Source organism: Tamandua tetradactyla, chromosome 6 (genome assembly GCF_023851605.1).
Source record: "Tamandua tetradactyla isolate mTamTet1 chromosome 6, mTamTet1.pri, whole genome shotgun sequence".
Classification (NCBI taxonomy): domain Eukaryota; kingdom Metazoa; phylum Chordata; class Mammalia; order Pilosa; family Myrmecophagidae; genus Tamandua; species Tamandua tetradactyla.
The window spans coordinates 57094888-57212896 of NC_135332.1; the positions used below are offsets into that span (position 1 = coordinate 57094888).

The 118009-nt window shown below is 39.9% G+C and overlaps 4 protein-coding genes, 1 non-coding gene and 3 pseudogenes across 7 annotated transcripts; 3 read left to right on the forward strand and 5 right to left on the reverse strand.

The window, feature by feature from the left end:
- Nucleotides 1-8861: 8861 nt before the first annotated feature.
- Nucleotides 8862-9821, reverse strand: LOC143686664 (olfactory receptor 3A2-like). The gene has a single exon (XM_077163280.1). It carries the CDS (start codon nt 9807-9809, stop codon nt 8862-8864), a length of 948 nt encoding a protein of 315 aa, XP_077019395.1. The 5' UTR covers nt 9810-9821.
- Nucleotides 9822-31731: 21910 nt separating this feature from the next.
- LOC143686666 (olfactory receptor 1D2-like) lies at nt 31732-39964 on the forward strand (annotated as a pseudogene).
- A 4700-nt stretch (nt 39965-44664) lies between these two features.
- Nucleotides 44665-45987, reverse strand: LOC143686053 (olfactory receptor 3A2-like). The gene has a single exon (XM_077163101.1). It carries the CDS (start codon nt 45879-45881, stop codon nt 44934-44936), a length of 948 nt encoding a protein of 315 aa, XP_077019216.1. The 5' UTR covers nt 45882-45987; the 3' UTR covers nt 44665-44933.
- Nucleotides 45988-47758: 1771 nt separating this feature from the next.
- Nucleotides 47759-92420, reverse strand: LOC143686054 (olfactory receptor 3A2-like). 3 transcript variants are annotated; one of them, XR_013176870.1, is made up of 3 exons: nt 92264-92420; nt 49721-49778; nt 47759-48109 (listed from the first exon to the last, which is right to left on the reverse strand). XR_013176870.1 is itself a non-coding variant. In XM_077163103.1 (2 exons), the coding sequence occupies exon 2, from the start codon at nt 84927-84929 to the stop codon at nt 83982-83984; it is 948 nt and encodes a 315-aa protein (XP_077019218.1). In that variant the 5' UTR covers nt 84930-84935; nt 92286-92420; the 3' UTR covers nt 83759-83981. The 3 variants fall into 3 exon arrangements, 2 of the variants coding, with proteins under 2 accessions (XP_077019218.1, XP_077019217.1); XM_077163103.1 differs by lacking the exons at nt 47759-48109; nt 49721-49778 and adding an exon at nt 83759-84935 and having other exon boundaries at nt 92286-92420; XM_077163102.1 differs by lacking the exons at nt 47759-48109; nt 49721-49778 and adding an exon at nt 83759-84935.
- On the reverse strand, nt 56923-56993 carry TRNAG-GCC (transfer RNA glycine (anticodon GCC)). The gene has a single exon. It is a non-coding gene; the product is annotated as a tRNA-Gly (tRNA).
- Nucleotides 78101-78976, forward strand: LOC143686667 (olfactory receptor 1D2-like; annotated as a pseudogene).
- Nucleotides 92421-103944: 11524 nt separating the features above from the next.
- Nucleotides 103945-104821, forward strand: LOC143686668 (olfactory receptor 1D5-like; annotated as a pseudogene).
- Nucleotides 104822-110131: 5310 nt separating this feature from the next.
- LOC143686055 (olfactory receptor 3A2-like) lies at nt 110132-111128 on the reverse strand. Its single transcript, XM_077163104.1, has one exon. The coding sequence runs from the start codon at nt 111114-111116 to the stop codon at nt 110169-110171; it is 948 nt and encodes a 315-aa protein (XP_077019219.1). The 5' UTR covers nt 111117-111128; the 3' UTR covers nt 110132-110168.
- Nucleotides 111129-118009: the final 6881 nt, after the last annotated feature.

The window sequence follows — 118009 nt, forward strand, 5'->3', positions numbered from 1 at the left end:
TTCATTCAGTGTTTTAACATAATTACATTACAATTAGGTAGTATTGTGCTGTCCATTTTTTTTTTTTTAAGAAATCATACCATTCTACATATGCAATCAGTAATTCTTAACATCATCACATAGACGCATGATCATCGTTTCTTAGTACATTTGCATCGGTTTAGAAGAACTAGCAATATAACCGAAAAAAATATAGAATGTTAATATAGAGAAAAAAAATAAAAGTAATAATAGTAAGAACAAAACAAAACAAAACAAAACAAAAACCTATAGCTCGGATGCAGCTTCATTCAGTGTTTTAACATGATTACTTTACAATTAGGTATTATTGTGCTGTCCATTTTTGAGTTTTTGTATCTAGTCCTGTTGCACAGTCTGTATCCCTTCAGCTCCAATTACCCATTATCTTACCCTGTTTCTAACTCCTGCTGAACTCTGTTACCAATGACATATTCCAAGTTTATTCTCGAGTGTCGATTCACATCATTGGGACCATACAGTATTTGTCTTTTAGTTTTTGGCTAGACTCACTCAGCATAATGTTCTCTAGGTCCATCCATGTTATTACATGCTTCATAAGTTTATCCTGCCTTAAAGCTGCATAATATTCCATCGTATGTATATACCACAGTTTGTTTAGCCACTCTTCTGTTGATGGGGATTTTGGCTGTTTCCATCTCTTTGCAATTGTAAATAATGCTGCTATAAACATCGGTGTGCAAATGTCCGTTTGAGTTTTTGCCCTTAATTCCTTTGAGTAGATTCCCAGCAATGGTATTGCTGGGTCGTATGGCAATTCTATATTCAGCTTTTTGAGGAACCGCCAAACTGCCTTCCACAGTGGTTGCACCCTTTGACATTCCCACCAACAGTGGATAAGTGTGCCTCTTTCTCCGCATCCTCTCCAGCACTTGTCATTTTCTGTTTTGTTGATAATGGCCATTCTGGTGGGTGTGAGATGATATCTCATTGTGGTTTTGATTTGCATTTCTGTAATGGCCAGGGACATTGAGCATCTCTTCATATGTCTTTTGGCCATTTGTATTTCTTCCTCTGAGAGGTGTCTATTCAAGTCTTTTTCCCATTTTGTAATTGGGTTGGCTGTCTTTTTGTTGTTGAGTTGAACAATCTCATTATAAATTCTGGATACTAGACCTTTATCTGATATGTCGTTTCCAAATATTGATTCCCATTGTGTAGGCTGTCTTTCTACTTTCTTGATGAAGTTTTTTGATGCACAAAAGTGTTTAATTTTGAGGAGTTCCCATTTATTTATTTCCTTCTTCAGTGCTCTTGCTTTAGGTGTAAGGTCCATAAAACCGCCTCCAATTGTAAGATTCATAAGATATCTCCCTACATTTTCCTCTAACTGTTTTATGGTCTTACACCTAATGTTTAAATCTTTGATCCATTTTGAGTTAACTTTTGTGTAGGGTATGAGATATGGGTCTTCTTTCATTCTTTTGCATATGAATATCCAGTTCTCTAGGCACCGTTTATTGAAGAGACTGTTCTGTCCCAGGTGAGTTGGCTTGACTGCCTTATCAAAGATCAAATGTCCATAGATGAGAGGGTCTATATCTGAGCATTCTATTCGATTCCATTGGTCGATATATCTATCTTTATGCCAATACCATGCTGTTTTGACCACTGTGGCTTCATAATATGCCTTAAAGTCAGGCAGTGCAAGACCTCCAGCTTCGTTTTTTTTCCTCAAGATGTTTTTAGCAATTCCGGGCACCCTGCCCTTCCAGATAAATTTGCTTATTGGTTTTTCTATTTCTGAAAAACAAGTTGTTGGGATTTTGATTGGTATTGCATTGAATCTGTAAATCAATTTAGGTAGGATTGACATCTTAACTATATTTAGTCTTCCAATCCATGAACACGGTGTGCCCTTCCATCTGTTTAGGTCTTCTGTGATTTCTTTTAGCAATTTTTTGTAGTTTTCTTTATATAGGTTTTTTGTCTCTTTAGTTAAATTTATTCCTAGGTATTTTATTCTTTTAGTTGCAATTGTAAATGGGATTCGTTTCTTGATTTCCCCCTCAGCTTGTTCATTGCTAGTGTATAGAAATGCTACAGATTTTTGAATGTTGATCTTGTAACCTGCTACTTTGCTGTACTCATTTATTAGCTCTAGTAGTTTTGTTGTGGATTTTTCCGGGTTTTCGACGTATAGTATCATATCGTCTGCAAACAGTGATAGTTTTATTTCTTCCTTTCCAATTTTGATGCCTTGTATTTCTTTTTCTTGTCTAATTGCTCTGGCTAGAACCTCCAACACAGTGTTGAATAATAGTGGTGATAGTGGACATCCTTGTCTTGTTCCTGATCTTAGGGGGAAAGTTTTCAATTTTTCCCCATTAAGGATGATATTAGCTGTGGGTTTTTCATATATTCCCTCTATCATTTTAAGGAAGTTCCCTTGAATTCCTATCCTTTTAAGTGTTTTCAACAGGAAAGGATGTTGAATCTTGTCAAATGTCTTCTCTGCATCAATTGAGATGATCATGTGATTTTTCTGCTTTGATTTGTTGATATGGTGTATTACATTAATTGATTTTCTTATGTTGAACCATCCTTGCATACCTGGGATGAATCCTACTTGGTCATGATGAATAATTCTTTTAATGTATTGTTGGATACGATTTGCTAGAATTTTATTGAGGATTTTTGCATCTATATTCATTAGAGAGATCGGCCTGTAGTTTTCTTTTCTTGTAATATCTTTGCCTGGTTTGGTATGAGGGTAATGTTGGCTTCATAGAATGAATTAGGTAGTTTTCCCTCCACTTCGATTTTTTTGAAGAGTTTGAGGAGAGTTGGTACTAATTCTTTCTGGAATGTTTGATAGAATTCACATGTGAAGCTGTCTGGTCCTGGACTTTTCTTTTTAGGAAGCTTTTGAATGACTGATTCTATTTCTTTACTTGTGATTGGTTTGTTGAGGTCATCTATGTCTTCTTGAGTCAAAGTTGGTTGTTCATGTCTTTCCAGGAACCCGTCCATTTCCTCTAAATTGTTGTATTTATTAGCGTAAAGTTGTTCATAGTATCCTGTTATTACCTCCTTTATTTCTGTGAGGTCAGTAGTTATGTCTCCTCTTCCATTTCTGATCTTATTTATTTGCATCCTCTCTCTTCTTCTTTTTGTCAATCTTGCTAAGGGCCCATCAATCTTATTGATTTTCTCATAGACCCAACTTCTGGCCTTATTGATTTTCTCTATTGTTTTCATGTTTTCAATTTCATTTATTTGTGCTCTAATCTTTGATATTTCTTTCCTTTTGCTTGCTCTGGGGTTAGCTTGCTGTTCTTTCTCCAGTTCTTCCAAATGGATAGTTAATTCCTGAATTTTTGCCTTTTCTTCTTTTCTGATATAGGCATTTAGAGCAATAAATTTCCCTCTTAGCACTGCCTTTGCTGCGTCCCATAAGTTTTGATATGTTGTGTTTTCATTTTCATTCGCCTCGAGGTATTTGCTAATTTCTCTAGCAATTTCTTCTTTGACCCACTCGTTGTTTAGGAGTGTGTTGTTGAGCCTCCACGTATTTGTGAATTTTCTGGCACTCCGTCTATTATTGATTTCCAACTTCATTCCTTTATGATCCGAGAAAGTGTTGTGTATGATTCCAATCTTTTTAAATTTGTTAAGACTTGCTTTGTGACCCAGCATATGGTCTATCTTTGAGAATGATCCATGAGCACTTGAGAAAAAGGTGTATCCTGCTGTTGTGGGATGTAATGTCCTATAAATGTCTGTTAAGTCCAGCTCATTTATAGTAATATTCAGATTCTCTATTTCTTTATTGATCCTCTGTCTAGATGTTCTGTCCATTGATGAGAGTGGTGAATTGAAGTTTCCAACTATTATGGTATATGAGTCTATTTCCCTTTTCAGTGTTTGCAGTGTATTCCTCATGTATTTTGGGGCATTCTGGTTCGGTGTGTAAATATTTATGATTGTTATGTCTTCTTGTTTAATTGTTCCTTTTATTAGTATATAGTGTCCTTCTTTGTCTCTTTTAACTGTTTTACATTTGAAGTCTAACTTGTTGGATATTAGTATAGCCACTCCTGCTCTTTTCTGGTTGTTATTTGCATGAAATATCTTTTCCCAACCTTTCACTTTCAACCTATGTTTATCTTTGGGTCTAAGATGTGTTTCCTGTAGACAGCATATAGAAGGATCCTGTTTTTTAATCCATTCTGCCAGTCTATGTCTTTTGATTGGGGAATTCAGTCCATTCACATTTAGTGTTATTACTGTTTGGATAATATTTTCCTCTACCATTTTGCCTTTTGTATTATATATATCATATCTGATTTTCCTTCTTTCTACACTCTTCTCCATACCTCTCTCTTCTGTCTTTTTGTATCTGACTCTAGTGTTCCCTTTAGTATTTCTTGCAGAGCTGGTCTCTTGGTCACAAATTCTCTCAGTGACTTTTTGTCTGAGAATGTTTTAATTTCTCCCTCATTTTTGAAGGATAATTTTGCTGGATATAGGAGTCTTGGTTTGCAGTTTTTCTCTTTTAGTATTGTAAATATATCATCCCACTGTCTTCTAGCTTCCATGGTTTCTGCTGAGAAATCTACACATAGTCTTATTGGGTTTCCCTTGTATGTGATGGATTGTTTTTCTCTTGCTGCTTTCAAGATCCTCTCTTTCTCTTTGACCTCTGACATTCTAACTAGTAAGTGTCTTGGAGAACGCCTATTTGGGTCTAATCTCTTTGGGGTGCACTGCACTTCTTGGATCTTTAATTTTAGGTCTTTCATAAGAGTTGGGAAATTTTCAGTGATAATTTCTTCCATTAGTTTTTCTCCTCCTTTTCCCTTCTCTTCTCCTTCTGGGACACCCACAACACATATATTTGTGCGGTTCATATTGTCCTTGAGTTCCCTGATACCCTGTTCAAATTTTTCCATTCTTTTCCCGATAGTTTCTGTTTCTTTTTGGAATTCAGATGTTCCATCTTCCAAATCACTAATTCTATCTTCTGTCTCTTTAAATCTATCATTGTAGGTATCCATTATTTTTTCCATCTTTGCTACTTATGGAAGTGAAGGATACTTCACTTCCATAAGTTCTGCGATTTGTTTTTTCAGTTTTTCTATTTCTTCTTTATGTTCAGCCCATGTCCTCTTCATGTCCTCCCTCAATTTATCGATTTCATTTTTGAAGAGGTTTTCCATTTCTTTCGTATGTTCAGCATTAGTTGTCTCAGTTTTGTATCTCATTTGAGCTATTGGTTTGTTCCTTTGACTGGGCCATATTCTTGATCTTTTGAGCGTGCACAGTTAGTTATCTTCTGCTGCTGGTGTCTGGGCATTTATTCAGCTTTCTCTGGGTGTCGGACTGAGCAAGGTTGTAAGATTTTTCTGTGAAATCTCTGAGATCTGTTTTTCTTATCTTGCCCAGTAGGTGGCGCATGTGGCACATGTTTGTCTCAAGTGTTTGGAATGGGTCTCCCCCAGTCACCGATCTCCGCAGCCTGGGGATTTCCGATCCAATTCTTTCCGTTGGTTCAGGGGCCGCGTGTGGTGGGGGCGTCAGCTGCCGCGTCTTGAGGAGACCCTGTGGCTGGTCGCGGGCCGCAGTGGGCCTGGGGGATTCCCCACCGGACCAGGGAGCCTCCCGCGGGGGGGGGGGGCCACCGCGGTTTGGATAGCCCTCTGATCCGAGACTCGTAGCCGCGGACTCGAAGTCGAGACTCGAAGCCACCCGCAAAAGAGGGGCGCCAGCCGCCTGGCTTGGGAAACTTGCCTCTCCGAGACTCTCAGCTGGCCCGGGAAGGAGGGAGGAAGTAGCTCCAACCGCCCCCGCTGCCACTGCTCGGGAAATCGCGCGCCGCTCAGGGGTCTCACCGCAGTCAAGTCTCGCAGTCAGACTAGCCAGTCCAGACTTTGGATAGCCCTCTGGACCGAGGCTTGTAGCCGCGGACTCGAAGCCGAGACTCGAAGCCGCCCGCAAAAGAGGGGCGCCGGTCTCCTTGGCTTGGGAAACTTGCCTCTCCGAGACTCTCAGCCGGCCCGGGAAGGAGGGAGGGATTAGCTCCGACCGCCACAGCTACCGCTGCTCGGGAAATCGTGTGCCGCTCAGGGATCTCACCGCAGCCGAGTCTCGCAGTCAGACTAGCCAGTCCAGACTGGGTTACGCTGTGTGTCCATTCCCTACCGTAGCCCCGGGAGCTGTTCTGTACTGTTTCTGTTCACCTATTAGTTGATTTGGGTTCGGAGGAACTAAGACACATGTACCTTACTAAGCCGCCATCTTGGATCCCTAATTTGGGTTTTTGAGCTGTAGCCCATTGTGATAAGCTGTTGCTACTGCAGGCCATGCCCATATTTCCCCCATGAGCTAGTTAAAATGTCTGAACCTTAAGTTATGGTCATACGTAAGAAAAACCTGTATGATTTGAGCTCAGTTGAAAGTAAATGTCCAAAGTGGAGCCTGTGACTGCACCTCTCACTCCAGACTGCCGTATTAGTGCAAAAAATGTGATAAGCAACCTGAAAGAGACAGGAGGAAAGCTGGCCAAGACAGGGAAGGTCTTTAGATTTCTGGTGTTAGAGCATAGTTTTACTTTAAGTGGTTATTGAATATTTGCCTCTAGTTTTGAGCTCCAGATTTCCAACTTCAGGCACCCCTCTACTATCGCTTTAAACTACCTTATGACTATATAGAAGAGTACCCATTTCCCCAAGTTCTCAGCACCACTTTATGCTATCATTTTAATAATTTTTTTAATCTTATGGGTAAAATATTGCAGCCTGTTCATGTGCCATTGTTGTTTTAATTTAATTTGCTCTGATGCAGTGAGGTTGAATTTTTTTCCTAGTATTTGTGAGCCACCTGCATTTACGTAATAGTAAGTTACTGTGCATTTTAAAAGTGTTCTTGCCCATTATTCAATTTGTACATTTCTTGTTGAGTGTTTGTCTTTCCTTGACTGAATTTATATCATACGTTTCGATATCTAGCTACGTCTATACTTATAGTCCTTTCTTTGTTAATTGTGCGTCATATTTTTTTTTTTTTTTTTTTTTTTTAAAGAGAGAGGGAGGAAGGGAAGGAAAGACAGAGAGAAGGAAGGAAGGAAGGGAGGAAGGGAGGAAGAAAGGGAAACATCTTAAACATTTTCTTGTTTTATTGTATTTTGTTTGTTTGTTTGTTTTTTTTTTTTACATGGGCTGGGGCCGGGAATCGAACCGAGGTCCTCCGGCATGGCAGGCAAGCACTTTGCCCGCTGAGCCACCGCGGCCCGCCCTGTGCGTCATATTTTTATCAATCATTTACATTCTAAATTTAATATTATGAAATAGCCCAAATAATTATTTGGGCTATTTTTCATAGCCCAAATAATATATATGTATAAATTTCACAAAGTTTAAGGATTCTTGTAATAAACACCGTATATCTGCCATCTAGCATAACAAATAGAGCTTCTTGTTAATAACTATGACCCTAAATTTTGTGTTTATCATTTACTTCTTTTCTTTATAGTTTTATTCCATATGTACTTGGAATCATGTCCTGCACAGCAACATGTTCAAGTCCTAACACCTTGTCCCATAAGTGTGAACATGATTGTAAATGGGCCCTTCAAAGTGCCTGTTAAAACAACAATGAACTGAAATAGGATGGGTCTGAATCTGGTAGGATGGGAGTCCTTATTAGGAAAGGAAATTTGCACATGGAAAAACAGTAGCCACATGAGACAGATTGCCACATGACAGGGAGATGAACTGCTTGCAAACGTCCAGGCCACTACAGACATTGGAGCATTCATGAACTGACAATACTGTGATTTTGTATTTCTACTTTCCACAATTGTGAGTCAATGAATAGAACTGCCATATAATCCAGTGATCCCATTACTAGGTATATATTTGAGGAACTGAAGGCAGGGACACAAACGGATATTTGCACACCAATGTTTATAGCAGTCTTATTCATGAATTCTAAGAGATGGAAACAACCCAAATGTCCATCAGCAGACAAGTGGATAAACAAACTGTGGTAGATACATACAAGATACATACATATGAATATTACACAGCGGTAAGACAGAATAAAGTCATGAAGTTTGCAACAATGTGGATGAAACTTGAGGACATTATGTTGAGGGAAATTAGCCAGAAACAATAGGGCAAACAAATACTGTATGGTCTCACTAATATGAACTAGCATTCAAGAGCAAACACTGAGAGTTAAAGTTGAGAACACACATTTTCAGGAGAGAGTAAAAGGGTACAGACTGGGCGTTTGATGCTGAAGAAAATCAGAATTTCAACAGAATTGATTGTATATCCAGAAATGGATAGCACAATATTGTAAGTACATTGAACAAAGATGAGTATGAGTATGGTTGAAAGAGGAAGGCAAGGGGCATATATAACACTAAAACAAAAAGACTGGGACTGTATAACTTAGCAAAACAAATTCTTTTCAGTTTTATTAGCTAGGATTCATATGCAATAAACAGCACTGATTTAAAGCAAATAATATGATGAGCTTTGGTAAATAAATGGTTTAGTGTAACTACTGGAACAATCAAAATACAGTACATTTTCCTCTTTACCAAGGGTTTATATTGTTTTCTGTCTTTAGATTATGAATGGCATGAGTGCAAAGATTATTGTATATTTTATTCACAACCTTGTCTCTGAATCAACGAGTAAACCAATGAATTTTACTTAAAGAAAGAATGAGTGAAAGAACTATGTAGGACCCTGTTTTAGATCACACACTATAACAGATAGATAGGTGGCTATGGAACAATTTTTCTGGTCTCTGTCTTAATGGGATATATTTCTTAGAAGAAAAGTAAGAAAGAAGAGATTCTACCACCTTCATCTCCTTGACCGTCTCCCTCTAACAACCCGGCACAGGGCGCTCTGCACATCAGGGTTTCTGAGGCTGTAGATAAGTGGGTTCAGCATGGGATTGATAACAGTATTGAAAACCCCAACACCTTTATCTTTATCTGAAGCCTCCTCTGAACCCAGACGCATGTAGTTGAAGATACCTGTTCCATAGTATAGGAAAACGACAGTGAGGTGGGAGCCACACGTGGAAAAAGCCTTTTTCCTGCCCTCCACGGAGCGCATTTGAAGAACTGCAGCTGCTACGTGGATGTAAGAGGTGATGATGAGAACCACAGGGGTGCCTGTCATTATGAAACCCATGCCAAAGAGCAGCAGCTCATTGAGTTTGGTGCTGGAGCAGGAGAGCTGGAAGAGCTGTGGGAGGTCACAGTAGAAATGATTGACTTCATTGGAACCACAGAACTTGAGGGTATTTAGGGCAATAGTGTGTGCCAGTGCATTGGTGAGGGCACAAGCCCAGCACATGGCCACCAGTATCCTCTGGACTTCCTGGCTCATGCGGGTGCTGTAGGTGAGGGGTCGGCAGATGGCCAGGAATCGGTCATAGGCCATGGCTGTCAACAGGAAGCAGTCCGTCCCTGCTAGAAGGTGGAAGAAGAAGAGCTGTGAGATGCAGGCATTATAGGAAATTGTATGCTTGTGGGACAGGAGTCGACCTAACATTGAAGGGACTGTGACGGTGATACACCCAGCATCCAGTACTGATAGATTCCCAAGAAAGAAGTACATGGGGGTGTGGAGTTTGGGTTCCACCAAGATGGCGGCCAGGATGCTGAGGTTGCCCCCAACTGTGACCATGTAGGCAAAGAGGAAGATGACAAAGACCACAGATTGCAGCTCTTCTGTTTCCACTAATCCCACAAGAATGAAGTCAGTCACTGTTGTCCTGTTGGTCCTAGCTTGTGGCTCCATGAGTCACTGTAAGAAAATGTCCCAGGAAGGGAAACATCAGCCCACTCAACTCACTTATTCAACATATTTATTTTAAGCCCTCTCTCTGCAAAGCCCCATGGTAAATTCCGAGTATTTCAGGTGAAGATTTTCCCACTCCCCAGGCCTCACCTCACCCATGAGCCTCCTCCATCACCTTGATGCCTTTACCTTGCTTTCAGCAGCGGCTTCCCATGCCACTGACACCTTGTCCCTGCCATCCTCTATTAGCTGAAAAGGCCAGAATGTTTGGGAAAATACATTAAGAAAAAAGGAAACTTACTCTTTGAATGCAGAAAGATTAAGGTAGCATTTCTCCATTTCCCTCTGAGGGGTCACCCCAAACCAATGAGCTGATTTCAAAACAGAATTGTTGATTATATGTGCACAGAACTAGAAAGCCTTTTAAAGCATAACCTAGGTTTCAAGCCTTCTTGAAATAACAAAGAACAATGAAAGGTATGCCAAGTATCAGACAGGTCGTTCCCTATACAGATATCAGAAAGATGAGCCATGTATCTCTCCTCAAGGTGAGGGACATATGCAAGAAAAAACTCAAGTGCCTTGTTTAATAAGTTGCTGATTTTCTTGCTGTTATTCAAGTCTTTAGACGGGACATTTTATATCACTTAAATTTAAAATGTTTTTTCTCCTTTTGGCCTGTTATGACCTTAAAAGTTGGTGGCATGGCCTGAGAGTTGCTTCCTCCTGGCTGCAGTTGGGTATCTGCATTGCACAGTTTCTTACCTTCCAATTGCTCTTGACTCAGGCATGGTAGATCGGCCAATGCCTCAAGGAAGGTTTCAGATGAGCAGGCACAAATTCAGAGGGCCAAACTGAAGTCTTTTACATCAAACTCCTGATAAAAATGTATCAGTGTTTCCCTATTCTTTAACCACTAGACCATGTGGAAGACGACTCTCTATCTACTCATATTATCTATATACTCATGGAATTAGCCGGGTTGGAGCTTCATTAAGAATAATGTCATTCCTTGCATAGAATAGACTGGAATTAGAGATGAGAAACAGTTGTTGGGGCCCGAACTCTAACCCAGAGTAGCTGTACAGGGTTTTTATAGCTGATATCTTCAATTGTTCAGTCAAATATCCTGAGTGATCAGAATAGAAACAGTGATGAGGGCTTAGCTGAGGCAGTGAAGTGCAAGGGCTGGAGTGGTCAGGTAGGTCCACAGAAGTATGACTTTAATGACCGTTGTGGATTTGTTTGCCCAAATTAAAAAACAAAAACAAAAACAAACTTGCTTATAAAAATGGTAATTGAGTGCATTGGTTGGTGCATAATTTTTTCTGCGTTGGGTTTGCATCCTCGATATAGAGGAATCAGAGCTGAATAAAATTACCCAGATGAGCTGTTTTTGGAGTCTGTAGATATTGCTGCATAAGCAAGGAGACGGCACTGACAGCTGTTTCTCAGCAATCAGCATTGACTTTAGAGACGTAAAGGTTAAAGGCGCTCACAATCAACCAGGCATCATAGGGCATGCTGCTTTCTCAGAGAAAAACCTCTCATGAAAAGACTGACCTTGAGACCTTTCACCTCATGTAGGCTTCAGGAAGAACTACACTTATCACAAGATCTATTCAAAGGTGCTTGAGAAATATATGTAGGAGTGGTTGTGAAAAGAAAGAAATGGCAGTTTCCCAACACTGAGGGGAAAAAACGGTGCCATTGAATAGCTGAAAATTTTGGGAAAAAATTACTGTATGCTTAAAACATGTAATAAAGCATTCTCCTTTATACAACAAGAGCAGAAAGGAAAGATACAAGACTTCAGGGAAGAGTTTCAAAGTATCAGAAGCAATGCTATCTGAGCTGACAGAACTCAGGTGCCGAGTCTCTGTTTGACATGATGAAAATGTTGGGATAGTGGATGTCGATGATGCTAATACAGCCTTTCATATGCAATAATATCACTTGAATTGTACACATGCAGAAATTATATAGGAAAATTTGTCTTTTATGTATGTTATTACAATAAAAGTGTTAGAAAAGTGACTGAGAAATCAATATTAAAAAACTAATCTGGCAGCTACACAAGGGAGTAGATAGAGATATAGAGACCAAGTTTGAGATAGGCAAGTAAGGAAAAAATATATATATGATACTTTCTTGTCCAGTAGAGCAGCCACTATCCACACATGGCTCCTGAGCACTGGAATTGATGTAATCCAAATTTAGATTTTCTGTAAATAGAAAATGCACACCAGAATTGGGAATGCAGCATAAAACAAGAATGTAACATATCTTATTAATTGCTTCTTATCAATTACGTAATGGCATGAGAATCTTTTGAATGTATCAGAGTAAATAAAATATAATGTTAAAATTAATTTTGCATACTTTTCTTACTTTCCATAATGTGACTACTAGAAAATTAAAAGCTATATACATGACTCACTTTGTAACTTATATTATTGGAAAATACTGAAATAAAGGACAGGCAAACAAAGTCCAACACATGCCTTTTTGGAATTCCTCACAAAGAAACCTTCAACAATCGACCAGAACACCTATCTGAAGATCCACTTCAGGAAATTTTTTCAAAATTAAAGGAAGATTGGCTTCTAAATATTGAGAAAGTACAGCATGTGCATGGAAATGTGGATGGTGGTCCATGCTGAGGTAGATCCTAACAAAGTTTCGGATTTCTAAAAGAACATACCCTTTGAGAAGTTTGGCAGGATGGTCAAGTCACTTCAAACAGAAAAACAGAATGTCTGGTGTCTCGTTTCTCTATAGAAACATTCACACTAGAAGAAATCAGAGTAACACTTAGAAAGTCTTTAGGGAAAGAGAGTGTGATCCAGGCCAGGATTCAGCACTCTTCATTGGAATCCTTCAAGTCTTAAGTGTGAAATGATATGCATCTTAGAATGGATGAAATATAGTGTAAGAAGTTATAGTCAAGGATGAACCCAGAGTAGCTGTACAGGGTTTTTATAGCTGATATCTTCAGTTGTTCAGTCAAATGTCCTGAGTGATCAGTATACATGTCAAACCAGTTGTTATGCATTTTGAATGTAATAAAACAAAGGACAGATACGTAAAATAAACAAGGGAAATACAGAACATAACAAAAGTTCTTTTAAGTATAAAAGAAAATATAAAATTAAATAATATAAGAGAACAATAACCAGGCTTACCTATTATAAAAATAAATTTAAATAAGCCAAATTAACCAATTAATAGAAAAAGAATTTCATGGTGGGTTTACAAGCAAAATCCAACTCTATGCTGTTTGTAGAGCACATTTAAACAAAATAATTTAGAAAGATTGAAACATAATGGACAATACACACCCAGCAACATAAACAAAAATAAACACACTGTAATTTTAACATCAGATAATAAAATTTAGGATAAAAATTTAAATAGGGGAGAGTGGGACATTTTATAAAGGGTATAAAGCAAGATGAAAAGTTAACTGTTACGAATATTTATGTACCAAATTACATGCTGTCAATAGCCATAAAGCAAAATCTACAAGGTGTTAAAAGAAATATCCAGTAAAATATTTGTCAGATATTAATTTACTATACTGTCAGCATACAGACAGAAGGGACAAAAAATAAGACTATATAGAAGATATAGATAACATAATAATGAAGTAGACTCTGTAAATTGAAAACAGCAAGTTTGCCTTCTTTTGCATTGTCCATGGAAGTAAAACAACCATTCATGAAATCTTAAGCCATAAATACATCCAATAATTTTTTAAATGATGATTTAATACAAACCATATTTCCTATGAATGCCTGAGGAAAACAAAAATTAATCAGAAAAAGGCACTCACCAAGCAATCCTCAAAATGTTTTCTTAATGGACTCTTGGGCCAAAAATGGTGATCGAAACTGAAAAAAAAGGTAAGTCACTAAATATTAGAGTTGAGGGTGTATCAAAATTGTCCTGAGAGGAAAATTCATGTTCATGCTAATGTAAAAAAATAAAGAAATTAAAAGGATTAACCAATTCAGAAAGTTAGAATAAGAAAACAAAGTAAATGTAAGGAACTCCGAGAGTGTACTTAGTAATAAAATAGAAAACAAAAACAGTAATAAACACAATCAAGAGCAGTTCCTTTGGGGTCAAATGAAATTGGTGAATGTTTACCTAAGTGACCTTATCATGAATAAAAAGGAATTTTGTCTAAATATGCAAAGTAATAAGTGATCGGGGAAAATAATCATACCACTATAGGAAATTGAGAAATTATAAAATTCTATTTTTTAATTCTATGCAATGAAGTGGACAATTGTCTACGAAACTATCATTTACTAAATTATTCTAGAGCACTTAGAAAACCTAAAGAGACTATCAGAAAAAAAGTAGAGAAAGAATTATGCTCCAGTTTCCCATCCTACACATAAAAAGCACCATGTCCAGAAATACAAGGAAATTGGCAATGCTGACTAAATATTCATGAATATAAAATAAGAAACCTTCCAAATTCTTTTTACAAAGTATGTATATCTAGATCAAAAAAAAGAGAAAAATACATTGTCACTTAAAAGGTCAAAATAAAATCCTGAATATTAACAAATCTATCTCAGTTATACATTACAAAAATAATTCTTCATACCTATTGGGATTTATTGCAATAATGTAAGGATAGTACAATATTAGTATGCTTGTTAATATATTTTATGATGAATCTAAAGAAATTTTATGATACTTTCCAAAGATGCTAAAAAGACATTGATCATATTCAATATCATTTGATTCTAGAAAACTCATAGTAAAATAGGAATAGATGCATATGTAACATGTTAAAAATAAAACTAACTCTGCTCCAAAGCCAGCACCATATATTACAGGAAAACAATAGAGGATTCCCACTAAAGTTAAGGATGAGAGAAGCATATACATTATAACCAATAATGAACATTTTTCTGAAAATTCTAATCTCTTTAATTAATTAGAAATGAACTAAAAGTTTAGATATTAGAAACAGTAAAATATATATTTGAAATAATAAATAATTTACATGGTAAAGGACCTGGAAAAATTCTTTAAAATATCTGAGTACTGGAAAATTGCAAAATAAAAAGTAAATATGCGATGATATGTAGTTTTCTTATATGGTCACTATAATTAGCTAGAAAATGAAATTAAAAAACCCCAACATGGGCGGGCCATGGTGGCTCAGCAGGCAGCAATACTTGCCTGCGGTGCCAGAGGACCCGGGTTCGCTTCCCGGTGACTGCCCATGTTGAAAAAAAAAAAAACAAACAAAAAAACCCCAACATTAACCAAAGTAACTTTATAAAACAGGTAAATTCCTGTAAAATGCTATGCAAAAGAGGATGTGATACTTTCTTTATTTGCACACACACACACACACACACACACGCAGAGAGAAAAAGTAAAGGTCAAGATATTACTTGTGATTTTCAGAGCGTGCTAGTCACATAATGATTTTTAATTTTTTCTTTTGAATTGTCTTATCTTTCCAATTTACCAATCTTACTTGTATAGTAACCAGTAACTGTACATTTTATCAACGGCTGAACCATTTCCATCCTCGCCATGACGATGTCCCCGTGAATCGCTAAGTTCTTGCTTGTGAACCACAGAAGTCTGTATCATGAAAAAGCTTGGGCGGGTCCTGAATCACGTCAGCAGCTGCCCCTTCCCATTTTTACTCCTGGTCTTTCACACTCCTTTTCCTGTGACCAGATCTTCCCTGGCCAGCCTGCAAGTGCCTTTCTTCTGATTACCTCAGGTGATTTTGGTCTATTCTCTGGTCACGGAGTATGTGCCAGGTCTCTGAACACATTGCTGCCACCAATTGTCAAGGAACAGCCCAAATGGGTCTCATGGCTTTTAAAATCCTGAAGCTACTTACAAAATACTCCTTCCTTAGCTTATGCTTCTCTATCTATCCAAAGACTGGAAATCAGCTGGCCACTCATTTCTCTTCTATACCCTATCACAGTGGGTCTCAACCTTGGATGAATATTAAATTTGCTGGGAGCTTTAAAGTCCTGATGCCTGGGCTCCAATCCCAGGGCAATTCCTCCAGAACCTCTGAGGGTGGGAGCCAGGCACCAGCAGTTTTAAAAGAAAGCTCTGCAGGTGATTCCAATGAATCACTCAAACCCCATTGATTGGGCTCTTCCAGCCACCACCACAACTATCCCTTTCGTGGCATTCCTTCATTTTTAAGATAAGGCCTTCTCATTTTTGTTTGTTGATAAACCTGAAGGGGAAAAGACAATAATTTGGAAAATGACAAAAAGAGCATTGGCGTAAAGATATCTTGCACAGCTCTGGTGGTCAATATTTTCAACTGCAATTCCTGATCCTCTTTTAGATTGATTATTGGGATGACCTGAGATGCCCTAAGATGAAAATACTGATGCTCAGCCCTTATCAGCAAAATTCTGATTTGATTGTGTTTGTGTGTCACCTGGGCACGGATGCTTTATTAACGTTCCACAAGTGGATTAATGTCCAGCCAAGACAGAGTACCTCTGGCTTCTTCGCACCTCAGACACCATGTTGATGGCATCTTCCTGCCCTCTTCATTGCCTTTCTCATTATAGAAAAAAAGGAAAGCGACCAACCCTTCCAGGTTATTTATTCCCCTTCTATAAAGCCCCCTCCAGCTAGGCTTGCAACCAAGGCAGTAACTACATTCACTCCCACATTTCAAGTGGGGAACGTTCATCTCATTGGCGCCTCCATGCCTGCAGAAGGACGCATCCAATCTGAGGGCACCTCCATCACCAGCCTCTTTAATGGGGTCTCATGGCGTGTGTGCAGGCAGCTGAGAAGCTTCAGAGGGGACTCCACATGTGTGACAAGTTGTATGTGCAATCCCTAAGACAGCCTTAAAATCCAAACGCATTGAGAATTTAGTGTGGGGGGTGGGGAATAACCTTCCTAATGCCTTCATCATCAATCATTGATGAAATTAGCAATTGATAAACACTTTACCATTAGAAAAATCAATGAGTGGTAGCGGTGGTTAAAAACCTTACATTAAAGAATGAATATTTCCCTTTTTCTCCCTTCTTAGAAGAAGCCGATAGATTGCAACCCTATGCTTTTTCTACCTTCTTATTCATGCTGTTTTCTCTACCTGTGAGCGACATTCTCCTGTTTCATATGCCTCTATAATTTCAAGATGATGAAACACTGGAAACTGAATTCTTAATTAATGAAGTCTCTGTCTCCTCAATTCCCCCTAGAAATTATTACTGTGTGGAACTTACCTCTGTTTACCTGCTAGCACAGTCACTTCTCTGTAGAGCATCTTTCCCCAATTTCCCGGTAGCCAATTCGAAGACAGAATGTTTCACTCAGTTTTTCAACACCAATCCTTATCATAATAACTTACTTTGTAATTGTAGCTACACAATATTTCTCATATAAATAAATGGATGTTTAAAATGTCCATAGGGTTTCAGAGGAAGAGGGCTCAGTGTGAATGGAGTTGTCAAGAATGACTTTCTTTGTGTTGGGATTTGGGCCAGACTTCCAAATCTAGGGGCAGGATGACAGCGCAAAGTTGCTGCAGGGGCTGCCACTCCCATTGTTTTGATGGGACAGGCAGGCAACTTTAACAAGCCATACACTAGCGCATTTCACACCATGTAAACTGCCTAAAAAATAAGGCCTTTATTAGAGTATTCCTTACAGATGAGAAAATCATAGACAGGAATAGGAGAGCAACACAATAGCTGCTGCTTAACCCTCAGGAGCTAGAGATGGAGCCTGATTAAAACCCGTGGATTCTGGACGGACCTCGATTATCCAGGGACACCAGTGTGTCCGACAGGGCACCATGACGCCCTTCACTGAGGAGCACCCCCAGCATTGCACCCTCAGGGGTTCATCACGAGTCTCATGCTGTCCTTTCTCTTGAATTCCAACTAGGCCCTTTATTCTTAGGAAGGCGAAAAGATTCAACAGAAAATTCTGACTGGAATGTAAGTTCTGAGATGCCTGATGGGTTGGGTCCTCGTGGGGCCCTACACTACTGAGCCCCTCATACTCACCGAGGAGAGATCAGGTTTCATTCAAGAAGGACGGGCATGGGCAAAGGGCCCAGAAAATGGGCCAGGACCTCTAGGTTTAGTCCCAGCCTTTCCATTAAATCCTTTTTTCTCCTCTCAGAACACCAGTTGCACCATGTGTGGAGTTGGGCTTGAGAAGCTGGCCATGGAAAGCCCTTCTCTGTCTTTAAGAGCAGAAGAAATACCTAACAGATGACTCCCCCTGCAATGGGCATAGAAGCCTGTGAGATCTTCTTTAAGAAAGAAGGGAGCTAGCAGATCCAGTTTTGTAATGGTAAGGCAAGTAAGGAGCTCTATTAAATAAAGAAACCAAAACGATGGGGAAAATAAGCTGTTATCTTTACTATCAAAGGAATATCATCAATACTGTTTATCCCTGAGGGCCTCAGAAATTAGTCCTCTAAGGAAAGGGAAAGATTGGGAAGGAACAACTAAAGTAAACAATTAAGCTTAGAGATTCTGAATAGTCCTCTAAGCATAAGAAAAACAAATTGGTGCAAAGATCTTTATGGAAGTGATAAAACTGTCATTTTTTGAATTGATGTGTTCATGTGAATATACAAAAGTAAACTATTATTATTAATAGCATATTCTGAGACTCCTGTTGTTTCCTAAAGGATCTTTTAATATCCCATCTTAAATCCCCAATACTGATTTCCCATACATGACAGCAAATGGCTCTGGCTTTCCTTCCTTTCTCTGGCCACTCCTTCCCACCTCCTTTGCTGATTTTTCTTCTTCCACTGGAGTGCCATGTTGGCATTCCTGGTTCTTCAGCCCTTGGATCTGCATCATTTTCTTTCCTTTCTTCTCTCCTTGCTCTGTAATATCACCTGTCTCCATGGCTTTAGATATCTAGAATATGCCAATGTCTTCCAAATATATACCCCATTCAAGACATCTCTTCTGACCCAAGACTCATGATTCCAAATACCTGATTGCCAACCTCCGCTCATTTCTCAGAAGCTCAAACTCTCCTTACATTAATCCATTATGTCCCCATCCCAAATTACCCAAGTCAGAAATAGAGATATTTGATTTACATTTTCCTTTATCCACAGGATCCAATCCACCATTGTGTTTTCATGAATTTGCCTGCAGGTGTAGCTGGGTATTCTGTATCTTTTCTGTGACCATCTTAGTTCAGGGCACCCTCTCCACTGGAGCGACCACCCCTACTTCTGTTCCTGTCCATCTCCCAGCTGTGCTCCTTAAAGCTACCAGACGACCTGCATTCAAACAAAATGAACACCATACCATGCTTAAAATTCTTCAGTGATTCTCATTGTATTGTGAAGAAAACCAGGAGGTGTACCCATGTCTTAACTTGTCCTTTCCTGCTCTCAATATGTTAACGCACAGCCTTGCTCAATAAAGATAGGCACTGGCTTTCTTTCAGTGCTTGGAAACACAAAGCTCATTTCCCACACTGGGGCCATTGAAGATGCTGTTTTTGCTTGCAGCATTGAGATGCTGCTCTTGCCCCAACTCTCTGAATAGGTGACACCCTCTCAGCCTTTTCATCCCAGCGTAAGTGTCTCAAATGTCTCTTTCTCAGAAAGATATTTCCTGACCAAGCAAACTTAAGGATTTCCATACCCAACACCCCAATTATTCTCTGTGTGAGTTTAAAGTTTCTTTGGGGTAACTGTTTATGATTAATTCCTTGGTTATTTTTTTCTATTTCTAGTCTTCAAGCCATGAGGAGAGAACAAAGTGTCCATCTTGCTCTGGCAGCATCCCCAGCACTGAGCATGATGCCATCAGTAAATAATACAAGAACAAAACAAAAAGAGAGGATGGGAGATAGGAAAACAGACCCATGGGCAGGAGTGGAGCTGAGTGGCTTTTGATGAGAACTGTTGAGAGTATGCGCTATTCCCAAAGAAGGGGGAGATGAGGTAGTAGAGATCGAGTGAAAGGACTTCATCAGTGGGATAAATGCAATTTAAACAGAATGACTGGTTGGGACGGCTGGGTGATAGTGCCCAGACAGCTCTGTCCTTCCCATAATTGGACCAGTAGAGGGCACGTTATTGTCATATTTGAAAAGAGGGAAACTGAGTCCTAGATCAATTCTATGAATTAAATAGAATCATCTAATAATGGAACAGGGAACAGAGCTGAATGCTTTCATAGCACCTGCAGCCTTGTGTCTATGGCATTACTATCTGAATTTTACTATTTGAAAGGGGGAACCTTTTCAAAGTCAAAGTGTTTCAGAGCAGAATCTGCTTCTAGGTAAGACGGTAAGATTCCCATCAAGAAGAGATAGTAAGGGTGGGCCACGTGGCTCATTAGGCAGAGTTCTTGCCTGCCATGCCAGAGGACCCCGGTTAGGTTCCCGGTGTCTGCCCATGTTTAAAAAACAGAAGAGACGGTAAAAATGACTGAGTGTTACCCAGAAAGGTGTGGAGAGGGTGAATAGGAAATCCCTACCGCTCTGAGCCACTGGAGGTAAGATTTTGATCTTGGATAAGTGGTTTGAGGGGTCTATGATTTGTACACCCCAAGTCTATCTCTTCCACAAGAAACAGTGAGAAAGAAGTGAGGGAAAGGAGGGGCAGAAGCAACAGAGTGAGGTAAAAGGAAGGTGACCCTGGTTTATAAACAAGACTCATTTTCCAAGGCCGAAGCTTATAGATCTTATCATTGGAGAAATTACCTGTGTTCATCTTGAGAAGCCTTCTTGGGATTGCCTCTACAAGTTCATGGATAAATAGTCATGTTGTGGTCCAGATTCAGCCCCTTCCTTTGTAAACTGAGGCTCAGACACAAGCTTTCAGGCCTCCCAGCCTTTCCTAGCAACCAGAACTTACGTCTCTTGTGTCAGGTGTTTTGCAGGAAGTAAGTCTTCTGGAAGTCAGTCTGTCTCATCAATCTTGCAAGTCTCTGTAAGATTGGTCTCTGTTTGCTACAAAATCTCACATCTTCCCTTGTCCTCTTCACTCCAGCCATACTGGTCCATGTTGCTCCTTAAGCACAATATGCCTTTTCCAACCCCAGAGCCTTTGTATATACGTGTCTCTACAATGGTCTTTTCCCAGTAATTTACAAGACAGGCATTTTATTGTTATTATTTTTTTTTGTCTTTCACGTCATAACCAAAAAAAAAAGACACCAAAATATAACATTGGTTATATATCTATACACTATGGAATTCAATATAATTTGTTTATATTTCCTCATTTTTATTTTATTTTTTTATTTTTTCTTATTTTTTTTCAGGGGGGTCTGAAGCTTAGCAATAACAGACAATAGAAAACTTTATTCTTAACTAGTTTCTGCTTATATACTGCAGGGTTTACGTGACTAAAAGCATGTATACATTTCGTGATAAAACAGAGTGCCTACTTTTCAGTATATTACTTCCTACATACAAGAGATAGCTAACAAGACCTTGCGGTTTAAGAAAAAACAAACATTCTCTCCCTCTCAAACTGTCCTCCAAGTAAGCAGATAACAGTCTCCACAGTTTACTGCCAACGCCACTCTGAAGCCAGTCACTCCCAGTAAATTCCGCAGGTTTTCTATTAACCCTAGGCTCCTACGGGGGAGGGGCTCCGGCCACCGCGGCTTGGGGAACTCACAGTTCTGGTGGGGCTCGCAGCTGGTTCAGCTGTTCCAGGCTGGCGTATGCTGTGTGTCTGGTCACTGACGTGGCTCCTGGAGCTGTTCTGTACTGTTCCTGGTTATTTAGTAGCTGTTCTGGAGGACGAACTAAATCGCACACCTTGCTAAGACACCATCTTGGCACCTCCTCCAACAATTCCATTTTTTTTTTAACTTTTTTTTATTAATTAAAAAAAATTAACAAACAAAACATTTAGATATCATTCCATTCTACATATACAATCAGTAATTCTTAATATCATCACATAGTTGCATATTCATCATTTCTTAGTACATTTGCATCGATTTAGAAAAAGAAATAAAAAGACAACAGAAAAAGAAATAAAATGATAATAGAGAAAAAAAACTATACGTACCATATCCCTTACCCCTCGCTTTCATTTACCACTATTTCAAACTGAATTTATTTTAACATTTGTTCCCCCTATTATTTATTTTTATTCCATATGTTCTACTCTTCTGTTGATATAGTAGCTAAAAGGAGCATCAGACATAAGGTTTTCACATTCACAGAGTCTCACTGTGAAAGTTATATCATTGTTCAATCATCATCAAGAAACATGGCTACTGGAACACAGCTCTACATTTTCAGGCAATTCCCTCCAGCCTCTCCACTACATTTTGAACAACAAGGTGATATCTACTTAATGTGTAAGAATAACCTCCAGGATAACCTCTTGACTCTGTTTGGAATCTCTCAGCCATTGACACTTTGTCTCATTTTACTCTTCCCCCTTTTGGTGGAGAAGGTTCTCTCAATCCCTTGATGTTAATTCTCAGCTCATTCTAGGGTTTTTCTCAGTCCCTTGATGCTGAGTCTCAGCTCTTTCCAGGATCTTTGTCCCATGTTGCTAGGAAGGTCCACACCCCTGGGAGTCATGTCCCATGCAGAGAGGGGGAGGGTGGTGAGACTGCTCATCATACTGGCTGGAGAGAGAGGCCACATCTGAGCAACAAAAGAGGCTCTCTTGGGGGTGACTCTTAGGCCTAAATTTTAACTAGACTCGACCTATTCTTTGTGGGGTTAAGTTTCATGTGAACAAACCCCAAGACTGGGGGCTCAGCCTATAGCTTTGGTTGTCCACACTGCTTGTGAGAATATCAAGAATTCAACTTGGGGAAGTTGAATTTCTCCCCACTCTCACCATTTCCCGAAGGGGGCTTGCAAATACTTTTCCAGTCACTGATCAAATCATTCTGGGATTCATCGGGGGGTCACTCTGGACAAACCAACAAAATCTCATGTGCTACCTGAGATTCCAAACACTTATGACATTCACTCAAACTATCTACATGAGTTATATTAGGAAATACTCTAGTCAAAATCTAAATTTTCATAACAAATAAACATTTTTTGCTTTAGTCTCACACATAAGGTGACATTTTAAAGTATTAATTATCTATTTTCAGCACTCTGCAATAATGATATTCCTTTGTTCTTCCTCATGCCAAAACATTTTTAAAATTTGTACATTGTACATTTCACTATTATTATACACTCTAGGCATTCCTAGATTATACCATCTCGATCTTTAACATCTATCTTTCTTTCTGATTTCATTTATGTCCCCAGCCCTCCTCCCTCTATCATTCTCACATGCAGTTTCATTCAGTGTTTTAATATAATTACATTACAGTTAGGTAGTATTGTGCAGTCCATTTCTGAATTTTTGTATCCAGTCCTGTTGCACAGTCTGTATCCCTTCAGTTCCAATTACCCACTATCTTACCCTATTTCTATCTCCTGATGGTCTCTATTACCAGCGACATATTCCAAGTTTATTCACTAATGTGGGTTCATATCAGTGAGACATTACAGTATTTGTCCTTTAGTTTTTGGCTAGTCTCACTCAGCGTAATGTTCTCTAGGTCCATCCATGTTGTTACATACGTCATAAGTTTACTCTGTCTTAGAGCTGCATAATATTCCATCGTATGTATATACCACAGTTTGTTTAGCCACTCGTCTGTTGATGGACATTTTGGCTGTTTCCATCTCCTTGCAATTGTAAATAATGCTGCTATAAACATTGGTGTGCAAATGTCCGTTTGTGTCTTGGCCCTTAAGTCCTCTGGGTAGATACCTAGCAATGGTATTGCTGGATCATATGGCAATTCTATATTCAGCTTTTTGAGGAACCACCAAACTGCCTTCCACAGTGGTTGCACCATTTGACATTCCCACCAACAGTGAATAAGTGTGCCTCTTTCTTCATTTTTATTTTTTGTATTTCTAAATTATTTTATTCCGCATGCATTACATTTCAAAAGAAGACGCTATAAACTGTTTTAATCTTTAGTGTATTTTAAACGTGTTTGGTAGGATACAACACATTGATCTTTGTTCTCTAAAGTATTAGAGAAGATTTCCAGAGGCATTTATGGAATAACATAACATTTACCTGCTGACTTAAAGTGCTACCATAATCATCCACTAAATCGTCCACGTACTTGGGTCTGTGCTGAATTTATAACTAAGTCTGTGTATCTGTCCATTCTGGCACCAGCATCTCGCTGGTTTAGAGTCCTTGATATTTGGCAGAGAAAGTGTCCCTGTTATTATTCTCTTTTTCCACATTTTCCTAGATTACGTTCATGCTTTCTGTTCGATGATTTAGAAAGATCTTTGTTCTCAAAAACTTTATTAGCACTTTAACTTCCAAAAGGTGAAATTTGATATTCATCCAGGAGCATGTGAAATACTTAATCTTTCGAACTAGAATCTTGATATGTGTGTAATACATTCATTAGACTTTCATTTTGTGCCCCTCTGGAGAATTTGACGGTCTTTCCTGATTCTTATGTAATATCTTAAAGCTGAAATTAGTTTGTTGATAACATTAATGGGATTGTTTGGTATTATTTTTCTTTTCTGTATGCTGTATGGTAGGGGTCTCATTTCATTTTTTTTTCCATCTGACTCCCATTATTGCAATATCATTTGTTGAATTTTTTGGGGGGTGTGGTGGGATGTGCATAGGCTGGGTTTGAACCCAGGTCTCCCGCATGTCAGGCAAGAATTCTACCACTGAGCTACCTTTGCACACCCTGTTTTGTATTATATTTTAACCTAGTAAATGTAATACAAAACGCATAACGAGAATAAATAAATACTAGAGAATAAATATTCTCTATTAAGAATATTTATTGAGTGTTCACTGCATGCCAACTCTTTGTGTAATGCACTTTGTTACTTAAACTTATCCTGGTCCCAATCCATTTTTCACATGACGAATGCAGGACTTAAAGAGCATGGATCGAACTTCCAGGAAGATGGCTGAATAAAATAGCTCAAGATGAGCCCTGCTCCATGGAAAAGGTAGAGAAGGGACAGGAGGGTGACTGAGGTGGCGATTCGGGAGTACGGCTGACTTGGGAGATCCTTCTGCACCACATGGGGTAGCCCTGGTTGCAGAGACCAAGAAACTTAGAGGCAGAAAGCTGGGGTTTGGTGGTGAGGCACGGAAACATGGAGCCCGTGGGAGTGCTCGGATGGGAGCCAGGGACTAAGAAGTAAGCCAGGCCGCTTTCCTTGGGCACGCTACCCTCATCAGTACAGCCTCTTGACCAGTGACTCACCCCACACCCCATGCACCCTAACCACATCACTTTCTCCCATTCCCTGCAGTCCAGGCACACCACCCCACCAGCCCCCAGTGCATGTACTTGCCCCACACCCCACTCCAAGTACACCCCACCCACCTCTCCTGCACCCCTCCCAAGCACTACCTCCCTCTTCCTGTTCCCTGCAGGCTGTTGCCAGAGCATAAACGCTGCAGGAAATAACCTCCATACTTGGCCTACCCCCACCCCCACCCATAGTGTTGCACAGCTTCATTCCGCACCCACCCCCTGCTCCCAGCTCTGTGGATGAGTTTATGGCATTCTTAGGCCCACGCATGAGCACGGATCCCCAATCACGTGATTCAGCTCTGGGAACCACATTTTACAGTAGTCCTAGAACAGCACATGCGCACGGCCCTCAGCCACACATACCAGCTCTGAGAAAGTGCCGACCTGCGCAACTGGGTCACATCTGCCTCCAATCCATGAAAGTATAATGCCAACCTGTTGCCACTGCTCTATGCATGCACACAAAGGGCCCCGTGCCTTAGACCAGTGCACACCAGGGTTATGACCTCACATTGGTGCATGCACACCTGGCTACATCCTCCCTGGCTACTGGGCGCCCACGTTCACAACCATCAGCATAACATCCACAACCTGTGCCAGTGCCTATCTGGAACAAATCACCATACTGAGTGCCCCAACCTGTACCCTGCTCCCTGCTTACCACTATCCTGCAAATACAGGCTTTAATCTACTGAATGAAGTCAACTCCCAGAGTAAATCAATCAAGACATTTGCATAGCCACGTAAACCACAGAGGATCACTAAACATATCACAATGCAGACAGTTATAGCCTTGCCTGATGGCCAAATTAAAACACCAGAGGAGACACAGACATTGGAACAACTAATCAAAGATGTTCATACAACTCTACTTAATAAAATAAGTGAGATAGCAAATTACATAAAGGAGATCAAGAAGACAGTAAAAGAACAATAAGAGGAATCCGAAAGAATGAATATAATAAGGGTGGATATCAAAATATTAAAGACTCTGTTGACCAAATAAAAAATATACTAGAGGCACGCAACACCAGATTTGAAGAGATAGAAGAAAGAATATGTGTTATAGAGGACAGAATAACTGATATCAAAGACTCAAAACAGCAAATGGCAAAAAAGATGGAAAAAAATGAATTGGATGTCAGGGAAATGATAGACAAAACGAAGCACACAAAAGTCCCCTTGGGGGAATTGTGAGAAAGGGAGAAAATACAACTTACCCAAATGGAGAGTTATTGATATTCTCACAAGCGGTGGGAACAACCAAAGCAACAGGCTGAGCCCCCAATCTTGAGGTTTGTTCATATGAAACTTAACCCCACAAAGGATTGGTTAAGCCTACTTAAAATTAGGCCTAAGAGTCACCCCCAAGAGAAACTCTTCTGTTGCTCAGATGTGGCCTCTCTCAGCCAACACGACAAGCAAATTCACTGCTCTTCCCCTCTCTATGTGGATCATGACTCCCAGGGGTGTGGCCCTTCCTGGCAACGTGGGACAAAAGTCCTAGAATGAGCTGGGACTCAGCACCAAGGGATTGAGAAAACCTTCTCAACCAAAAAGGGGAAGAGAAAAATGAGACAAAATCAAATGTCAATGGCTGAGAGATTCCAAACAGAGTCGAGAGGTTATCCTGGAGGTTATTCTTATGCATTATATAGATACCACCTTTTTAATTCAGCCATAACAGAGAGAGGCTGGCGGGAACTGCCTGAAAATGTAGAGCTGTGCACCAGTAGTCATGTTTCTTGAAGATGATTGTATAATAATATAGCTTTCACAATGTGATTGTGTGATTGTGAAAACCTTGTGTTTGATTCTTCTTTAGCTACCTTATCAACAGATGAGTAAAACCTACAGATTAAAACTAAGTAAATAATAGGGAAAACAAATTTTAAAGCATACAAACAAATGCAAAAAAGCAAAAAACACAAACAAAAAAAACAAAGCACACAAATATAAGAATCATTGATATCCCAGAAGAAGAAGAGAAAAGTAAAGGGTTAGAAAGAGTAGTCCCAACCCTCATAAAGGACACAAATTACAAGTCAAAGAATCTCAATGAACTCTAAACAGAGTAAATCCAAATAGGCCTTCCCCAAGGCACATACTAATCAGCCTGTCAAATGTTGAAGAGAAGCAGAAAATCCTGAAAGTAGCAAGAGGAAAACAATCTACTACATACAAGGGAAACCAAATAAGACTGAGTTCAAACTACTCAACTAGCACCCTGGGGGCGAGAAGGCAGTGGTATGATATATTCAAGATCCAGAAATAGAAGGACTCTCAGCAAAGAATTCTGTACCCAGTCAAATTATCCTTCAAAATTGAGGGAAGGATTCAAGTTTTCACCAACAAAAGAGGGCCTGAAAGAATTTGTCAACAAGAAACCGGCCCTACAAGAAATACTAAAAGGAGTTATGCCAGCTGAAAAAAAAGACAGGAGAGGGAGGTCTGTAGGAGGGCACAGAATTGAAGAGTACCACTAAGGATAATTTAAAGAATACAAAGAGAAAGAGGGAAAAGAATATATAGATTGGACAAATAAAATAAAATAGATAAGATGGTGGGATCAAGAAATGCCTTTTCGGGAATAACTCTGAATGTTAATGGACTAAATTTACCAAATAAAAGATACAGATTGGCAGAATGGATTAAGAAACATAATCCAACTATATCCTGCTGACAAGAGACTCATCTTCAACACAAGGATGCAAATAGACTGAAATTAAAAGGATGAAAAAGAGTTCCATGCAAGTTATAACTAAAAGAAAGCAGGAGTAACTATACTAATAATGGATGAAATAGACTTTAAATGTAAATACATCATAAGAGAAAAAGAAGGACAATATATACTAATTAAAGGGTGAATTCACCAAGAAGATATAATAATCATGAATGTTTCTACTACCAATGAAGGAATTCCAAAGTACATGAGATGAACATTGGCAAAACTGAAGGTAGAGATAGTCAGAGACTTCAATACACCACTCTCCTCTATAGATAGAACAACCAGGCAGAAGATCAGTAAGTAAATAGAGAAGCTAAATCACTTGATAAATGAATTAGACCTAACTGACATATATAGGTCATTGCACCCCAAAGCACAAGGATATACATTCTTCTCAGGCACTCATGGAACATTCTACAGAATATATAATATGCTGGGGCACAAAACAGGTCTTTATATATTTTTTAAAAATTGAAATTATTCAAAGCACTTTCTCTAATCACAATGGGACGAAGCTGGATCTCAATAGCCACCAAAGAATGAGTACATTCACAAATATATGGAGATGAAACAACACACACTTAAACAACCAGCGGGTCAAAGAAGAAATTGCTAGAGAAATCAGTAGCTATCTGGAGATGAATGAAAATGAGAATACAACTTACAGAGCTTATGGGATGCAGCAAAGACTGTGCTGAGAGGCAAATTTATTGCCCTGAATGCCTATATTAAAAAAAACAAGGAAGAGCAAAAATCAAGGACTTAACAGCACACCTGGAGGAACTTGAGAAAGAACAGCAAACTAACCACAAAGCAGACAGAAGAAGAGAAATAACGAAGATCAAAGGAGAATTAAATGAATGCGAGAACAAAAGAACAATAGAAACAATCAATAAAACCAAAAGTTGGTTCTTGGGAAAATCAGTAAAATTGATGGGCCACTACCAAGACTGACAAAGAAAAAAAGAAAGAAGATGCAAAGAAACAAAATAAAAAATAAGAAGGTGGTGTGTTACCACAGACCCTGAAGAAATAGAAGGAATCATAAGAGGATACTGTGAACAAATATATGTCAACAATCTATGCCAACAACCTAGACAACTTGGATGAAATGGACAAATTCCTGGAGACACACAAACAAGCTACACTGACTCAGGAAGAATTAGAAGATCTCAACAAACCAATCACAAGTAAAGAGATTCAATCAACATCAAAAATCTTCCTACAAAGAAAAGCCCAGGGCCAGATGGCTTCACAGGGGAATTTTATCAAACATTCCAAATAGAACTAATACCAATCCTGCTCAAACTCTTCCAAAACATTGAGGAAAAAGGAACTCTACCTAACTCATTTTATGAACCCAATATCATTTTAATATCAAAACCAAGTAAAGATGCTATAAGAAAGGAAAACTAAAGGCCTATCTCCCTAATGAATATTGGTGCAACAATTCTCAATAAAATATTAGCAGATCGAATCCAACAACATATTAAAAGAATTATACACCATGACCAAGTGGGGTTTATACCAGGAATGCAAGGATGGCTCAGCATAAGAAAATCAATTAATGTAATACTGCACATTAAGAAATCGAAAGGGAAAAATCACATGATCATCCTGACTGATGCTGAAAAAGCATTCGACAAAATTCAGCATCCTTTTCTGATAAAAACACTCCAAAAGATATGAATCAAAGGTAGCTGCCTCAATATGATAAAGGGAATATATGAAAAACCAATAGCCAGCATTGTACTCAATGGAGAGAGACCGAAAGCCTTCCCCCTAAGATCAGGAACAAGACAAGGATGCCCACTGTCACCACAATTATTCAACATTGTGCTACAAGTTCTATCTAGAGCAATCAAACAGGGCAAAGAAATAAAAGGCATCCAAACTGGAAAAGAAAAAGTAAAAATCTCATTATTTGCCGATATATGATACTGTGCTTGGAAGATCCTGAGAAATCCACAGCAAAATTACTTGATCTAATAAATTCAGCAAGGTGGCAGGACATAAAATTAATGTGCAAAAATCAGTAACGTTTCTATACACAAGCAATGACCTAGCTGAGGAGTCAGTTAAGGAAAAAGTCCATTCATAATAGCAACTAAAAGAATCAAGTACTTAGGAATGAACTTAAGTAGGGACGTAAAGGACTTATACACACAAAACTACATAGCATTGCTAAAAGAAATCAAAGAAGCTCTACGTATGTGGAAAAATATTCCCTGCTCATGGATAAGAAGGCTAAATGTAGTTAAGATGTCAATTCTCCCCAAACTGATCTACAGATTCAACACAATATCAATCAAAATTTCACCAACCTACTTTGAAGATTTGGGAAAGCTAACTACCAAATTCATCTGGAAGGGCAAAAGACTCTGAATAGCTAAAAGTGTCCTAAAAAAGAAGAATGAAGTGGGAGGATTAGTACTGCCTGGCTTTAAACCTATTATAAAGTCACAGTGTCCAAAACAACATGGTACTGGCACAAAGATAGAAACTTTGACCAATTGAATCGAATCTAGAATGCAGAAATAGACCACCAAATCTATGGTCAACTTATCTTTGATGAGGCCTCCAAATCCTTTGAACTGGCAAAATAGTCTTTTCAATAATTGGGCATAGAACAACTGGATATAAATAGCCAAGAGACTGAAAGAGGACCCCTATCTTAAACCCTACACAAAAATGAACTCAAAGTGGATCAAACACCTAAATATAAGAACTAGCACCATAAAACTTCTAGAAGAAAATGTAGGGAAACATCTTCAAGACTTAGTAATAGGAGGTAGCTTCTAACCTTTACACCCAAAGCACAAGCAACAAAAGAAAAAATAGATAAATGGAACTCCTCAAAATCAAATGCTTCTGCACTTCAAAAGACTTTGTCAAAAAGGTGAAGAGACAGCCAACTCAATGGGCAAAAATATTTGGAAATCACATATCCAACAAAGGTTTCATTTCCTGTATATACAAAGAAATCGTACAACTCAACAGCAAAAGACAAACAACCCAATTATAAAATGGACTGTAGAAAAGAATAGGCATTTTTTCTAAAGAGCAAATCAGATGGCTCAAAAGCACATGAAGTGATGCTCATTTTCATTGGCTATTAGGGAAATGCAGATCAAGACTACAATGAGATACCACGTCACACCTGTAAGAATGGCTGCGATTAAATACACAGGAAACTATAAATGTTGGAAAAGATGTGGAGAAATTGGGAAACTTACACACTGCTGGTGGGAACGTATAATGTTGCTTGGACTATAGAAGACTGTTTGGCGGTTCCTTAGGAAACTGAATATTGAGTTGCCCTATGACCCAGCCATCGCACCACTTGGTATACGCCCAGAAGAACTGAAAGTAATGACACAAAGGTATTTGCACACCGATGTTCATCGCAGTATTATTCACAATTGCCAAAAATTAGAAACAAACCATATGCCTAGCAACAAACAAGTGGATCAACAAAATGTGGTATATACATGCAATGGAATATTATGCAGAAGTAAGAGAAAATGACGTCCTGAAGCATGTGACAAGATGGATGAGCCTTGAGGACATAATGCTGAGTGAAATTAGCCACACACAAAAGGTTAGATACTGTATGATTCCACTTTTATGACCAGCATAAAGGTATAATCAGAGACTTATAATGTAGAATACAGGGGATATAGAGATATGTAGAAATTAGAGGTTGTGAACCGTTAGCTAATGAGATTGTACTCCAACGTAAGGGAATAGATAGGAGTAAAGGTGGTTCTTTTTAAGCCTTCTAGCCTCCTATATTCTGGAGCAGCCAGAAGGAAAAATATGAGAGGATCATATGGTAGTCCATGACAAACTCTGGGCTCTGTCCATGTACCTGGTCACTGTGGTAGGCAGTGTGCTCATTATCCTGGCCATCAGCTCTGACTCCCGCCTGCACACTCCCATGTACTTCTTTCAGCCCATGTCTCCTTCATTGATCTCTTCTTGTCACCCACACAATCCTCAAGGTGCTGGTGAGACTTCAGACCCAGATGAAGCCATCTTCTATGCAGGGTGCCTGATGTAGCTCTGTCTCCTGGTCTCCTTGGTGGCTTGGACGGTCTCTCTTCTTCCTTAACAGCCTTCAACAGATTGAAATATCTCATTGTGGGAGCCACACCTTAGTTGATCCCAGAGGTAATCATCCACAGATGCAATCAACTGACTAATGGTTTAATGCACTAGCCTTCCAGTTCATCAACCAGCCACAAAATATCCTTGCAGCAATGGTCAGGCCAGTGCTTGTCTGACCAAACCACTGGCATAATCACTTGACCCAGTTGACACCAGAACCTATCGATCACATTCCTCCTTTAAAATATCTACTTTCTCCCACTTGTCCAATTAAGCACAATAACCATTTCCTAGAATGCACACACCAGTTTAAAATGTCATTCAAAAACCTATCCAATCTCATAATATGTAAGGCAAAGTGTAATCTTTAAACCAACTAAAGGGTATAGTAAGATGATAAGATTTAAAATCAGACATGGACATTAGTCTTATAATTTTGACTATGCCAGATTAGAAGCTGCCAGGATGATTACTCTGCAGGAAGAACTTCCATATTGTATTTTCATGTCTGTTATTACTTTTCATGTTATATGAAAAATTATGATATTTAGTGTAAGATATTTTTAATACTAAGAAACCAGCTAATTTTGCTTAGCTAAATTCAATTCACGGCAGTCAGTGAACATCTGCTGGTGTGAATTTTTCAGTCTGCTGCGGAGATGGAGGTCACCTGACTGGGACCTTTGAGTTCCAGCTCCTGGGGCTCTCAGAGCCTCCTGAAAGCAGCAGATCCTGTTTCAGATGTTCCTGTCCATGTACGTGGTCACTGTGGTGGGCAGTGTGCTCTGTATCCTGGCCATCAGCTCTGACTCCCGCCCGCACACTTCCATGTACTTCTTTCTGGTCAATGTCTCCTTTATTGTTCTCTTCTTTATCACCCACACAATCTTCAAGGTGCTGGTGAGAATTCAGACCCAGAAAAAGCCATCTTCTATGCAGGGTGCCTGATGCAGCTCTATTTCCTGGTCTCCTTGGTGGCCCTGGACAACCCCATCCTGGCCACCATGGTGTACGCCTCTCTGTGGCCATCTGCTGCCCACTCCATGACAATCTGGCCATGAGATTTGGGCTCTGTATCTGACTCCTGGTCTTGTTTTGGATTCTGGACAATCCTTACATCTTCTGTGAGATGTACGTCCTGCTGAGGCTCACGTGTTCCAATATCCAGATCAACTAGTGCTGATCACCACAGGCTGCTTCATCTTCTTCATCCCCTTTGGGTTCATACTCGGGTCCTAAATTCGGATTGTCAGAGCGATCCCTGGAATACCCTCAGCCTTTAAGAAGTACAAAGCCGGACTTCCTGGAAGATGGCGGCTTAGTAAGACGCGCGGATCTTAGTTTCTTCTCCAGGACAGCTACTAGGGGAGTAGAAACGATACAGAAAGCGCCCAAAGCCACAACAGAGATAAAAAAGACAGCGTACCCCATCCTGGAACAGCTGGCTGGCTGAGAGAAGCAGCTCGGGTGAGATCGCCGAGGCGCGCGGGCTTCACCAGGCGGGGCGGCAAGCGGCCGGAGTTACTCCCTTCCCCCTTCCTGGGCCGGCTGGGAGAATTGGAGAGGCGGTCCCCTGAAACCAAGGCGGCTGGCGCCCACACCAAACGCGGCCCCCCGGACCAACTGAGAGAATTGGAGCGGAAACCCCCAGGCCGCGGAGAACGGTGACGGGTGGGGGAGGCCACTTCCAAACCCGTGACTCCCGGGGAACGTGCACTCTCTCAGGCAGGCTGCTGCCGCTGGCGCCCTCCCGCCACGCTTGTTGCCCAGGGCCGACTAGGAAATTCAGACGGGCTCTTTCCCGGGCTGCGGCGACCAGCAACCCTCCCTGCGTTCGGACCCCGGGCCGGCTCAAGCCGCTTCGGCTAGCGAACCCCCCGGACGGCGAGAGTTTTCCAAAGTTTAAGGTCCCACAGCACCTTTTACTGGTGGGACCCGCAGACAAACGTGTGCCACGAGCGCCACCTACTGGGCAGGATAAGAAAAACAGAACCCAGAGATTTCACAGGAAAATCTTCCAAACTTTTGGATCCAATACCCAGGGAAATCTGTCTAAATGCGCAGACACCAACAAAAGATAACGGATCACGCTCAAATAATTGAAAATATGGCCCAGTCAAAGGAAAAAACCAATAGTTCAAATGAGATACAGGAGCTGAGACAACTAATGCTAAATATACGAACAGAAATGGAAAACCTCTTCAAAAACGAAATCGATAAATTGAGGGAGGACATGAAGAAGACATGCGCTGAACATAAAGAAGAAATAGAAAAACTGAAAAAACAAATCACAGAACTTATGGAAGTGAAGGACAAAGTAGAAAAGATAGAAAAAACAATGGATACCTACAATGATAGATTCAAAGAGACAGAAGATAGAATTAGTGATTTGGAGGATGGAACACATGAATTCCAAAAACAAACAGAAACTATTGGGAAAAGAATGGAAAAATTTGAACAGGGTATCAGGGAACTCAAGGACAATATGAACCGCACAAATATACGTGTTGTGGGTGTCCCAGAAGGAGAAGAGAAGGGAAAAGGAGGAGAAAAACTAATGGAAGAAATTTTCACTGAAAATTTCCCAACTCTTATGAAAGACCTAAAATTACAGATCCAAGAAGTGCAGCGTACCCCAAAGAGATTAAACCCAAATAGGCGTTCTCCAAGACACTTACTAGTTAGGATGTCAGAGGTCAAAGAGAAAGAGAGGATCTTGAAAGCAGCAAGAGAAAAACAATCCATCACATACAAGGGAAACCCAATAAGACTATGTGTAGATTTCTCACCAGAAACCATGGAGGCTAGAAGACAGTGGGATGATATATTTAAATTACTAAAAGAGAAAAACTGCCAACCAAGACTCCTATATCCAGCAAAATTGTCCTTCAAAAATGAGGGAGAAATTAAAACATTCTCAGACAAAAAGTCACTGAGAGAATTTGTGACCAAGAGACCAGCTCTGCAAGAAATACTAAAGAGAGCACTAGAGTCAGAACCGAGAAGACAGAAGAGAGAGGTATGGAGAAGAGTGTAGAAAGAAGGAAAGTCAGATATGATATATGTAATACAAAAGGCAAAATGGTAGAGGAAAATATTATCCAAACAGTAATAACACTAAATGTTAATGGACTGAATTCCCCAATCAAAAGACATAGATTGGCAGAATGGATTAAAAAACAGGATCCTTCTATATGCTGTCTACAGGAAACACATCTTAGACCCAAAGATAAACATAGGTTGAAAGTGAAAGGTTGGGAAAAGATATTTCATGCAAATAACAACCAGAAAATAGCAGGAGTGGTTATACTAATATCCAACAAGTTAGACTTCAAATGTAAAACAGTTAAAAGAGATAAAGAAGGACACTATATACTAATAAAAGGAACAATTAAACAAGAAGACATAACAATCATAAATATTTATGGACCGAACCAGAATGCCCCAAAATACGTGAGGAATACACTGCAAACCCTGAAAAGGGAAATAGACACATATACCATAATAGTTGGAGACTTCAATTCACCACTCTCATCAATGGACAGAACATCTAGACAGAGGATCAATAAAGAAATAGAGAATCTGAATATTACTATAAAGGAGCTAGACTTAACAGACATTTATAGGACATTACATCCCACAACAGCAGGATACACCTTTTTCTCAAGTGCTCATGGATCATTCTCAAAGATAGACCATATGCTGGGTCACAAAGCAAGTCTTAACAAATTTAAAAAGATTGAAATCATACACAACACTTTCTCGGATCATAAAGGAATGAAGTTGGAAATCAATAATAGGCAGAATGCCAGAAAATTCACAAATACCTGGAGGCTCAACAACACACTCTTAAACAACGAGTGGGTCAAAGAAGAAATTGCAAGAGAAATTAGTAAATACCTCGAGGCAAATGAAAATGAAAACACAACATATCAAAACTTATGGGATGCAGCAAAGGCAGTGCTAAGAGGGAAATTTATTGCCCTAAATGCCTATATCAGAAAAGAAGAAAAGGCAAAAATTCAGGAATTAACTGTTCAATTGGAAGAACTGGAGAAAGAACAGCAAACTAATTCCAAAGCAAGCAAAAGGAAAGAAATAACAAAGATCAGAGCAGAAATAAATGAAATTGAAAATATGAAAACAGTAGAGAAAATCAAAAGACCAGAAGTTGGTTCTATGAGAAAATCAATAAGATTGATGGGCCCCTATCAAGATTGACAAAAAGAAGAAGAGAGAGGATGCAAATAAATAAGATCAGAAATGGAAGAGGAGACATGACTACTGACCTCACAGAAATAAAGGAGGTAATAACAGGATACTATGAACAACTTTACGCTAATAAATACAACAATTTAGATGAAATGGACGGGTTCCTGGAAAGACATGAACAACCAACTTTGACTCAAGAAGACATAGATGACCTCAACAAACCAATCACAAGTAAAGAAATTGAATTAGTCATTCAAAAGCTTCCTAAAAAGAAAAGTCCAGGACCAGATGGCTTCACATGTGAATTCTACCAAATGTTCCAGAAAGAATTAGTACCAATTCTCCTCAAACTCTTCAAAAAAATCGAAGTGGAGGGAAAACTACCTAATTCATTCTATGAAGCCAACATCACCCTCATACCAAAACCAGGCAAAGATATTACAAAAAAAGAAAACTACAGACCAATCTCTCTAATGAATACAGATGCAAAAATCCTCAATAAAATTCTAGCAAATCGTATCCAACAACACATTAAAAGAATTATACATCATGACCAAGTAGGATTCATCCCAGGTATGCAAGGATGGTTCAACATAAGAAAATCAATTAATGTAATACACCATATCAACAAATCAAAGCAGAAAAATCACATGATCATCTCAATTGATGCAGAGAAGGCATTCGACAAGATTCAACATCCTTTCCTGTTGAAAACACTTCAAAAGATAGGAATACAAGGGAACTTCCTTAAAATGATAGAGGGAATATATGAAAAACCCACAGCTAATATCATCCTCAATGGGGAAAAATTGAAAACTTTCCCCCTAAGATCAGGAACAAGACAAGGATGTCCACTATCACCACTATTATTCAACATTGTGTTGGAGGTTCTAGCCAGAGCAATTAGACAAGAAAAAGAAATACAAGGCATCAAAATTGGAAAGGAAGAAGTAAAACTATCACTGTTTGCAGACGATATGATACTATACGTCGAAAACTCGGAAAAATCCACAACAAAACTACTAGAGCTAATAAATGAGTACAGCAAAGTAGCAGGTTACAAGATCAACATTCAAAAATCTGTAGCATTTCTATACACTAGTAATGAACAAGCGGAGGGGGAAATCAAGAAACGAATCCCATTTACAATTGCAACTAAATGAATAAAATACCTAGGAATAAATTTAACTAAAGAGACAAAAAACCTATATAAAGAAAACTACAAAAAACTGCTAAAAGAAATCACAGAAGACCTAAATAGATGGAAGGGCATACCGTGTTCATGGATTGGAAGACTAAATATAGTTAAGATATCAATCCTACCTAAATTGATTTACAGATTCAATGCAATACCAATCAAAATCCCAACAACTTATTTTTCAGAAATAGAAAAACCAATAAGCAAATTTATCTGGAAGGGCAGGGTGCCCCGAATTGCTAAAAGCATCTTGAGGGAAAAAAACGAAGCTGGAGGTCTTGCGCTGCCTGACTTTAAGGCATATTATGAAGCCACAGTGGTCAAAACAGCATGGTATTGGCATAAAGATAGATATATCGACCAATGGAATCGAATAGAATGCTCAGATATAGACCCTCTCATCTATGGACATTTGATCTTTGATAAGGCAGTCAAGCCAACTCACCTGGGACAGAGCAGTCTCTTCAATAAATGGTGCCTAGAGAACTGGATATCCATATGCAAAAGAATGAAAGAAGACCCATCTCTCACACCCTATACAAAAGTTAACTCAAAATGGATCAAAGATCTAAACATTAGGTCTAAGACCATAAAACAGTTAGATGAAAATGTTGGGAGATATCTTATGGATCTTACAACTGGAGGCGGTTTTATGGACCTTAAACCTAAAGCAAGAGCACTCAAGAAGGAAATAAATAAATGGGAACTCCTCAAAATGAAACACTTTTGTGCATCAAAGAACTTCATCAAGAAAGTAGAAAGACAGCCTTCACAATGGGAGACAATATTTGGAAATGATATATCAGATAAAGGTCTAGTATCCAGAATTTATAAAGAGATTGTTCATCTCAACAACAAAAAGACAGCCAACCCAATTACAAAATGGGAAAAAGACTTGAACAGACACCTCTCAGAAGAGGAAATACGGATGGCCAAGAGGCACATGAAGAGATGCTCAATGTCCCTGGCCATTAGAGAAATGCAAATCAAAACCACAATGAGATATCATCTCACACCCACCAGAATGGCCATTATCAACAAAACAGAAAATGACAAGTGCTGGAGAGGATGCGGAGAAAGAGGCACACTTATCCACTGTTGGTGGGAATGTCAAATGGTGCAACCACTGTGGAAGGCAGTTTGGCGGTTCCTCAAAAAGCTGAATATAGAATTGCCATATGACCCAGCAATACCATTGCTGGGAATATACTCAAAGGACTTAAGGGCAAAGACACAAACGGACATTTGCACACCAATGTTTATAGCAGCGTTATTTACAATTGCAAAGAGATGGAAACAGCCGAAATCTCCATCAACAGAAGAGTGGTTAAACAAACTGTGGTATATACATACAATGGAATACTATGCAGCTTTAAGACAGGATAAACTTATGAAGCATGTATTAACATGGATGGACCTAGAGAACATTATGCTGAGTGAGTCTAGCCAAAAACTAAAGGACAAATACTGTATGGTCCCACTGATGTGAACAGACATTCGAGAATAAATTTGGAATATGTCCTTGATAACAGAGTCCAGCAGGAGGTAGAAACAGGGTAAGATAATGGCCAATTGGAGTTGAAGGGATATAGACGGTGTAACAGGACTAGATACAAAAACTCAAAAATGGACAGCACAATAATACCTAATTGTAAAGTAATCATGTTAAAACACTGAATGAAGCTGCATCTGAGCTATAGGTTTTTGTTTTGTTTTGTTTTGTTTTGTTTTGATTTTACTATTATTACTTTTATTTTTTTCTCTATATTAACATTCTATATCTTTTTCGGTTATGTTGCTAGTTCTTCTAAACCAATGCATATGTACTAAGAAATGATGATCATGCATCTATGTAATGATGTTAAGAATTAATGATTGCATATGTAGAATGGTATGCTCTCTAAATGTTGGGTTAATTTCTTTTTTCCGTTAATTAAAAAAAAAAAAGAGAGAGAAGGGATAATTGGAGCTGAAGGGATACAGACTGTACAACGGGACTGGATATAAAAACTCAGAAATGGACAGCACAATACTACCCAATTGTAATGCAATTATGTTAAAACACTGAATGAAGCTGCATGTGAGGTATAGGTTTTTTGTTTTTGTTTTTGTTTTTTTTTTCTTTCTTTCTATTATTGTTTTAATTCTTATTCTGTTGTCTTTTTATTTCTTTTTGTAAATCGATGCAAATGTACTAAGAAATGATGAATATGCAACTATGTGATGTTATTAAGAATTACTGATTGTACATGTAGATTGGAATGATTTCTAATTGTTTTGTTAATTCTTTTTTTAATTAAAAAAAAAAAAAAGAAGTACAAAGCCTTCTCCACCTGTGCCTTCATCTGGCTGTGGTCTCCCTCTTTGATGGGACAATTTCTATGGTGTATCTGCAGCCCCTCCACACCTGCTCCAGGAAGGTCCCCGTGCCCACGTACTGTACGCTGTGGTGACCCCCTCGATGAACTCCTACATCTACAGCCTGAGGAGCAAGGACATGCATGGGGCCCTGGGAAGGTTCCTCCTGGGGAAAGCCTTTCAGAGAATGATGCAAAGGTAATTTTGGGAAAAGGGCATTGAGGTGGAGACAGGACAATTCTCCCACCACGTACAAGACTTGACCTAGACCTTGAAGGACAGGTGGAGTTGAATTGACTTGACATTCATTCAGTGATTTATTCGTTCATTTAACTGATGATGACTGGGCTCCGTAGGGCTCTCATGCTGGGTTACAAACATGGATCAGAAGCTCACAATGTGCTAGGGGAAGAAGACGATTGCCATCCAATGTTGTGATGGCAATGGGTGTGCTCTCGGCAGCATTTTAGGGGACCCAAGACAGGAAGCCTGGCCTGGCATCCTAGTGGTAGAGAATTTGGAGAAGGTGTCCGTCAGAGGGTGAGAGCTGAGCTGAGATTTTGAAAAGGTAGAATTATGCTGGACATATGGCAGGAAAACGAAAGGTCACTGTTAGAGTAACAAGCAAATGTGTAGAGGTGAGTGCTTCCATTTAGAGATCAGATCCCAGCGCTGTGCCTCATGAGCTTGTTTTTGGAAGTCACCTGACCACCATAAGTCCTATTTTCTAATCTTTAATTGAAATTAATAGCATATTTATATCAGAGGGTTTCCACGTGGATCAGATGAGATAAGGTTCAAAAGCCCTTTGCAGAGATCCTGGCTCTCAGGAAGGGCTGCTGTTATTTATCAGGGACCGATGGGCAGAGGCAGGGAGGCAGGAACTTTTATTTATTTATTTTTAATTACATGCATTCATGGTAGAAAAATCAAAGTGAAAACAAGCCAAAAATAATCACCTGTATTTCTACCATGTAAACACATCTAATGTTCATATTTGGTGTTATTTCTAGGCTTTGATTTCTGCTAATATACTTTTTTTTTTGTATGCTATATGTGTAGGGTCACATTTCGTCCTTTTTTCCATGTGAGTATCCTGTTATTGCAGCACCATTTGTTGAATTTTTGTGTTTGTTTTTTCTTTCTTTCTTTGGTTGCTTGTTTGCTTTTGGGAAGTACATAGGCTCTGCTAATATACTTTTCAAACATGAATTCAAATTGTTTTGAAACTTGCTTGATCGTTAAATAATACTATCATCTTTACGTGTTAATAAATATTCAGCTATAATATTGTCATGCCTGTAAAGTGTTTCTGAATTCAATTTAATGAACATGTCAATATTTATGTAAGTAATATCCTATTATTGAATAATAAGATGTTTTCTGTTTTTCCCGTTGTATACAAGATGGCAGTAAATGTATCTGTTTGTATATCTATGTTCATTTGTATGATTAGTTCCTAGAGCAAACTTCTAATGCAAATTGCTGGGTCAAAAGTCTTTGTTTTCAGAGGCTTTGATAAATTTTACTCAAATTACTCTCCAAAAAGTTTATACAAATCTACTCTTTCACCAAGAGGGAATCCAGTGCTTGGTTTTGTCTTGTCTGTGATGATTTCCCTTGTGAGATCTAGGAGAGGACACTCAGCCAACTTTTCAACACACAACATTTTGGTAGTTATCATTGTCCGTAAAACAGAGTGGGGTTAGATTTCTGATGTCTAAAAAACTTGGAATGTATAACCAATAAAAATAATATCCAGCTTCTGAAACGTTGACCTCAGGTGGGCCATGCATGTGAGAAACAAGACACCCCTCCATCATCGTAACTGGGGAAGGCACTAGAAGAGGGAGAACTGGTTAGAGGCGGGGGCTGCTGCTATAAGTGTCTAATTCTTGCCTGGTGGGATGTCAGGGGTCCCAGGAAGCCCAAGCCTGGTCCACAAGGAGCCACTTTCTCCACATCCACCCAAAAGGGGGGACTCCCAGACTGGTGGAGCACCCTGCCTTGGGCAGAGGAGGTCAACAGAGGGGGTGTGGCACGTGGGGCCATGCTCCCTTCTCTATACTCTGTATTCCTATAAGTACATATTTTCTTAAAATTCTGTATGTTAATAGTGCTGAATTTGGCCTTCTGAGCTCTGGTCTATTGTGATAAGCTGTTGCTCCTGAAGGGCATGCAGGCTTTTCTTCCACGGGCTTGTTAAGAGATCTGAAGCCTAAGCTCTTGTCATGTCTTTAGCAGAAAAATCTAGATGAGTTGAGCTCATTGAAAGCAATCTCCACAGTGGACCCTGTGGCTGCACCACCCACTCCAGACTGCAATATAAGTGTAAAACAATTGTGATAAGCAGTCTGAAAGAGAGAGGAGAAATGCTGGCCAAGACAGGGACGGTCTTTGGATTTCAGGTGTTACATCACAGTTTGACTTTAAGCGGATGTTGAATACTTGCCTGTTTGTTATTGTTTGTTATGCTATGCAGAGTGGGTCACATTTCAGTCTTTTCCATGTGAATATCCTGTTACCACAGAACCATTTGTTGAATTTTTTTTTAATGCATGGACCAGAATCAAACTTCGGTCTTTTGCATGGCACGTGAGAATTTTACCATTGTACTACCTGTGCATCCCTTGCCTCTGGTTTTCAGCCCCAGAATTCCAACTTCAAGCACCCCTCTGCTATTGCTTTAACTACATCAAGGCTATCTAGAAGAGGGCCCATTTCCCCTTGTCCTCAACAATACTTTATGTTATCATTTTAATAATTTTTTGTTCATCTTATGCGTAAAAAATCATGACCTATACATGTCCCATTGCTATTTCAATTTGATATGCTCTGATGGAGTGAGGTTGCATTTTTTCCTAGTATTTGCGAGCAATGTGCATATATATAACAGTAGGTTATTGTGCATTTAAAATTGTTCTCGTTCATATTTTATTTTTACATTTTTTGCTGTTTGTCTTTCCCTGCCTGAATCTATATCATATATATCTATATCTGTATCTGTCTACGCATATATTTATATTCCTTACTCTGTTCATTGTGATTGTCATATTTTATCAAATCATCACATTTTAAATGTGATATAAATTTTTCCATTGCCACTATATATAAATTTCATAAAGTTTAAGGATTCCTAAAATAAATACTATATATCTATCATCTAGCATAACAAATGCAACTTCCCGGGTGTTTCTCCTTTTCAGGAATAACTAAGACCCTAAATTTCATGTTTATCCTTTACTTCTTTTCTTATAGTTTTATTCTATATGTATGCTTGGTGGATGGAATCATAGCTCACAAAACAACATGTCCAAGTCCTAATACCTTGTCCCATAGGTGTGAACGCGATTGAAAATGGAATCTTTGAACAGCCTGTTAAAATGAGGATAAAGTGAAACAGGATGGGTCTGAATCTGGTAGGATTGGAGTCCTTATAGGGAAATTTGGACACAGAAACAGAAACCACATGAGACAGATTTCCACATGACAGGGAGATGAACTGCCTGAAACCACCTCCAGGACACTGCAGACATTGGAGCATTCATGGACTGAAATACTGTGATTTTGGGTTCTGCCCTCCAAAATTGTGAGTCAATGAATAGAATTGCCATATGATCTAGCAATCCCGTTACTAGGTACATATTCAGAGGAACTGAAGGCAAGGACACAAACAGACATTTACACACCAATGTTTGTAGGGCACTATATTACCTAGGGTTCTCTAGAGAAACAGAATCAGCAGGAGCTATCCATAGGTATAAAACTTTAAAGAGTGTTTCACGTAACCATGGGACTGTAGAGTCCAAGGACTGTAGGGCAGGCCGCAAGCTGGCAACTCTGATGAGGGTCCTCAACAAACCTCTGAGGAAAAGCTGGCTAGACAACCGTGAGAATGGAAGAGTCCAGAATCCGTAGGGCAGGCTGTGAAGCTGGTGGCTCCCTTGAAGTGTCTGCACAAACTCCAGAGGAGAGGCTGGCTGGCTGAAGCAGGAAGAGTGACCGTCGCTTCTGAATCCTCCTTAAAAGCCTTCTGGTGAGTAGATTAAGCATCACTCATTGCAGAAGACACTATCCTTAGCTGATTACAAATGCAATCAGCTGTGGATGTACCCAATGTGAGCATGATATAAGTCTATGAAAAGTCCTTATAGTAATAGGCCAGTGCTTGCCTGACCAGACATCCAGGCACCACTACCTGGCCAAGTTGACACATGAACCTGACCGTGATAGGCATTATTCATGATTTCCATGAGATGGAAACAGCCCAAATGTCCATCAGCAGATGAGTGGCTAAACAAACTGTTGTGTATACATATGATGAGATATTATGCAGTGGTAAGACACAGTAAAGTCATGAAGCATGCAACAACCTGGATGAAACTTGAGGACATTATGTTGAGTGAAATTAGCCAGAAACAAAAGGACAAATACTGCACGGTCTCACTAATATGAACTAATATTAATGAGCAAACTCTGACAGTTGAAGTTGAGAACGCAGGTGTTCAGGAGATAGACGGAGGATAGAGATTGGGCATTTGCTGATGAAGGAGGACAGAATTGATAGTGTAGATTCAGAAATGGATAGCACAATACTATCTGATGTTAGCACAATATTTTAAGTACCTTGAAAAAGGATGAGTGTGAGTATGGTTGAAAGAGGAAGGCTAAGGAGCAGGTATATCAGAAGGAGAAATAAAAGATAAAGTCTTGGACTGTATAACTTAGCAAAACATAATCTTTTAAATCAGTTTTATTAGGCAGGATTTGCATACAATAAATAGCACCCATTAAAAGCATATAGTTTGATCAGTTTTGGCAAATATATATTTTAATATAACTACTGGCACAATCAAAATACAGTACATTTTCCTTTTTGCCAAGAGTTTGTATTAACTTCTGCCTTTAAATTATAAAGGTATGACTGCAGAGACCATTGTCTGTTTTATTCACAGCCCTGTAGCCAATGCACTAGAAGGGTGTCCAAATCACAGAAGTAATTCTATAAATTTTATTTAAAGAAAGAAAGAACATTTGAACTAGGTAGACCTTTGCTTATAGGGCCAATACTTAAGCCACATATTCTACAAAAAAGATAGACTGGTGGCTATGAACCAATTTTACTGGTCTCTGTCCTCATGACATATTTGTTAGTAAGAAAAGTAGGAAAGAAGAAAGTCCACCACCTCTCATCTCCATGGACGCCTCCCTACAAGAACCCGGAACAGGGCACCCTGCACATCAGGATTTCGGAGGCTGTAGATGAGTGGGTTCAGCATGGGGTTGATAACAGTGTTGAAAATTCCAACCACTTTATCTTTATCTGAAGCCTCCTCTGAACCCATACGCATGTAGTTGAAGATACCTGTTCCGTAGAGTAGGAAAACGACAGTGAGGGGGGAGGCACACGTAGAGAAAGCCTTTTTCCTGCCCTCCACGGAGCGCATTTGAAGAACTGCAGCTGCTACATGGATGTAGGAGGTGATGATGAGGACCACAGGGGTGCCTGTCATTATGAAACCCATGCCAAAGAGGAGCAGCTCATTGAGTTTGGTGCTGGAGCAGGAAAGCTGGAAGAGCTGTGGGAGGTCACAGTAGAAATGATTGACCTCATTGGGACCACAGAACTTGAGGGCATTTAGGGCAATAGTGTGTGTCAGTGCATTGGCGAGAGCACAAGCCCAGCACATGGCAACCAATGTGCTCTGGACTTCCTGGCTCATGTGGGTGCTGTAGGTGAGGGGCCGGCAAATGGCCAGGAATCGGTCATAGGCCATGGCTGTCAACAGGAAGCAGTCCATCCCTGCTAGAAGGTGAAAGAAGAAGAGTTGTGAGATGCAGGCATTATAGGAGATTCTACGCTTGTGGGACAGGAGTCGGCCCAACATTGAAGGGACAGTGACGGTGATACATCCAGCATCCAGTACTGATAGATTCCCAAGAAAGAAGTACATGGGGGTGTGTAGTTTGGGCTCCACCAAGATGGCCGCCAGGATGCTGAGGTTGCCCCCAACTGTGACCATGTAGGCAAAGAGGAAGATGACAAAGACCACAGATTGCAGCTCTTCTGTTTCCACTAATCCCACAAGAATGAAGTCAGTCACTGTTGTCCTGTTGGTCCTAGCTTGTGGCTCCATGAGTTACTGTAAGAAAATTTCCCAAGAGGGGAAACATCCGCCCACTCAACTCACTTATTCAAAGTATTTGTTTTAAGCCCTCTCTCGGCAAAGCCCCATGGTAAATTCCCAGTTGTTCAGGTGAAGATTATCCCACTCCCCAGGCCTTAACTCACCCTCAGCCTCCTCCATCACCTTGATGCCTTTACCTTGCTTTCAGCAGCAGCTTCCCATGCCACTGACACCTTGTGCCTGCCATCCTCTATTAGCTGAAAAGGCCAGAATGTTTGGGAAAATACATTAAGAAAAAAGGAAACTTACTCTTTGAATGCAGAAAGATTAAAGTAGCATTACTCCATTTCCCTCTGAGGGGTCACCCCAAACCAATGAGCTGATTTCAAAATAGAATTGTTGATCATATGTGCACAGAACTAGAAAGCCATTTAAAGCATAACTTAGGTTTCCAACCTTCTTGAAATAACGAAGATCAATGAAAGGTATGCCAAGTATCAGAGAGGTCGTTCCCTATACAGATATCAGAAAGATGAGCCATGTATCTCTCCTCAAGGTGAGGGACATATGCAAGAAAAAACTCAAGTGCCTTGTTTAATAAGTTGCTGATTTTCTTGCTGTTATTCAAGTCTTTATATGGGACATTTTATATCACTTAAATTTAAAATGTTTTTTCTCCTTTTGGCCTGTTATGACCTTAAAAGTTGGTGGCATGGCCTGAGAGTTGCTTCCTCCTGGCTGCAGTTGGGTTTCTGCATTGCACAGTTTCTTACCTTCCAATTGCTCTTGACTCAGGCATGGTAGATCGGCCAATGCCTCAAGGAAGGTTTCAGATGAGCAGGCAGAAATTCAGAGGGCCAAACTGAAGTCTTTTACATCAAACTCCTGATAAAAATGTATCAGTGTTTCCCTATTCTTTAACCACTAGACCATGTGGAAGACGACTCTCTATCTACTCATATTATCTATATACTCATGGAATTAGCCGGGTTGGAGCTTCATTAAGAATAATGTCATTCCTTGCATAGAATAGACTGGAATTAGAGGATGAGAAACAGTTGTTGGGGCCCGAACTCTAACCCAGAGTAGCTGTACAGGGTTTTTATAGCTGATATCTTCAATTGTTCAGTCAAATGTCCTGAGTGATCAGAAGAGAAAGAGTGATGAGGGCTTAGCTGAGGCAGTGAAGTGCAAGGTCTGGAGTAGTTAGGTAGGTCCACAGAAGTATGACTTTAATGACTGTTGTGGATTTGTTTGCCCAAATTAAAAAACCAAAACAAGAACAAACTTGCTCATGAAAATAGGAATTGAGTGCATTGGTTAGTGCATGGTTTTCTCTGTGTTCGGTTTGCATCCTCAACATAGAGGAATCAGGGCTGAATAAAATTACCCAGATGAGCTGTTTTTGGAGTCTGTAGATGCTGCTGCATAAGCAAGGAGACGGCACTGACAGTTGTTCCTCAGCAATCAGCATTGACTTTAGAGACGTAAAGGTTAAAGGGGCTCACAATCAACCAGGCATCATAGGGCATGCTGCTTTCTCAGAAAAAACCTCTCATGAAAAGACTGACCTTGAGACCTTTCACCTCATGTAGGCTTCAGAAAGACCTACACTTATCACAAGATCTATTCAAAGATACTCAAGAAATATATGTAGGAGTGGGTGTGAAAAGAAAGAAATGGCAGTTTCCCACCACTGAGGGGAAAAAACGGTGCCATTGAATAGCTGAAAATTTTGGAAAAAAAATTACTGTATACTTAAAACATGTAATAAAGCATTCTCCTTTATACAACAAGAGCAGAAAGGAAAGATACAAGACTTCAGGGAAGAGTTTCAAAGTATCAGAAGCAATGCAATCTGAGCTGACAGAACTCAGGTGCCGAGTGTCTGTTTGACATGATGAAAATGTTAGGATAGTGGATGTCGATGATGCTAATACAGCCTTTCACATGCAATAATATCACTTGAATTGTACACATGCAGAAATTATATAGGAAAATTTGGCTTTTATGTATGTTATTACAATAAAAGTGTTAGAAAAGTGACTGAGAAATCAATATTAAAGAAACAAATCTGGCAGCTACACAAGGGAGTAGACATAGAGATATAGAGACCAAGTTTGAGATAGGGAAGTAAGGAAAAAATACATATATGATACTTTCTTGTCCAGTAGAGCAGCCACTATCCACACATGGCTCCTGAGCACTGGAATTGATGTAATCCAAATTTAGATTTTCTGTAAATAGAAAATGCACACCAGATTTGGGAATGCAGCATAAAACAAGAATGTAGCATATCTTATTAATTGCTTCTTATCAATTACGTAACGGCATGAGAATCTTTTGAATGTATCAGAGTAAATAAAATATAATGTTAAAATTAACTTTGCATACTTCTCTTACTTTTCATAATGTGACTACTAGAAAATTAAAAGCTATATACATGACTCACTTTGTAACTTATATTATTGGAAAATACTGAAATAAAGGACAGGCAAACAAAGTCTAACACATGCCTTTTTGGAATTCCTCACAAAGAAACCCTCAATAATCGACCAGAACACCTATCTGAAGATCCACTTCAGGAAATTTTTTCAAAATTAAAGGAAGATTGGCTTCTAAATATTGAGAAAGTACAGCATGTGCATGGAAATGTGGATGGAGGTCCGTGCTGAGGTAGATCCTAACAAAGTTTCGAATTTCTAAAAGAACATACCCTTTGAGAAGTTTGGTGGAATGGTCAAGTCACTTCAAACAGAAAAACAGAATGTCTGGTGTCTCATTTCTCTATAGAAACATTCACACTAGAAGAAATCAGAGTAACACTTAGAAAGTCTTTAGGGAAAGAGAGTGTGATCCAGGCCAGGATTCAGCACTCTTCATTGGAATCCTTCAAGTCTTAAGTGTGAAATGATATGCATCTTAGAATGGATGAAATATAGTGTAAGAAGTTATAGTCAAGGATGAACCCAGAGTAGCTGTACAGGGTTTTTATAGCTGATATCTTCAGTTGTTCAGTCAAATGTCCTGAGTGATCAGTATACATGTCAAACTAGTTGTTATGCATTTTGAATGTAATAAAACAAAGGACAGATATGTAAAATAAACAAGGGAAATACAGAACATAACAAAAGTTCTTTTAAGTATAAAAGAAAATATAAAATTAAATAATATAAGAAAACAATAACCAGGCTTACCTATTATAAAAATAAATTTAAATAAGCCAAATTAACCAATTAATAGAAAAAGAATTTCATGGTGGGTTTACAAGCAAAATCCAACTCTATGCTGTTTGTAGAGCACATTTAAACAAAATAATTTAGAAAGATTGAAACATAATGGACAATACACACCCAGCAACATAAACAAAAATAAACACACTGTAATTTTAACATCAGATAATAAAATTTAGGATAAAAATTTAAATAGGAGAGAGTGGGACATTTTATAAAGGGTATAAAGCAAGATGAAAAGTTAACTGTTACGAATATTTATGTACCAAATTACATGCTGTCAATAGCCATAAAGCAAAATCTACAAGGTGTTAAAAGAAATATCCAGTAAAATATTTGTCAGATATTAATTTACTATATTGTCAGCATACAGACAGAAGGGACAAAAAATAAGACTATATAGAAGATATAGATAACATAATAATGAAGTAGACTCTGTAAATTGAAAACAGCAAGTTTGCCTTCTTTTGCATTGTCCATGGAAGTAAAACAACCATTCATGAAATCTTAAGCCATAAATACATTCAATAATTTTTTTAAATGATGATTTAATACAAACCATATTTCCTATGAATGCCTGAGGAAAACAAAAATTAATCAGAAAAAGGCACTCACCAAGCAATCCTCAAAATGCTTTCTTAATGGACTCTTGGGCCAAAAATGGTGATCGAAACTGAAAAAAAAGGTAAGTCACTAAATATTAGAGTTGAGGGTGTATCAAAATTGTCCTGAGGGGAAAATTCATGTTCATGCTAATGTAAAAAAATAAAGAAATTAAAAGGATTAACCAATTCAGAAAGTTAGAATAAGAAAACAAAGTAAATGTAAGGAACTCCGAGAGTGTACTTAGTAATAAAATAGAAAACAAAAACAGTAATAAACACAATCAAGAGCAGGTCCTTTGGGGTCAAACGAAATTGGTGAATGTTTACCTAAGTGACCTTATCATGAATAAAAAGGAATTTTGTCTAAATATGCAAAGTAATAAGTGATCGGGGAAAATAATCATACCACTATAGGAAATTGAGAAATTATAAAATTCTACTTTTTAATTCTATGCAATGAAGTGGACAATTGTCTACGAAACTATCATTTACTAAATTATTCTAGAGCACTTAGAAAACCTAAAGAGACTATCAGAAAAAAAGTAGAGAAAGAATTATGCTCCAGTTTCCCATCCTACACATAAAAAGCACCATGTCCAGAAATACAAGGAAATTGGCAATGCTGACTAAATATTCATGAATATAAAATAAGAAAACTTCCAAATTCTTTTTACAAAGTATGTATATCTAGATCAAAAAAAAGAGAAAAATACATTGTCACTTAAAAGGTCAAAATAAAATCCTGAATATTAACAAATCTATCTCAGTTATACATTACAAAAATAATTCTTCATACCTATTGGGATTTATTGCAATAATGTAAGGATAGTACAATATTAGTATGCTTGTTAATATATTTTATGATGAATCTAAAGAAGTTTTATGATACTTTCCAAAGATGCTAAAAAGACATTGATCATATTCAATATCATTTGATTCTAGAAAACTCATAGTAAAATAGGAATAGATGCATATGTAACATGTTAAAAATAAAACTAACTCTGCTCCAAAGCCAGCACCATATATTACAGGAAAACAATAGAGGATTCCCACTAAAGTTAAGGATGAGAGAAGCATATACATTATAACCAATAATGAACATTTTTCTGAAAATTCTAATCTCTTTAATTAATTAGAAATGAACTAAAAGTTTAGATATTAGAAACAGTAAAATATATATTTGAAATAATAAATAATTTACATGGTAAAGGACCTGGAAAAATTCTTTAAAATATCTGAGTACTGGAAAATTGCAAAATAAAAAGTAAATATGCGATGATATGTAGTTTTCTTATATGGTCACTATAATTAGCTAGAAAATGAAATAAAAAAAACCCCAACATGGGCGGGCCATGGTGGCTCAGCAGGCAGCAATACTTGCCTGCGGTGCCAGAGGACCCGGGTTCGCTTCCCGGTGACTGCCCATGTTGAAAAAAAAAACAAACAAAAAAACCCCAACATTAACCAAAGTAACTTTATAAAACAGGTAAATTCCTGTAAAATGCTATGCAAAAGAGGATGTGATACTTTCTTTATTTGCACACACACACACACACACACACACACACACAGAGAAAAAGTAAAGGTCAAGATATTACTTGTGATTTTCAGAGCGTGCTAGTCACATAATGATTTTTAATTTTTTCTTTTGAATTGTCTTATCTTTCCAATTTACCAATCTTACTTGTATAGTAACCAGTAACTGTACATTTTATCAACGGCTGAACCATTTCCATCCTCGCCATGACGATGTCCCCGAGAATCGCTAAGTTCTTGCTTGTGAACCACAGAAGTCTGTATCATGAAAAAGCTTGGGCGGGTCCTGAATCACGTCAGCAGCTGCCCCTTCCCATTTTTACTCCTGGTCTTTCACACTCCTTTTCCTGTGACCAGATCTTCCCTGGCCAGCCTGCAAGTGCCTTTCTTCTGATTCCCTCAGGTGATTTTGGTCTATTCTCTGGTCACGGAGTATGTGCCAGGTCTCTGAACCATTGCTGCCAACAATTGTCAAGGAACAGCTCATATGGGTCTCATGGCTTTTAAAATCCTGAAGCTACTTACAAAATACTCCTTCCTTAGCTTATGCTTCTCTGTCTATCCAAAGACTGGAAATCAGCTGGCCACTCATTTCTCTTCTATACCCTGTCACAGTGGGTCTCAACCTGGGATGAACATTAAATTTTCTGGGAGCTTTAAAGTCCTGATGCCTGGGCTCCAATCCCAGGCCAATTCCACCAGAACCTCTGAGGGTGGGAGCCAGGCACCAGCAGTTTTAAAGGAAAGCTCTGCAGGTGATTCCAATGAATCACTCAAACCCCATTGATGGGGCTCTTCCAGCCACCACCACTACTGTCCCTTTCGTGGCATTCCTTCATTTTTAAGATAAGGCCTTTCTCATTTTTGTTTGTTGATAAACCTGAAGGGGAAAAGACAATAATTTGGAAAATGACAAAAAGAGCATTGGCATAAAGATATCTTGCACAGCTCTGGTGGTCAATATTTTCAACTGCAATTCCTGATCCTCTTTTAGATTGATTATTGGGATGACCTGAGATGCCCTAAGATGAAAATACTGATGCTCAGCCCTTATCAGCAAAATTCTGATTTGATTGTGTTTGTGTGTCACCTGGGCATGGATGCTTCATTAATGTTCCACACGTGAATCTAATGTCCAGCCAGGATAGAGTACCTTTGGCTTCTTCGCACCTCAGAAACCCTGTTGATGGCATCTTCCTGCCCTCTTCATTGCCTTTCTCATTATAGAAAAAAAGGAAAGCAACCATCCCTTCCAGGTTATTTATTCCCCTTCTATAAAGCCCCCTCCAGCTAGGCTTGCTTCCAAGGCAGTAACTACATTCACTCCCACATTTCAAGTGGGGAACGTTCATCTCATTGGCACCTCCATTCCTGCAGAAGGACGCATCCAATCTGAGGGCACCTCCATCACCAGCCTCTTTAATGGGTCTCATGGCATGTGTGCAGGCAGCTGAGAAGCTTCAGAGGGAACTCCACATGTGTGACAAGTTGTATGTGCGATCCCTAAGACAGCCTTAAAATCCAAACGCATTGAGAATTTAGAGTGGGGGGTGGGGAATAACCTTCCTAATGCCTTCATCATCAATCATTGATGAAATTAGCAATTGATAAACACTTTACCATTAGATAAATCAATGAGTGGATAGCGGTGGTTAAAAACCTTACATTAAAGAATGACTATTTCCCTTTTTCTCCCTTCTTAGAAGAAGCCGATAGATTGCACCCCTATGCTTTTTCTACCTTCTTATTTATGCTGTTTTCCCTACCTGTGAGCGATTTCCTCCTGTTTCATATGCCTCTATAATTTCAAGATGATGAAACACTGGAAACTGAATTCTTAATTAATGAAGTCTCTGTCTCCTCAATTCTCACTAGAAATTATTATTGTATGGAACTTACCTCTGTTTACCTGCTAGCACAGTCACTTCTCTGTAGAGCATCTTTCCCCAATTTCCCGGTACCCAATTCGAAGACAGAATGTCTCACTCGGTTTTTCAATACCAATCCTTATCATAATAACTTACTTTGTAATTGCAGGTACACAATATTTTTCATATAAATAAATGGATGTTTAAAATGTCCATAGGGTTTCAGAGGAAGAGGGCTCAGTGTAAATGGAGTTATCAAGAATGACTTTCTTTGTGTTGGGATTTGGGCCAGCCTTCTAAATCTAGGGGCAGGATGACAGCGCAAAGTTGCTGCAGGGGCTGCCACTCCCATTGTTTTGATGGCATGACACCCTTCACTGAGGAGCTCCCCCAGCATTGCCACCCTCAGGGGTCCGTCACGAGTCTCATGCTCTCCTTACTCTTGAATTCCAACTAGGCCCTTTATTCTTAGGAAGATGAAAAGATTCAACAGAAAATTCTGACTGGAATGAATGTTCTGAGATGCCTGATGGGTTGGGTCCCCATAGGGCCCTGCACTACTGAGTCCCTCATACTCACCGAGGAGAGAGCAGGTTTCATCCAAGAAGGAGGGGAATGGGCAAAGGGCCCAGAAAATGGGCCAGGACCTCTAGTTTTAGTCCCAGCCCTTCCACTCACTCCTTTTTCTCCTCTCAGAACACCAGTTGCACCATGTGTGGAGTCGGGTTGGAGGTGCTGGCCATGGAAAGCCCTCCTCTGTTTTTAAGAGCAGAAAAAATACCTAAAAGATGACTCCCCCTGCAATGGGCATAGAAGCCAGTGAGATCTTCTTTAGGAAAGAAGGGGAGCTAGCAGATCCAGTTTTGTAATGGTGAGGCAAGTAAGGAGCTCTATTAAATAAAAAAAACAAAACGACGGGGGACATAAGCTGTTATCTTCTCTGTCATAGGAATATCATCAATAATGTTTATCCCTGGGGGACTCAGAAATTAGTCCCCTAAGGAAAGGGAAGGATTGGGAAGGAACAAGGGAAGTAAACAATTAAGCTTAGAGATTCTGAATAGTCCTCTAAGAATAAGAAAAACAAATTGGTGCAAAGATCTTTATGGAAGTGATGAAACTGTCATTATTTGAATTGATGTGTTCATGTGAATATAAAAAAGTAAACTATTATAATTAATAGCATATTCCGAGACTCCTGTTGTTTCCTAAACGGTCTGTTAAAATCCCGTCTTAAATCCCCAATACTGATTTCCCATACATGACAGCAAATGGCTCTGGCTTTCCTTCCTTTCTCTGGCCACTCCTTCCCACCTCCTTTGCTGATTTTTCTTCTTCTACTGGAGTGCCATGTTGGCATTCCTGGTTCTTCAGCCCTTGATTCTGCATCATTTTCTTTCCTTTCTTCTCTCCTTGCTCTGTAATATCACCTGTCTCCGTGGCTTTAGATATCTAGAATATGCCAATGTCTTCCAAATATATACCCCATTCAAGACATCTCTTCTGACCCAAGACTCATGATTCCAAATACCCGATTGCCAACCTCTGCTCATTTCTCAGGAGCTCAAACTCTTTCCTATATTACTCCATTAAGTCCCCATCCCAAGTTACCTAAGTCAGAAATAGACATATTTTATTTTACCCTTTCCTTTATCCACAGGATCCAACCCAACATTGTGTTTCATGAATTTGTCTGTAGGTGTAGCTGGGTATTCTGTATCTCTTCTGTGACCATCTTAGTTCAGGGTACCCTCTCCACTGGAGAGACCATCCCTACTTCTGTTCCTGTCTGTCTCCAAGCTGTGCTCCTTAAAGCTACCAGAGGACTTACATTCACACAAAATGAACACCATACCACGCTTAAAATTCTTCAATGACTCTCATTGTATTGTGAAGAAAACCAGGAGGCCTAACCATGTCTTAACTTGTCCCTACATGCCCTCAATATGTTAACACACAGCCTTGCTCACTAAAGACAGGCCCTTGCTCTCTTTCAGTCCTTGGAAACAGTAAGCTCATTTCCCACACCGGGGCCATTGAAGATGCTGTTTCTTTCTTTCACCATTGAGATGCTGCTCTTGCCTCAACTCTCTGAATAGATGACACCCTCTCAGCCTTTTCATTACAGCTTAAATGTCTCAAATGTCTCTTTCTCAGAAAGACATTTCCCGATCAACCAAACTAAAGAATTTCCATACCCAACACCCCAATAATTCTCTGTGTGAGTTTAAAGTTTCTTTGGGGTAACTGTTTATGATTAATTCCTTGGTTATTTTTTTCTCTCCATTTCTAGTCTGCAAGCCATGAGGAGAGAACAAAATGTCCATCTTGCTCTGGTAGCATTCCCAGCACTGCGCATGATGCCATCAGTAAATATTACAAGAACAAAACAAAAAGAGAGGATGGGAGATAGGAAAGCAGACCCATGGGCAGGAGTGGAGCTGAGTGGATTTTGATGAGAACTGTTGAGAGTATGGGCTATTCCCAAAGAAGGGGAAGATGAGGTAGTAGAGATTGAGTGAAAGGACTTCATCAGTGGGATAAATGCAATTTATACACAATGACTGGTTGGGATGACTGGGTGATAGTGCCCAGTCAGCTCTGACCATTCCATTATTGGACCAGAAGAGGCCACGTTATTGTCATATTTGAAAAGAGGGGAAACTGAGTCCTTTGAACAATTCTATGAACTAAATGGAGTCATCTAATAATAGAACTGGGAATAGAGCTGAATGCATTCATAGCCACCTGGGCATTATTATCTGAATTTTACTATTTGAAAAGGAGAACTTTTCAAAGTCAAAGTGTTTCACAGCAGAATCAGCTTCTTGGTAAGATGGTAAGATTCCCATCAAGAAGAGATAGTAAAAATGACTGAGTGTTACCCAGACACTTGTGGAGAGGGTGAATATGAAATCCCTACAGCTCTGAGTCACTGGAGCTAAGATTTCGGTCTTGGATGAGTGGATTGAGGAGTGTGTGGTTTATAAACCCCAAGCCTATCTCCTCCACGAGAAGCAGTGAGAAAGAAGTGAGGGAAAGGAGGGGATAGAAGCAACAGAGTGAGGTTGAGGAAGGTGAGCCTGGCCTTGTAAACAAGACTCATTTCCCAAGGCCCAAGCTTATAGATCTAATCATTGGAGAAATTACCAATGAAATACAACACATTGATCTTTGTTCTCTAAAGCATTAGACAAGATTTCCAGAGGCATTTATGGAATAACATAACATTTACCTACTGACTTAAAGTGCTACCATAATCATCCACTAAATCTTCCATGTACTTGGATCTGTGCTGAAGATTCTAACTAAGTCTGTGGATCCGTCCATTCTGGCACCAGCATCTCACTGGTTTATAGTCCTTGATATTTGGCAAAGAAAGTGTCCCTGTTATTATTCTCTTTTTCCACATTTTCCTAGATTATGTTCATGCTTTCTGTTCTATGATTTAGAAAGATTTTTGTTCTCAAAAACTCTGTTAGGACTTTGACTTCCAAAAGGTGAAATTTGATATTCATCCAGGAGCATATGAAATACTTAATCTTTCGAATTAGAATCTTGATATGTGTGTAATACATTCATTAGACTTTCATTTAGTGTCCCTCTGGAGAATTTGAGGGTCTTTCCTGATTCTTATGTAATATCTTAATGCTGATATTAGTTTGTTGATAATGGTATTGGGGTTGTTTGGTATTATTTTTCTTTTCTGTATGCTGTATGGTAGGGATCACATTTCATTCTTTTTCCATCTGACTCTCCCATTATTGCAATACCGTTTGTTGAATTTTTGAGGGTGGGAAGTGGGAAGTGCATAGGCTGGGAATTGAACCCAGGTCTCCTGCATGGCAGGCAAGCATTCTACCTCTGAACTACCTTTGCACACCCTGTTTTGTACTATATTTTAACCTAGTAAATGTAATACAAAACACATAATGAGAATAAATAGATACTAGAGAATATTTATTCTCTATTAAGATTATTTATTGAGTTTTCACTGCATGCCAACTCTTTGTGTAATGCATTTGGTACTTAAACTTATCCAGGTCCCAATTCATTTGTCACATGAAGAATGCAGGACTTAAAGAGCATGGATCATACTTCCAGGAAAATGGCTGAATAAAATAGCTTGAGATAAGCCCTGCTCCATGGAAAAGGTAAAGAAGGGACAGGAGGGCGACTCAGGTGGCAGTTCGGGAGTATGGATGACTTGGAAGATCCTTCGGCACCTCATAGGGCAGCCCTGGTTGCAGAGACCAAGGAACTGAGAGGCAGAAAGCTGGAGTTTGGAGGGGAGGTATGGAAAAATGGAACCCACAAGAGTGCTCGGATGGGAGCCAGGGACTAAGAAGTAAGCCAGGGCACTTTCCTTGGGCACACTACCCTCACCAGTGCAACCCCTTGACCAGCGACTCACCCCACACCCCATGCACCCAAACCCCATCACCCTCTCCCATTCCCTGCGGTCCAGGCACCTCACCCCACCAGTCCCCAGTGCATGTACTTGCCCCACACCGCACTCCAAGTACACCCCACCCACCTCTCCTGCACCCCTCCCAAGCACTACCTCCCCCTTCCTGTTCCCTGCAGGCTGTTGCCAGAGCATAAACGCTGCAGGAACTAACCTCCATACTTAGCCTACCCCTGCCCCCACCCATAGTGTTGCACAGCTTCATTCCGCACCCACCCCCTGCTCCCAGCTCTGTGGATGAGTTTATGGCACTCCTAGGCCCACGCATGAGCACGGGTCCCCAATCATGTGACTCAGCTCTGGGAACCACATTTAACAGCACTCCTAGAACAGCACATGCACTCGGCCCTCAGCCACACTTACCAGCTCTGAGAAAGTGCTGACCTGCGCAACTGGGTCACATCTGCCTCCAATCCATGAAGGTATAATGCCAACCTGCTGCCACTGCTCTATGCATGCACACAAAGGGCCCCGTGCCTTAGACCAGTGCACACCAGGGTTATGACCCCACATTGGTGCATCCGCACCTGGCTACATCCTCCCTGACTACTGGGTGCCCATGTTCACAACCATCAGCATAACATCCACAACCTGTGCCAGTGCCTATCTAGGACAAATCACCACACTGAGTGCCCCAACCTGTACCCTGCTCCCAGCTTACAACTATCCTGCAAATACAAGGCTTTAGTCTACTGAAAGAAATCAACTGCCAGAGTAAATCAATCAAGACATTTGCATAGCCATGTAGAGAGCAGAAGATCACTAAACATATCACAATGCAGACAGTTATAGCCTTGCCTGATGGCCAAATTAAAACACCAGAGGAGACACAGACATTGGAACAACTAATCAAAGATGTTCATACAACTCTACTTAATAAAATAAGTGAGATAGCAAATGACACAAAGGAGATCAAGAAGACAGTAAAAGAACAAAAAGAAGAATCCGAAAGAATGAATATAATAAGGGTGGATATCAAAATATTAAAGACTCTGTTGACCAAATATAAAACATACTAGAGGCACGCAACACCACATTTGAAGAGATAGAAGAAAGAATATGTGTTATAGAGGACAGAATAACTGATATCAAAGACTCAAAACAGCAAATGGCAAAAAAGATGGAAAAAATTGAATTGGATCTCAGGGGAATGATAGACAAAACGAAGCACACAAAAGTCCCCTTGGGGGAATGTGAGAAAGGGAGAAAATACAACTTCCCCAAATGGAGAGTTATTGATATTCTCAAAAGCAGTGGGAACAACCAAAGCAACAGGCTGAGCCCCCAATCTTGAGGTTTGTTCATATGAAACTGAACCCCACAAAGGGTTGGTTAAGCCTACTTAAAATTAGGCCTAAGAGTCACCCCCAAGAGAAACTCTTCTGTTGCTCAGATGTGGCCTCTCTCAGCCAACACGACAAGCAAATTCACTGCTCTTCCCCTCTCTATATGGATCATGACTCCCAGGGGTGTGACCCTTCCTGGCAACGTGGGACAGAAGTCCTAGAATGAGCTGGGACTCAGCACCAAGGGATTGAGAAAACCTTCTCAACCAAAAGGGGAAAAAGAAAAATGAGACAAAATCAAATGTCAATGGCTGAGAGATTCCAAACAGAGTCAAGAGGTTATCCTGGAGGTTATTCTTATGCATTATATAGCTACCACCTTTTTAATTAAGCCATAACAGAGAGTGGCTGGAGGGAACTGACTGAAAATGTAGAGCTGTGCACCAGTAGCTATGTTCTTGAAGATGATTGTATAATAATATAGCTTTCACATTGTGATTGTGTTATTGTGAAAACCTTATCAACAGATGAAGAAAACATATGGATTAAAACAAAGTAAATAATAGGGGGAACAAGTGTTTAAAAAACAAACAAAAAAAGCAAAAAGCACACATAAAAAAACATAGCACACAAATATAAGTATCATTGAGTCCCAGAAGAAGAAGAGAAAAGTAAAGGGTTAGAAACAGTAGTTGAGGATATAAAGGGGGAAAGCTTCTGAACCCTCATAAGCGATACGAATTACAAGTCAAAGAATCCCAATGAACTCTAAACAGAGTAAATCCAAATAGGCCTTCCCCAAGGCACATACTAATCAGCCTGTCTAATGTTGAAAGAAGCAGAAAATCCTGAAAGTGGCAAGAGAAGAACAATCTACTACATACAAGGGAAACCAAATAAGACTGAGTTCAAACTACTCAACTAGCACCCTGGGGGTGAGAAGGTGGTGTTATGATATATTCAAGATCCAGAAAGAGAAGGACTCCCAGCAAAGAATTCTGTACCCAGTCAAATTGTCCTTCAAAACTGAGGGAGGGATACAAGTTTTCACTGACAAAAGAGGGCCTGAAATAATTTGTGAACAAGAAATCGGCTCCACAATAAATACTAAAAGGAGTTCTACCAGCTGGAAAAAAAAAAGACAGGAGAGGGAGGTCTGTAGGAGGGCACAGAATTGAAGAGTACCACTATGGGTAATTGAAAGAATACAAAGAGAAAAAGGGAAAAGCATATGTAGATTTGAAAAATAAAATAGATAAGATGGTGGGATCAAGAAATGCCTTTTTGGTAATAACTCTGAATGTTAATGGACTAAATTTACCAAAGAAAAGATACAGATTGGCAGTATGGATTAAGAAACATAATCCAGTTATATGCTGCTTACAACAGACTCATCTTAAACACAAGGATACAAATAGATTGAAATGAAAAGGTTGTAAAAGATTTTCACACAAGTTATAACTAAAAGAAAGCAGGAGTAACTATACTAATAATGGATGAAATGGACCTTAAATGTAAATGCATCAAAAGAGAAAAAGAAGGACACTATATACTAATTAAAGGGTGAATTCACCAAGAAGATATAACAATCATGAATGTTTCTGCTCCCAATGAAGGAGCTCCACAGTACATGAGATGAACATTGGCAACACTGAAGGTAAAGATAGTAGGAGACTTCAACACACCACTCTCCTCTATAGATAGAACAACCAGGCAGAAGATCGACAAGGAAGTAGAGAAGTTAAGTAACTTGATAAATGAATTAGACCTAACTGACATATATAGGTCATTGCACCCCAAAGCACAAGGATATACATTCTTCTCAGGTACTCATGGAACATTCTACAGAACACGTAATAGGCTGGGACACAAAACAGGTCTTTATATATTTAGAAATATTGGAATTATTCAAAGCACTTTCTCTAATCACAACGGGATGAAGCTGGATCTCAATAACCATCAAAGTATGCGACCATTCACAAATATATGGCAATAAAATAACACACACTTAGAAAACCAGTGGGTCAAAGAAGAAATTGCTAGAGAAATCAGTAGCTATCTGGAGATGAATGAAAATGCGAATACAAGTTACAGAGCTTATGAGATGCAGCAAAGACCGTGCTGAGAAGCAAAGTTATTGCCCTAAATGCCTATATTAAAAAAAACAAGAAAGAGCAAAAATCAAGGACTTAACAGCACACCTTGAGGAACTTGAAAAAGAACAGCAAACTAACCACAAAGCAGATAGAAGAAGATATATATCAAAGATCAAAGCAGAATTAAATGAATGTGAGAACAAAAGAACAACAGAAAGAATCAATGAAACCAAAAGTTGGTTCTTGAGAAAATCAGTCAAATTGATGGGCACTAGCAAGACTGACAAAGAAAAAAAGAGTGAGGGTGCAAAGAAACAAAATCAGAAATAAGAAGAGGGTGTGTTACCACAGACGCTGAAGAAATAAATCATAAGAGGATACTGTGAACAACTATATGCCAACAATCTAGACAACTTGGATGAAATGGACAAATTCCTGGAGACACACAAACAAGCTACAATGACTCAGGAAGAATTAGAAGATCTCAACAAACCAATCACAAGTAAAGAGATTCAATCGATCATCACAAATCTTCCTACAAAGAAAAGCCCAGGGCCAGATGGCTTCACAGGGGAATTTTATCAAACATTCCAAATAGAACTAACACCAATCCCGCTCAAACTCTTCCAAAACATTGAGGAAAAAGGAACTCTACCTAACTTATTTTATGAAGCTAATATAATTTTGATATCAAAACCAGGTAAAGATGCTATAAGAAAGGAAAACTATAGGCCTATCTCCCTAGTGAATGTAGATGCAAAAATTCTCAATAAAATATTAGCAGATCAAATCCAACAACATATTAAAAGAATTATACACCATGACCAAGTGGGATTTATACCAGGAATGCAAGGATGGTTCAACATAAGAAAATCAATTAATGTAATACTGCACATTAAGAAATCGAAAGGGAAAAATCACATGATCATCCTGACTGATGCTGAAAAAGGATTCGACACAATTCAGCCTCCTTTTCCAAAAAAAACACTCCAAAAGATAGGAATCAAAGGTAGCTACCTCAATATAATAAAGGGAATATATGAAAAACTGATAGTCAGCATTGTACTAAATGATCCATTTTGAGTTCATTTTTGTGTAAGATAGGGGTCCTCTTTCATTCTCTTGGCTATTGATATCCAGTTCTTCTGTATTCCATTGGTCAAAGTATTGATCCACTTTGAGTTCATTTTTGTGTAAGATAGGGGTCCTATCAATGGAATGGACCAATGGAATCAAATCAAGTATGCAGAAATAGACCACCAAATCTATGGTCAACTGATCTTTGATGAGGTCTCCAAATCCTGTGAACTGGGACAAAATAGTATTTTCAATAGTTGGGCATAGAAGAAAGGGATATCAATAGCCAAGAAAATGAAAGAGGACCCCTATCTTACACAAAAATGAACTCAAAGTGGATCAAACACCTAAATGTAAGAACTAGCACCATAAAGCTTCTAGAAGAAAATGTAGGGAAACATCTTCAAGACTTAGTAATAGGAGGTAGCTTCTAACCTTTACACCCAAAGCACAAGCAACAAAAGAAAAAAAATAGATAAATGGAACTCCTCAAAATCAAATGGAGAGATAATGAAAGCTTTCCCCCTAAGATCAGGCACAAGACAAGGATGCCCACTGTCACCACAATTATTCAACATTGTGCTACAAGTTTTATCTAGAGCAATGAAACAGGGCAAAGAAATAAAAGGCATCCAAACTGGAAAAGAAAAAGTAAAAATCTCATTATTTGCAGATGATATGATACTGTGCTTGGAAGATCTTGAGAAATCCACAGCAAAGTTACTTGATCTAATAAATTCAGCAAGGTAGTGGGACATAAAATTAATGTGCAAAAATCAGTAACATTTCTATACACAAGCAATAACCTAGCTGAGTAGTCAGTTAAGGAAAAAGACCATTCATGATAGCAACTAAAAGGATCAAGTACTTAGCAATGAACTTAAGTAGGGACGTAAAGGACTTATACACAGAAAACTACATAGCATTGCTAAAAGAAATCAAAGAAGTTCTCCATATGTGGAAAGACATTCCCTGCTCATGGATAAGAAGGCTAATGTAGTTAAGATGCCAATTGTATTAGTTAAGGTTCTCTAGAGAAACAGAATCAACAGGGAACACTTGCAAATACAAAATTTATGAAAGTGTCTCACATGACCGTAGGAACGCAGAGTCCAAAATCCACAGGGCAGGCTGCGAAGCCGATGACTCCAATGGATGGCCTGGATGAACTCCACAGGAGAGGCTCACCAGCCAAAGCAGGAATGCAACCTGTCTCCTCTGAGTCCTCATTAAAAGGCTTCCCATGATTGCATTTAGCATCACTAATTGCAGAAGACACTCCCCTTTGCCTGATTACAAATGGAATCAGATGTGGATGTAGCTGACGGGATCATGACCTAATCCTATGAAATGTCCTCATTGCAACAGACAGTCCAGCGCTTGCCCAATCAGATGAACAGGTACCACAACTTGGCCAAGTTGACACCTGTCCCTAACCATGACAGTCCACCCCTTGTCAACTTGGCACCTATATATATATATCACCTTAGACCATACTTAATTTCCAAATGAAAACAAATAAGCACACATTTTTTCTTTTACCTGACAATACTCAACTGTCCTGCATATAACTGGAAACACATTAAATCTCTCCAGAATAGGGTGCAAATACTTGGGCAACATTCATTCTTAAACTTGATATCTTACAACTTAAATAGTATAACACAAACAAAACAGCATTACAGTCCTCGTTTCTGTAACTGATCACGTGGTCGAAGTTCATATTTATCACTACCTTCTTCCACTACCCATTCCATGTTCCCTTTCCCCTCAGCAAGCACTTCAGCTGGCCGTGGTTCTTTGCCTGGTGGGGTGACCTAAACCTTCGTTCCTGAAGTCTCAGAGCCATTAGTGGTCCTGACTGGATTGTGTTGTTGCAGTTTTCCATTGATTTTGATCACAGGGCATGGTAGTACTAATAGGCGCCCCAGGGGATCTCTTATATTCCAAGAAAACTCTTCTTTACCTCCATTATGTAGTTGCAGTCCTACTTCCTTCTGATAATCAGGGTCAATTACCCCAGACAGTAATGTAATCCCCTTCTTGGTGTGTTGATCCAGAGGCATAAGTAGCCCAAAGTGGCCAGGTGGCAATCTTAACTTCCAGTTCAGTGGTATCACTGTTGTTTCTCCTGGAGAAAGCACACCCCATTTTGGAACTAAAACCTGTAGACCAGCAGAACTCAGGGTAGCAGGGACAGGAAGCAAAAATTTTCCTAGTGGATCACTAGGGGTAATAGTGAGTGGTACCACTCCTATTTCCACCCCTTGGTTCCTGGACCCATGGATCCTGGCTATGGGAGAAACAGCACCATACAGTGGACGCTGATTCAGAGCATACACAGCTTCCTGGAAAACATTACCCCAGCCTTTCAAGTTTTTGCCACCTAGTTGGCACTATAATTGAGTTTTCAAAAGGCCATTCCACCGTTCTATCAATCCAGCTGCTTCTGGATGATGGGGAACATGGTAAGACCAGAGAATTCCATGAGCATGTGTCCATTCCCACACTTCATTTGCTGTGAAGTGTGTTCCTTGATCTGAAGCAATGCTATGTGGAATACCATGACGATGGATAAGGCATTCTTTAAGCCCACGGATAGCAGTTTTGGCAGAAGCATTGCATGCAGGGAAAGCAAACCCATATCCAGAATATGTGTCTATTCCAGTTAGAACAAATCGCTGCCCCTTCCATGAAGGGAGTGGTCCAATGTAATCAACCTGCCACCATGTAGCTGGCTGGTCACCTCGGGGAATGGTGCCATATCGGGGGCTGAGTGTGGGTCTCTGCTGCTGGCAGATTGGGCACTCAGCAGTGGCTGTAGCCAGGTCAGCCTTGGTGAGTGGAAGTCCATGTTGCTGAGCCCATGCATAACCTCCATCCCTACCACCATGACCACTTTGTTCATGAGCCCATTGGGCAATAACAGGAGTTGCTGGGGAGAGAGGCTGACTGATATCCATAGAACGGGTCATCTTATCCACTTGATTATTAAAATCTTCCTCTGCTGAAGTCACCCTCTGGTATGCATTCACATGGGACACAAATATCTTCATGTTTTTAGCCCACTCAGAAAGGTCTATCCACATACTTCTTCCCCAGACCTCTTTCTCATCAATTTTCCAATTATGGTCTTTCCAAGTCCCTGACCATCCAGCCAAACCATTAGCAACAGCCCATGAGTCAGTATACAAACGCACCTCTGGCCAGTTTTCCTTCCAAGCAAAATGAACAACCAGGTGCACTGCTCGAAGTTTTGCCCACTGGGAGGAATTCCCCTCACCACTGTCCTTCAAGGACACCCCAGAAAGGGGTTGTAATGCTGCAGCTGTCCACTTTTGGGTGGTACCTGCATATTGTGCTGAACCATCTGTAAACCAGGCCCGAGTTTTCTCTTCCTCAGTCAAGTCACTGTAAGGAACTCTCCAAGAGGCCATAGCTCTAGTCTGGGAAAGAGAAGGTAATGTGGCAGCAGGAGTGGAAACCATGGGCATTTGTGCCACTTCTTCATGTAACTTACTTGTGCCTTCAGGACCTGCTCTGGCTCTATCTCGTATATACCATTTCCACTTTACAATAGAGTGCTGCTGTGCACGCCCAACTTTATGGCTTGATGGGTCAGACAACACCCAACTCATGATAGGCAACTCAGGTCTCATGGTAACTTGGTGGCCCATGGTTAAGTGTTCAGTCTCTACTAAGGCCCAGTAGCAGGCCAAAAGCTGTTTCTCAAAAGGAGAGTAGTTATCTGCAGCAGATGGTAAGGCTTTGCTCCAAAATCCTAAGGGTCTGCATTGTGATTCTCCTATAGGGAGATTAGGCTCCAGACAGCATCTCTATTTGCCACTGACACTTCCAGCACCATTGGATCTGCTGGATCATATGGCCCAAGTGGCAGAGCAGCTTGCACAGCAGCCTGGACCTGTCACAGAGCCTCCTCTTGTTCAGGTCCCCACTCAAAATTAGCAGCTTTTCTGGTCACTCGATAAATGGGCCGGAGTAGCACACCCAAATGAGGAATATGTTGTCACCAAAATCCAAAAAGACCAAATAGGCGTTGTGCCTCTTTTTTGGTTGTGGGAGGGGCCAGATGCAGCAATTTATCCTTCACCTTAGAAGGGATATCTCGACATGCCCCACACCACTGGACACCTAGAAATTTTACTGAGGTGGAAGACCCCTGTATTTTTGTTGGATTTATCTCCCATCCTCTGACACGCAAATGCCTTACCAGTGAATCTAGAGTAGTTGCTACTTCTTGCTCACTAGGTCCAATCAACATGATATCATCAGTATAATGGACCAGTGTGATGTCTTGTGGGAGGGAGAAACGATCAAGGTCTCTGCGAACAAGATTATGACATAGGGCTGGAGAGTTGATATACCCCTGAGGTAGGACATATTGAAAGTATATTGCTGACCTTGCCAGCTGAAAGCAAACTGTTTCTGGTGGTCCTTACTAATAGCTATTGAGAAAAAAGCATTTGCCAGATCAATAGCTGCATACCAGGTACCAGGGGATGTATTGATTTGCTCAAGCAATGATACTACATCTGGAACAGCAGCTGCAATTGGAATTACCACCTGGTTGAGTTTACAATAATCCACTGTCATTCTTCAAGACCCATCTGTTTTTTGCACAGGCCAAATAGGAGAGTTGAATGGGGATGTGGTGGGAATCACCACCCCTGTATCTTTCAAGTCCTTAAGAGTGGCAGTAATCTCTGCAATCCCTCCAGGAATATGGTATTGCTTTTGATTTACTATTTTGCTTGGTAGGGGCAGTTCTAGTGGCTTCCACTTGGCCTTTCCCACCATAATAGCCCTCACTGCACGAGTTAGAGAACCAACGTGGGGATTCTGCCAGTTGCTCAGTATGTCTATGCCAATTATACATTCCGGAACTGGGGAAATAACTACAGGATGGGTTCGGGGGCCCACTGGACCCACTGTGAGACGGACCTGAGCTAAAACTCCATTGATCACCTGGCTTCCATAAGCCCCCCACTCTGACTGGTGGTCCAGAGTGACGTTTTGGGTCCCCTGGAATTAATGTCACTGCTGAACCAGTGTCTAATAATCCCCGAAATATCTGATCATTTCCTTTTCCCCAGTGCACAGTTACCCTGGTAAAAGGCCGTCGGTCTCCTTGGGGAAGACTTAGAGGAAGGTCAACAGTATAAATTTGTGGCAGTGTAACAGGTTTCTCCCCCATAGGGACCTGGCCTCCCCTTCATTGAAGGGGCTCAGGGTCTGTAAACTGTTTCAAGTCTGGAAATTGATTAAGGGGCCGTGACTCTGTGTTTTTGTAATTCAGGTTAGACTTCTCTTCCCTTGACCTAGAACTCTTTTGTTTATACAGCTCCAATAAGAATTTAGTAGACTGCCCTTCTATTGTATTTCTAGGCACCCCATGATTTACTAGCCAATGCCACAAATCTCTGCGTGTCATATAATTTTGATGCCTCCTTTGAGTTTGTTGTCTATTATAATACCCACGTCTACCCTGTCTTTGGTGATTAAGTGCTGCCACCTGGCTTCTGCCAACTCGGGATCCTGTCATCCCCATTGTGTTTAAGGATTCCAGCTCAGTGACAGCAGTTCCTACAGTAATATCTGACCTACAGAGAAGTGCAACCACAGAGCTCTTGAGGGATGATGGTGCTAATCTCACAAACTTATTTCTCACTGTTCTGGTAAAAGGTGCATCTTCTGGACATTCCTGGGGTGTAAGAGCAGGCTTTGCATGATAAATTCACTCTAACATCCCAATCTCTCTAAGCCTCTGGATCCCCTCATCTACATTATACCAGGGCAGTTCTGGCATTTCAACCTCAGGTAATGTTGGCTACCTTTTGATCCATGTTTCAACCAACCACCCAAACAAGCTGTTAACACCTTTTCTAACTGCTCGAGCTATAACATTGAATGCAGAATCTCTGCTTTGTGGGCCCATATCAATAAATTCAGCCTGATCCAGCCTTATATTTCTCCCACCATTATCCCACACTCTTAAAATCCATTGCCACACATATTCCCCTGATTTCTGTCTGTATAAATTGGAAAACTCACAGTTCTTTTGGAGTATAACGTACCTCCTCATGTGTGATACTTTGTACCTCACCTTTAGGGGCCTGTTGGGACTTTAGTCTAGTTATAGGTCTAGAAGAAATGAGGGGTGGTGGGGGTGGGTCATGAAAAGAATTAGAAATATCTTCCAAGCCATTTACTTCAGGGCTTTCATTTGCAGTTTCATCTGGTGAAACAGGATTAATAACTCTAGGGCTAATCCCTTCAGGAGGAGGTTGGGTGGCCAATTCCTCAAGGCAGGCTGGAGGTGGGGCGGCTATGTCCTCAGGGCAGACTATTACAGGGTTATCTAAAGAAGGCTCAGCATGGTCTAGGGTTTCAACCTCACCCCCAACATCATTATCAATCCATATGTCACCATCCCATTTTTCAGGGTCCCACTCCTTTCCAATCAATGCCCTCACTTTAACGGCAGACACCATGCAAGACTGAGATTTCAGTTTACGTTGTAAAGTTGCTGCTCTAACAATAAGATTCTGAGTCTGATTTTCAGAGATCTCAAGTCTACGGCTACAGGAAATAAAATTTTCCTTCAGGATACTCATAGAAACCTCTACATCTTTCAGACGGCAGTTAAGCTTCTTGTTTGAAGCCTTAAGCCCATCCTTTCACCCTTTAATGTAGACAGTGTATCTAACAACAACCAACCAACATCTCTATAACTCTTATTTCTACAAAACTCTGTAAAGGTGTCAAAAACATTATCCCCCAGAGTCTGGCTTCGTACAAGCGAAGCATTAGGAGGATCGAATGATGATATTTTGACTATCTCCTTTGCCAACTCAGTCCATGGATTGGGAGTGTCATTCTGACTACGGGAATCAGAGTCCTTAGTGTCTCTGAGCCCAGTCAGAGTAGAAAACCATTCATAAAAACCCATTTTTAAGATTCTGTTCCTTAAGAACCACTCCTGGTACCAAGATGTATTAGTTAGGGTTCTCTAGAGAAACAGAATCAACAGGGAACACTTGCAAATATAAAATTTATGAAAGGGTCTCACGTGACCGTAGGAATGCAGAGTCCAAAATCCACAGGGCAGGCTCTGAAGCCGATGACTCCAATGGATGGCCTGGATGAACTCCACAGGAGAGGCTCACCAGCCAAAGCAGGAATGCAACCTGTCTCCTCTGAGTCCTCATTAAAAGGCTTCCCATGATTGCATTTAGCATCACTAATTGCAGAAGACACTCCCCTTTGCCTGATTACAAATGGAATCAGATGTGGATGTAGCTGACGGGATCATGACCTAATCCTATGAAATGTCCTCATTGCAACAGACAGGCCAGCGCTTGCCCAATCAGATGAACAGGTACCACAACTTGGCCAAGTTGACACCTGTCCCTAACCATGACACCAATTCTCCCCCAAATTGATCTACAGATTCAACACAGTATCAATCAAAATTTCAACAACCTACTTTGAAGATTTGGAAAAGCTAACTACCAAATTCATCTGGAAAGAAAAGGGACTCTGAATAGCTAAAAGTATCCTAAAAAAAGAAGAACGAAATGGGAGGATTAATACTGCCTGACTTTAAACCTATTATAAAGCCACAGTGGTCAAAACAACATGGTACTGGCACAAAGATAGAAACTTTGACCAATGGAATCAAATTAAGGAAGCAGAAATAGACCACCAAATCTATGGTCAACTGATCTTTGATGAGGCCTCCAAATCCTGTGAACTGGGACAAAATAGTCTTTTCAATAATTGGGCATAGAACAACTGGATATCAATAGCCAAGAGAATGAAAGAGGACCCCTATCTTACACAAAAATGAACTCAAAGTGGATCAAACACCTAAATATAAGAACTAGCACCATAAAGCTTCTAGAAGAAAATGTAGGGAAACATCTTCAAGACTTAGTAATAGGAGGTAGCTTCTAACCTTTACACCCAAAGCACAAGCAACAAAAGAAAAAATAGATAAATGGAACTCCTCAAAATCAAATGCTTCTGCACTTCAAAAGGCTTTATCAAAAAAGTGAAGAGACAGCCAACTCAATGGGCAAAAATATTTGGAAATCACATATCCAACAAAGGTTTCATTTCCTGTATATACAAAGAAATCATACAACTCAACAGCAAAAGAACAAACAACCCAATTATAAAATGGGCTGTAGAAATGAATAGGCATTTTTTCTGAAGAGCAAATCAGATGGCTCAAAAGCCCATGAAGTGATGCTCATTTTCATTGGCTATTAGGGAAATGCAGATCAAGACTACAATGAGATACCACCTCACACCTATAAGAATGGCTGCGATTAAATACACAGGAATCTATAAATGTTGGAGAAGATGTGGAGAAATTGGGAAACTTATGCACTGCTGGTGGGAATGTATAATGGTGCTTAGAGTATAGAAGACTGTTTGGCAGTTCATTAGGAAATTGAATATCGAGTTCCCCTATGACCCAGCAAAGCACCACTTGGTATATGCCCAGAAGAGCTGAAAGCAATGACACAAAGACATTTGCACACCAATGTTCATCACAGCATTATTCACAATCGCCAAAATTTGGAAAGAAATCACATGCCTATCAACAAATGAGTGGATCACCAAAATATGGTATATACATACGATGGAATATTATGCAGAAGTAAGACAAAATGACTACCTGAAGCACGTGACAAGATGGCTGAGCCTTGAGGACATAATGCTGAGTGAAATTAGCCAGACACAAAAGGTTAGATACTGTATGATTCCACTTTTATGACCAGCATAAAGGTATAATCAGAGGCTTATAATGCAGAATATAGGGGATTTAGAGATATGTAGAAATTAGACGTTGTGAACCATTAGCTAATGAGATTGTACTCCAACGTAAGGGAATAGATAGGAGTAAAGGTGGTTCTCATTAAGCCTTCTAGCCTCCTATATTCTGGAGCAGCCAGAAGGAAAAATACGAGAGGATCATATGGTAGTCCATGACAAACTCTGGGCTCTGTCCATGTACCTGGTCACTGTGGTAGGCAGTGTGCTCATTATCCTGGCCATCAGCTCTGACTTCAGCCTGCACACTCCCATGTACTTCTTTCCGGCCCATGTCTTGTTCATTGATCTCTTCTTTGTCACCCACACAGTCCTCAAGGTGCTGGTGAGACTTCAGACTCAGATGAAGCCATCTTCTATGCAGGGTGCCTGATGCAGCTCTATTTCCTGGTCTCCTTGGTGGCCCTGGATAGTCTCTCTTCTTCCTTAAAAGCCTTCAACAGATTGAATTATCTCATTGTGGGAGCCACACCTTAGTTGATCCCAGAGGTAATCATCCACAGATGCAATCAACTGACTAATGGTTTAATGCACTAGCCTTCCAGTTCATCAACCAGCCACAAAATATCCTTGCAGCAATGGTCAGGCCAGTGCTTGTCTGACCAGACCACTGGCATAATCACTTGGCCATGTTGACACCAGAACCTATCGATCACATTCCTCCTTTAAAATATCTACTTTCTCCCACTTGTCCAATTAAGCACAATAACCATTTCTTAGAATGCACACACCAGTTTAAAATGTCATTCAAGGACTTCCGGAGAAGATGGCGGCTTAGTAAGATGCGTGGGACTTAGTTCCTGTTCTAGAACAGCTACTAGGGAGGTAGAGGCGATACAGGGCAGCTCCCGGAGCCACGACAGACACCAAGAGGACAGCGTATCCCATTCTGGAGTGGTTGGCTGGCTGGGAGAACCCGCTCCGGTGAGATCGCCGAGGGGCGCGGGCTTCCCCGGGCCGGGGCGGCAGGCAGCTGAAGTCCCTCCCTCCCTCCTTCCCAGGCCGGCTGGGAGAATTGGACAGGCGGTCCCCTCAAGCCACAGCGGCTGGTGCCCCCCACCACGCGCGGCCGCCCGGACCAGCTGGGAGAATTGGATCAGAGATCCCCAAGCCGCGGAGAATGGCGACCGGGGTCCCTTCCAAACACGTGGCTTCCTGGTCCGGCTGGGAATGGTGAATAGGCACTCCCCCAAACTGCGGCGGTTGGCACCCCCCCCCACCATGCTTGGCGCCCCAGGCCGGTTGGGAAATTTGGACAGGTGCTCCCCCAAGCCGGGGAGGCTGGCGACCCTCCCCATGTGCGGATTCCCGGGTTGGCTGGGAGATTCAGATTGGCACTCCCCCAAGCCGCTTTGGCTGGCGACCCCCACCTACAGCGAGAGTTTTCCAAAATTAAAGGAGCCAAAGTATTTTTTACTGGTGGGACCCGCAGACAGATGAGTGCCACGAGCGCCACTTACTGGGCAGGATAAGATAAACAGAGCCCTGAGATTCCACAGAAAAATCTTTCAACCAGCTGTGTCTCACACCCAGGGAAATCTGATTAAATGCCCAGACGCCAGCAGAAGATAACGGATCACGCTCAGAAAATTGAAGATATGGTCCAGTCAAAGGAACAAACCAATAGTTCAAATGAGATACAGGAGCTGAGACAACTAATGCTGAAAATACGAACAGAAATGGAAAACCTCTTCAAAAACCAAACGGATAAATTGAGGGAGGACATGAAGAAGACATGGGCTGAACAAAAAGAAGAAACTGAAAAAACAAATCACAGAACTTATGGGAGTGAAGGACAAAGTAGAAAAGCTGGAAAAAACAATGGATACCTACAATGGTAGATTTAAAGAGACAGAAGTTAGAATTAGTGAATTGGAGGATGGAACCTCTGAATTCAAAAAAGAAATAGATACTATCAGGAAAAGAATGGAAAAATTTGAACAGGGGATAGGGAGCTCAAGGACAATATGAACCGCACAAATATACGTGTTTTGGGTGTCCCAGAAGGAGAAGAGAAGGGAAAAGGAGGAGAAAGACTAAGGGAAGAAATTATCACTGAATATTTCCCAACTCTTATGAAAGAGCTAAAATTACAAATCCAAGAAGTGCAGTGCACCCCAAAGAGAATAGACCCAAATAGGCATTCTTCAAGACACTTACTAGTTAGAATGTTAGAGGTCAAAGAGAAAGAGAGGATCTTGAAAGCAGCAAGAGAAAAACAATCCATCACATACAAGGGAAACCCAATAAGACTATGTGTAGATTTCTCAGCAGAAACCATGGAAGCTAGAAGACAGTGGGATGATATATTTAAATTACTAAAGGAGAAAAACTGCCAACCAAGACTTCTATATCCAGCAAAATTGTCCTTCAAAAAATGAGGGAGAAATTAAAACATTCTCAGACAAAAAGTCACTGAGAGAATTTGTGACCAAGAGACCAGCTCTGCAAGAAATATTAAAGGGAGCACTAGAGCCAGATACGAAAAGACAGAAGAGAGAGGTATGCAGAAGCGTGTAGAAAGAAGGAAAATCAGATATGATATATATAATACAAAAGGCAAAATGGTAGAGGAAAATATTATCCAAACAGTAATAACACTAAATGTGAATGGACTGAATTCCCCAATCAAAAGACATAGACTGGCAGAATGGATTAAAAAACAGGATCCTTCTATATGCTGTCTACAGGAAACACATCTTAGACCCAAAGATAAACATAGGTTGAAAGTGAAAGGTTGGGAAAAGATATTTCATGCAAATAACAACCAGAAAAGAGCAGGAGTAGCTATACTAATATTCAACAAATTAGACTTCAAATGTAAAACAGTTAAAAGAGACAAAGAAGGACACTATATACTAATAAAAGGAACAATTAAACAAGAAGACATAACAATCATAAATATTTATGCACCGAACCAGAATGCCCCAAAAAACGTGAGGAATACACTGCAAACACTGAAAAGGGAAATAGACACATATACCATAATAGTTGGAGACTTCAATTCACCACTCTCATCAATGGACAGAACATCTAGACAGAGGACCAATAAAGAAATAGAGAATCTGAATATTACTATAAATGAGCTAGACTTAACAGACATTTATAAGACATTACATCCCACAATAGCAGGATACACCTTTTTCTCAAGTGCTCATGGATCATTCTCAAAGATAGACCATATGCTGGGTCACAAAACAAGTCTTAACAAATTTAAAAAGATTGAAATCATACACAACACTTTCTCGGATCATAAAGGAATGAAGTTGGAAATCAATAATAGACGGAGTGCCAGAAAATTCACAAATACGTGGAGGCTCAACAACACACTCTTAAACAATGAGTGGGTCAAAGAAGAAATTGCAAGAGAAATTAGTAAATACCTCGAGGCGAATGAAAATGAAAACACAACATATCAAAACCTATGGGACGCAGCAAAGGCAGTGCTAAGAGGGAAATTTATTGCCCCAAATGCCTATATCAGAAAAGAAGAAAAGGCAAAAATTCAGGAATTAACTGTCCACTTGGAAGAACTGGAGAAAGAACAGCAAACTAACCCCAAAGCAAGCAAAAGGGAAGAAATAGCAAAGATTAGAGTAGAAATAAATGAAACTGAAAACATGAAAACAATAGAGAAAATCAATAAGACCAGAAGTTGGTTCTATGAGAAAATCAATAACATTGATGGGCCCTTAGCAAGATTGACAAAAAGAAGAAGAGAGAGGATGCAAATAAATAAGATCAGAAATGGAAGAGGAGACATAACCACTGACGTCACAGAAATAAAGGAGGTAATAACAGGATACTATGAACAACTTTATGCTAATAAATACAACAATTTAGAGGAAATGGACGGGTTCCTGGAAAGACATGAACAACCGACTTTGACTCAAGAAGAAATAGATGACCTCAACAAACCAATCACAAGTAAAGAAAGTGAATCAGTCATTCAAAAGCTTCCTAAAAAGAAAAGTCCAGGACCAGACGACTTCACATGTGAATTCTACCAAACATTCCAGCAAGAATTAGTACCAACTCTCCTCAAACTCTTCAAAAAAATTGAAGTGGAGGGAAAGCTACCTAATTCATTCTATGAAGCCAACATCACCCTCATACCAAAACCAGGCAAAGATATTACAAAAAAAAAAAAACTACAGACCAATCTCTCTAATGAATACAGATGCAAAAATCCTCAATAAAATTCTAGCAAATCATATCCAACAACACATTAAAAGAATTATACACATGACCAAGTAGGATTCATCCCAGGTATGCAAGGATGGTTCAATATAAGAAAATCAATTAATGTAATACACCATATCAACAAATCAAAGCAGAAAAATCACATGATCATCTCAATTGATGCAGAGAAGGCATTTGACAAGATTCAACATCCTTTCCTGTTGAAAACACTTCAAAAGATAGGAATACAAGGGAACTTCCTTAAAATGATAGAGGGAATATATGAAAAACCCACAGCTAATATCATCCTCAATGGGGAAAAATTGAAAACTTTCCCCCTAAGATCAGGAACAAGACAAGGATGTCCACTATCACCACTATTATTCAACATTGTGTTGGAGGTTCTAGCCAGAGCAATTAGACAAGAAAAAGAAATACAAGGCATCAAAATTGGAAAGGAAGAAGTAAAACTATCACTGTTTGCAGACGATATGATACTATACGTAGAAAACCCGGAAAAATCCACAAAAAAACTACTAGAGCTAATAAATGAGTACAGCAAAGTAGCAGGTTACAAGATCAACATTCAAAAATCTGTAGCATTTCTATACACTAGTAATGAACAAGCTGAGAGGGAAATCAAGAAACGAATCCCATTTACAATTGCAACTAAATGAATAAAATACCTAGGGATAAATTTAACTAAAGAGACAAAAAACCTATACAAAGAAAACTACAAAAAACTGTTAAAAGAAATCACAGAAGACCTAAATAGATGGAAGGGCATACTGTGTTCATGGAGCGGAAGACTAAATATAGTTAAGCTGTCAATCCTACCTAAATTGATCTACAGATTCAATGCAATACCAATCAAAATCCCAACAACTTATTTTTCAGAAATAGAAAAACCAATAAGCAAATTTATCTGGAAGGGCAGGGTGCCCCGAATTGCTAAAAGTATCTTGAGGAAAAAAAAACGAAGCTGAAGGTCTCACGCTGTCGGACTTTAAGGCATATTATGAAGCCACGGTGGTCAAAACAGCAGGGTATTGGCATAAAGATAGATGTATCAACCAATGGAATCGAATAGAGTGCTCAGATATAGACCCTCTCATCTATGGACATTTGATCTTTGATAAGGCAGTCAAGCCAACTCACCTGGGACAGAACAGTCTCTTCAATAAATGGTGCCTAGAGAACTGGATATCCATATGCAAAAGAATGAAAGAAGACCCATCTCTCACACCCTATACAAAAGTTAATTCAGAATGGATCAAAGATCTAAACATTAGGTCTAAGACCATAAAACAGTTAGAAGAAAATGTAGGGAGATATCTTATGAAACTTACAATTGGAGGCGGTTTTATGGACCTTACACCTAAAGCAAGAGCACTGAAGAAAGAAAAAAATAAATGGAGGCTCGTCAAAATTAAACACTTTTGTGCATTAAAGAACTTCATCAAGAAAGTAGAAAGACAGCCTACACAATGGGAGATAATATTTGGAAATGACACATCAGATAAAGGTCTAGTATCCAGAATTTATAAAGAGATTGTCCAACTCAACAACGAAAATACAGCCAACCCAACTACAAAATGGGAAAAAGATTTGAACAGACACCTCTCAGAAGAGGAAATACAAATGGCCAAAAGGCACATGAACAGATGCTCAATGTCCCTGGCCATTAGAGAAATGCAAATCAAAACCACAATGAGATATCATCTCACACCCACCAGAATGGCCATTATCAACAAAACAGAAAATGACAAGTGCTGGAGAGGATGCGGAGAAAGAGGCACACTTATCCACTGTTGGTGGGAATGTCAAATGGTGCAACCACTGTGGAAGGCAGTTTGGCGGTTCCTCAAAAAACTGAATATAGAATTGCCATACGACCCAGCAATACCATTGCTAGGTATCTACTCAAAGACTTACGGGCAAAGACACAAACGGACATTTGCACACCAATGTTTATAGCAGCATTATTTACAATTGCAAAGAGATGGAAACAGCCAAAATGTCCATCAACAGAAGAGTGGCTTAACAAACTGTGGTATATACATACGGTGGAATATTATGCAGCTTTAAGACCGAATAAACTTATGAAGCATGTAATGACATGGATGCACCTAGAGAACATTATGCTGAGTGAGTCTAGCCAAAAACTAAAGGACAAATACTGTATGGTCCCACTGATGTGAACCGACATTCGAGAATAAACTTGGAATATGTCATTGGTAACAGAGTCCAGCAGGAGTTAGAAACAGGGTAAGATAATGGGTAATTGGACCTGAAGGGATACAGACTGTGCAACAGGACTAGATACAAAAACTCAAAAATGGACAGCACAATAATACCTAATTGTAAAGTAATCATGTTAAAACACTGAATGAAGCTGCATCTGAGCTATAGGTTTTTTTTTTTGTCTGTTTGTTTGTTTGTGTCTTTTTTTTTACTATTATTATTAATTTTATTTTTTTCTCTATATTAACATTCTATATCTTTTTCTGTTGTTTTACTAGTTCTTTTCCTAAATCGATGCAAATGTACTAAGAAATGATGATCATGCATCTATGTGATGATGTTAAGAATTACTGATTGCATATGTAGAATGGAATGATTTCTAAATGTTGTGTTAATTTCTTTTCTTTCTTTAATTAATAAAAAAAATGTCATTCAAAAACCTATCCAATCTCATAATATATAAAGGCGAAGTGTAATCTTTAAACCAACTAAAGGGTATAGTAAGATGATAAAATTTTAAATCAGACATGGACTTTAGTCCTATGATTTTGGCTATGCCCGATTAGAAGCTGCCAGGATGATTACTCTGCAGGAGTACTCTGCATATTGTATTTTCATGTCTGTTATTACTTTTCATGTTATATGAAAAATTACGATGTTTAGTCTAAGATATTATTAATATTAAGAAACCAGTTAATTTTGCTTAGCTAAATTCAATTCACAGCAGTCAGTGAACATATGCTGGTCTGAATGTTTCAGTCTGCTGCGGAGATGGATGGAGGTCACCTGACTGGGGCCTTTAAGTTCCAGCTCCTGGGGTTCTCAGAGCCTCCTGAAAGCAGCAGATCCTGTTTCAGATGTTCCTGTCCATGTACGCGGTCACTGTAGTGGGCAGTGTGCTCATTATCCTGGCCATCAGCTCCGACTCCCGCCTGCACACTTCCATGTACTTCTTTCTGGTCAATGTCTCCTTTATTGATCTCTTCTTTATCACCCACACAATCTTCAAGGTGCTGGTGAGAATTCAGACCCAGAAAAAGCCAAATCTATGCAGGGTGCCTGATGCAGCTCTATTTCCTGGTCTCCTTGGTGGCCCTGGACAACCCCATCCTGGCCACCATGGTGTACGCCTCTATGTGGCCATCTGCTGCCCACTCCATGACAATATAGCCATGAGATTTGGGCTCTGTATCTGACTCCTGGTCTTGTTTTGGATCCTGGAACATCCTTTACATCTTCTGTGAGATGTACAGCCTGCTGAGGCTCACATGTTCCAACACCCAGATCAACTAGTGCTGATCACCACAGGCTGCTTCATCTTCCTCATCCCCTTTGGGTTCATACTCGGGTCCTAAATTCGGATTGTCAGAGCAATCCCTGGAATACCCTCAGCCTTTAAGAAGTACAAAGCCTTCTCCACCTGTGCCTTCATCTGGCTGTGGTCTCCCTCTTTGATGGGACAATTTCTATGGTGTATCAGCAGCCCCTCCACACCTACTCCAGGAAGGTCCCTGTGGCCACATGCTGTACGCTGTGGTGACCCCCTCGATGAACTCCTACATCTACAGCCTGAGAAGCAAGGACATGCATGGGGCCCTGGGAAGGTTCCTCCTCGGGAAAGCCTTTCAGAGAATGATGCAAAGGTAATTTTGGGAAAAGGGCATTGAGGTGGAGACAGGACAATTCTCCCACCACGTACAAGGCTTGACCTAGACCTTGAAGGACAGGTGGAGTTGAATTGACTTGACATTCATTCAGTGATTTATTCCTTCATTTAACTGATAAATGACTGGGCTCCATAGGGCTCTCATGGTGGGTTACAAACATGGATCAGAAGCTCACAATGTGCTAGGGGAAGAAGACAATTGCCATCCAATGTTGTGATGGCAATGGCTGTGCTCTCAGCAGCATTTTAGGCGACCCAAGACAGGAAGCCTTGCCTGACATCTTAGTGGTAGAGAATTTGGAGAAGGTGTCCGTCAGAGGGTGAGAGCTGAGCTGAGATTTTGAAAAGGCAGAATTATGCTGGAAAAATGGCAGGAAAACAAAAGGTCACTGTTAGAGTAACAAGCAAATGTGTAGAAGTGAGTGCTTCCATTTAGAGATCAGACAGCACGGCTTCTTATCCCAGTTCTGTGCCTCATGAGCTTGTTCTTGGAAGTCACCTGACCACCCTAAGTCCTGTTTTCTTATCTTTAATTGAAATTAATAGCATATTTATATCAGAGGGTTTCCACGTAGATCAGATGAGATAAGGTTCAAAAGCCCTTTGCAGAAATCCTGGCTAACAAGATGTGCTGTTGTTATTTATCAGGGACCGATGGACAGAGGCAGGGAGGCAGGAACTTTTCTTTTCTTTTTTTAATTACATGCATTCATGGTAGAAAAATCAAAGTGAAAATAAGCCAAAAATAATTACCTGTATTTCTACCATGTAAATACAGCTAATGTTCATATTTGGTGTTGTTTCTAGGCTTTGATCTCTGCTAACATACTTTTATTTTTTTGTATGCTATATGCTTAGGGTCACATTTCATCCTTTTTTCCATGTGAGTATCCTGTTATTGCAGCACCATTTGTTGAATTTTTTGTTTGTTTATTTTTTTTCTTTCTTTGGTTGCTTTTTGCTTTTGGGAAGTACATGGGCTCTGCTAATATACTTTTAAAAAATGAATTCAAATTGTTTTGAAACTTGCTTAATCATTTAACAATACTATCATCTTTTCATGTTAATAGATATTCAGCTATAATATTATGTAATGCCTGCAAGGTGTTCCTGTATTCAATTTAATGAACATATCAAGATTTATGTAAGTAATATCCTATTATTCAATAATAAGATGTTTTCTGTTTTTTCCGTTCCCTGTTTTGCCAACAAGATGGCAGTAAATGTATCTGTTTGTATATCTTTGTTCGTTTGTATGGTTAGTTCCTAGAGCAAACTTCTAAAGCAAACTGCTGGGTCAAAAGTCTTTGTTTTCAGAGGCTTTGATAAATTTTACTCAAATTGCTCTCCAAAAAGTTTATACAAATCTACTCTTTCACCAAGAGGGAATCCAGTGCTTGGTTTTGTCTTGTTTGTGATGATTTCTCTCGTGAGATGTAGGAGAGGACATTCAGGGAACTTTTGAAGACACAACATTTTGGTAGTTATCATTGTCCGTAAAACAGAGTGGGGTTAGATTTCTGATGTCTAAAACACTTGGAATGTATAACCAATAAAAATAATATCCAGCTTCTGACACGTTGACCTCTGATGGGCCATGCATGTGAAAAACAAGACACCCCTCCATCATCGTAATGGGGGAAGGCACTAGAAGACAGGGAACTGGTCTGAGGCAGGGGCTGCTGCTATGAGTGTCTCATCCCTGCCTGGTGGGATGTCAGGGGTCCCAGGGAGCCCAAGCCTGGTCCACAAGGAGCCACTTTCTCCACATCCACCCAGAAGGGGGGACTCCCAGACCGGTGGAGCACCCTGCCCCGGGCAGAGGAGGTCGACCGAGGGTGTGTGGCAGGTAGGGCCATGCTCTCTTCTCTATAGTCTGTATCCCTATAAGTACATATTTTCTTAAAATTCTGTATGTTAATAGTGCTGAATTTGGCCTTCTGAGCTCTGGTCTATTGTGATAAGCTGTTGCTCCTGTAGGGCATGGAGGCTTTTCTTCCATGGACTTGTTAACAGGTCTGAAGCCTAAGCTCTTGTCATGTCTTTAGCAAAAAAATCTAGATGAGTTGAGCTCATTGAAAGCAAATCTCCACAGTGGACCCTGTGGCTGCACCACCCACTCCAGACTGCAATATAAGTGTAAAACAATTGTGATAAGCAGTCTGAAAGAGAGAGGAGGAATGCTGGCCAAGACAGGGACGGTCTTGGGATTTCAGGTGTTACATCACAGTTTGACTTTAAGCGGATATTGAATACTTGCCTGTTTGTTATTGTTTGTTATGCTATGCAGAGTGGGTCACATTTCAGTCTTTTCCATGTGAATATCTTGTTATCACAGAGCCGTTTGTTGAATTTTTTTTTTTTTTGAATGCATGGACCAGAATCAAACTTGGGTCTTTTGCATGGCACGTGAGAATTTTACCATTGAACTACCTGTGCATCCCTTGCCTCTGGTTTTCAGCCCCAGATTTCCAACTTCAAGCACCCCTCTGCTATTGCTTTAACTACATTAAGGCTATCTAGAAGAGGGCCCATTTCCTTGTCCTCAACAATACTTTATGTTATCATTTTAATAATTTTTTGTTCATCTTATGCGTAAAAAATCATGACCTATACATGTCCCATTGCTATTTCAATTTGATATGCTCTGATGGAGTGAGGTTGCATTTTTTCCTAGTATTTGTGAGCAATGTGCATATATATAATAGTAAGTTATTGTGCACTTAAAAATTGTTCTTGTTCATTATTTTATTTTTACATTTTTTGCTGTTTGTCTTTCCCTGCCTGAATCTATATCATATATATCTATATCTGTATCTATCTATAGCTATATTTAAATTCCTTACTCTGTTCATTGTGATTGTCATATTTTATCAAATCATCACATTTTAAATGTGGTATAAATTCTTCCATAGCCAATATATATAAATTTCATAAAGTTTAAGGATTCCTATAATAAATACTGTATACCTATCATCTAGCATAACAAATACAACTTCCCGGGTGTTTCTCCTTTTCAGGAATAACTAAGACCCTAAATTTCATGTTTATCCTTTACTTCTTTTCTTATAGTTTTATTCTATATGTATGCTTGGTGGATGGAATCATAGCTCACAAAACAACATGTCCAAGTCCTAATACCTTGTCCCATAGGTGTGAACGCGATTGAAAATGGAATCTTTGAACAGCCTGTTAAAATGAGGATAAAGTGAAACAGGATGGGTCTGAATCTGGTAGGATTGGAGTCCTTATAGGGAAATTTGGACACAGAAACAGAAACCACATGAGACAGATTTCCACATGACAGGGAGATGAACTGCCTGAAACCACCTCCAGGACACTGCAGATATTGGAGCATTCATGGACTGAAATACTGTGATTTTGGGTTCTGCCCTCCAAAATTGTGAGTCAATGAATAGAATTGCCATATGATCTAGCAATCCCATTACTAGGTACATATTCAGAGGAACTGAAGGCAAGGACACAAACAGACATTTACACACCAATGTTTGTAGGGCACTAGATTACCTAGGGTTCTCTAGAGAAACAGAATCAGCAGGAGCTATCCATAGGTATAAAACTTTAAAGAGTGTTTCACGTAACCATGGGACTGTAGAGTCCAAGGACTGTAGGGCAGGCAGCAAGCTGGCAACTCTGATGAGGGTCCTCAACAAAACTCTGAGGAAAAGCTGGCTAGACAACCGTGAGAATGGAAGAGTCCAGAATCCGTAGGGCAGGCTGTGAAGCTGGTGGCTCCCTTGAAGTGTCTGCACGAACTCCACAGGAGAGGCTGGCTGGCTGAAGCAGGAAGAGTGACCGTTGCTTCTGAATCCTCCTAAGCATCACTCATTGCAGAAGACACTATCCTTAGCTGATTACAAATGCAATCAGCTGTGGATGTACCCAATGTGAGCATGATATAAGTCCATGAAAAGTCCTCATAGTAACAAACAGGCCAATGCTTGCCTGACCAGACATCCAGGCACCACTACCTGGCCAAGTTGACACATGAACCTGACCGTGACAGGCATTATTCATGATTTCCAAGAAATGGAAACAGCCCAAATGTCCATCAGCAAATGAGTGGCTATACAAACTGTTGTGTATACATATGATAAGATATTATGCAGTGGTAAGACACAGTAAAGTCATGAAGCATGCAACAACCTGGATGAAACTTGAGGACATTATATTGGTGAAATTAGCCAGAAACAAAAGGACAAATACTGCACGGTCTCACTAATATGAACTAATATTAATGAGCAAACTCTGACAGTTAAAGTTGAGAACACAGGTGTTCAGGAGATAGAAGGAGGATAGAGATTGGGCATTTGATGCTGAAAGAGGACAGAATTGATATTGTAGATCCAGAAATGGATAGCACAATACTATCTGATATTAGCACAATATTTTAAGTACCTTGAAAAAGGATGAGTGTGAGTATGGTTGAAAGAGGAAGGCTAAGGAGCAGGTATAACACCAGAAGGAGAAATAAAAGATACAGTCTTGGACTGTATAACTTAGCAAAACATAATCTTTTAAATCAGTTTTATTAGGCAGGATTTACATACAATAAATAGCACCCATTAAAAGCATATAGTTTGATCAGTTTTGGCAAATATATATTTTGATATAACTACTGTCACAATCAAAATACAGTACATTTTCCTTTTTGCCAAGAGTTTGTATTAACTTCTGACTTTAAATTATAAAGGCATGACTGCAGAAACCATTGTCTGTTTTATTCACAGCCTTATAGCCAATGCACTAGAAGGGTGTCCAAATCACAGAAGTAATTCTATAAATTTTATTTAAAGAAAGAAAGAACATTTGAACTAGGTAGACCTTTGCTTATAGGACAAACACTTAAGACAAATATTCTAGCAAAAAAGATAGACTGGTGGCTATGAACCAATTTTACTGGTCTCTGTCCTCATGACATATATGTTAGTAAGAAAAGTAGGAAAGAAGAGAGTCAACCACCTCTCATCTCTGTTGCCGCCTCCCTACAAGAACCCGGCACAGGGCACCTTGCACATCAGGATTTCTGAGGCTGTAGATGAGTGGGTTCAGCATGGGGTTGACAACAGTGTTGAAAATTCCAACCAGTTTATCTTTATCTGAAGCCTCCTCTGAACCCAGACGCATGTAGTTGAAGATACCTGTTCCGTAGAATAGGAAAACGACAGTGAGGTGGGAGGCACACGTAGAGAAAGCCTTTTTCCTGCCCTCCACGGAGCGCATTTGAAGAACTGCAGCTGCTACATGGATGTAGGAGGTGATGATGAGGACCACAGGGGTGCCTGTCATTATGAAACCCATGCCAAAGAGCAGCAGCTCATTGAGTTTGGTGCTGGAGCAGGAGAGCTGGAAGAGCTGTGGGAGGTCACAGTAGAACTGATTGACCTCATTGGGACCACAGAACTTGAGGGCATTTAGGGCAATAGTGTGTGTCAGTGCATTGGCGAGAGCACAAGCCCAGCACATGGCAACCAATGTGCTCTGGACTTCCTGGCTCATGTGGGTGCTGTAGGTGAGGGGCCGGCAAATGGCCAGGAATCGGTCATAGGCCATGGCTGTCAACAGGAAGCAGTCCGTCCCTGCTAGAAGGTGGAAGAAGAAGAGCTGTGAGATGCAGGCATTATAAGAAATTGTACGCTTGTGGGACAGGAGTCGGCTCAACATCGAAGGGACCGTGATGGTGATACACCCAGCATCCAGTACTGATAGATTGCCAAGAAAAAAGTACATGGGGGTGTGTAGTTTGGGCTCCACCAAGATGGCCGCCAGGATGCTGAGGTTGCCCCCAACTGTGACCATATAGGCGAAGAGGAAGACAACAAAGACCACAGATTGCAGCTCTTCTGCTTCCACTAATCCCACAAGAATGAAGTCAGTCACTGTTGTTCTGTTGGTCCTAGCTTGTGGCTCCATGAGTCACTGTAAGAAAATGTCCCAAGAGGAAACATCAGCCCATTCAACTCACTTACTCAACGTATTTGTTTTAAGCCCTCTCTCTGCAAAGCCTCATGGTAAATTCCCAGTTTTTCAGGTGAAGATTTTCCCACTCCCCAGGCCTCACCTCACCCATGGGCCTCCTCCATCACCTTGATGCCTCTACCTTGCTTTCAGCAGTGGCGTCCCATGCCACTGATACCTTGTCCCTGCCATCCTCTATTAGCTGAAAAGGCCAGAATGTTTGGAAAAATACATTAAGAAAAAAGGAGACTTAGTCTTTGAATGTAGAAAGATTAAGGTGGAATTTCTCCATTTCCCTGTGAGGGATCCCCCCAGAATAATAAGCAGATATCAAAATAGAATAATTGATTATATGAGTACAGTGCTAGAAAGCCTTTTAAAACATAACCTGGATTGCAAGGCTTCTGAAATAATGAAAATCAAGGGAATGTTTGAGAAGTATCAGACAGATATCAGAAGGAAGAGTCATTACCTATCCTAACGTGAGGGAAATACACAAGAAAAAAGTCAAATGCCTTGTTCAATAAATTGCTAGTTTTCTTGCTGATAATCAAAGTTTTTGCCTGCATTTTTCATAATCTTTTATTTAAAATGATTTATTCTCTTTTTTGCCTGTTATAACCTTAAAATTAAAGTTGGTAGCATGGCCTGAGAGTTACTTCCTTGTAGTTGCAGTTGGATTTCTGCATTTCCCAGTTCTGGCCTTCCACTTGCCCTTGACACAGGCTAGTAGATGGGCCAGTGGTTCAAGGAGAGGTCTCCAGATGAGCAGGCTCAAATTCAGGGAGCCAAATTGAAGTAAGACTTTTCAGTTTTATGTCAAGTTCCTGATAAAAATATGTCAGTGTCTCTCTATTCCACTGGAATTAGCAAGGCTGGACTTCCATTAAGAATAATGTCATTCCCATGCATAGAACAGACTGGAATTAGAGGATGAGAAACAGTAACTAACTCCAACAAAGGGGAACGAGTGATCAGGGCTTAACTGAGGCAGTGAAGTGCAAGGGCTGCAGTGGTTAGGTAGGTCTGCAGAAGTATGACTTCAATGACTGTTGTGGATATGGTTGCCCAAATTAAAAAAAAACTAACTTTGCTCATGAAAATGGTTATTGAGTACTGATTGGTGACATGGTCTTCTTTGCACTCAGTTTGCATCCTGGAAATAGAGGAAGCAGGGCTGAAAACAAGTTACCCCCATGAGCTGTTTTTGGAGACTGCAGATGCCACTGCATAAGCAAGGAGATGGCACTGTCATCTGTTCCTCAGCAATCAGCATTGACTTTACAGACATAAAGGTTAAAGGGGCTCACAATCAACCAGGCATCCCAGGGCATGCTGCTTTCTCAAAGAAAAACCTCTCATGAAAAGACGGGCCAAGAGACCTTTCACCTCACGTAGGCTTCAGAAAGAACTACAATTATTAAAAGATCTATTAAAAAATACTCAAGAAAGATGTGTGAGTGGTTGCGAGGAGAAAGAAATGGTAGTCTCCAAACACTGAGAAAAAAAAAATTGGTGCCACCGAATAGGTGAAAATTCTGGAAAAAAAGATTATTGTGTGCTTAAAACAGGTAATAAAGCATTCTCCTCTACATAACAAGAGCAGAAGGGAAAGATACAAGACTTCAGGGAAGAGTTTCAAAGTATCAGAAGCAACATAATCTGAGCTGACAGAACTCACCTGCAGAGTCTCTGTTTGACACGATGAAAATGTTGGGCTAATGGATGTCAGTGATGATAATACAGTCTCTCACATGCAATTAATATCACTTGAATTGTACACAGGCAGAGGTTATATAGGAAAATTTGATTGTTGTGTATGCTGTTACAATAAAAAGGTTTTTTTTAAGTGAAGGAGAGTGTGGTGTGATGGTGGCTCAGTGGCAAAATTCTCACCTGCCATGCTGGAGAGCCAGGTTCGATTACCGGCGCCTGCCCATGCAAAAATCAATCAATCAATAAAAAGTGAATGAGAAATCATATTTAAAAAAAACAAAATCTGGAGCTACACAAAGGAGTAGACATATAGAGATTTAGAGCCCAAGTCTGAGGTAGGCAAGTAAGGCAAAAAAAAAAAATATATATATATATATAATATTTTATTGTTCCATATGGTAGCCACTATCCACACATGGCTCCTGAGCACTAGAATGGATCTGATCCAAACTCAGAGTTTCTGTAAGTATAAAATGTACACCAGAATTGGGGATGTAGCATAAAACAAGAATGTAACATATCTTATTAATTGTTTCATATCAATTATATAATGACATGATAATTTTTTAATATTTCAGGCTAAATGAAATATATTGTTAAAATTAATTTCATATAATTTTTCTTACTTTTCATAATGTGACTACTAGAAAAATAAAAACTATCTATGTGATTTACTTTGTGACTTTCATTATTGAAAAATACTGATATGAAGGACATACGAAGAAAGTCCAACACATGCCTTATTGGAATTCCCCACAAAGGAACCTTCAATAATCTACCAGAACACCTATTTGAAGATCCGTCTCAGGAAATTTTTTCAAAATGAAAGGAAGACTGGCTTCTCAATACTGAGAAAGCCCAGCATGTCCATGGAAATGTGGACATAGAGGTCCCATTTTGGGGTAGGTCCTAATCAAGTTTTTGGATGTCAGAAGGAACAAACCCCTTGGGAAGTTTGGTAGAATGATCAAGTCACTTCAAACAGAAAAAAAAATGACTTGTGTCTTATTTCTCTACAGAAGCATTCATACCAGAGGAAATCAGAGCAATGATTAAAAAGTCTTGAGAGAAAGACAGTGTGATCTAGGCCAGGATTCAGCGTTCTCTTCACTGGAATTCCTCAGGATATAAGTATGAAATGATATGCATGTTAGAATGGATGAAATGTAATGTAAGAAGTTATAGTTAAGGATGATACCAGTCTGGTTTCATCCTTGTATAGGGTTTTTATAGCTGACATCTTCAATTGTTCAGTCAAATGTTCTGAGTGCTCAGTACCCATGTCAAACTAAATGTTATGCATTTTGAATGTAATAAAACAAAGGACAGATATGTAAAATAAACAAGGGAAATACAGAATATAAAATGAAAGGGGTTTTTTTTTTTTTGCATGGGAAGACACTGGGAAACAAACCCCAAAAAGTTTTTTAAGTGTAAAAGAAAATACAAAATTAAATACTACAAGAGAACAATGACTTACCTATTATAACAATAAATATGAATGAGCCAAATTAACCAATTAATAGAAAAACAATTTCATGGTGGATTTAAAAGCAAAACCCAACTGTATGCTGTTTATAGAGTACATTTAAACAAAATAATTTAGAAAGATTGAAACATAATGGACAAATATATATAAGGCAGTGTAAACAAAAATAAACACATTGTAATTTTAATATCCGACAATTAAATTCAGGATAAAAATTTAAACCAGAGAAAGTAGGACATTTTGTAAAGGGTATAAAGCACAATGAATAGTTAATTGTTATGAATATTTATGTACCAAAAATACATGGTGTCAAAAGTCATAAAGCAAAACTGACAAGGGCTTAAAAGAAATATTCATCAACATTTTTGTCAGATATTAATTTACTCTTTTCTTGGTGTGACAGACAAAAATAAGATTATTTAAAAGATGTAGATATAATAATGATGTAATCTCTGTGAATTGAAAACAGAGTTTGCCTTCTTTTGTATTTCCCGTTGAAGAAAAACAGTCATTAATCAAATCTTAAACCATAAATATACCCAATAACGTTTTAAAATGATGATTTAATGATGCCTAATGAATGCAGGTGGCTGAAGGATGCACTGACTGAGAAGTAGATTGGCAAACGATGGTGTATACATGTGATTGAAATTTGTGCTGCTATGAAAATGAACAAAGTCGTGAGGCATGCAACGATGTGAATGAACCTGTGGGACATTTGTTGAGACAAAATCACCCAGAAACAAAAGAGCAATTATTGTATGGTCTCCTTTAGAAAAGGCTTCTAAGGAAACAGAGGCCTAGATTGTGAGCTCTTATAGCATACACATTTAGTTCAGAGTGGTAATTATTATTTCTGAATTTTAAGAGGCTGTTTTATATATGGATAACTTGGTAATTAGAGATAAGAATGAACCAATCAGGACAGGATTAGGTAATTCAGAACACAGGGGTGAGGAAGACGTTGTCAATATTTTAGAACTGCATCTATTCTTTAAGACCAAAGAAAGAAAGGTTTATTTTGTCTGGAACCTAAATTTTCCATAGGACATAATCTTACTCAACATTTCTAGATAGCTCATTTGAACCACTGAAACACAGGGAGCCCAGAATAAAAATGAGGGCCTTTAATCCTATATAATTTGATGTAATGCTTGGATTCATCCTAGAATATATTAAGCAGATAATCAAAAAGTATTGGCAAAGTCCCTTGAGGGATGGGAGAAAAGAATATGGAACTATTAAACTTTACCACCAGGAAATCCCGTGATACTGTCAAATATTAGGGATACCCAAATCAATAGGCCAAGCCCTTGATCTTGAGGCTTACTCTTGTGAAGCTTATGTAGGTAGCGGAGAAGCTTAGCTTACCTATAGGCATGCCTAAGAGTTACTTCTGGAGGACCTCTTGTTGTTCGGATGTGGCCTCTCTCTCTAAGCCCAACTCTACAAGTGAAATCATTGCCCACCCCACCACAAGGGACATGACATCCAGGGACGAAAGTCTCCCTGGCAGCCTGGGAAGCCTGCCTAGGGAGAGTCCAATTCTGGTACCAAGGGATCAACAATTTCATCCTGACCAAAAGGGGGAAAATAAAGTAATAGTGGCTGAGCGAGTTCAAATAGAGTTGAGAGGCTACTCTATATGTCACTGTTATGCAAGCTTCAGTTAGACATTGCCACCTATCACAACTTGCCAAATCCCAAACAAAACCAATACTAAAGAACATCTAGGGCAATATATAAGATTCTACAAAGGTTTAATGCACTAGGGTTACTTTTCAGAAACCTACAACCTCCAGATGAGTCCTTCGAGCAGATGAGTCCAAAAACCTAGAGGGCCCAGCCTCTCCACAACATCGGCTAGTTCCATCTCCTTACCCTATAATATTGACAGCCCCTTCCAACATGAAAAAGTTAGAATGGCCATAGCCCAAACACCCCTAAAGAGAGGGATGGAAAGATCAAAGGTGATAGTGGAGCTATACAGAGAAGATAGGATTTAACAAATGAATATGAATGCTGAATCATTAACTTGGTATCTCTTTTAGTCTCCAGTATCTTAGAGCAGCTAGAAGTAAAATCCTAAAATTTAGGAATTGTAACTCAGACCAAACACTGAAATCTATTCTCCAGCTAATTGTTGTGCTGTGCTTTGAAATTTATTGCTTTTTGTATATATGTTATTTTTCATGAAAAAGAAAAAAAAAGTCAACTGTAATGATAAAAAAATATTTATGCCCTCTAGCCTCCTATATTTTGGAGCAGCTAATAGGAAAAATCTGAGAGGATGGTCTGGCAGCCCATGACAGACTCTGGGATCTGTCCTGTAACTATGTATTGAAGAGTACTCTGGTGCTCTGAAAATTATTGGTTTTTTCTTTCTTTGCTTTGTAGAAAAGTTATCTTATACAATAAAAACAGTTTAAAATATTCTAAAAATGATGAACTAATATAAACCATATTTTCTAAGAATGCCTAAGGAAAGCAGAAATTAATCAGAAAAAGGCACTCACCAAGTAATCCTCAAAATGCTTTTTAAGTGAAAAAAAATGGCAATCCAAAAAAAAAAAAAAAACAAGATAAGTCACAACATATTAGAGTTAAGGGTAGTACCAAAATAGTACTGAGAGGAGAATTTAAGTTCATGTTAATATGTTAATATAAAAAATAAAGAAATTAAAAGGATTAACCAGCTTAGAAAGTTAGAATAAGAAAACAAAGTAAATGTAAGGAATCCCAAGAGTGTACTTAGTAATAAATTAGAAAACAGACAAATAAAAGTAGTAATAAACTCAATCAAGAGCAGCTCTTTTGGGTCAAATGAAATTGGTGAATGTTTACCTAAGTGACCTTATTATGAATAAAAAGGAATGTTGTCTAAATGAATAAAAAGGAATGTTGTCTAAATACACAAAGTAATACATGATCAGGAGAAAATAATCATAGCAGTATAGGAAATACAGGAATTAGAACATTCTATTTTTTTTCAACTCTATGCAATGAAGTGGCATAATTGTCTATGAAACTATCATTTATTAAATTATTCTAGAGTTAGAAAATCTAAGACTATCAGAAAAAAAGTGGAGAAAAATCTGTCCTCCAATTTCCCATCCTACACATAAAAAAACACCATGTCCAGATATATCATAAAGAAATTTGTAATGTTGACTAAATATTCATGAATATAAAAAAAGGAAAAAAAAGAAAACTACACTGTCACTTAAAAGGTTAAAATAAAATCCTAAATAATAACAAATCTATTTTAGTTATACATGCAAAAATAATTCACCATAACTATGTGGAATTTATTGCAATAATGCAAGGACAGTATACAATTAGGATGTTTGTTAATATATTTTATGATGAATCTAAAGATAAGAAGTTCTACAATACTTTCCAAAGATGCTACAAAGACATTGATTATATTCAATATCATTTGATTCTTGAAAACTCATAGTAAAATAGGAATAGATGCATATGTGACATATTAAAAATAAAACTAACTCAGCTCCAAAGCCAGCATCATGCATAATGGGAAAAGATTAGATGATTCCCATTAAAGTTAAGGATGAGACAAGCATATACATTATAACCAATAATATTGAACATTTTTCTGAAAATTCTAATCTATTTAATTAAGAAATTAAATTTAAAAATTAGATATTAGGAAACAGTAAAAGCATATATTTTATATTTTGAAATAATAAAATAATTTACATGGTAAAGGACCTGGAAAAATTCTTTAAATATCTAAATATAGGAAAATAGCAAAATAAAAAGTAAATATGTGATAATGTGGTTTTCATATAGTAACTATAATCAGCTAGAAAATAGAATTTTTAAAACCCAACATTAACCAAAGTAACTTTACAAAAACAGGTAAATTCATGTAAAATACTAAGCAAAAGAGGATGTGATATTGTATCTAACCTTTATCGTCAATATTGTTAACATTCACACACTCACTGACTCACACACATGCACAGAGAACACGTAAAGGAAAGGCCAAGATATTACTAGTTGTTTTCAAAGAGTGCTAGTCACATAATGGTTTTTAGTTGTTTCTTTTGAATTGCTTTACCTTTCTAATTTACCAATCTTACTTGTATAACCAATAGGTGTACATTTTATCAATGGCTGAACCATTTCCACCGTCGCCTTTGTGATGTCCCCATGAATCGCAGATTCCTTGCTTGTGAACCACAGTAGTTTATATCACGGAGAAGCTTGGACGGTCCCTAAATGTCGTCACAGTTACCCTTCCCATTTTTACTTCCGGTTATCCACACTCCATTTCCTGTGACCAGTTCTCCCCTGGCCAGCCTGCAAGTGCCTTTCCTCTGATTCCCTCAGGTGATTTTGTCTACTCTCTGCTCACCAAGTATGTGCCAGGGTCTCTGAACCCATGGCTGCCACCAATTGTCAAAGAACAGCCATATGGGTCTCGTGGTTGTTAAAATTCTGAAGCCACTTATAAGATACTCCCTCCCTGCCTTGGGCTTCCCTGTCTATCCAAGGACTGGAAATCAGCTGGCCACTCATTTCTCTTCTATACCCTGTCACAGTGGGTCTCAACCTTGGATGAATATTAAATTTGCTGGGAACTTTAAAAAGTCCTGACGCCTGGGCTCCAATCCCAGGCCTATTCCTCCAGAACCTCTGAGGGTGGGAGCCAGGTACCAGCAGTTTTAAAGGAAAGCTCTGCAGGTGATTCCAATGAATCACTCAGACTCCATTGATTGGGCTGTTTCAGCCACCACCACTACTATCCCTTTTGTGGCATTCCTTTATTTTTAAGATAAGGCCTTTCTCGTTTTCCTTTATTGATAAACCTGAAGGGGAAAAGACAATAATTTGGAAAATGACAAAAAGAGCATTAGCATAAAGATATCTTGCACAGCTCTGGTGATCAACATTTTCAACTGCAATTTCTGATCCTCTTTTAGATTGATTATTGGGATGACCTGAGATGCCCTAAGATGAAAATACTGATGCTCAGCCCTTATCAGCAAAATTCTGATTTGATTGTGTTTGTGTGTCACCTGGGCACGGATGCTTTATTAACGTTCCACACGTGAATCTAATGTCCAGCCAGGATAGAGTACCTTTGGCTTCCTCATACCTCTGAAGACCTGGTGATTGCATCTTCCTGCCCTCTTCATTGCTTTTCTCATTACAGGAAAAAGAAAAGCGACCAGCCCTTCCAGGTTATTTATTCCCCTTCTATAAAGCCCCCTCCAGCTAGGCTTGCAACCAAGGCAGTAACTACATTCACTCCCACATTTCAAGTAGGGAAAGTTCATCTCATTGGCGCCCCCATTCCTGCAGAAGGACGCATCCAGTCTGAGGGCACCTCCATCACCAGCCTCTTTAATGGGGTCTCATGGCGTGTGTGCAGGCAGCTGAGAAGCTTCAGAGGGGACTCCGCATGTGTGACAAGTTGTATGTGCGATCCCTAAGACAGCCTTAAAATCCAAACGCATTTAGAATTTAGAGTTGGGGTGGGGAATAACCTTCCTAATGCCTTCATCATCAATCATTGATGAAATTAGCAATTGATAACTGCTTTGCCATTAGATAAATCAATGGGTGGATAGCGGCAGTCTAAATACCTTACATTAAAGAATGATTACTTCCCTTTTTCTCCCTTCTTAGAAGAAGCTGATAGATTGCAACCCTATGCTTTTTCTACCTTCTTGTTCATGCTGTTTTCCCTACCTGTGAGCGATTTCCTCCTGTTTCATATGCCTCTATAATTTCAAGATGATGAAACACTGGAAACTGAATTCTTAATTAATGAAGTCTCTGTCTCCTCAATTCTCACTAGAAATTATTATTGTATGGAACTCACCTCTGTTTACCTCCTAGCACAGTCACTTCTCTGTAGAGCATTTCTCCCCAATTTCCCGGTAACCAATTTGAAGACAATGTTTCAGTCAGTTTTTCAATACCAATCCTTATCATAATAACTTACTTTGTAGTTGTAGCTACACAATATTTCTCATATAAATAAATGGATGTTTAAAATGTCCATAGGGTTTCAGAGGAAGGGGCTCAGTGTGAATGGAGTTGTCAAGAATGACTTTCCTTGTGTTGGGATTTGGGCCAGACTTCCAAATCTAGGGGCAGGATGACAACGCAAAGTTGCTGCAGGGGCTGCCACTCCCATTGTTTTGATGGGACAGGCAGGCAACTTTAACAAGCCATACACTAGCGCATTTCACACCATGTAAACTGCCTAAAAAATAAGGCCTTTATTAGAGTATTCCTTACAGATGAGAAAATCATAGACAGGAATAGGAGAGCAACACAATAGCTGCTGCTTAACCCTCAGGTGCTAGAGATGGAGCCTGATTAAAACCCGTGGATTCTGGGTGGACCTCGATTATCCAGGGACACCAGTGTGTCCAACAGGGCACCATGACGCCCTTCAGTGAGGAGCTCCCCCAGCATTGCACCCTCAGGGGTCCGTCACGAGTCTCATGCTGTCCTTACTCTTGAATTCCAACTAGGCCCTTTATTCTTAGGAAGATGAAAAGATTCAACAGAAAATTCTGACTGGAATGAAAGTTCTGAGATGCCTGATGGGTTGGGTCCCCATAGGGCCCTGCACTACTGAGTCCCTCATACTCACCTAGTAAAGAGCAGGTTTCATCCAAGAAGGAGGGGCCTGGGCAAAGGGCCCAGAAAATGGGCCAGGACCTCTAGTTTTAGTCCCAGCCCTTCCACTCACTCCTTTTTCTCCTCTCAGAACACCAGTTGCACCATGTGTGGAGTCAGGTTGGAGGTGCTGGCCATGGAAAGCCCTTCTCTGTTTTTAAGAGCAGAAGAAATACCTAAAAGATGACTCCCCCTGCAATGGGTATAGAAGCCAGTGAGAGCTTCAGGAAAGAAGACGAGGAGTGAGGCAGACCTGGTTATGTACCAATAAGGCAAGTAAGGTACTATATTTTTAAAAAAAATGATGGGGGAGCTAAGTTATTATCTTCTCCATCATAGGGGTATCTTCACTACAACTTATCCCTAGGGGCCTCAGAAATTAGTCCTCTAAGGAAAGGGAAGGATTGGGAGAGAGGCAGGGAAAGTAAACACTCAGGCCTAGGGATTCTGAATAGTCCTCTAAGGACAGAAAAGCAAATTGGTGCAAAGATTTATACAGAAGCTAAAGCTGTCATTATTTGAATGTGATGTGTTCATCTGTATGTAAAAAAGCAAGCTATTATAATTTAGAGTGTTCAGCAAGAATCAAGATCATCTTTAAAACCAACTTTTACCACACCAGCAATAGCTACTTAGAAAATGTAATAAAAATAAGGTCTCATCCATAGAGCTATAAATTATCTACGAATAAATTTTACTAAAGTGTACCAGACTTCTCTGAAAAAATGTTTAATTCTCTAAAGACAGTGGGAACATAGTCTGAAAAATGGAGAGATTTTCCAGGTTCTTGAATGAGATGACAAAAGTAAAGATATTTCCCCTAAATTAAAGTATAAATTCTGAGCAATCCTAAACAAATTCCAGTTGGATTTTTGGGGAGGCCTCAAAAATTAAAGTTTTCATGGATCAGTAAATGGCTACAAATAATTACATAAACCTTGAGAAAAAAGGGAAAGTTGAAGGTCTTTTCCTTGCAGATATTAATACTGTCTATAAACCCGTAATAAGTGAAACATTATGTTTTTGCAGTAAAGACAGAGAAATGGGATGACTGGAAAAGAATAGAAGGCTTAAGACATTGTTTTCAATGGATTCTCTTTGGTTTGGGACCTGTTTATAATATTCAGTTATAATTGTTCTCTTCCTCCTAACACTATGATTTGTTTCATTCTGTCACCTAATTGCATTGACCAGAAAAATGTTAAATTATTAAGGTGGTGGTGACCCTCATGCTGTCTTTGTCTTGTCGAGGGAGTACTTCTCTAACATTTTACCAAAAGGCATCAGGATACATAGAGGTGCCAGTTATCTCAGTCCCCAATATATATTCGTGACATTATGCTTCCATCTATTTCCATTTATTTAGGATTTTAATTTTGATTGAATGCTGAACTTTTTAAAATGCATTTTGGCACCTGTTGAGATAACCACAGGGTTTTTTTTTCCCCCCTGAGGAAATTTTAGTAGGGTGAATTATGTGAAGAAATTTCCTAATATTATTACACTTTTGTTCAGAATTTGACATTCTTCTAGTGTAGTGCTCGGTTAACACTTAGAATTTTGTCTCTTTCAGTTCAATGGGGATAGAACTTTATTTTTCTCATTATCTTGTTCAGGACTTGCTACAGTGTTATTTAAATTTTTTTAAATATGGCAAGAAAGAAACACAATTTCTACATGTATATCTAAATTCTTCTAAACTGGACATCTTGTTCCAAAGGACGTAGAGAATGGAAAGTTAAAATACCATAGCTTTCTTTATCCCACAATACATAACTTTACAGTGTCAGAATAACTGTTCAAATCCTACAACCATCAATATGATGAACGAAGAGTTAAAACTCTCTTTGCAATGATATCCCCATTCCCTTCCACCCCAACTTTATGTGTTTATACTATATCTATATCTATATGATACTATACTGTATCTATATTGACAGAGTCTGTCTGGTTATTTGTCTGTGCACATTAGATTAGGAAAAGTATTTAGAAAATTAATTTGAGATTTAGGATGATATTATCTCCCCCCTAAATATGATGTTTAATAACTTTAATTAGTACTTCAGGTCACCAGAAATCTGGGATCCCCTCAATTTAACTTTACTGCTTGAGATTTTCTGGATACCTCAGATGATTCAAAGCAAGGTTGTAGGATGTGTGCAGTTCAGTTTACTTCAAGGTTCTTCCTATGTCCAGAGTGCTCTTTGTGTCAGTGTTGGGTTTAGTTACTTAGTTTCCACCTTCAGTAAACCCTGGATTCTGACTTTTGTCCTATATCACAGACACAGAAGGAAATAAGATATTAGAATCAGAAACCAGCAGATAAAATAGAAAACATAAAAAAGCCTACAGAGACTAAAGGTAATAGAGTTATCTGACCTGACTACTAAAAAGAAGCATATTGGGTGGGCCACGGAGGCTCAGTGGCAGAGTTCTCGCCTGCCATGCTGGAGACCTGGGTTCAATTACTGGTACCTGCCCATGCCAAAAAAAAAAAAAAATTTATCATCCATCTATCTATCTATCTATCTATCTATCTATCTATCTATCTATCTATACTTTGTTTAGGAGATAAAGCAAAATCTGAAATATTTGGCAGAAAACCATAACAGAAGCATTCCATCGTGATTTTTATCTACACTGTAGCAAAACATTTCTTGTATATATTACACTGTAGCAAAATATTTCTTGTATGTATTCTTGAGCTCTTCTTTGCATTTTGCATTCTTCTCTTCCTTTTATCTTCCAGTATATTGTGTACAGCTTTTATTCTCTTTCCCTTTTTATAATTATTTTTATTTTTTGTCCAGAACGAGGCGAATTCTTTCTGAACCAGTGATTTCCAGGAAGATAGACTGGTGAACAGTTGACATTTGTGGCTGATTAGCATGCAAATAACTTTTCTATGTTTTCGGAATCAAAGATAAGAAACAGGCAGAGCATAGCTTCCCACTGCAAATTTCGCCATCTCTCCCATGGTGGAGGCATATGATGCAGCATCAGCCAATAAAATGCCCCCACCCGGGACTTTGAATCCTGAGGAAGTGATGCAAATGTTTAGACGACCCAAAACTGTCTGCAGTGACTGCGGCCGAAGTTCCCGCTCTCAGACCCTGCACTGCACTGGGTGTCTGGGTCTGGCACAGTCAGCAGTGGAGGCAGCAGAGCCCAGGGCAGGTGTGCTCAGGCAGGTGGTTCCTGGGTGTGAGCTCACCTTTACCTCCTTCGGTTTCCAACTATTATCTGAAACTTTTCTCCTGTTTCCTTACTGATTCTGAGAAGTGACAAATATTCTTCCAGTGCATTGTTTTACTCTTTAGTTAATCAGAGTTGGTCTCTGTTGATTATTTTACTCTGTCTCCACTGACAGAGACTAATAAGGGTAGTGGCAATAATGGTAGCAAATTACATTTATCGAGAGATTATTCTAACAGCAGGTGCGATGTGAGGATTTTACTTGCATCGACTCATTGAATCCTCACAGTGAAGATGGTAAAATGAAATAGATGCTACCATTACTCGCATTATGCCCACGAGAAAACAGACTGAAGGGGTTAAGAAATTAGCCCCACATCACTCAGCCATCAGTCTGTCAGTGCTGGTGTAAACCCAGTTCTGAACAAAAGCCCAAGCTTATAGCAACCATGCCACACTATCTACAGCTCTCCCCACCCTCTTTATCTTCTCCATTTTGACGTAGTAACAGGATTCATTAAGATGTGCAAAGAGCTCTTAAGCCTTTGCTTAAAAGTGTCCCCAGGCATCAAATATAATTTTTGAATCTTACAACCAGTGTGTTTAAGGGACAAAACGCACAAGTTTTGTCCCTTAAAAAGGTCAATGTTTTTCTCCTTCACAGCAGGGATTGCTGTGTGCTCTTATGACTGTGCTGATGTCCCAAAGAGGCAAACATTTATGGAAAGAAGAGAAAATCACACGAATGAGAAACAGAGGCAGTTTATCCAGAAGTAGCACTAGCATGGAGTCAGCCACCATCACTTGCATTTGGAAGAGACTGAAAGCAGGCAAGGAGGTGAAAAAGCTTGATAGTGAAAAAAAGGGGAAAGTATCAGGGATATTCTTTTTGGCAGTTGTTGGCTTGGGGAAGCTGGAGGAGGGCCAATAAACTGGGCATTTTATGTGATGGGCTTGGGAAGCATCTCGCTTTCTCTTATAGATCTATAGTTGGAAGGAGGGACAAAAAATAGGGAAGCTGAAAGTCAGTTGTTGGAGTTCTGACGATTATGGACCAGTTGCCGCAGAGGTTGTGGGTTAGAGTTCTGTTGTCATATGTGGTCTCACCATTGTCCCTTCAGACTCTCCTTTCTCTTTACATGCTTCCTCACATGGCCTGTTTCCCACTGCTGTTGGCAGTCTATTTGGTAATTTGGATTATGGTGCTTTCTAATTCCACTGAAGATGGACATCCCATAGCATATTCTGAGACTCCTGCTGTTTCCTAAGAGGAGCTCTTTAAATCCCATCTTAAATCCCCAATACTGACCTCCCATACATGACAGCAAATGGCTCTGGCTTTCCTTGCTTTCTCTGGTCACTCCTTTCCTCCTCCTTTGCTGGTTTTTCCTCTTCCACTGGACTGCCATATTGGCATTCCTTGTTCTTCAGCCCTTGATTCTGCATGATTTTCTTTCCTGTTTTCTCTCCTTGCTTTGTGGATGATATCACCAGTCTCCATGGATTTAGATATCTTGACTACGCCAGCGCTTCCAACACTATACCCCATTCTGACCCAAGACTCATGTATCCAAATGTTTGCTTGCCAACCTCTACTCGTTAGTCTTTCCCATATTGATCCATTATGCCGCCACCCCAAGTTACCCAAGTCAATAATAGACATCCTTGATTTCACCCTTTCCTTTTGTATGGGACTCAATCCACCATTGAGTTTTCATGAATGCATTTGCAGGTGTAGCTAAGTATTCTTTTTCTCTATCTTCTGTAACCATCCTAGTTCAGGCCACCCTTTCCGCTGTAGTGGCCTCCTGACCGCCATTCCTTCTTCTGTTCCTGTCTGTCTCCAACCTGTGCTCCTTACAGCAACCAGAGGGACCTGTATTCATAACAAATGGACACCATTCCACTACTATGCTTAAAATTCTTCAATAACTCTTATTGTAATGTACATAAAACCAGGAGGTCTAACCACGTCTTAATCTGTCCCTACCTGCTCTCAATATCATGTTAACTCACAGCCTTGCACACTGTTCTAGTTTGCTAGCTGCTGGAATGCAACATACCAGAAACAGAATGGCTTTTAAAAAGGGGAATTTAATGAGTTGCTAGCGTACAGTTCTAAGGCTGAGAAAATGTCCCAATTAAACAAGGCTATAGAAATGTCCAATCACAGGCATCCAGGGAAAGATACCTTGATTCGAGAAGGCCAGTGAAGTTCAGGGTTTCTCTCTCAAGTCAGAAGGCACACAGTGAACACGGTTAGGGTTTCTCTCTTGGCTAGAAGGGAATGTGGTGAACACAGCGTCATCTGCTAGCTTTCTCTCCTGGTTTCCAATTTCATGAAGCTTCCTGGGAGGCATTTTCCTTCTTCATCTCCAAAGGTCGCTTTATGGTGCTACAGCGTTCTCTGCTCTCTCTGAATCTCCCATTCTCCAAAATGTTTCCTCTTTTATAGGACTCCAATAAACCAATAAAGACCCACCCAAATGGATGGACACATGTTGTCACCTAATCCAGCTTAACAACTACTCTTGACTAAATCACATCATCCAGGGAGATGATGTGATTGCAGTTTCAAACACACAGTATTGAATAGGGATTATTCTACCTTTATGAAATGGGATTTTGATTAAAACATGGCTTTTATAGGAGGCATACTTCCTTTCAAACCAGCACACGCACTAAACACGGGCACTGGCTTTCTTGCCTTAGATACACAAAGTTCATTTTCTATACTAGGGCCATTATAGACGCTGTTTCTTTCTTCTGAAAGGCTTTTCCCGCAGCTCTCTGAGTAGCTGACACCCTCTCAGACTTTTCATCTTAATGTCTCTTTCTCAGAGAAACATTCCCTGACCAGTCAAACTAAAGAATTTCCATGCCCAACACCCCAAGAATTTTCTGTGTGAGATTAACTTCTTTTGGGTAACTGTTTGTGATTAATTCCTTGGTTACTTACTTTTAAATAACCTGTGTGTTTCTAGTTTGCAGGCCCATGAGGAGAAATGTCCATCTTGCTCTGGTGGCATCCCCAGCATTGGGCATGATGCTTCCATCAATAATTAATACAAGAATAAAACAGAAAGAGGGGAAGGATAGGTAAGAAAGCAGACCCATGGGCTGAATGGAGCTGGGTGGCTTTTGATGAGAATTGTTGGGAATATGGATTATTTCCAAAGAAGGATGAGATTTGGAGATTTGGCAGTAAAGATTGAGTGAATCTTTATTCCATTGAAGAAGTGGGATAAATGCAAAATATGCACAATGACCTTTTTGGGATGGCTGGGTAATAGTGACCAGGCAATCCCAACCAACCCATAATTGGACCAGTAGAGGGCATCTTATTGTCATATTTGAAAAGACAGGAAACAGAGTACTAGAACAATTCAATGAATTAAAGAGGGTCATGTAGTAATGGACCTAGGACGAGTGCTGAATTCACTCAGCCCCCTGCAGCGCTGTGTCTGTGGCATACTCTGAAAGGAGCTGCCTAGTAAGAGGCTGGAGGCACTTTGCTTGAAATCTCTTTGAAATCATTTCTGTGAGAGCTTCCCGAGATTTCTTGTCGACATTTTTTTGTCATTCATGTCATAACAAAAAAGACACCAAGATATGAAATTGATTATGTATCTATACATTACGTAATTCAATGTAATTTATTTATAGTTCCTCAGTTTTATTTTTTGTATTTCTAAATTATTTTATTCCATATGCATTAGATTTCAAAAGGAGAAGACACTCTAATCAATTTTAATCTTTAGTATATTTTAAATGTGTTTGGTAGGATACAACACATTGATCTTTGCTCTCTAAAGCATTAGACAGGAGTTCCAGAGGCATTTATGAAATAACATAGCATTTGCCTACTAATTTAAAGTGCTACCATAATCATCCGCTAAATCCTCCGCGTACTTGGGTCTGTGTCTGAAGTTTCTATCTAGTTCTATTGATCTGTCCATTCTGGCACCAGCATCTCGCTGGTTTAGAGTCCTTGATTCTTGGCAGAGCAAGTGTCCTGTTATTACTTTCTTTTTCCACATTTTCCTAGCTTATGTTCATGCTTTCTGTTGTATGATTTAGTAAGTTCTTGGTTCTGAAAAACTCTGTTAGGATTTTGACTTCCAAAAAGAAAAATTTGAGATGCATTCAGTAGCATATTCACCTATGCAATATTTAATCTTTCTAGCTAGAATCTTGATATGTGTACCCATTCATTAGACTTTCACTTTGTGCCCCTCTGGAGAATTTGGAAGTCTTTCCTGATTCTTTTCTGTGTGCTGTATAGTGGGGTCACATTTCGTTATTTTTCTATGTGACTATCCCATTATTGCAGTGCCATTTGTTGAATTTTGGGGGGTGGGATGGGAATTGTATGGGCCAGGAATTGAACCCAGGTCTCCCGCAAGGCAGATGAGAATTCTACCACTGAATTACCCTTGCACCCCGCACTCCCTCCTTTTTTTTTTTTTTTTTTTTTTTTTTGCATGGGCAGGCACCGGGAATCGAACCCGGGTCTCTGGCATGGCAGGCAAGAACTCTGCCTGCTGAGCCACCGTGGCCTGCCTGTACCCCCTTTTTTGTATTATATTTCAATCTAATAGATATAGTACATAACTAATTATAATACAAAGCACATAATGAGAATAAATAAATAATAGAGAGTAAATATTCTATTAAGAATACTTATTGAGTTTTCATTGCATGCCAGCTCTGTGTTATGCATTTTGTTACTTAATTCTATCCTGGCCCCAATCTATTTTGCACATGAAGAAAGCAAGACTTAAAGCGCATGGGTAACCTGCCTGGGGTTTAACAGCTAGAAGTGGCAAAACTCAGAAATGAAATCAGCAGCTGACAACTGAGTCGTCATCACAGCACTCTGTCTTACAGGGAGTGTTTGAATTTGGGGTCGATTAATTTTGTTATTGGCTACTTTATTGACTCCTTTTATTTCTAATAGCATTTTAGCTAATTTTCTTATGTTTCCCAGATAGATCATAATTTCAGCAAATAATGATCATTTTCGTCCTTGTTGTTAGTCAGGGTTCTCTAGAGAAACAGAACCAATAGGAGAGATGTGTGAGTATGAGATTTATAAAGGTGTCTCATACAACCGTGGGAATAGAAGTGTCCAATATCCATAGGACAGTCTGTGAAGCTGGTGGCTCCAGTGAAGGGTCTAGATGAACTCCACAGGAGAAGCTCTCTGGCTGAAGAAGCAGTGAGAGTCTCACTTCTTCCTTAAAAGTGATAAGCAGATTGGACTATCTCACTGTGAGAAACACGACTTAGTTGATTGCAGATGTAATCAGCCACAGATGCAATAAACTGACTGATGATTTAATACACTAGCCTTCCAGTTCATCAATCAGCCATGAAATATCCTTGTAGCAATGGTCAGGCCATTGCTTGTCTGACCAGACCACTGGCATAAACACTTGGCCAAGTTGACACCAGAACCTATCCATCAGACTCCTCCTTTAAAATATCTGTACTTTCTCCCCCCTGTCCAATTGGTCACATTAACTATTTCTTAGAATGCACCAGTTTAAAATATCATTCAAAATCTATCCAATCTCATAATACATAGAGGTGATGTATAATCTTTAAACCACCTCAAGTGTATAGTAAGATGATAAGATTTAAAATAAGACATGGACATTAATCCTAAATATTGATTATGTCAGATTAGAAGCTGTTGAAATGATTCTTTTGCATGAACAACTTCCATGTTGTATTTTCAGGTCTATTACTAATTTTTGGTGCTTATATAAAAAATTATGAAGTTTAGTCTAAAACATTTTTACCGCTAAGAAACCAGTTAATTTTGTTTATCTGAATGTCCTTATTCAATTGAAGGCAGTCAGTAAACATCTGCTGGTGTGAATGTTTCAGTCTGTTGTGGAAATGGACGGTGATATCCTGATCAGAGCCTTTGAGTTCCAGCTCCTGGAGCTCTCATAGACTCCGGAAAGCAGCAGATCCTATTATAGATGTTCCTGTCCATGTACCTGGTGACTGTGGTGGGCAGTGTGCTCATTATTCTGTCCATCAGCTCTGACTTCCGCTTGCACACTCCCACGTACTTCTTCTTGGCCAACGTCTCCTTCACTGACTTCTTCTTTGTCGCCCACACAATCCTCAAGGTGCTGGTGAGACATCAGACTCAGACGAAGACTTCTTCTATGCAGGGTGCCTGATGCAGCTCTATTTCCTGGTCTCCTTGGTGGCCCTGGACAACCCCATCCTGGCCACCATGGTGTACGACCTCTATGTGGCCATCTGCTGCCCACTCCATGACATAATGGCTATGAGATCTGGGCTCTGTATCTGACTCCTGGTCTTGTTTTGGGTCCCTGAGCATCCTTTACATCTTCTGTGAGATGTACGTCCTGCTGAGGCTCATGTGTTCCAACACCCAGATCAACTAGTGCTGATCACCACAGGCTGCTCCATCTTCTTCATCCCCTTTGGGTTCTTGCTCGGGTCCTATATGTGGATTGTCAGAGCAATCCCTGGAATACCCTCAGCCTTTAAGAAGTACAAAGCCTTCTCCACCTGTGCCTTCATCTGCTGTGGTCTCCCTCTTTGATGGGACAATTTCTATGGTGTATCTGCAACCCCTCCACACCTACTCCAGGAAGGTCCCCGTGCCCACATGCTGTACGCTGTGGTGACCCCCACGATGAACTCCTTCATCTACAGCCTGAGGAGCAAGGACATGCATGGGGCCCTGGGAAAGATCCTCCTGGGGAAAGCCTTTCAGAGAATGATGCAAAGGTAATTTTGGGAAAAGTGCATTGGAGTGGAGACAGGACAATTCTCCCACCACGTACAAGGCTTGACCTAGACCTTGAAGGACAAGTGGAGTTGAATTGACTTGACATTCATTCAGTGATTTATTCTTTCATTTAACTGATGATGACTGGGCTCCGTAGGGCTCTCATGCTGGGTTACAAACATGGATCAGAAGCTCACAATGTGCCAGGGGAAGAAGACAACTGCCATCCATCATCATGGTGGCAATGGGTGTGCTCTCGGCAGCATTTTAGGGGACCCAAGACAGGAAGCCTGGCCTGGCATCTTAGTGGTAGAGAGTTTGGAGAAGGTGTCCATCAAAGGGTGAGAGCTGAGCTGAGATTTTAAAAAAGCAGAAGAATTATGCTGGAAAAACTGCAGGAAAAGGAAGGATCATTCTTAGAATAACAAGCAAATGTGCAGAAGTGAGTGCTTCCATTTAGAGATCAGACAGCCTGACTTATCCCAGCTCTGTGCCTCATGAGCTTGTTCTTGGAAGTCACCTGACCACCCTAAACCTGGTCTTATTTCTTTAATTGAGATTAATAGCATATTTATATCAGAGGGTTTCCATGTGGATTAGATGAGATAAGGTTCAAAAGCCCTTTGAAGAGATCCTGGCTCACAGGAAGGACTGCTATTTATCAGGGACCGACAGGCAGAGGCAGGGAGGTAGGAACCCACCTGGTGTGTCGGACAATGATAATTCAAAATGTTGCTCAAGTAGCACAATGTCACTTTGGCTCTTGACTACTGCCCTTAAAAGTTGGCTGAGTGTCCTCTCCTTCTATATTTCACAAGGCAAATTATCACACACAAGACAAAAACAAGCACTGGTTTCCCTCTTGGTGATAAGAGTAGATCGGTATAAACTTTTTGGAGAACAACTTGAGCAAAATTTATCCAAGGTCCTGAAAATAAAAACTTTTGGCCCAGCAATTTTGTATAAGAGGTTCGTTACATGGTCACATGGTGAAGCCATGTGACAGGGAGAAATTTTGACTTTGAATGACATGTTAAGGTGCTTGGAATATATTCTGTAGACAATGAGGTGCTACAGAATGTTCATTAGTTTTAATGTTTATTATTTTTCTAAATTACATGCATTTATTGTAGAAATAGCAACATGAAAATAAGCCAAAAATACTTACCCGTATTTCCACCATACAAATAGTGCTAATATTCACATTTTTGTTATTTTTAGATTTTTATCTCTGCTAATATACTTTTAAAAAATGAATTCAAGTTGTTTTGAAACTTGCTGAATCATTTAACAATACTATCATTTTTCACGTTAATATTCAGCTGTGATATTATTTTATACCTACAAAGTATTCCGGTATTCAATGTCATGAATATATCACAATTTATTTTTAAGTAACATCTTATTATTCAATAATTAGCTGTTTTCATTTTTGCCTATTGTATACAAGATAGCAGTAAATCTTTCTGCATGTACATCTTTGTTCATTTATATGGCTATTTCCTTGAAACAAACCTCTTATACAAAATTGCTGGGCCAAAAGTTTTTATTTTCAGGACCTTGGATAAATTTTGCTCAAGTTGTTCTCCAAAAAGTTTATACCGATCTACTCTTATCACCAAGAGGGAAACCAGTGCTTGTTTTTGTCTTGTGTGTGATAATTTGCCTTGTGAAATATAGAAGGAGAGGACACTCAGCCAACTTTTAAGGGCAGTAGTCAAGAGCCAAAGTGACATTGTGCTACTTGAGAAACATTTTGAATTATCATTGTCCGAAAAACAGGCTGGAATTAGATTTCTGATGTCTAATAAATTTGGAACATAAAACTAATAAAAACTAACTTCCAGCTTCTGACATGTCGACCTCAAGTGGGCCATGCATGTGAGAAACAAGCTTCCCCCTTCACCATTTCAATGGGGAAGGCACTAGAAGACAGGGAACTGGCCAGAAGTTGGGGCTGCTGCTATAAGTGTCTCATCCCTGCCTGGTGGGATGTCAGGGGTCCCAGGGGCCCCAAGCCTGGTCCACAAGGAGCCACTTCCTCCACATTTACCCAGAAGGGGGGACATCCAGATCAGTGTGGCACCCTGCCCTGGGCAGAGGAGGTGGACAGACGTGGATGGCAAGTGGGGCCCCTGCTTTCTCCCCTGTTCTCTTTGTCTCAATAAATACATCTTTCCTTTAAAACCCTGTGTGTCAATAGTGCTTATTTTGTGCTTTTGAGCTCTGGCCTATTGTGATAAGCTGTTGCTACTGCTGAATATGTCTGCAGAATATGCAGACATTTCCCCCAAAGGCTAATTGAGAAGTCTGAAACCTAAACTCTGGTCGTGGGTCCTGGGGAGGAAAACAACAGGATGGCTTGAGCTCAACTGAAGGTAAATGACCACAATACACCACATGGCCACGTGGCCACCCTAGATTGCAGTATTTGTATAAAAAATGTGATATGCAGTCTCTAAGAGACAGGAGGAGGGCAGGCAGAGACAAGGAAGGTCTTTGGATTTCCTGGGTTAGACCACAGTTCTCCTTAAATAGGTATTTATGATCTGAGTCTGGTTTTGAGCCCCAGGTTCTTAGCTTCAGGCACACCCCTCTCATTGCTTTAACCAACTTCAGGTTACCTGGTACAGTGCCCATTGCCACCTGTCTTAACAAGCACTATTGTTTTAATAAATTTTTGTTTATCTTACCAGTAAAAAAAAGCCCTATTGTTGTTTTAAATTTTCATTTCTCTGATGTAGTGAAGTTGAATATTTTTCCTAGTGTTTTAGCTCAATCTGCATTTCTTTTTTTCTTTTTTCTTTTTTTACATGGGTAGGCACTGGGAATCGAACCCGGGTCCTCTGGCATGGCAGGTGAGCATTCTTGCCTGCTGAGCCACTGTGGCCCACCCTTTAGCTGTTATTTTGTATTTTTCTTAATTGTTTTTACTTATTCAATTTCGACATTTCTTCCTAAGTGTTGGTCTTTCTGTGATTGAACATAAATTTTCCATCCTTTGTCCATCGTGATGCTATATTTTTATTGTAACCACTTGCAGTTTAGAGAATATCTATATGTTAGTTTTACAAGGTATAAAGAACAATATAATAAACACCCATGCATCAATAATCTAGCATAACAAATAGAACTTCCTAGGTATTTCTTCCTTTCAGGAATAATCATGATCCTAAGTTATTTATTGATCATTTCCTTCCTTTTCTTTATAGTTTTATTGCATGTGTATGTGTGGTAGCTTGAATCGTGCTCCCCACAAAGACAGGTTCAGTTTTTAACCCACAGTCCTGTGGGATTATAAATGAAGTCATTTGTAAATGAGATGTCTGAAGATGCTGTTAAGATGAGGTCACACTGAAATAGGACGGATCTTTATTTGATGTGGAAGGAATCCTCATAAGCACAGGAAATTTGGAAATGGAGGCAGAAGCCAGAGGAGGAGACAGACAACTAGGTGACAAAGTCAGAGACCGATTGCCAGCAAATCCCCACTGGAGTGCTAGACTTTGGAGCAAGCTTGGCCTGCGAATACCTTGATTTTGGATTCTAGTCTCCAAAACCGAATGACAATAAATAAATCTCTGTTGGTTAAGCAAAATAGTTTGGAATATTTATCATAGCAGCCCGAGCAAACTAAGATAATATGTATCCTAAAATATGAGCATTATTTAAATTTGCCAATCTCGGGAACATAATATAAACGGTATAATATTTTTGAACATTTTTATGGAGGTGTAATTTACACATGATAAACTGAATTCCTTTAAGATACATCATTTGATGGGTTTTGGTAAATGTGTATGCTAGGGGAACCGCACCACAGTTAAAATATGGTATATATTCGTCATAGTCAAAAGTTTCCCAGAGCCCCTTTGCAGTCCATCCCTCCCTCCAGCACGGGACCCAGGCCATCCCAGCTCTACGCTCTGTTACTATAGGTCAGTTTGCATTTTCTAGAATTTCAGACAAATGGAATCAGGTGGGTCTGAATTCTTTCACTCAGCATGATGTTTTAAAATTTATCCACGTTGTTGCAAATATCAGAAGTTTGTTCCCTTTTCTTTCCTGTTAGTATTGCATTTGTATGCATTCACCCACTGGTGGACATCTGAGTTGTGGAGAAGCAGCTTCTAAAGAGCGCCGAGTGAGTCCTGCCTTCTGGTGTTCATATCCTTGTGCAATCTTCTTCCCTTGTATGTGAGAATTTAGGGACGGGCTCCTAACAAATAAAATATGGAAAAAGTGATGGGACACCACTTCTGAGGTGAGGTTACAGAGACTATGTTCTGTAACCTTCATGACCACATATTCCCTCTCACTTGCTCTTCTTGCCTGCTCTGAGGAAGGAAGCTCTCGTATTGTGAGCTGACTCATGATGATGATGATTAAACTAGTAGGTTTGGGGGAGAAAGGTGAGACTTTGGAATGGTTTCATTGAGTATACTATGTTGAAAAATATGATAATCTGGTTGGAGCATACATGAGTATCCTTTCAAGGGCTTTGTTATATATGTGAGGAAGGGGCATCAAATAAAAAAGACCCGAAAGGGAATGGAGATGGAACATCCCATGTATGACTATGATATATCATGTGTACATTAATGTAGTTTTTATTTAGTGTTCTTCTTCCTATCTGGATTTTACCTGTCCCCTAAACATCTTGAGGGGCTCTTGCATGGAAATGAAGAGCAGCAGCTGATTTTCAAGGAATGAACTAATCCTTGGCACTGGACATGTGGTTCAAAACAGAGCTCCACACTGTGATCTGGAGGGACTCTGTGTCCCCAGCAGAAGAAAACTTTGTAGTGATACTCTTGAGCACCCAGGCTGTGATTAGCCACATGGCACTACCCTCTACGACCCTGCTGCAGGCCTTCCAAGGCTTCACCTGCACCCACAAAATGAGCACTGCCCAAACACAAGGTCTTGCCCAGGGCGCTTGTCTGGCAGAACCAAATTTTGTCCCCCATCTTGTTTATATTTTATTATCAAAATTACAGTAGCCAATATACCATATATGATGCTTATTTCTTTTATTTATTTTGCCTCCCTTCATTAGAACATGACAGGTATGAGTGCAGAGATATTTGTCTGTTTTCCTCACTGCTCTATAGCCACAGTGCCCTAGAAGGGAATCTGAGTCATAGAAGTAATTGAATACATTGTTGATGAATGAATGAACAAGCTGGGTAAGGGTCTCCTTGTAGGCACAAGTACTTAAGAAAATATTCTGGCATCAGGACGTAGAAAAGATGGTTTAGAACCAATTTTTCTAGTCTCTGCACTCATGGGACATATTTCTTAGCCCCCCTCTCCAATAAAGGCAGGAAACAAGAGATTCTACCACCTCTCAGCGCAGTGATTGTCTCCCCACAAGTACCCGCCACAAGGTACCCTGTACATCAGGGTTTCTGAGGCTATAGATGAGTGGGTTCAGCATGGGGTTGATAACAGTGTTGAAAATCCCAACCCCTTTATCTTTGTCTGAAGTCTCCTCTGAACCCAGACGCATGTAATTGAAGATGCCTGCTCCGTAGTATAGGAAAACCACAGTGAGGTGGGAGCCACATGTAGAGAAAGCTTTTTTCCTGCCCTTCACTGAGCGCATTTGTAGAACTGCAGCTGCTATGTGGCTGTAGGAGGTGATGATGAGAACCACAGGGGTGCCTGTCATTATCAAAGCCACACCAAAGAGCAGCAGCTCATTGAGTTTGGTGCTGGAGCAGGAGAGCTGGAAGAGCTGTGGGAGGTCACAGTAGAAGTGATTGACCTCATTGGGACCACAGAACTTGAGGGTACTTAGGGCAATAGTGTGTGTCAGTGCATTGGCAATAGCGCAAGCCCAACATATGGCTACCAATGTCCTCTGGACTTCCTGGCTCATGCGGGTGCTGTAGGTGAGGGGCCGGCAGATGGCCAGGAATCGGTCATAGGCCATGGCTGTCAACAGGAAGCAGTCTGCCCCACCCAGAAGATGGAAGAAGAAGAGCTGTGAGATGCAGGCATTATAGGAAATTGTACGCTTGTGAGACAGGAGTCGGCCCAGCATTGAAGGAACAATGACAGTGATACATCCAGCATCCAGTACTGATAGATTGCCAAGAAAGAAGTACATTGGGGTGTGGAGTTTCGGCTCCACCAAGATGGCGGCCAGGATGCTGAGGTTGCCTCCAATTGTGACCATGTATGCAAAGAAGAAGATAACAAATAACAAAGATTGCAGCTTTTCTGACTGCACTAGTCCCACGAGAATAAACTCTGTAACTGTTGTCCTGTTCGTCCTAGCTTCTGGCTCCATGAGTCACTGTAAGAAAATGTTCCAAGAAGGAAAGTATCAGCCCATTCCATTCATTTACTCAACATATTTGTTTTAAGCCCTCTCTCTGCAAAGCCACACAGTAAAGTCCCAGTTGTATGGGTGAAGATTTTCCCACACCCCAGACCATATATCGACTCACTGCCTTTACTCTGCTTTCAGCAGAGATTCCCACTTTGTCCCTCCCACCTTCTTTTAGCTGAAAGGGACAGAAACCTGGATATATAAGGGAAAAGGAGACATTTTTCCTCTAAGGTAGAAAGATTAAGATGGCATTTATCCATTTTTCCCTAAGGGATCACCCCAAACCAATAAGCAGGTTTCAAAATAGAAATATCAACCTTATTTCTACAGAAAGTGGAAAGTATGTGAACAATGACCTAGGTTTCATGGCTTTTAGAAATAATGTAGATCAACTGAGGGGGTGGGAAGAATAAAAGAGAAGGACACTCATTATAGTTATTAGAAGACCTGCCAACTATATTTCTACAAGGTGAGGGTCATATGCAGTATTAGTGAGAAATCTTATGTTCAATAAATTGCTAATGTCTTGTTATTGATCAAGCCCCTGCTCTGGACTCTTGGATAAAAGATTAAAATAATTTGTTCTCTTATATTACCTGCTATAGCTCTCTAAATAAAAGTTGGAAGCATGGCCTGAAGGTTGGTTGCTGCATTTGGGTTCCTGCATTGGAAAGCCACTGGACTTCACTTGCCCTGACTTCACTTGCATGATAGGTCAGCTAGCGGCTCTAAGGCGAGTTTCTGGAATGAAGCAGGAATGTACTTAGGAAGCCATATTGAACTAAGTCTTTTAAATTTATATTAACCTCCTGAACAAAAAACATCTATGTCTCTATTGCCCATGGATAGGCAGGGCCAGAGCTTCTTTAAAAGTAATGTCATCCCTTGAATAGAATAGAATGGAATCAGAGGATGAGAATCAGATGTTCAGTTGGGTAACTCGAACAGAAGGGAAAGACTGTTGACAACCTGAGCTGAGGCAGCGAAATTCAGGGGCATAAGTGGCTAAGGGGGTCCCAGCAATCATAGAGCCTCTAGCAGTATGACTGATAGGAGTATCTGAATATATGGTTACCCCCCTCAAAAATCCTTCGCTAAAACTGCCAGCACAGACTGGTGGTAGGGCCTCCTCTGGTCTCAGTTTGAATCCTAGAAGCAGAGCAGGTAAGGCTGAATGAGAATTGAACCAGGCAAGCTGCTTCATAGTCTTTAGGTGAGACTGTAAAGTAAGTTGACTGTGTTGTAAGAAGGTCAGCAGCTGCCTTTCAAAATTAACTGTAAAGAAGTAAAGGCACAAAGTACTCATCAACAATCATGAATCATAGGGCATGCTCGTTTCACCAAAAACCAAACAAACAAAATCACTCAGAAATCTTTCATCTCATTTAGGCTTCAAAAAATCAACACAAGATATAATCAAAGATACTATCAAAAAACAACAACAACAAAAAAAAACCAACTAGGCTGGGAGACAGGAAGAAAAAGATGTAAAACATATGGTAGTTTCCCACTACGCGGAAAAAAAATAGTTCTGAATATTGTGAGAAAAAAACTGACACGAGCATTAAAAATATAGTAAAGCTTTCACCTCTAAATTTCAAAAGCACAACACAGAAATACAAGAACTCATGGAGGAGTTTTGAGATATCAGGAAAAGACGAAATGTGAGGACATAATTCAGGCAAAAAGTAATACACAAAGAAAAAAGATAATAACAGGTACCAACACAGGGAGACAGGCATATAACTAGAAATTAATTAGAGACATAGGGATCAAGCTGAGAGGGATCGAGAATAACGTGTGCATATGTGTGTGTGTGTGTGCGATATGTGTATTACATGCTATATATTATCATACATTATATTAATGTTTAAGAAAGGCCTTTCTCATTTTACGAATATAAGTGATCCTCAAGGGAGAAAAGACAATAGTTTAAAAGATGTCAAACAGGAAAGTTCCAGAAATTTATAAGATATTTTACAAAGCTCTAGTGGTCCATATTTTTAACTGCTATTCCTGACCCTCTCTTAGCTTAGATTCACAACCTATTGATTGAGATTAGATTCTCACTTACATTCTAGTTAGACTCTCAATCTATTGAAATCACCTGCGAAGCCCTAAGAAGAAAACACTGATTCTCAGTCCTAATCACCAAGAACCTGATTTAACTGGGTTTAGATGGCACCTGGGCATGAGTGCATTAGTAAAGCTCCGCAGGTGACTCTAATGTCCAGCCAGGAAGACCAACCCTTGGCATTTTTGTTCCCTTGGAGGCCTGATGACGGCTTCTTCCACCCTCTTCATTACTTTTCTACTTCCAGGACAAAATCAATCAACTCTTCCAAGTTAAACGGAACTGTTCTAGAGAGACCCCTCCACCTAGGATTAAAGTCAAGCGTACCCCAAAGTTTCAGGTGAGCAACACTCGTCTCATTGACCCCTTATTCCTGCAGGAGGATGCATCCAGTTTGAGGATACCTCAATCACCAACCTCCCTAACAAAGTCACCATGGTATGTGTTCAGACAATTGGGAAGCTGCAGAAGGGATGAGACCACATGGGTGAGAAATTAGGTGTGGCAATCCCTAAGACACCTTAAAGTTATAAGGTCACACGCTATTTGGAGGGATAGGGAGTTCGTCCTCAGGCCTGATCTTTATTGATGAAATTAGCAATAGATAAATGATTTGCTATTAGACAAACAATGGGTGGATAACAGCACTCTACCTACAATACATTAAAGAACAATTACTCCCCGTTTTCTTTTCCTGTGTCCATCTTAACATGAGCCATTAGACTGACCCTGTGATTTTCCATCTTCTTGCTCATACTGTTTCCTCTATGTGTCATGCCTTTCCTCCAGTTTCACATGCCCCAATATTTCCAGACGACTCAAATGCTGGCCTTCCTGAAAACTTCCCCCTCTCAAAATGATCTCTCTTTCTCCCCTAAATTCCCACTACACATTATTGCATGGAACTTACCTTCTAGCAAAGTCATTTCTCTATAGAGCATATCTCCCATTTCACTGTAACCAACTTGAAGAAAGAAGGCGTATTTGATCCAGTTTCTTAATAACAATCTTAACTGTAATAACTTCACTTTGCACATAGTAGGTACTAGTATTTCCTACATAAATAAATGATTGGTTAAAATGTCCATAGGGGTTCAGAACAGGAGAGCATCAGGGTGAGCTGGAATTGTCATGAACAACTTTCAAGACATAGGATTTGGGCTGTATTTTTCATGGATTAGCACAATTTAGGTGAGGTTTAAGGACAAGCACAGGGTGCAAGGTTGCTGCAAGGACTGCTGCTTCCCTTTGTATTTATGGAGCAAGTAAATAACTTTAACAATCCATACGCTGGCACGTTTCTCCCCATGTAAACTGCCCTGCAGAAAAAGACTTTTATTAGGGCACGCCTGAACAGGTAAGAAAGTGATAGGAATAAGCCAGCAATAGAATAGCTGCTGCCTAACCTTCAGGTGGCTAGAGATGCAGATTGATTAAAACCCTTGGATTCTGGGTTGACCTCTGATCTCCCAGGGACACCCAGCGTGTCTGACAGGGCACGATGACACCCTTCACTGAGGAGCTCATCCAGAATTACCACCCTCAGGGCTTCATCGTGAATCCCAGGCTCTTCTTATTGAGCAGAAACTGGTCCCTACTCTATAACTCAGCCAGGCCCTTCATTCCCAGGAAGATGAAAAGACTCAACAAAAACTTTTGCTGGAATGAAGGTTCAGGGTGCATTATGGATTGGGTCCTCGTGGGGACCTGGAGGAGTGAATCCCCTTGTACTCATCCCTAAGTGTAAAAAGAGAAGGTTTCATCTAAGAACAGGATGCATGGGCAAAGGGGCCAAGAAAATGGCCAGGACATCTGGGTTGTAGTCCCAGCTCTTCCACAAACTCTTTTTTTCCCCTGTCAGAGGCAATTGGTGTACCATGTGTAGAGTTGGGGTGAGACACTGGCAATGGAAGCCCCTTCCCTGCTTTTAAGAACAGAAGAAATGCACAAGGGATGACTCACCTTGGAATGGGCATACATAGCAGTGAGATCTCTTCAGGAAAGAAGGTGAGGAGATATGCTGACACAGTTATGCACTGAAGAAAGTAAGGGACTATATATTTTTTTTAAATGAGGGAGTACATAAGCTGATACCTTCTCTATCACAGGTTCATCTTCCCTACAGTGCTAACCCAGACAGCCTTAGAAATTAAACACCCAGAGAGGACAGAAGTGAAGTTGGAATGAGATATGAGTTTCCTAAGGGAAGGGATTTCTCTCTCAGGTGTCAACCCCAAGCAGGGCCTTTAAGCAAGACAAACCAAATCCCTACTTGCCTTGCAGCTGAGATAAGTAGGAAGCCCCACAAGGAAGGCAACAGGGAGAAGCTTTCTTTACTCGGTTTCCTAATGAGTCCTCAGGAGTGGAGGTTTGTCTTCAGGGACTGCGTCTTGAAGATCCCATAATGATTCTGGAAGTGGTGATAGAAGGCTGCATTGTGCTAGGACTCTTGGGAATCTGCCTGCTGTTGTGATTTCCTAGGCCAGGCCGTTAGAAATCGAGAGCCCTGCTGCAGCTCACACGTTAATGAACAAGGGATATGGGAAGGTTGAGGAAGATGTTCCTCTGACTCCTAAACCCACCATTAATTACTCTCTGCCCCCCTCCCCAGGAGAAAGTGGTCTCTCTTCCCTCACCAGGGAAACCTGGTACAGCAGCAAAGGCACCATAAACCAAACTGATCCAAAGCTTATTAGTAGTTTGAATTCGGACAAGCTATTAAGTCCCTTTGAGCCTCAGATTCTCATCTGTGAAATGAGCATATCCTCTAGCACTGATGACATTACTTTGAGCATTAAATGAAGTAGGATTCATTAAGATTCTAGCAGCAGTTCAACATATCACTATATATTATATAATGTGTTACTTTATTACCAATTGATAACATTTTTGAGCGCTTGTTGACATGGGGATGTGCTAAGAACTTTACAAGCTTCGTGAAGTCCCTATCAATCCCCACAACAATCCTGTTAAGTAGACGGTAGCAGGCATGTTGGATGTTCTGGCTCATATATGCTCAGCTTTCTTATACTTCACCAATTATGGGAGGCGTTCTATATGCTGCTCCACAGTTACGCCTCTGTTGTCCATAGTAGGATCTCTGGAAATGCATCTCTCTGTCAAAAATGTCTTCTTCTTTGTTTCCTCATAACCTAGCCTTGCACCCTGGGACCACCTTTCCAATAGATAATCTGCTCCATGAGATCAGCTACCTGAAAAACCATACGTGCATCTTGGGTCAGGCTCTGCTTTGGCAGAATCGAATTACGATAGTTGGTACTGGCAGTAGCCAGTAGGAAGCAGGTCCTCCAGATGGAGTTCTGGAACTGGACATTCACCCCCTCATGGAGTGAGTATGGTTGATGATAAGCCCTAGCATGTGATAGTTACATAATAACTAAGCCTTGCTTATGGTAGATTGGGATGAGGTATTAGCAGAAGGTGAAACACTGAGTAATGTGTTAGCTCTAGCATATTAATGGTATGAGAAGCATAGGGTATTAACCACATAACAATGATTGGCTTAAGCTGCTAAAACAAATAACAGTTAGCTTGAGTGATGGGAATTTATAGGCTCATGGTTTTAGAAGTCCAAAATCAAGGCATCAGCAACCCGATGCTTTCTTCCCGAAGACTGTGACATTCGGAGGTTGACAACCTGAGATCCTTGGTCCTTGTCTTTCCTGCCACATGACAATGCACATTGCTCTATCTCTTCTCCTTTCTTTTCCATTGCCCTCCACCTTCTGATTCTTCCATGGCTTCTCTGCATGTCCAATTTCCTTTGCTTATGAGGACTTCAGCCATTCAGAGTTGGATGAAAGTCCACTCTCATTTGGTTTGGGCACAACTTAACTAACAACATTTTCAAAGGTCCTACTTACTAATGGGCTCACACCAGGAGTTGGACCTGACATGCCTTTTGTGCAGGACATGATTCAATCTCCAATACATGATAATTAAAGAATTTGTGGACTTTTAGGGATAAGGGATAACTTTTATTAAATACCTTGGAAGGCTTGTAGATCCAGAATGATAGGGTAAGATCAGTTAAATATCAGCTTAAGGTATCTTGTGAAAGCCAGAAGACTTCTGTGGCAACTTTAACAGATGTTAATCTCCGGCAGCTGTAATGCAGACAATGCTGAAAATCAGGCCTAGGATTTAATTGTAAGAGTGGTAGAGCTACAAAGGAGACTGAATATGCAGCATAGGTAGATCTCCCAAACTAAAATCAGGGTCCAGGGAGACCCCAAGCTTCGGGATATGGATTTCTGAGTGTATGAAGCTTGAGAAGTTTGAACTCACAGTGTCTCCTGAACCCATTTAGCTAACATAAGCATTCCCTCCCCTTTGCCTACTGTTGCCTTGAGGCTGTGAAAATCCCTTGTATGAACCTGATGCTTCACAAGATGAATCTTGTCTTCTCAAGAACCTCTACCTCTCTCCCTGCTTCCAGAATAACTAGCATCATGTCTCAGCATAGTTTGAGAAAGGAAATCCTATCTCTGATCCAACAGGAAATAACTTACTCACTGTGCTGGTTTGAAAGGATGTGTGTCCCCTAGAAAACCATGTTTTAATCTAAATCCCATTTCATAAAGGCAGAATAATCCCTATTCAATACTGTATGTTTGAATCTGTAATTAGATCATCTCCCTGGAGATGTAACCCAATCATGAGTGGTTGTCAAACTGGATTAGGTGACATCATGCCTCCACCCATTTGGGTGGGTCTTGAGAAGTTTCTGGAGTCCTATAAAAGAGGAAACATTTGG

Excerpts from the sequence above, each read along its gene's own strand:
- LOC143686054 (XM_077163103.1), bottom strand. The coding sequence starts at position 84,929 with ATGGAGCCACAAGCTAGGACCAACAGAACAACAGTGACTGACTTCATT.
- LOC143686055 (XM_077163104.1), bottom strand. The coding sequence starts at position 111,116 with ATGGAGCCAGAAGCTAGGACGAACAGGACAACAGTTACAGAGTTTATT.
- LOC143686053 (XM_077163101.1), bottom strand. The coding sequence starts at position 45,881 with ATGGAGCCACAAGCTAGGACCAACAGGACAACAGTGACTGACTTCATT.
- LOC143686664 (XM_077163280.1), bottom strand. The coding sequence starts at position 9,809 with ATGGAGCCACAAGCTAGGACCAACAGGACAACAGTGACTGACTTCATT.